The 118,715-nt window shown below is 38.3% G+C and overlaps 15 protein-coding genes, 3 long non-coding RNA genes and 1 other non-coding gene across 23 annotated transcripts; 10 read left to right on the top strand and 9 right to left on the bottom strand.

Annotated features, from left to right (window-relative positions):
• Nucleotides 1-2,585: 2,585 nt before the first annotated feature.
• On the bottom strand, nt 2,586-4,356 carry LOC135645282 (arogenate dehydratase/prephenate dehydratase 6, chloroplastic-like). The gene has a single exon (XM_065163523.1). The coding sequence runs from the start codon at nt 4,221-4,223 to the stop codon at nt 2,826-2,828; it is 1,398 nt and encodes a 465-aa protein (XP_065019595.1). The 5' UTR covers nt 4,224-4,356; the 3' UTR covers nt 2,586-2,825.
• Nucleotides 4,357-5,273: 917 nt separating this feature from the next.
• On the top strand, nt 5,274-5,356 carry TRNAL-UAA (transfer RNA leucine (anticodon UAA)). The gene has a single exon. It is a non-coding gene; the product is annotated as a tRNA-Leu (tRNA).
• Nucleotides 5,357-5,472: 116 nt separating this feature from the next.
• On the top strand, nt 5,473-16,703 carry LOC103995644 (AP-5 complex subunit mu). Its single transcript, XM_009416278.3, has 8 exons — nt 5,473-5,631; nt 5,865-6,005; nt 6,229-6,540; nt 8,695-8,978; nt 9,103-10,007; nt 12,007-12,063; nt 13,176-13,223; nt 16,391-16,703. The coding sequence occupies exons 1-8, from the start codon at nt 5,558-5,560 to the stop codon at nt 16,463-16,465; spliced, it is 1,896 nt and encodes a 631-aa protein (XP_009414553.2). The 5' UTR covers nt 5,473-5,557; the 3' UTR covers nt 16,466-16,703.
• Nucleotides 16,704-17,576: 873 nt separating this feature from the next.
• LOC135644030 (uncharacterized) lies at nt 17,577-22,721 on the bottom strand. Its single transcript, XR_010498407.1, has 3 exons — nt 22,440-22,721; nt 18,421-18,817; nt 17,577-18,207 (listed from the first exon to the last, which is right to left on the bottom strand). It is a non-coding gene; the product is annotated as an uncharacterized LOC135644030 (long non-coding RNA).
• Nucleotides 18,501-22,088, top strand: LOC135644028 (uncharacterized). The gene is made up of 2 exons (XM_065161397.1): nt 18,501-18,707; nt 20,282-22,088. The coding sequence occupies exons 1-2, from the start codon at nt 18,501-18,503 to the stop codon at nt 21,770-21,772; spliced, it is 1,698 nt and encodes a 565-aa protein (XP_065017469.1). The 3' UTR covers nt 21,773-22,088.
• Nucleotides 22,722-23,435: 714 nt separating the features above from the next.
• Nucleotides 23,436-27,503, bottom strand: LOC103995641 (vesicle-associated protein 4-2). Its single transcript, XM_009416276.3, has 7 exons — nt 27,074-27,503; nt 25,878-25,948; nt 25,547-25,628; nt 25,308-25,426; nt 24,037-24,114; nt 23,822-23,941; nt 23,436-23,721 (listed from the first exon to the last, which is right to left on the bottom strand). The coding sequence occupies exons 1-7, from the start codon at nt 27,354-27,356 to the stop codon at nt 23,662-23,664; spliced, it is 813 nt and encodes a 270-aa protein (XP_009414551.2). The 5' UTR covers nt 27,357-27,503; the 3' UTR covers nt 23,436-23,661.
• A 1,635-nt stretch (nt 27,504-29,138) lies between these two features.
• Nucleotides 29,139-45,878, bottom strand: LOC135644116 (ubiquitin carboxyl-terminal hydrolase 14-like). Its single transcript, XM_065161571.1, has 19 exons — nt 45,612-45,878; nt 45,355-45,526; nt 41,166-41,278; nt 40,756-41,092; nt 38,573-38,667; nt 37,113-37,246; nt 36,971-37,027; nt 36,816-36,893; nt 35,649-35,703; nt 34,758-34,838; nt 33,679-33,877; nt 33,545-33,602; nt 33,342-33,464; nt 31,551-31,639; nt 31,349-31,438; nt 31,069-31,236; nt 30,768-30,895; nt 30,411-30,537; nt 29,139-29,581 (listed from the first exon to the last, which is right to left on the bottom strand). The coding sequence occupies exons 1-19, from the start codon at nt 45,705-45,707 to the stop codon at nt 29,403-29,405; spliced, it is 2,379 nt and encodes a 792-aa protein (XP_065017643.1). The 5' UTR covers nt 45,708-45,878; the 3' UTR covers nt 29,139-29,402.
• A 127-nt stretch (nt 45,879-46,005) lies between these two features.
• On the bottom strand, nt 46,006-48,912 carry LOC135644115 (G-type lectin S-receptor-like serine/threonine-protein kinase At2g19130). Its single transcript, XM_065161569.1, has one exon. It carries the CDS (start codon nt 48,565-48,567, stop codon nt 46,096-46,098), a length of 2,472 nt encoding a protein of 823 aa, XP_065017641.1. The 5' UTR covers nt 48,568-48,912; the 3' UTR covers nt 46,006-46,095.
• A 4,793-nt stretch (nt 48,913-53,705) lies between these two features.
• On the top strand, nt 53,706-56,819 carry LOC135644461 (multiple organellar RNA editing factor 9, chloroplastic-like). 2 transcript variants are annotated; one of them, XM_065162044.1, is made up of 5 exons: nt 53,706-54,124; nt 55,847-55,944; nt 56,024-56,089; nt 56,238-56,411; nt 56,491-56,819. In XM_065162044.1, exons 1-4 carry the CDS (start codon nt 53,739-53,741, stop codon nt 56,408-56,410), a joined length of 723 nt encoding a protein of 240 aa, XP_065018116.1. In that variant the 5' UTR covers nt 53,706-53,738; the 3' UTR covers nt 56,411; nt 56,491-56,819. The 2 variants fall into 2 exon arrangements, with proteins under 2 accessions (XP_065018116.1, XP_065018117.1); XM_065162045.1 differs by having other exon boundaries at nt 56,517-56,689.
• A 419-nt stretch (nt 56,820-57,238) lies between these two features.
• On the top strand, nt 57,239-62,180 carry LOC108953522 (uncharacterized). Its single transcript, XR_001979276.2, has 2 exons — nt 57,239-57,541; nt 61,727-62,180. It is a non-coding gene; the product is annotated as an uncharacterized LOC108953522 (long non-coding RNA).
• Nucleotides 57,687-61,957, bottom strand: LOC135645184 (beta-glucosidase 25-like). 2 transcript variants are annotated; one of them, XM_065163326.1, is made up of 13 exons: nt 61,818-61,957; nt 61,670-61,736; nt 61,509-61,567; nt 59,863-59,934; nt 59,712-59,783; nt 59,525-59,612; nt 59,195-59,450; nt 58,990-59,105; nt 58,681-58,904; nt 58,580-58,611; nt 58,397-58,499; nt 58,218-58,320; nt 57,687-58,094 (listed from the first exon to the last, which is right to left on the bottom strand). In XM_065163326.1, exons 2-13 carry the CDS (start codon nt 61,693-61,695, stop codon nt 57,911-57,913), a joined length of 1,335 nt encoding a protein of 444 aa, XP_065019398.1. In that variant the 5' UTR covers nt 61,696-61,736; nt 61,818-61,957; the 3' UTR covers nt 57,687-57,910. The 2 variants fall into 2 exon arrangements, with proteins under 2 accessions (XP_065019398.1, XP_065019399.1); XM_065163327.1 differs by having other exon boundaries at nt 59,863-59,938; nt 61,818-61,893.
• Nucleotides 62,181-64,569: 2,389 nt separating the features above from the next.
• Nucleotides 64,570-67,398, top strand: LOC103995636 (large ribosomal subunit protein uL24c). Its single transcript, XM_009416271.3, has 4 exons — nt 64,570-64,746; nt 66,414-66,452; nt 66,617-66,847; nt 66,997-67,398. The coding sequence occupies exons 1-4, from the start codon at nt 64,645-64,647 to the stop codon at nt 67,195-67,197; spliced, it is 573 nt and encodes a 190-aa protein (XP_009414546.2). The 5' UTR covers nt 64,570-64,644; the 3' UTR covers nt 67,198-67,398.
• Nucleotides 67,399-68,237: 839 nt separating this feature from the next.
• On the top strand, nt 68,238-68,693 carry LOC103995635 (uncharacterized protein Os04g0629400). The gene has a single exon (XM_065161772.1). The coding sequence runs from the start codon at nt 68,238-68,240 to the stop codon at nt 68,691-68,693; it is 456 nt and encodes a 151-aa protein (XP_065017844.1).
• A 1,593-nt stretch (nt 68,694-70,286) lies between these two features.
• Nucleotides 70,287-73,988, top strand: LOC135644622 (transcription factor ILR3-like). Its single transcript, XM_065162363.1, has 5 exons — nt 70,287-70,535; nt 72,693-72,740; nt 72,838-72,912; nt 73,022-73,184; nt 73,470-73,988. Exons 1-5 carry the CDS (start codon nt 70,405-70,407, stop codon nt 73,731-73,733), a joined length of 681 nt encoding a protein of 226 aa, XP_065018435.1. The 5' UTR covers nt 70,287-70,404; the 3' UTR covers nt 73,734-73,988.
• An 871-nt stretch (nt 73,989-74,859) lies between these two features.
• On the top strand, nt 74,860-79,160 carry LOC103995632 (uncharacterized). Of its 2 annotated transcripts, none has more exons than XM_009416264.3 (4): nt 74,860-74,964; nt 77,453-77,613; nt 77,940-78,019; nt 78,814-79,160. In XM_009416264.3, the coding sequence occupies exons 2-4, from the start codon at nt 77,503-77,505 to the stop codon at nt 78,884-78,886; spliced, it is 264 nt and encodes an 87-aa protein (XP_009414539.1). In that variant the 5' UTR covers nt 74,860-74,964; nt 77,453-77,502; the 3' UTR covers nt 78,887-79,160. The 2 variants fall into 2 exon arrangements, with proteins under 2 accessions (XP_009414539.1, XP_009414540.1); XM_009416265.3 differs by having other exon boundaries at nt 74,959-75,025.
• A 1,301-nt stretch (nt 79,161-80,461) lies between these two features.
• LOC135645616 (protein EXPORTIN 1A-like) lies at nt 80,462-99,809 on the bottom strand. Its single transcript, XM_065164180.1, has 32 exons — nt 99,440-99,809; nt 98,814-98,930; nt 97,676-97,768; nt 97,492-97,563; nt 97,235-97,342; nt 97,081-97,163; nt 94,725-94,863; nt 94,534-94,602; nt 94,214-94,291; nt 94,012-94,074; nt 93,853-93,897; nt 93,254-93,361; nt 93,064-93,162; nt 91,548-91,751; nt 91,177-91,236; nt 89,768-89,878; nt 89,036-89,133; nt 88,839-88,947; nt 88,042-88,107; nt 86,497-86,595; nt 86,321-86,401; nt 86,102-86,191; nt 85,291-85,376; nt 85,035-85,115; nt 84,756-84,938; nt 83,352-83,418; nt 83,160-83,270; nt 82,984-83,091; nt 82,753-82,890; nt 82,551-82,688; nt 82,358-82,462; nt 80,462-81,131 (listed from the first exon to the last, which is right to left on the bottom strand). Exons 1-32 carry the CDS (start codon nt 99,533-99,535, stop codon nt 81,009-81,011), a joined length of 3,228 nt encoding a protein of 1,075 aa, XP_065020252.1. The 5' UTR covers nt 99,536-99,809; the 3' UTR covers nt 80,462-81,008.
• A 1,061-nt stretch (nt 99,810-100,870) lies between these two features.
• On the bottom strand, nt 100,871-111,583 carry LOC103995630 (protein transport protein SEC23 E). Of its 2 annotated transcripts, none has more exons than XM_009416261.3 (13): nt 110,656-111,583; nt 110,394-110,567; nt 108,684-108,845; nt 107,660-107,802; nt 106,544-106,619; nt 106,247-106,419; nt 106,086-106,164; nt 104,588-104,665; nt 104,025-104,186; nt 103,651-103,914; nt 101,872-101,976; nt 101,324-101,503; nt 100,871-101,216 (listed from the first exon to the last, which is right to left on the bottom strand). In XM_009416261.3, the coding sequence occupies exons 1-12, from the start codon at nt 111,448-111,450 to the stop codon at nt 101,357-101,359; spliced, it is 2,358 nt and encodes a 785-aa protein (XP_009414536.2). In that variant the 5' UTR covers nt 111,451-111,583; the 3' UTR covers nt 100,871-101,216; nt 101,324-101,356. The 2 variants fall into 2 exon arrangements, with proteins under 2 accessions (XP_009414536.2, XP_009414537.2); XM_009416262.3 differs by having other exon boundaries at nt 100,871-101,232.
• Nucleotides 111,584-111,796: 213 nt separating this feature from the next.
• LOC135646141 (uncharacterized) lies at nt 111,797-114,197 on the top strand. The gene is made up of 2 exons (XR_010498968.1): nt 111,797-111,971; nt 113,722-114,197. It is a non-coding gene; the product is annotated as an uncharacterized LOC135646141 (long non-coding RNA).
• A 2,312-nt stretch (nt 114,198-116,509) lies between these two features.
• On the bottom strand, nt 116,510-118,156 carry LOC135644304 (cytochrome P450 703A2-like). The gene is made up of 2 exons (XM_065161773.1): nt 117,227-118,156; nt 116,510-117,154 (listed from the first exon to the last, which is right to left on the bottom strand). Exons 1-2 carry the CDS (start codon nt 118,154-118,156, stop codon nt 116,510-116,512), a joined length of 1,575 nt encoding a protein of 524 aa, XP_065017845.1.
• Between the last annotated feature and the right edge of the window lie 559 nt (nt 118,157-118,715).

Below are 118,715 nucleotides of genomic sequence, written 5' to 3' on the forward strand. Positions count from 1 at the left end.
CTCTATAATCGACGGCAATGCTTATGCTATCGCATGCTCGGAGGCTCCATGGTGCCATCGTGGTTAGGGTATGCTATCAAAATTGTGCCATATCAAGTTCGAAAGATATAAAGTATTCTATATAATTAGTTATATTATAATATACAATTCAACGAGAAAAAAAAAATAATATAATCAATTTCAAATTGAAGTCAGGTCATTACTGTTTACCACATTAACATCCATCATCATGATTAAACCACCAATCATTGCATAATTGAAAAGACAAAACCATCCTCGTGTGTATATATATATATAACAATAATAATAATAATAAAATATACAATTTTTGAAATAACAGGAAACAAAAGATTTGTATGGTTTGACATTCCTCATAGAGAAAAATATATTTTTTAATGATGTAAGAGAAAACTAAAAATTAAATTTACCTCTAAGACTATTTATACTCTCTCATATAAATCAGGGGAATTTTTTTTAGGCCTTGTTATTTAAGGATTTCTTTCATAATTCAAGTTAACTCCTCTTAAAACTTACTTATCAACCTTATAATGTTGTCCTTTCATTTCTCCAGATCCGATACCTTCAAATCCATCAAACCAAAGCCAGATATGAATTCATTAGAACTGAATGTTGATCAATTTAAATTTCACTTGTTGAGTATTTCATGATATTTTAATGAAGCTTTTTAAAGTATACAAAGAAAAATATTCTTAGGTTACTAAGGACACCTAAAAGGACTTCAGAAACTCCTGATCTATCTCTTTAATAGTCAACTGACAAAAGAAAGTTATACATCAGATGACTAATGAGCCACCATCATATGTTGCTGCAAAGTATGAGAAAGTGACATCACACCCAGTAGAAATGATTTGCATTAGATTATAAACCATACTCTGTGCAGTTTGATTCTGTGTGATAAAAGAAGTCAGATGATAGAAACATAGCAGATCTTACAGAAGCATTTGCTGCTGTGGCATCAGATGTCTTCTTCTGATAGAAACATGGCAGATCTTACAGAAACTGATGCTCGACATCTATTGACAATGGAATCAAGTCCATCACACCAATCAAATTCACGAATGTTCAACATCAAAGACCATCCACAAGCTGATGAAACATTTTTTCCTCGATCTCAGATCTTAGAAGCAGATGACAGGCCTGCATTTGCCAGTTGCTAAGGTCTGTAACTGAGGGTTGCGGCTTTGCTTAACTTGGCTATGTCCTCATCCTCTTCTCTTTATCCAGTAAGAACTGGCAGTTTCACTCTCTCACCTGCTTAAGTAGATGAGAACTGGCAGGAAAGAAAGATCTTGCCATGTCTTTGTAATCCTTCACTACTATGACTCTCTCTTCTTTCCATTTGCCAGCTCAACTACCAAATATAATATAGGAACTGTAATGGAATTGTTGCAAGAATGAATCCATAGGATGATTCTTTAGGAGGAAGAGAAAACAGCAAGGAAGCATCTTTGCTGATTTCCTCAGTAGAGGAATTAGTAGTGGTGAGAAAACATGGCTTAGTTGTCAGTACGATTTGCCCGTCTTGCAAGATCATTAGCATGATGTTTTAGCTGGAGCATATTAACTTGAGGTCAGACCGAAGGGGCATAGGCCTCGTTCTCCCATATGGAGGCTGAAGATCACTTCTTTAACGGGCCATCGGGTGCCTGCATATAGGTCGTAATCAGGAGAGGGATTCCCAACTTGACATCTCCAATACTTAAGCTAGCAAGAGTTGGAGATGAAAGAGTTGAAATGTGTGTATGAGGTCCGATCTAGCATTATTCTTGAGAGTGACTTTTATACATATTGTCATGTGTGTTGATGTACATAGTTGTTAATGATTGTTGACATCTTTGTACACAGATGTTTAAAGGTAGCCATCGCCATAGGTGGTTAGCTTGTATATTGGGATACGGGCACAGTCTGATATGTTTGGTCCTGTTTCATTCATCATTGCTCTACACCTCTGGAGTAGCTTAGGATGGGGCACGCGATATTAATGCAGCGTGTTGGTGGCATGGATGTCAGGCGGTTATCTCGTTCAGGTCTCAAGTGTCAAGTTCGCTCGGTGCACCACATTAGTTTTAGAACAACTTGTTAGGTTCACCGTGATAGCCAATATATTGTCAACATATCCATTCAGTGGATACCAAAATATGCTATATCTAGTTGCATGTCCCTTCTTCCTTGTTGACTATACTAGATATGCATTTTCCTATAAAATATGTTATATCGAGTTGCATGTCCCTTCTTCCTTGTTGACTATACTAGAGATGCATTTTCCGGTACAAAAGTTATCTGATGAGCTTAACCCTAATTGGACCAAATCGGACGAAACATGTGGATCAATTTGGCCATCGGCCACCAACCCCACCACGTCTCTCTTCCTCCACCTGATTTCCACCTACTATCCTCGCCAACCTCCGGGTTATAACGATATATGTGTGGAAGCGGGTCTTGAAACCGTTATAATGTGTTTAGGACGCGGAAGATTACACCATAAGTCTTCCGCTCACATTTGTAACGTTAATCAGAATTATTCTGATACATAATAAATGAAAGATATAATTTAGATCTTTCGAGTAATGACAATACTCAATAGTGACACTTATTTTCGTATAATTTTAAGGGAAAAAATATACATTGTTTTCATGGCCGGCAACACAGTAATTAAACGCCATGGTGGGTGGGTTGGTGACGATCGTATCACATGTCGTCACGTACTCTGCGACGATAAACAAAGAAGAAGAAGGGGTTTGGTTTTGACCGATCGCATCCGTCGGATCGGCGATGCGAGGAAACGAACGGCCAGATCTGAAGAGTCAAGACGACGCCGAGGAGTTGGTGGTGGACGATGCCGCCCAGGGGGTCATGTCCATGGGGTAGCTGCCGAGGACGCGGAGGAAGGAGGTGTACTCCTGGACCTCCGCGAGGGCGTTCTGCGCTCGGGTCTCCGCCATGGACGCCTCGAAATCGATGTAGAACATGTACTCGAAGTGCTTGGCGGTGCCGACGTTGGCGTCGTCCACCAGGCGCAGCGGCTGGTGGCGGTGCGGCCGGCTCTCGATCTTGGTCAGGTTGATGTCCCGGAAGGCGAAGGCGGAGAGCACCTTGAAGAGGACGGACGTGCCTTCCCGATCGTGGGCGAAGACAATGCTGGTCTTGAAGGGGCGATCAGTGCGTGGGATGATGGGATCCCGCGCCAGCATCACGAAGCGCGTCACGTTCCCGCTGTCGTCCTGGATGCCGTCGGCTAGCACCTGCATCCCGTACAGCTCCGCGGCCCTCGCCGACGCGATGGCCGCCGTGTCACGGAGGCCGTTGTTGGCCACGTACTCGGCGGCGCCTGCCGTGTCGTCGAAGGCCTCCCGCACCACGCTGAGGCCCATTTCCGTCAGCGTCAGTTCGCACTGGGAGAGCGCCTGAGGGTGGCTAATCACCCGGGTCAGCTGCTCCTTGCGCACGCCCGGGAGGGCGAGGAGGCAGTGGTGGACGGGGAGCTGAACCTCGCCCACGATGTGGAGCCGATGGCGCAGGAGAAGGTCATAGTTGCGGTGGATACTGCCGCCGAGGGAGTTCTCCACCGGGAGGACGGCGCTGTCCGCGATCCAGAGCTCCACCGCCTGGAAGGCCACCTCGAACTGGTCGCAGGGGATGGCCTCGCAGTTGGGGTAGGCCTTGCCTGCCGCCGCCTCGCTGTATGCCCCCGGGACGCCCTGGTACGCCACGCGGAGCCGGGACCCATGCTTCGGGGCCGGCGAGAGGTAGGAGATGGAGAGCGGCCGGGGAAGGTTGGTCACCGGCACCAGGTCGAGAGTCGCCGAGCTCTGATTCGGGCCGTTAACAGAAGGAGGGCTCACCAAGTGGTACTGGTTACCATCGTTGCCATTGGTGGATTCACTGGAAGCGGCGCCGTCCTTACTGGAAGATGAAGGAGAAGAGGAGTAGGAAGAGGCCTTGCTGGCGAGAATGGCGAAGTTGGTCTGCCAGTCTGAGCGGCTGGAGCCGACAGCGTCGTGGAAGGGGGAGGCGGAGGAGGAGTCCGGTAGGTAGATGGATCGAACGGTGGGGCGGAGGGCGGTAGAGAAGACACGCCGGATGGCCGGGCGGTGCTTGGGGATCGCTGTAGGAGGAGCTGCCTGGTGGTCCGGCGGCGGGATGGTGGGACTAAAGACATGCTTTGGCGCAGAAGAAAGCATGGTCGCCGCCATTGGTGACATCTATAAGACGCAATATATATATATATAGCTATAACAGAAGAAAACTTAGATGGAAGAGGACGAGGAGGAGGGGCTGCGATGAACTGGTAAAAGCTTGAGAAGAAGAACCCTTTCAAGCTGAGAGAAAACAGGAATGGCAGAGAACACAAGGTTTTATATGGCTGCGGTCTGTGGGTAGATGGGTTGGGAAGGGTAGGTAGGTGGGAACGAAGAGAGAAGAGAAGGGAGAACCGAAGAGGGAAGAACGACAGCAGATGCAGGAGTTGGTCAAATCCCACACCAACCACCGCACACATGCATTCACCGAGGCTTTCTTCTTGGACTGTACTCTGTCGAGGGGTTGGTCGACACTTCTGCATCCTTTCCTTTCTTCTTCACTGCCGTTGCTGCTGCTATTGATGACTTCCAATCCACGACGACGTCCCATTCTCTGTTTGTTTCCAGTTCTCGCCACCTTTTGCTTCGCATGCATGCCCAGTTTGCGCGCGTCCGTAGCTTTTACGCTCCAATTCTTGGACGAGTCTCACTCTGGCGCAAATGCAAGTTTACATGGTTAACCATGACGCCAATTCTCTGCGTGCGTGTCAGGTGTGGTGCACGCGTACTTGCGTACCCTCAACCAGCAAACGACACGTTTTATAGCGGGTCCCACTACTGATGGGGCCGACTGCCGACACTCGCATGTGAAGTTGACACCTCATCGATCACCGAACAGGCTCGATCGGGCTTCACATAGCATCGCCATCAGAAAAGATTTGGGGAGCATTTGGTTGCGTTCCACGCAATTAAGCAACCACCAAGTTTCCAGCATACACGTGGCTTCTTTAGATCCACACAGTCAATAGGTATAAGAAATGTGACATTATATCATTCGAATTTTCTTACTTAATACTATTATAATCAAAAAATTTTCATAAAAATGATGATGATTGATGATGAAACTAATAATAATAATAATATGGCATTTTCTAAATCAGGAGATATAAAGAAAGAACCATATTTTAGTCGATTAAATATAATTAATTTTATTTAAATCTACAATACAAATTAGCTGGTTTGCCCGAGTGGTTAAGGGGGAAGACTTAAGATCTTCTGCACACAAGTGCGCATGGGTTCGAACCCCATAGCCAGCAAATAAATTAGTTGGCGGATACATATTCAATTTAAAACCGATTATGTCGCCACGTTACCATTTTGTTAAATTTGGGAGGAATTTTTATATAAATAACAGGAATTTGGAGGACTTATGTGGAAAAAGAAAACCCTCATCGGTACTCATTTTGGCGTCGCGTTACTCGCTTCCGGAGGGAGAAGGGGAACGACTGAGCGGAGCAATGCCTTCATCGTCGCCTTGTAGCATCAGAGCCCTTTGGATCCTCAGCTCTCAGGACAACGTCGCCTTCTCCAGGTGAATGAATCCGCCTCCCGGCATCTCATCCCCTTCTTTTTTTATTCTTTCTAGGGTAGCATACTCGATCGAGGTGCTCTCTGTCATGTCGTATTTAGGAGTCCTTAAAGATCTCCACTTATTCGTCCAAATCGTTGTTTTTCGGGGGAAAACCTAACAATATTTGATTTATGAGTCTTTATTGACTTCACAAATGTTGTCTTTTTGGTTTTCTCCTTTTCTTGTTTTAACAGGAGATTTCCGGTGGTGGAGAAAAGGTGGCGTTTGGCCTGTGCGAGAGAGAACGAGAGATCAGAGTCTGTTGGGTACAGCGTGCTGTCTCTGCTACCGACGGATCCTGAACTGGTTTCCGCTTTTTCTGAGAGGAAGAGGAGGTAAATTCGTACCATCAAGAACCTCTCTCAATAACTAGGGTTCCAAATACTTATGTCCTATGGTGTTTTCGTTCTAGATTTTGGTGAAATCTTATACATATTGTTTTTCCTTGCAACAGCCATAATTTATGTACTATGGTGTTTATGAGAATTGTGTTCTTTGCAATGCCATGGATGACTTATCTGATACGAGAGTTTCTTACGCATAATTTACCTTGATCAGGGAGGGTTCCGCACAAGGATTTGGCATCCGCCTCGCTCAGTCAACTCAAGGATCAGATTCCTGGGTTGATGATCCAATCACACGTCACATTATATCACTCTCCATTAAAAGAGAGGGTGGCGAAGAAGAATTTATGTTATGGCCGTTGGTTTTACATACAAAGGGCAGTTATTATATTATCATTTTGCCTTTTGTTGAGCCTCAACAGTTTAAAGCATATGAGAAATTGTGCACAAGATCTGATTGTGGTGGTTCAGTGGGGGAGGAATACAGCCTCTCGTCCCTTTTATACAATCTACCATGCATCACAGGGTAATGTAAGTTTTTGTTGCTAAAAAAATATTATTATTCCCTATTTTCCTGTGTTTGTAATGATTTCTGCTTGTAATGCTTCTTGACAGCAAAGAACATCACAATTTTGTCTTCTATTTTAAGACTTTGTAGATATATATAATATAATGTAAGTTTGTGGATATTTAAATATTATATAACATGATATGATATAATTATTTATGGAACCAAACTATCTTCATGATTTTCCTTGGTTTTCTTGCTAAAATGTCCAATGGACTTTAGCACCAGGTGAATGTATATTAATAAGCATTTGTTTTGCATTTTGCATTGTGGAAAATAGTTCTATGGTGCCCAAGAAAGAACTGACCTTTTCATCGTCTGTAATACAAAATTTTAGGGTTCTCTTTATCTCTCGATTCTCTCCTTTGCGCCACTAATATTGATTGACGCACCTATTCTAACCAGGGCATCCATGGGTCTCCTGTGATTGTCTTCTTATCATCTTAAGCAGTTGCCATTGTTTTATTTTCTACCACAACTGCTATTTACAAATGTAAATATTCTTTGTTCTATCCTTTCCTTATTTTATTTTCTACCATAGCTGCTATTTTATTCTTTATTCTAGTGACCAAATTAATCTATAGATTTCCTTATTTTATTTATTTCAACTGATGCCACTAATATATCTCAATATTTTCATTTTGGCAATGCTAATTTGAATATTCTTATATGTCCATCATTTTGATCCATAAATCATGACTGATCTTACAACTTTATGAGTTACATAATGATTACATCATGGATAAAATGAATAAATATTATTTTAAATAATGTATCAGAATGTTTTACATGTCATGACATCCATATAGAGTGTTCAAATATGGTGTTGTATAACGCGATAAGCTAGCAATTAACAAGTACCATTAAGAAATAAGTTTTTATAATGACAACACTTCCAGAAACATAGAGAAAGTAAATAAAACTTATAGTGGGCAAAAATGAATTTGGCTCTCTTAATTCATTTATTATAATATGATACTCGACACAAATGGCATGTTACATATTTGAAAAATCTTTAATCAGTTTTGTCCATCATAAGAAGAGCATACTAAGAAAACAAAATCTGAATGAAAACCATCCTTGAAGTTGGTCCAAAAAGTACAATGTGCCCTCTTTTAGTAAATATTGGATATCCTGGGAAGTGTCTGATGTAATTGAGAAGCATTCAACAAATATCACTGTCCAATATGACTGTGTGGCAGAAAAGTTGCGATGACTGGAGATGAGGTGTTTAATTGTGATTTTTGGCGGCTTCAGTTTGTAGTCTAATAGAACATTATGGTTACCGGGAGTTCTTGTAACCTGACAATGACAACTTCGGTAAAGGGATGAAGCTGCATAGAAGAGCCTTTTAGTTGCTTAATTAGGATTAGTGGCTGAAAGTTCAAGGTTTATAATTCTACATTTTGATGGAAATTTGAGTAATATCTGTTTTCGGGTGTCTTATGGACTTCTGGAGATAATCTATATCTGGTTTAAGGACAAAAATTATCTGGAAATTCATATATATTTTTGTTGTTTCCTTTCAATGAGGCTCAGTTTTCTCCGAGTGATGTGGTTTGTTGAGAATACCAGTGTTACTGATGACAGCAAACAATATGTTAACAGGACTAGTTTGTAAATTAACTGAAAGGTTTGTTGCTGCACAAGGAGGATGATAAAGAGCTTCATTGGTTCAGAACCATGAACTAGTGATTCTGCATATCAGATTCTGGGATTCGGGGTTAAATGAGGTGTTGGGAAGAGAGGACGCTTAAGAGACTAAAAATAAACCATCTTACCAACTTAGTTTTGTTGATTTTGGCAACTTTTTGTCTTATACTGAGTGGTTTAGTTCCCAGTTCCACATGTTCTGTTTACTTCCCTTTTAATGCTGTTCTCAACAAGAAGATATTGATGTTCATTTTCTTGGTCTGAAAGTTAATTCTGTATTGCAGTAGGTGTCGTGTAGCTTGAAATCTCAAGCTGCTTCTGTGTTCGATTCAGTAAATTTAATCGGTCAATGCTCTTTTGTTCTCATTTTTCTTCTGTTTCCACATTCTTGTAATAGGTTTTGGAATGTGGAATTGGTTTAATGTGTTATGAATGCTTATAAGATCTTATTTCTCACAGAGCAATTATGGTGGCACACACTGTGGGGGACATAATTACTGGTGACGTTGTTGACCCTGATGTGGTCATTAGTTCATCTCCATCTGTAGGAGGGTTGTTGGACTCACTGACTGGTAGTATAGGCATATCGGCCAGGGCAAAACCTGTTGGAGCTTCTGTAGCAGCCTCAAGTACTTCAGGTGCTTCTGCAGTTGGTACTATAGCAATGGATGCTTCCAAAAGCACATCCAGACCAATAGACAAAGATGCATTGCTTACTTTTCTGAGCAGCTCAATGCCCTTTGGTTGGTACTTTCTGTTATGGTATTTCTCATCTCAGATTTTGTTTCTTAATATTGTTCCTATATTTCATAATCTTGTTCAGATTTTATGATAATTTTTTTTCTTTCATCTAATATTTGCTTTCAGGAACGCCTCTTGACCTAGACTTTGCACATGTATCTGTAATCAAGGCCCATGGTTTTTCTTCTTCAGATTTGCCACCTGCAGAACTCAAGCAACCAGCCTGGAAGCCATATTTACACAAAGGAAAGCAGCGGATGTTGTTCATGATTCATGAGACGATAAATGCTGCCATGTACGACCGTGATGAAATACCAGATTCAATTTCAATTACAGGTCAAGTAAACTGCAGAGCGGACTTAGAAGGATTGCCTGATGTTTCCTTACCTCTGAGTGGACTGAAGAATGCTAGCATGGAAATAGTATCATTTCACCATTGTGTTCAGGTATCAGAACATGGTGATGATAAACAAGCTCTAATGTTTTCTCCGCCACTTGGGAATTTTGTTTTGATGCGTTATCAGGCCTTATGTGGTCCTGATCCACCAGTAAAAGGCTTTTACCAGTTATCTATGGTCTCTGAGGATGAAGGTGCATTTTTGTTCAAGTTGCAGTTGATGGAGGGTTACAGGGCTCCTTTTTCTATGGACTTTTGTACTGTTTCCATGCCATTTCCACGTAGAAGAGTGCTATCTTTTGATGGGAATCCTTCAACTGGAACAGTTTCAATGACAGAGCATTCCTTGGAATGGAAAATTGTTACAAGTGGCAGGGGTATCACCGGTAAAAGCATTGAGGCAACTTTTCCAGGTACAATAAAATTTTTTTCAAGGACAATCCAGAGGGGTCCTTCACTACCGAGGTCAGTTTCAAGAAATATGGTTGAAGAAGATACTCATAGTGATGCTGAGCAGGACACTGCTAATAATACTCTCAACATTGAGGATAATTTGATGGAAAAAATGAATAAGGACTTAGAGTCAGTAGATTTGGAAGAGCCATTTTGTTGGCAAGCATACAATTATGCAAAGGTAAGCTTCCTATTCCCATGAGGTTATTTATTACATGGTCTTTTTTCAACATACATACAATGTGTTTATATAAATTTCCCATCTTGTTTTGTAATCTTCTTTCGCTAATGGTAGAGATAGTAAGCATATTATTATCTCATGAATATTGGATACATCAGTGTCATGTTTATGTTGCTATCACTAAATACTCTTGTGCTTCAGTATATGCATTTGTATTTTTCTTCATGTGATTCAAAAATATTATTTATTGGTGACATGATGTGTGGCAAGTAGTCATTCAGTTATTTTTCTGGTTGAGTTTCATATAATCATTTGTTAAAAGCAATATATGATGGCTAAGATTGATGGATAATCCCTCAAATCTTAAAGAGAGCTTCTTGATGGATAAATGTTTGATGGATAATCCCTCAAATTAAAAGAGCTTGTTCTCGTATTTATTAAGCTTTTAGTGAAAGATGAGTTGCGAGAGGTCTAACAGTTGTCATACTGGTCTGGATGACTGTCTCAGAAGCTTTAGCAAGCAATCATCAGAATGTTTTGATCCTCCATGCTGCATTAAAGCTTGTTAATGCTAAGGCTTGAGAGAGAAGAATATTTCTTTTACTGAAATACGATCAGAAGAAACGTTTGCTGTTTAAAAGAATTTCATATTGCTGGTTGGTGCTTCATGAGGTTTGAGTCCCTATCAAGATCTTCAAGCACCTATAGCAACCACGTCTTGTCTCTCTACGAACAAGATTTTTCACAATGCTCTTGTGTTTTTATTGGTTTCTCTAATGACAATGGAAGATTAAACATTATGTAGTTCTTTTAAACCTAAGTCTACTACTAGTCATGTCATGATGCTAGCCCTATACAATGTTTTTAAAAGCACTAGGTGCTGAAAGACGCCAAGGTCTCAAAATGCTCAAGGTGTAAGGTGCTTGTCGGAGCGAAGTGAGATACTCCTTAATATTAAAAATATAAAAAATATATATGGAGGAAGGTGGGATAGAAGAGGGCGACGGAGGAAGCTACGGACGAAGGTGGCAATGGGGGAGGAACCAACGGATGAAGGCGGCAACGACGGACAAAGGCAACAACAGCAACAGACATAGGGTTTCAAACTTGGGTCGGGAGCGGCATGAGTTTTTGTTAGGGCACTTTAGTTGGTTCAATTGAACCAGGCGCAAACCCCACCCGGTACCAACTTGCCTCTTCACTTCGGCGCTTGGCCGAGGAGCCCAATGCTTGGGCTCAGGCGAGTGCTTGGGTGGCACTTCATCAAAATCCTTGCTTAGAGGTTGTGCGAGGTGCTTGGGTGTCGCCTCGCCCGAGCACTTGGGCGAGCGCCCAGGCGCCTATCAAAAACATCGGTTCCATATAAATTCTTTTCTAATGTAATGAATATTTTCCTTCACCTTCTTCCAATAGTTGTAATGCCAATCAACACAAGTCAAAACATACCATCCAGAAGAGGTATTTGCACAACCCATGTTAATCGAGTTGGAGGTATTGACATATGATTGGGCCAAGTATTGGCATTGCTGATCAGCATAGGGGCATGCTGATTGACATGACACGAGATCAAACTATGCTAAAAAAGATTTTGGCACTCACCCATGCCATGATGAGGCAATGCTTGAGCCTCATGAACATGATACAAAGGATTCAGAGTCGTGCAAGGGAGCATCTGCTACCTGATTGTGCATGTAAGAGGCCATTTTTAGTATGGTGGTAGCAATAGATTTTGCTTGATATGTTCAATAGTTGCCACCTGCAAATCACTTTCGTTATGTTCAGTAGTGGTACCTGCAAGTCACTTACCATAAAGTTTGTTGCAGTAAATTGTGTATAAGCAACACTGATCACCTACTGTTTGCCTGAGACTGCTACATAGGCATATCAATTTACATACTGCATATTTGCTTTGCATTTCTCAGATGGAAATATATATTTTTTCACTTTTCTTACCATGTTTAGAGCCATCTTCTTTGGGTACTGATGCATGAACTTTCAGGTTTCTTTTAAGATTATTGGAGGCACGCTATCTGGAATGTCAATAGATCCAAAATCGGTAAGTCTTAATAATTTTTTCCATACATCTCATCATTGTATTAAGCAATAACTTATTATGGAGAACATCAAAGGTCTCATGTCTTATCATTTACAACAAATATAGATGAACAAATGTTACAAAGAGCTTTTGGAAAGTAATTTTGTGAAAGTCAGTAGCATGCTTTCCTGCCTGCCCATTGCTTATATTTGTCTCCTTCCAGTGCGTCTTCAACTCTAATTGAAAGACCTTGTGTTATTTGCCTTGTTTTTTCACAAGAACAAAGTGTTATTCACGACTCTTTTTTTGTTCGTGACATTGGATCATGGCCTTCTGTCATTTTGATATATTTATACAATGAGAACAAAACATCCCTTGTGGTTGTGCCTCAGTTGAATATGTGATTGGCTTTGGTAATTATTTCCATTTTTACGGTTATACCTTTTCCAAAAGAGCTATATTGGGCAACCATGAATGTGTGTCATCATTGCTTCTGTTTTAAATCCTAATACTATGTGAATTTATGCTCTTTGATCTTTTAATAATATAACTTCAGTAAATAACACACTTTGCAAGGTTTGCAGAACTGCAATTGAGTTGGATTTGTCGAACAATTTAGGGTCAAACAGGTCTGGATCGGGCAAGTTAGATCTTAAGATTGGGTTTCTTTGTCATAGCCTAAAATTGGCTTGAGATCGGCTGGAGCTGACTGGAATTGATTCAAATAGCTGGTAACGGAACCCCCAGGATTGACCATCAATTAGGTTTTGGCAGGATCAGCAGGTTTGGGCTAATTGCAACAAAACCTTAAAAAGAAAAATGCAACAACTGAGTCTAATTGCTGTCTTTATTAGGTCATACAACTCATGCCCACAGAATATTTGTTCTCAAATTACTTTTGATCCTATTATTGGAATTTTTATTTATTAATTTATGGTACTTTTTCTTCAAGAATCCCTTGGAAATCAAACAAATGATTTTCATTGTGGCTTGCATACATATGCATACATGCACTAAGTTGCACATCTATATACACATCTGTATGTATGTGTCCAATTATGCGGTTTTACAGGTAAGCGTCTGTCCAGCCTTATTCGTATGATTGATCTAGTGACATTTCATCTCTTGTGCAGGTAAGCATCTATCCGGCTTTGAAAGCACCAGTTGAACTCTCTATGCAGGTAGATTTTATTATTGTCTCTATATTTTCCATTTCATGGTGATCATTACAACTAAGCATATGGATAATGCTTGCAAACTTTAAATTGTTGTATCTTACAATTAGATCTGATGATTATGAACAAATGGAGGTTAATGCTTGATTTTCATCACCATGCTTGAGCTACTTGATAACTGATTGCATTGGGTGGCTATGAACTTCAAAATATGATTTTACCGTGCCCTATTTTCAAATTTTCTGGAGTATTTTCAAGTCTTTTGTTAATCATAATTCAAGGGCAAAGGAATAAATTGATAAGAGGAAACAAAATCATGCAATGAAAGTAGAAATATCAGGTTTCAGGGTTCATGGTTTCTTTTTTTCCCTGCCTGAATATAACTAAACGTACAAACATCTTGTGAGATGAGCCATTATTGCAAACAAGCAGATATGTAGAATCTGAAGTATAAATTTTTTGGTATAACTCAATTCAAATATCATGATATTATGTGATTATGGGAGCAGATGGTTACTTGTTGACTATAAGCTTTTGAATTTCACTAAATTTGCTTCTATGAACAATTTAGGACTGATTTCATAGTTCCTTAACCCCTTCTTAACTAATCAAAATATGAACTAATAGTTCAGTGGTCTCTCTAACTTGGATCCACTGAGTGCAGATGTGGGGTCCATAATTCCCTTGACCACTATTGTATTTTGAAAAGTCAATTATTAAACCCACATTGCTCATCATGGCTCAACTCTTTCTGCAGAAAATCAATGAGATCCGATATGAGGACGATCCAACCTGATGGTAAAACTGACTTGATGAGACTTAAGCCCAAGTTTATGGAAGTATGCTCATAGAGCCCTATAAACCATCAGTCAATTTCTAATGTGAGCGTCACAAGAAATATTCTGATACCAATCTTTGATTTTAAGAAAAGGGATAAACTTATCAATACTCTTCTGCTGATTATAATCAAGTTGGATGACAATCTCTTTTCTCTTTATCACCAAACTTCCTCCAGTATTGTCAAAAATGAATATAATGAGATCCACTGGCAAGGCTTCAAATAATCCTGTGTTAACATTTAAACGATGTTCTTGTGGCATGTAAGTTCTCTATGTTAGGATCAAGAGCACTAAGGGGGGGGGGTGAATTAGTGCAGCGGAAATCTTTCGACGATAAAAAAACGTTCGAACGATAAAAGTGATTTCGGTGTGAAAGTCGATTCTAAGATTACTTTAACTTAAGATCAAGCGAGATGACGTTAAAGTCAATCTATGAAGGCAGTTTGCAGTTATGATGAAAATCAGAATATAAGCGCAAACTGAAATACGACGTTCGTACGATAAAACTGATTTGCGTCTAAACGCCGATTCGGAAAGCACTGAACTTTGAAACACGTTCGTAAAAGCACAGAAGGCAGTAAGCTATTGAGGAGGTTTGCATTAAAGATAAGATGCTCAAAGTAAATGCAAACCGAGATTTAGAGTAGTTCGGTCAATCTTGACCTACTCCACTTTTGGCTTCCTCCACCGACGAGGTCACCGACGTCAACTAGAGGCCTTCCTTCAATAGGCGAAAGCCAACCACCCTTTTACAGTTTCACTCCTTTTGACGGGCTTAGGAGACAACCCTTACAGAATTTTCTCTCCTCTCTTTAAAACTCAGAACTTGGAAGAAAAGAGGGAGAAGAACTTTTGGCCTTTACAACAATTTTGAGCTCTAAAAATCACAGAACAATATCAGGATTTCGGTGTATATGTTGTGCCCTTTCAGTGCTGAATGGGTGGGGTATTTATAGGCCCCAACCCAGTTTGAATTTGGAGCTCAAAACTGTCAATTCCCGGAATTCCGGGATCTGGCGGTTGCACCTCCTGACTGGAGCGGTTGCACCGCCTGGCAGAGCTTGAAGACTGAGCCTCTGGGCGGTGCCACCTCTGTCAGGGGCGGTTGCACCTCCTGCCAGAGCTCGAAGACCGAGCTCAGGCGGTGCCACCTCTTGTCAGGGGAGGTTGCACCGCCTAGTCTCGCTCGGAGACTGAGCCCAGGCGGTGCCACCTCCTGGCTAGGGCGGTTGCACCGCCCAGTCTCGCTCGGAGACTTAGCCCAGGCGGTGCCACCTCCTGGCTGGGGCGGTTGCACCGCCCAGTCTCGCTCGGAGACTTAGCCCAGGCGGTGCCACCTCCTGGCTTGGGTGGTTCAACCGCCTGGCAGAAATCAGGGTTCGAATGGGTTGATCCATTCGGCCCAATTTGGGTTTTTCAGGGGCCCAATTGCCCCAAGATTAAGTTAATGGGATCACCTCCCATTTCCAACTTAATCATTGTGCTAACTACGATATTTCCTAAGACATTTACTGCAATCTTGCTCCGGTGCGTCAATCGCTTCTTCCGACGAACTTCCGTCGATCATCCGATGAACCCTCGGTGATGCTCCTGCGGACTTCCGGCAAACTCCTGGACTTGCGACGATCCACTTGGCGAGTTCCGACGAGCTTCTTTGGCAAGCTTATGGACTTCTCGGATTTGTTCCCGCAGAACCTCCGACGACTGTCCGAACTTCCGTCGAACTCTCGAACTCCCAACGTGATCATTGTCTTGACTCCGGCGCAACTCCTGTTGCATATCTTTCTTCCATCCTAGTTAATCCTGCACACCAAGTTGTCCGGCATGTCATTGGTCCCTCGACGCTTCGTCCGATTCTTCGGCGCATCGTCCTCTCCTACAGCCTATTGCCCAATCGGCCAGTTGACTCCGCAACTCCGATATCCTTGGCACAATACCCGCTCTTCTTGGCCCGATGCCCGAGTCCACGGCCCGAAGCCTTCTGTCGATACGTCAACCGATCCACCGGCCCGACGTCCAATCTTCTGACATGTTCCTCCGGCACAACATGATTTTCCTGCTTTAATTGTCTCATCCCGATCGAAGCATCCTACGTCACTCAAAACGCAGATTAAATCATAAATATATATCAAGTAGTTTTATCATCAAAATACGAGATTCAATACTCTAATCCTGTTTATTGCCCCTCCAAACTGGCATGTTTAATTTTGTTTTTATTTTTAGGTTGGAGACTTGGTGTTATTAATTTGTGTGTGTGTGTGTATATATATATATATATATATATGAGATTGTTCTATTGGTACCTACAATTCACGGATTGTTTGGCTTTGACAGGCATCCTCCGGAGAGTACATATTGTGGAATACTTTGGGAAAATGCCCTTCTGCTGTTTCTCCTAAAGTTTATTGATGATTGATGCTCATTTATGTTCCTTGGACAAACCTTATGTATCATTTTGAAGGGACAGAAGACAGGCAGACCCAATGAGGAGAATAATGTGGTTGTTTGGTTAAACGAAAGTGCAATTATATAAAAGGGTTTGAACATTCAAATGTTTGGTTAAGCACTTAGAAATACAATAATCTGACTGCATTTCTGTTTAATTTTGCTCGGAAATCCATCCTTTGGAATTTTGCCTCTTATGACTTATTTCAGATTATGACTGCATTTATGTCAACTGTTGCACTTGGAGAAGGTTTTCCTACTTGCATTTATGTGGGCTTCGTTTCTCTCTCCATTAAGTTCACTCAATAGAGTGTTTTCCACTGAGGATTTCATGGTGATTTCTCCACCATTTGATCGTACTCTGTAGTTAACTGTGTTGCTTGTTGGAGAACGATTCAGATTTGATCCATATAAAAAGGTGGTGAGTTGTACTTTGTAGTGGTTGGCTATGTATGAGCTCGATCCAGACTTGCTATGTGGTTGACTTCACGTTGTTGGTCGGGGAGGCATCAACGATCAAGACTTGCTCCATATATAGCAGAAGAAGAAAGTTTAATTCCATTCCATGCACTCATAGAAGAAATACTAGATGTTGTTGGACACCCAACTATATAGTTCATGCACATCACGCTATATGAGATGTTTGTAGAATCAATCTAAGGATTTATGTCGATTTCATAATATATGATACCAAAATCTTAATGTCCTAATTATTTAAGATTCACTACATGGGATGGATTCCTCATCGGAACAACAATACCAATGAAATCTTAATCTCCCAACTATTTAAGATCAACTTCTTTCCGTGAGCTCTATAAAATATATATTTTTTGATTAAATTAAAATATTTAAATTCTTATTAAAATTCCTCTCTCTCTCTCTCTCTCAGATTATTTCATATCATCTAATTATACAATCTATAATTCTCTTTACTCTATAATTTTTTTCTCACCTTATTCGGTCTATCGAAATTATACCTAATTGTTCACGTAAACATTACATTACCTTGAACTACTAATATGTAAAAGTCAAACAAATCGATATCGAATGATGTATTTTGATATCGATGCTTGATCATACACCTCAGATCAATATCCGACAAATCCTTTAAGTCAACAAAGCCTTTACTTACTTTCTTGCATGATAAGCCTTTCGGACAGAGAAGAAGCTATATATAAAAATGACGATGATCACTGGCAACCATTCCAATGCCTCCCTCACCATACTTGTTGTACATATAAAAAACCATGGAAGTTGGTGCTCAGAGAGTCCTCACTCTTGCGCCTTAATATAAGCTTTCTCTCATTCCAAGGAGTCCGGTGGCAACTCTTCATCCACACTCTGCATGGTTGTGCTTCCATTTATAATATGGTAGCACAGTTTTGCAGCTTATATTATTTCTTCAACATGCCAACAAAATGGAACTGCTCAACAAATATTATCTCATGTACCAGACTTGTATCGATCTCTTGTCAGATCGAAAAGAAGAGTAGGTGGCTTAAGAGGAGGAGTACCTGAACCACAAAAAGAGGATTGGTCTGCCCGGATCGAAAATTACCAATCACCTCACTTTGTAGGAGGAATATGATGCTGATATGGCATCAGTATGTGTGTCAAGCAATCTGTCTTTGTACCTCATCCAGCTTAGCACAGCACCCTCATGGACATGGATGGTCATTGAAAATTCCATCATGTTCTCATGCCATCTGCACAAGTTGACCTCATGATTAGTTAAATTGCTCGATACAGGCAATAAATTGAGTGAAATAGTTTAATGACCTCCCTTGACAGGCAACAACAGAAGGCCCTTTGACTGATATATATAACGAAGCACAGAGGAATCCAAGAATGAACTCCCCAAAGCACCAATTTCAAACTCCTCTCTTTTTAGATTTAAAGCAAACAAAAAGGCACCTTACCTTTCTTGTGGTTGATGCAAGGAAGAACAAGCCATATTCTCCAGTCCCTTTAAAGAGAGAAGGTTGGAGAGGGGAGGGAGATGAGATTGGCATCGAGGTCCCTACACAAGGGCACCATGATGGCAGGCAATAACAGGAAGAAGTCCTATGGTCTGCTGCTGCTTCTGGCACTTGGAGCAGCATTTCTGAGCGTCATCGTGCTGCAGAAGTTGAGGGAGAGACGTGTCCTCGGCCTCCTCCTCCAGGACCGAGAGCATGAGCTGCTTGCTTTTGAGCTACTTTTACAGGTAACCATAGCCATCAAAGATTTCTTGCACACATTGCTGGTCGCTTACATGATATGAATCTTTCTGTTTTCCAATTCGATCCTCATTCAAGAACTGCCTCTGGTTAAAAACTGCAAAATGAAAAAGAAGGAATTGATACGTAAATCAATTGTTTGAAACACAAAATTAACAAAGTTCGATGAAGCAACTTATGTAACTGCTCAATCACATTTGAAAATTTATAAAATCTTGAACAAATTACCATATTTTTAAGATAGAAAAAAAGATGCATTGTTTGAAAACTTGCATCAATAGTATATCAACATTGGCTACCTTGTGAAGTTTTCTGGTTCCGTGGTGATTAGACTTGAAAATCTGCTTCTTGTCATCCTATGCTATATTATCATGCGATAGGCAGAGTGCGGCATGATGAAAACATAAACCCAACTTTTGACTGTTGTTACAAAGAAACAAAGTCCAATGCATAGCATGATTCCTGGAACAATTAGATGCTTAACGTAAAGAGATAAACCTTTCCTTAGGAACACCACCTCTAGATCTGAAATGAAGTTAAATCTGAGTATGTGGAACTTCTGTTGATGATGCCTAACATGTTTAGTAGTTATTCTTTATTAAAGGGGATTAGTCCAAACTCCTCTCTTGTATGCTCGTGTTGTAGCGGCAAATTATTGGCATAAAATGGAAAAGTAAAGGAGTCTACATTTTATATAGAGAGTTTATTCAGTATTCATGATAGACACCATTCAGTGTGTACATACTTTCATGCCACAGCAAAATAAATAATAAGAATAATAAAGACCAAAAAATATAACCGAGTGATGTTTATGGTACCACTGTAGTAGGAATTACAATATCTCACTTGAGTAGTGTTTTTAGCAGCATCATGTTCAGATTGCATATATACCACTCCAGAGCATCCATGTCTTCTCTTTTCAAGCAAGTGAAAAACTTAAATCTAAGGTAGAATTTAGACATCATATAAAGGAATTTAATTTATTACAATAACTAAGGAGCTTATGATGCAATAACACAAATCATTACTGTGATAGAGAGTAGATCTGATAATAAATTATATTTCATACTGCTGAAATCTAGCATTAAATCCTAATATTAGGAGACATGCTTCAACAACTGCAATCATTCATTTGTTCATGCATTGCTACGACAAAATGTCACTGTCCTGACAAGCCACTTGGACTTCAGGTTCTTAGTGACCAGTTTCTCTTCAATACTGATAAAGCCGCAACCTGCTTATGCACCATTCAATCTAGATCAATGGTTGTGCAAAATTAAACATAAAGCAAAAACACTGTGGATGCTGTCCTCCTTTTCCCTCTATGATCCTAATACTTCAATATGAGATTTTAACTCATTGCCGTCAAAATTTTCCTGCTCTTCATATTGCACACGATCCTTCAATCTGGTGCAAAGCTCACTATCACACCATCATGAAAGTTATGGTGATGGAGTTCCACAAATGGCTAAATATGTATCAGATATATTTTACTACGCCACCAAAACTATGTAATCCTTAGACCAACTGAATCATATTGACCTCTATCTTCTGTGAACAGAAAGAAAGAGAGACTACCAAAGAAATGAAAAGCAGATTGGATGACTTGAGAAACAAAACAATTTCTTTAAGCCAACAAAAATCCGAGCTTTACAACAAGCTCACAGAAACAGAAATGATGTTTGCCGAACTCAAAAGGACAAAAAAAGAGATGGAAGCAACCCTTCAGGACAAGGAGAACCAGATCATTCAAATAACAAAACAAGCAGCAGCATCCGTAGTGGCAGACCGCAAAGCATCTGATCTTACTGAAATTTTGAAGAAAAAAGAAGATGAAATTGAAGAAATGAAACATAAACTTTCAGAAGTACACCAACCTGAGAACATTACCACAGAAGATGACATTGTTAGGAATGTGACAGGTCCTGATTACACCAAAGAAAATGAAGATCTCCAAGATAGATCATTAGCAAGTACAAATCCTGGTGACAGGAAAACTTCAGAAGAGAAAACACAAGTTGGTGGTGCAAATGAAGACAATTCCAGCAAAGGAACATGGGTGAAGCTTGAGACCATCTTTGAGAATGAAGGCTTGAAAGATGAAAGTGAAAGCAATGATGAACAAATTGCACCAGAAGTTTCACAGGAGAATCAGCTGGAAAAGATTGAAGTTTCTCAGGGTAGTGAACACTCAAAAAAGCAGGGAGAAATAGAACAAGAAATTCCACCGGAGGCTGAAGAACGTACCAAGAAACTTAACGATGAAGAGACTGTGGTTGCTGGTGATAACAAACCTAAGGTAACAGAAATGGAGGAAAAAGAACAATGGGGTCCTGAAGATGATAGCTCAGGAAAACTAAAGAACTCTCGGTTCAGCAATGAACAAAAGGTAAGTACAGATCTCAAAGAGGTTACGGCCATTGATGGCCCCAAAATGAAACATCGGCATCACAAAAGGACAAAAACAAGAAGTAGAAGACGACAAGTAGTTCCAAAAGGAATGGAACTAGAGAAGTCTGCTTGGGAGGACAATAGGGTTACACCAGAAAATGAAAGTCAGGTAATAAGAACCGAAACAGAAGATTTGACAACAGATGCTGGAAGCAGCAAAGGTGATGATAAAGAACAAGCAAACCATACAAATGATGTAAGTGTCAAAATGACCACAAGTCTTCATGAGAATGAGGTTCCTAAAACTATGGAAAACAAGGAAAGAAATAAAGAAGATGAAATTGAAGGAAGCATACATATTACTGATGATAATCCCAAATCAGAACATGCAGCAAAAGGGTCATTTTCCGGCACCAACGAACTAGATGGTCCAGAAAGCCTTTCAGATAGCAAATCACAAAATCATGAGAGCAGTGAAGATATTCAGCAACCTGGAGGAGAGAGTTCTACTGGAAGTGAACACGAGGGAGAAGAAAAGGAAGCAGTCTCAACAGATGACAAACTGACAGAATCTGAGAAGCCTCAAAATGATGACTCGGTGAAACCAAATGACGGTAATCCTCACAATGACGACCAAGAAGTAACGGTTAGTTCAACATAAACCATGAGAGCTAATATAGCCCCTCAACATTATCAGATATCATTAGAACAGAGTTTCCATACGCTAGATTCCAACAGTTGGTAGTTAAAAACTTGCATTGAGACCGATGAGAAGGATGGACAATCTAAGATGCAGAAAATAAGGAACTTCTATGGTTTACCAGGAAATTGGTACTACCATTATATCCTGTTTGGAACAAAATGTGATGTCATAGCCCAGTAGAACAATGTAGTTTATTTGTCTTTGTTCAGAGTGATGGATGCAATAATAGTGACTAGACATTGTTTTCCAACCATACGAATGGTATTCAATAAGATGTAACTTTTTTTTCTCTGGCTCCAGCTTTGACTGCCTGGATTGATGGAGTTCTATAGCTCTATTACACAACATAAACTGTTTCTGCAGATTTCAACATTTCCATTGTTCTTATAAATCCTTACAAAAATGCTTTTTTCCTCAAAGGATCGGCCATTCATCTAGCCTTATAATGTTGCCCATAATCTTTCAAGAAAGTCTTTGAGATGTATAAAAGACCATCCTTTTTATAATCGATCGAAAGAAAAACTTAGGGCAGGATATTAACTACAGTCAAGAAGAAGATCAGTTTTGAGTGCCCAAAGCGACAAGGTCTTGAGAGCGGAAATCGAACTGAAAGGCATCAACCAACCGATCCGAGGAGGAAGGGACGACCATGCTCGCGCACGCATTCTGGAGCTCCTCCTCGAGGTCGCAGAGGGAGTAGCTCGTGAGGAGATCGCAACCTGACCAGGCCGAGGGCAGCGGTGCCGGCTCTTGAGCCGCGGCACGAGGGAAAGATGATAAAGGCGGAGGACGAGGTGGCTTAGGAAGGCCGCCGGAGGAGCTCGGAGTCCCACTGGGGCCTCCTTCTTCCATCGGCCTCGTCATGGCGTGGGAAAGGCTTTGTTTTGGCGCCTCCTTTGTGAGGAGACATATGACAGTGCTTATTTATACATAAGAATGATGTTAAGGATATTTATTATATTAAATGCACTATTTCAGTTAAAAGATATAAAAAATCTAAAACATATCTAATATTATTTATTATAGACATAATAAATCATTAAAGTGTATTAATGTTATTTAAATTTTAATTAGTAATATAATAGTAATCTGCGTCAACATTTCCACTGCACATGCAGTGGTTTACCAGCATTTAAAGTCAACGGTTGACTTGAAAGACAAAAAAAAGTTAAAAAGTCAAATCAGGTAAATAATCATATTACATATTACTGTACTCCACCAGTATTTCAATCTCTAATCTTTTAAAAATTATATTAAAATCTCCATATATTTAAAAAGATAATTTCGTAATATTATTTTTATTTATATTAATTTTTTTCTATTAACTTTAATGGATAAAGAGATAATATCTCTACAATTAGCTAGCTCTCCTCCTATAAAGCAAAACACAACCAAGCAAGTCAAACTTTAGTCTCCCGTACTTTCAAATATTCACAATCAAGAACAAGAACAGAATATTAGATCATTCTCAGAATATTGAAGGCAAGGAGAAACCAACTACTGGCTGGATCTAATTCCTTCACCCCAAAGAAAATTTCAAACATAGCAAGTTGCACAAAAAACAAAAAAGAAAAAGGTGGAAGAAAATGATCAACAAAAAGAAGTGCAAGATTTTGGAGACTTACCACCAGAAACATGTCTTTATTTCTCATCAAAGTAGAATCCCAATATCTACAAAGAAGTCTGAATCAAGCACAAGAAATCTCTTAAGGATTTTAGTTTCCAAATGACCAATGAAAAGCCTAAATTAAGAGGGGAGGAATCATGACAGACATTTTCTCCATATACATGAATGGATCAGTGGATGTACTTGGACATTACAAGTTGCAACAATCACAAACCATACTTTACACTGAATCAACCCCTTCAACCTGCTGGCGAGCCAGATATCTTTCTCTTCGTTCTTTCTGGAAAAGGAACAAAGCAAAGATTTTTTAAAAAACGTAGAAAAGATCATATACGAGAAAAAATAGTATATGTGGTAAATAGAGGGAAAAAAAGTTATACCCATTCATCTATGACGAGCCCCTCTCCGACAATCCGAGGTCCTGTATCTTCAGGAGGTTTCTTGCGTGCCTCTAAAGCTGCATCAGCCTCTGCTAGCTGTCGCTTCAACTTCTCCAATTGCTTAAACAAATAGTGCGGCGTATTTCATAAACTATGTCTTTTAAGAGTAAACAAGCAGTCTTTTCTATTCAGTGTAGGGATCAACTATGGCTTACAGGACTTGGTCGTTCAGGGTCTAAGAACACAACCCGCAGAATCTGCTCCACTGCAACGTGGTCTTTCTGCTCATCAAACTGTTTAACAAATATTAGTCTTCCTCATTGCTTTAGATGTAATTCTTGCAAAATGTGCATGACAACGTAAAAGAATGCAGCCTGATATTAATAAGTAAATCAGAACTATTAAAATTTGAATGTCTTACTACAAGCATTGATCAGTATTGTAATATTTAACCAGGATTAGGCAGAATGATCACCTGTTCATTAAAATATACACCAGTTGAAGGTTCAAATTGTATGCCGGTGCCAATAACAAGTTCAGATTACAGGACTCATCACAATCCTCTGCCAGATTTGGTGAGCTGAACCATGGACATGGTTACAGGACTCTTAACCAGAAAAAATTAGCTTCTAATTCCCTCCACCACCAACAATCTGACTGTGGCTTGAAGCCTTTTTTCTTTTCCTTTTATTTTTGGCAGACTAACATCTGTCCTGGACTCACTAGATGAACTATAATCTAGTATGCTAGCCATATTTATCAGAATAAGGTCAGACCAACTGGTCCAGCAGAAATCCAAGAGGATCAGTTAGCTTTAGTAAGTGAGGGTGTTATTGTCATTTAATATTTAAATCAAGTGATTGAGAACCAGAGTAGCAAAGTTCCCAGTAGACTCCAAATTATCCCCCAACACACGAGATTTACAATCTAGCTGCCACAACTAAGTTTGGAAACCAATGCCTTATTTGACTATGCCCTTTGACAAAAACGACAATATCAATTTTAATATCTATGAAGCATTGACACGAACATAAGCAATATGGACATGACATGAACCTAAGCAATATGGACATGACAGCATAATATTATAAAAGCAGGGTACCACAGTTTTCCTCTCCCTCTAATCCTCTTGTTCTCTCCTCCTTTTGTCCTCCTCGACTGCAGTTTGACACTCTCACCATGTCAGACAAATACCCCCTACAAGTTGGACAAGGACACGACACTCATCCCAAGGGCCAAAATGTTGTGTCCATGCTTTCTAGAGTGCAAGAAAACAGCCTTACAAAGTCCTACAGAAAGACAAGAATAAAATTTTTTTCAAGGCGTCTACAAATTAGTTGCCAAAGAACAAATATCTAGTATAAACAAACTCACTGTTAACCAAATGAATCAAGATTCTTCAAAAGATAAGCAAATCCGAACATTGCTCTGGACATGAATCATTTCATCTCAAGCTGAAGAGACTAAAAGCAAGGGACGGACTAACCAATTCTGGAACATATTCCATAGGTCCTTCCACCTTTAGACTGACAATCTTAAATTTAACCTTGCACTTTTGCTCCAGTGGTTTCTCGTTATTCTCTGGAGGCTCAACAAACTTGAAAACTGCCATTAGAAAGAAACAAAGGTAGGAGACTTTTATAGCAACCCCCAATAGTTACAAATGTCACATGCTGAGAGAAATCAAGGCAAAACCAGCAAGAAGGCAAAGAGGAAAGGAATTACCTGTAGCAATGATACTCTCGCCAGGAGAAAGTATACCTCCAGGAGGCCGCATAAAACAACTCTTTGGTGCAGTTGTTTGAAACTGAAACCACCAAAAGGTTAATATCTGCCCGACAAGGTTAAACATAGAAGAAATATAACAGGCAAACAAAGAACCTATGCCTAAATTGTGTAGTTAATATCTAAATAAAAAATTATTATTCTGTAGGGAAAAAAAATCCGGATAGAACTAATTAATAAGTATAATTAAAAATAAAAAAAATACTGTCCACAACTCTTTAAGAAGCTCAATGTCATAAAATAGTAGCAACTAGGGTAAAGCCATACTTACCTTAAATGCCACATGAGACTTGCTGGTGTTCTTTATCTTAACTGCACTCCTGACCTGCTTGCCAGGTTCATCTTCAATAAAGAATCATAGCAAAAGTTAATGAAAGAAGTAACATCACCTCACCAAAATAATAGGCATTCAAATTGATGTCTACACCATGAAACTAGAGGTAAGAAAGAATAAGAAAGATAATCAAAAAATGTACTCAATCTTCAATGTGGTCAATGGTTTAAGCAGAGTAAGATATTAAAAAGTATCCTCTCAGGGAATATGAACAACCTAATTCACCCAATTTATGCAGAACAAAATGAAAGATATTGCCCCAACCCTCCATTTCAAACAAACTAATTGAAAGATAGAACATACTTAGACATGGAATCCACAAAAAATAAGACCAGGTCTAACATATTAGAACTAAATGCTATGTATCATAAAAAGTAGCAAAAGAATAGCTGGACGATGGATAATCACAATGCACTAAGAGAAATTTATCGATCAGGATACACGATCGTATCAGCTTAAGTACAAACACCACCAACTATCAAGTGAACTCCTTTGCACGTCAGAAAAAGCATTTAGAAACCAAATTACGGTTTGCATTTTGTAAATGAGAAAAAAAAAAAAACAGTCTTGGAGAACGAAAAGGTAATGTTCTGCTTCGACCTTAAAGATTACCAAACCAATTGAAAGACCTGATACTTAGTTCGACCGGAAACAGAGACTAAAATGATAGCGGACAGATGTAAACTGAAGAGTTCCAAAGCTCAAATAGCATGTAGCCAATATACCAGTAAAAACATCCATAGAAAGAGCTCATACAGACAAAACCATCTCCAATAGTCACACCAAATGCTAAGGTTCCGAGAGTAGGAGACAAAGGAAAAAGTAGACCTACAACTCCATACGAAGAAACACCAACTCAAACCTAAGAAATTTAACGCAAACGACACAATCCAACACTCCATAATATCCATAACCAATTCCTCGGGAAAAAGGAAGCTCCTTTGCAAGAACCCGATTAAAGATGAGATAAAGGCTTAAGAATGAAGACATGACACATCCAACGGGTTCTATAAAGAGCTATTTTAACGACACAAGTTGGAAAAGGACCGCCCCCTTTCCAAGATCGGCATATCAAACCTTGAGCGGAGGAGCAAAAAGATCCGCCGGAAAAGAACCCAAAGAAACGAACTCACATGGAAAGTAGATCTTAGTGGTTGGATCTAGACGGAGGCGGCGCCGGGTGGGCAGCAGCGCCTTGGCCACCGACGACACGGAACTGCCGCCGGAGCCGCGCCGCCGAGCCTCCGGCTGGCCCTGCCCGGTCGGTCGGTGCTGCTGCTGCGTCAAGCTATAAGCCGAGGAAGAGTTCAACGACGAGGAACCTCCGGCCCCGCCGCCGCCGAAGAAGGGCATCCGACAGAGGCCCCACCCCTTCCCCTCGACCGCCGCCCCGACCCTTCCATTCTCTATCGCCATGGCGAGATCCCGCCTCAATCCATCCAGCAGAGGCTCGCTCTCAGTCGACGGCGGAGGAGCGGACCGCGGTAGGACTTACGTCAGCTCAGCTACGCGGAAGACCGCGTCTGCTTGGGGCGGAGTGGCGACCTTTAGCGGAGTGATGGGTGACGGAACAGCTCGGACGTTAAATGACGAATTAATTGCATTGAAGATGGTAGGGTTTCAAGTCCGTGGAGTCGGATCATCTCTTTTCTTTCTTTCTTTCACTCGCTCTTTTTACATATTCTTTTAATAAGGTAAATATCGCATCAGACTGTTAATTAGACATTCAAAATGACTATTAGACAGTCTTATTAACAAGAAAAAAATAACACAAATCCAGTAGCTATAAAGTTGCGTGATCCGAAACACGGGCATGCAGGGTGTCTTAGTAAGCAGTGTATATATATCGCCTAGTAAAATCCAACGATAGCTGTTGGTGTGATGACTTTATAGCTACGCGTGTTCCTTCTTTCGTCAGGGTATAAAACATCTCTATCATGTAAACCACTTTATAGTCTTACGCACTATAAAAGACTTCAGATTTTTATGATCGTAATCCACAGAACGTCTTTAGCATGAGAGGGAACTTTTTGTTTTGGCACAAGGGTCAAACAATTACCCCTGTCGCTGTAGTTTCTGCGTCAAAGTTTGGTAGCATTGCACAATATATATATATATATATTGATATATATATTGTTGTCCGTTGGTTTTGGACTGCGGCGGCCATTGGATGCCATGAATTCTAGTGGCAGCGAACCATTAGCCGCGTGCATGGCTTCTGCCGAAGTAGTAAAACAAACACGAGGCTAGCGAACCATTTAGCTGCGATCGTAGCTTGTGTGGAGGGAATGCGATGCGAGCACTATAACTCCCCCAAGCCCACGGTATCTACAAATCTATAAAGCTCTTCTTTCCGTTGCCACAGCATACATAGGTAAGAGAAGAGGGGTATGGGGTGGGCGGGCAGGGGTTGCCTTATCGTAGCAGCCAGCATGAGTGCTGCGGTTGAAGCTCCGAAGGATCAAGCGGGACTGTACCGATGGAACAACGTGCTGAGGTCTCGCCAGAAGCCGTCGTCTCCGTCGACGAGGTCGTCTTCAACCGTCGTCAAGAGCAAAGGAGTGGAAGGTGGAGATGAGAGAGCCAAGCAGTCTGAGGAATCTCTTCGGTTAGTCATGTACCTAAGCTGCTGGGGCCCCAATTAAATATAACCGGTTAATATTAGTCAAATTACATATTATTTGTTTGAGCATGTTCAGGGCAATCTCTCATTTGACTACCAAGGAATCCACCCTTCACCCACCGTAGCAGGGATTAACCTAAAAACCAAAAAGGGCAAACAAGAGAACAAATAAGAGTTCAGTGTCTAATTTTCTTGGATGTGGTTTCAATCAATCTGGGAATGATTTTTTGAATAAGCCCGAGATGCTGCCTTGCAAAGAAACTAGTGTCTCCTCTAGATGCTAATATAGAACAAGAACCTCCTCCTCTGCCAACTTGTAACTATTCTAGCACAAATAAAGATCGAAGGTCGTGCCCAACATGATCATAGCATTATCCAGCAGGCTGGCAATTATGATATCTTCTAATACATACATATAGCAGGCAAGCACTACATTTTAACCTAATCATTAATCGGGCCCTTTCAGGTTATGATGACTTCTTACCCAATTACCTGTATCGCCATATGACCTACAGTAGAAAATGCTGAACACCTACCACCCCGAAGTGTCTTCTCCATCTGCTGGGTTAACGATAGGGCAAAAGAAACGCACGTCTTGATTTTCAGATTAATCACAAATGTAAACTCACTGTTAAGCCTATTTTCATGACAGGCAACTTGATATCAGAATCCAGGCAACAGAAAGATACCACTAAACGAAGTGAGAGATGAAAAACGATTGATCCCCGTATTCTAGCAAGGTCAGATGTAAGAGGTATCACCTGTCAAATTGCTAGTCAACTCCTGCTGTTGCCAGAGATTTGTCGCTTGGATCACAGGGACAACCTACCATAATGACTTCAGCCATCTATCCTCGAGAAAAAGTACAAGTATCCCATGTCTTTTGGTGGGTCAATTGAAGCCCCAACTTTGTTGTCGTTGAAAATCACCCATCTTCCATCTTTATACACATGAGCCACATAATGCCCACACTGGGTGGAGGTCCCGATGTGGCTGACCAATGCCATGAGCTTGTATCCTGCACAATGAAATTGTTACTAAAAGGCATCAAACCAGCCATATAACTTAACAAATCTAGCCATATAACTGCATCAAACCAGGTCACTACTGACCCAGATAAGCAAATTTCAGAACACTAAAAGGCATAGCATATCCTAAACCATATTAATCTGTCCTCCGGCAGAAGATGCAACAAAAACATTGTGAAATCAGCAAGTAACATATAGTCTTATCTCATGGATTATAGTATGATCTAACCGATACATACCGACCAATATTCACCAATCCAAACAAGTAACAATAATCGACCATGCAGCTCCCTATTGTCCAATATGGTGTTCACTTTATATTTTCTACTATTTTATTCAATGACACCAGAATTCTGTTCTAATAACCTACCCGAGATGTAACTAAAAAAAAGTATTGATGATTGATACATGCAATCCTTTATTATGAGAAAAGCAATCTAAAGTTAAACACATGTCTAGCGGTAGACTTGAATGAAAACTTACTGCCATAACTCAAATCTCACATATGTGTCTGGCCAATAGCCATATTGCTGTGACTTTTAATTGATTACAGCTAGGGGCTCATTCTATGTGTCTTTCCATGACAATATGAAGTGGAATTTATATTTCGTGTTGCAACAGAAAAAAAAAAAAAAAAAGAAGCATCATCCCGTTCTGGGGATTCTAAAAATGAAGGCTTAAAATTAAGAAGTTTTGTGCCAAGTTTCATCATAAGTCCAACATAAGAAAGTAAACAATAAATGCAAAAAAAAGAAAAATTATGAAACTTATCATCTCATATGCTAGGGAAAAAAAGGGTAGCAGTAGAAGGAATTTAACTGCCACTTCCATCAGGTACTGCAGGATCATCAGCCTGAACGCCACTTGAGGTTAATTCAGTGTCCACTGAGCTAGATGCCTCAGGGTGGTTAAATATCCAATCGGTTGCTTTCTCTATGTCCCCACCCTGTTTATGGGTAAAATACAACAAAGATCATCATCAAACATCCTATTGCAACAACTTAAAGGAAAATCTTCAGGATGTAGACAAAATTAAGTGCAACGTAGAATGACATGAAGTTGCAATCAACCAATTGCATATTATGCATGACAGCAACATTTTCGTGTTAATCAAGAGGTTCATATCAATGAAAGCATGCAGAACTTCAAATTAATGGAGTTAGAGAAGAATGTTACTGAGGCCTTCAATGCTTTTTTGGCAACCCCTTCTTGAAACCCGAATGAAATTAAAGTTTCAACACTTGCTTCATCAACAGATTGAAGTTCCATTGTATGCGGGTTCTGTGAAATAGGATCATCAATATCTGCATTATAGTACCAAAAATCAAGTTGAAGTCATTCACCAAATGGAATTATCTTTTTTCTAAATGCCATTCTAAATCCTATATAAGATCAAAAAGAGCTGTTCCATCCAATATAATTGTCAAGTAAACTTGATACCAAGGAACCAGCTTGCTTCATGCTTCCATACACAAACCTGAATCATTCATGTGAGACAGCAACCAAGTCATTGCTTCCTCAACCCCCGCATTGGCAGTGTTTATAGCAGCTTTCTGGCAGTGAACATAATTAAATCCCATAGCTGCAAGTTTGGAAACAATGTCCTCACTGGCAACAAAATGGGTGGGTTCAACCTCGCAAGGACCTATAAAACAAGTACATCAGTCAACAAGCTATAGCAGAAAGGAGTACATACATAATTCAGCTTCTAGAAACTAATTTACTTAATGAGCATCCAAAAGAGTAGCATTACAAACCTGTTTCTGGTAGTAGTTCTTCTCCTGGCTGCAAACCTTTGCTGCGCATATGTGTGATATCAATTACATCAGGCACATCAATGTAAACATCTGCATTATAAAGGTAGAATATTAATTGAAGAACTGCAAAAGAGAAAAAACACCAAGACTTCCAACAGATTAATTGCAAGGTCCTAAATATGAGATGAGAAAAAGAATCTACCAAGTTTCTTCGGCACCCATCCTTCCTCCAGCACAAACTTCTGCATGTGCAATACCAGGTAATCAGGAAACGTAGACAAACCAGCAGTCCTGAAAAGCCATGTTGTCAGTTGTCTAAAATGATAAAGGATGAAAAAACTAATTACAGTAATACAGAAAAATTATAAATAAGCTTAATTGGCCAAGTTATTTAGGTATTATTAAGTTTTTAGGTATAGACCATGTAGGAATGAGATAAATATCACATAAGGGAGTATATCTCATTCTGCTTCAGTATTTAAAACAAAGCTATAGAAAATTCGGATTCCAACCATGTTAGAATAAGACCATGCTTCGAGCTATGATTTTCACAACACTAGAAGGTCATGTCCTATTTGTTGAAAGGATTACATGAGTGCATGCGGAAAGATAAGAAATGTAAGACATCAGATAACTGCTTCGAACCATAATGTTTCACATTTGCAGCTCAAATGTGTTGCATACACAACAGCCAATAGCAATATTCCTTATGTTACTTGTCATTTGAGATGTAGCTATATGTCGAGATTTGTCAGACAGTATATCAAACAGCCTGGAAGGGGATGATATCAAATGCAGGAGGTTCCAAACATCAGATCCCTCATTTCAGCTAGATAAATTTTTATCACAACTTGTTGCCACCAAGAAATGCAGCACCAATAAATCCATGAGAGTATTTGGAAAAGGGCACAGTTGATTCTTTCAAAATTCTGAGGAATAGCATTTGCACTACATTTTCCAAGAGACAAAGGATCAAAAGATAAATTCATTTGCAATGTGTTATAGACCAGTGTCAAAGGTAAAAGGTTTACAGTTATGGAAGCTGAGAAGTTAAGTTATGGTTCAATTTTTGTGAGTCTTACATCCAAAATGAGGCTTAATTTGATTAAAATAGTTGCTAAAATTGGTGGTGCAATGACAATCTGTAATTTGCAGTGTATCTACACAAATAGTTACTAGAAATAACACTTTTCAATAAGCCAATATTCACGTCCTGCTAATCTGCTATAGAACAAGCATAGGCGCTGTAGTACATAATACCAAAGGAGAGCACTAGCTTAACTAAGTAATAATAGCTGGCTCACAGCTATTGATTCCAAACTTCAATAATACAGTATATAATGAGGACCAGGATCAGTGTTAAACATACTAAGAAATCAGGGTAGGATACTTTGATCTTTTCCACTACTGAGCTTCATCGAGTGCAAGATTCAATGACTAGAGAACCTTATTTATCATTTTTTTTTAATTTCGAAAGGAAGATTAATGTGAGTAGACTATTTCTCAGAAAGCGAAAAAGGATGCCCCAATGCGTGTCACCACTATGCACAATACAAGGGATTAGCTGCTTCAATGAAATCCTCATTCCTGTCTGAGAAAATACCAACACACCTAGCATAATTTCCTCACACCCAATAAAATTGTTTAAGAAAGGAAAAAAGAACTGCCTCTGCCATATTCAAAATGAATAATGAGTAACGACATGGTTCTTAAGTTCAATATCAGAAGTATAAAAAGGCTAAAGATGGCACAACATAGAAAAGCCTGAATCATATAATTACTTTTCATGATTAACAATTACGGTGTGAACCTTACTATATAAATGTTGTCATGAAATGGAACTCAGATTCTGCATGTGCAACATGAGAGTCTATAGGTATATGATTTGGTATATCAAACATCAAGACAACAAAGAAATGATTGTCTTCAGATTTAACAACTCAAGAAATGGCAAATAATTACCCAGGTCTTCTGCATAATATCATAAACTTACTTTATTGCTGTTATCTTAGCATTTAACGCAGAGCTATAAAAATCATGGACCTCCTCAGGAGCTGAAAAACAATCTAGGCATGCTTCCAGTGGAACTCTTGGTCGTACAATTTCACCACTAGCTCTGTTTAAAATGCATCAGAAACATATAAACAACAGAACACAATGACAAAAAAAAGGATGCATTATGCTCTTATAGCTTACATGTCCTTCCCTTCCAATTTTTTTTCGGCCTTCAGCTTGTCAAAGGCTTCAAGCTGTTCTGAACCAGTAAAGGGAGAGTGTTAGTACTACCTACAGATATCATTATAAAGAAATCAGTAGTTTAAAAAAAAAACCTCCATTAGTAGCCTTGTGCAACGGTATTGTCAGAGAAAGAATATAATCTGATCTTTTATTATAAGCAACTTTTCCAGAGGGACACTGAAGCCTCTCTTCAATAATAAACTTAAAACTCCTTGAAGGATCCAACTCAGGTTTTCCAGCATTTCCCCGTTCAACTTGATCAAGAAAATACAGAAAAAACTCCAATGCATCCTGAAGAAAGTCCAATAAAAATCACAAGTTTAAAAACTTAATATGGGGACAAATATTTGATAGTCAAGAACACTGTCATACAACCACATGGATCAAACCCTCCAAAAGGGTATCTAGAAGGTGCTCTTAGGGTATGCATAGTGACTCGTACACCACAAACCTAAACCATGTGGTCCGAAAAAAAAAAACAATCTTAAGCCGAATCCATTAGTAGTAAACTCATCTAGCCCTATAAACTGCTGCAACCACTCCTATTTCCAGTGTGGTACTGATTTGTGTGTCAGAAGCCCTTTTGATTATGATAAAGGCATTAAAAAAAGACTTCTTTCCACTTAATACTTCACATTTCAGATGCTAAAAAGAAACAAGAAGGACCCATGCTAAAGTGTTCCAGAAAACCATCAACAAAACAAAGTTCTTTCGGAACTCCTGCAATGAAGGTGCCAGTCCTTTAATCTGAGATTTATAGAAAGAAATTCATGTTATCAATCTTAATAACGTCACATATAAGCATACCAAATCACCTGAGCAATAAAAAATAATTAACATAAAACAAACAAGTCACTTGTGAACATAATAAATCATTGAAAGTAACAACCGAACAGGCATAAAAGAAGGAAAGTGCAAAATCAAACCATGCTTCTTGTTCTCGGGCCCATGTTACAACAATATGTATATTATTTGATATCATACGCCCCACATATATTGAACTAGAATGCAGGACTAACCACCATGCATCTTCCTCATCCACCCTTGCAAATCAAGTACGCTACAGCTACCATGTACTTATGATTTAAATGTCACCAACAAGTTCAAGACTCGAGCTATATAGAAACAAAACCATGTAGAAAGTTCCTATGGATCTTTACAAAAAAGGTACCTGTTGCCTCATACTTGAAAACTCACGATGATTGGCAGCAATAATTGTTTTAAACATGTGAAGGGGAATACCTTCTTGCTTCTGAAACAAAAGAGAAATTCTCTGAGCACAAACCAAAGGTACCAGCAGAAAAGCTTACATAATTAAATACACCATCCACTTCAAATATAGGTTGATCTCCCTATAATTTCTTCACTAAAACCATGAATCAATTGCAGATTTATCTTATCTTCTGCAATAAAGAAGCATAACTGAAAATGCATGATTATTGCTGTATGAAGTTTCTAATCATATCAAATCACTTTATAAAATTCGAATTTTCCCCAACTTCAATGATGTAGTGAACAGAAAACTTCAGAATAATAACACTTTGATTCGCATCACACCTGATCATGATAAGAGAGTGTTCAGAAGAAAAAGTTTTGAAGCCTAATAGCATCTTTAAGATCAGATTTACTAGTTGCTTCAACTCAATAAACAATCTTGCTTAATAGATTATTGCTAGAATTCTTCTTATTTCTTATTTTTTTTACAGAACTTCACATAAGTCATGAAATAAATTGCAATTTCCCATATTTGGATATCAGCAGGAGCAAGAATAATATGTAATGAAGAACTCCACAAGGCTTATAAGTATGCAAGACACACATAATGACTAGAAATGCCTTGTTCCTCCAAAATGGGTCATTAGATAACCAGGACAGAATAGAGATCCACTTTGCTAACAAATGCAACTGAAGTATGCCCAAGGAATTTTCCAAGCCATTACACTCCCCACATCTCCAAAAGGTCTAAAGATATACGAGAACTTACAATGCACGAAGTTGTTTGCCAGACAGCAAAGAATATTTACCAGAAAATAGAGCAAATTATGAGTTAAACTTATCGTACCTCTTGAACTGGAAAAGAATATTTACCAGATAGCAATCCATGCGCCAGTTTAGTCCTATGTTAAAAATGCATCAAAAATTTAGAAGAACAAAAGGCTCATTTCTGGTAAATTAGACCACAAATATGTACATTAAGTAGCCAACAATTAAATGTGACAAAACAAACTAGCACAACAAATGCTATATATGAACTAAGTGACCAGATTCATCAACTCTATTGTAGAAGGAGATGAACACTATTATTTTCAAGAGGAAAAAGATGCAAGCATCCATGTAAGATCATAATACAAACATGAACCTAATAAGATAGTAAAATATCATTCTTCATGTTAATTCTTCCTGGCCTCTTTTTATTCATTTTCTAGTTTAAATTTGTACTTCCTCCTAATCCCAAATCCACCAGTCTGATCTAGCTGATCTCATCAATCCCAATCCAGTCCTGCAAACCTCGAATCAACCAAGTAGAAATACACAACAAGTGGTGACGTGTTTGTGATACAAAAATCACAACAATTATCCACCAACAATATTTAAATTGCATTAGTGATTTAGTTCATCTATTTTTCCAAATAAGAATAGCATGCATCTTTCATCAGAACTTAACTTGTTGATCAACCAGCTAGAAACCATATAGTGGGATTTAGCGACGATACAATACTTCTTGTATAATACCGAAGCCTTATTTAGTTGTTTATGAACATATTCTAATGAACAAAATAGTCAAAAAGTTATATATTATCTAATTATCATTCATAATACTTCACACATAATTCACCATGGTTTCACTAATTTCAGCTAAAGGCTGTCAAATACAAGACTCCATCAACCAGGAGTCAAGGCAGCCAAGACCTTATTTCAATTTTCAACAAATAATAAACATATATAACACCATCGGCAGGGAAACACTGGAACCAAAGATGCTTCTGAAACACATTTCCAATTGTAGAATGGAAATAAAGTCTTTCAACTTCCAGTCAGTACCAATTTATAGTTAACCAGCCAATCTAATGCATTTTGACCTATCCAACAACAAAACATGTTTGCAAAAGCAACCATTGGGTATGGCCAGGAAAAGTGTGGCCACTTAACACATGAATAGTCAGTTGAGTAATTGTTTGCACCTAGAGTAGCTGTACAATAAAAATTCATTAACTCAATCTACACTTACAACTGTGCATTTAAGTCTACTGTTGGATCAGAAGGAGCCATCAGAAAAGCCATCTTCAAACTCTGGTGTTCATAATATCTGTGTATAAGACAATTACATGATATAAGAGTGGCCTAGGTTGAGAAACCTTAAGTGCATGAAAAAAATATACTAACCTAGAGATGAAAGCACGAGTTGTAAAAACAACTTGCATTATTGAAGCCATATAGCAGCTGACAAAGAAATACAACAAAAAACTGTTACTTTGCGAAAACTAATGTGATAGGCAAGGCTTCAATTTTTTCATCATCTGACTACCTATTTCCAAGATTAACAAGGCCAGTATATCCTGGACCAAATAAGGGCTCCACTTGCTGCCCACTTTCCTGAATACGGTTCCAGTCAAAATTCATGTTCTGGTCAAGTTCCTTTTCAGTGGTAGTCATTTCTGTCTGCAAAAAATATGAATACACTTTCAAGAGATGTTCTTAACAAATGCATGCCCTACCATGGACCACTAAGACAGTTTTGGAATACTCAGTAAGTGTAGCAAGTATCAAGCAGATCCTGGCCTCAACCATAACCATATACACAAGACTTATTCACCACAATATGAAGTCAGACTTCACAAGATGGTACCTTTAGTAAACAAAGTTTCTACTGTTTAATAAGCTGTCTGAACATAACCCTCTTCCTCCATCCCGGACAACCAGTGTGTCCGAAATATAAGCCCACTGCCTGTATCTAAAGATCTCAAATCATACATACAATTTTTATTTAAATATACCAAATACCTAACAAAACTTAATTCCTTCTGCACTTCTGTTTCTTTGCCAACTACTGCACCCTCTTTTTATGTGCCTCATCAACTTTGACACTAAACTCATTGCAGACTATATCTTTCTTAGGTTTAGTTTAAAGGGGATTTCCAAGGAAAAAAACACATGTATTTAGTACATTCATAGGTCTTGAAGAATTTAATTATCTTCTTTGACTGCTATCTCTATGCTTTGTTGTGAAAACAGCACTGCAGTTCTATATGTTGCAATAATGGTATCAAATACCAATTGGACCAATATGTAACAAGGTATTTTTCAGTCTGACCAAAAACAGGTACTAGATTGTATGGATCAGGACCAATCACCACCCATTTTGGCACACATTTTAATATTTTCTTTTGAGTAATACCAGATAGTTCAATTTGGTATATCGCCTAGAATGTTGAATTTGTATTAATCCAACAAGTTGTTATAACTAGTATCAGACCAGTATTTAAAACTTTGATCATAATACTAGCCACAACAGTTAAGCAGCAAAGAAAAATAAGTATGCACAGACCACTAATGTCACATATTGCTTGGTGAGTTTGATACATAGATTGCAGAATCAATAAATGGGTGTAATCGGATACAAACAATGGACAAACTTTCATTGCATAATAAATGTTATTGAACTTCAATTCATACCCATTGATGGAATTAAGGTGTCAAACAGTGCTGCAGAAATCTTATTGCAAAGGTCCTAAAAAATGACCTGTTATCCAGCCATTAGGAGAGTTGATGAAGCACATCACAACATCAAAAGCATCAAACAGCAATCATATAAAAGTACGAATGTATTAAAATAAAGACACAGGATACTAAGAGAAAAATAACCTCAGCATCGTGAGGTAAAAAAACATGTTAAAATGTTCTTGGCCTGATATATTAAGTGAAAATTTATCAGCATAAAATAGTTATATAGCCAAAAAAAGGTTCTAAGATGAAATCGCCACTAACCTTTTGCAATGATGAGAAATCGATACCAAAAAATTCTAGATGTTCAGCCAATAAAGGATCCTCAACGGTAACATCCTCAGGGTAAGAGAAAACATCTGAACTGCCATAATGGTTACACTATAAGTGACATCTTACTAGAATAAAATGCAAAAAGCTCACATCTTATTTTGATAACATCATTTATTATGGAAAAAAATGAAGAAAATGGTATATAATTTCCCACTGTCATTTTTAAAATTTTTAACATTTAGTGGAAAAACATAAATATAGCAAACACGCTTAAGTAGTTAGCTCATTTTCATACACTTTTCTCATCCAAGTCTACATTCAGAATTGCACATATAAAGGGAAAGTTGGGATCTAACCCACCTACCATGGGAAAAAAATAATATACAGTTTTCGGAGTGCATGTATCCACCTGCCTCATGACATAATTCTCTAAAACAACATGGACGCCATATTTCATTAATAATTCACCTTCAGCTGGATGCTTTCTTACAATTTCTTGGCTGCAACTTTAATTTACTCAACTGATTTCAGAATACACTATAATTTTGCATGCTCAAGAAATAGAAAACTGGCAGTGTCCTAGGAAGCAGATGACTTGGATGACCAAGCCTTTTAACAATATGCAGTCATTCTGTGGACACGTCTGTGAAATGCTTGTGATGTGTCCTTTAATATTTGAACAGTTCAAATTTAAAACATGAAACTAGATATTGAGTTAGACTTATATGATAAAACCAAAAAAGTAACAGCAAAAAACAACCACTTAAAAATACAACAAAAGAAGTCAAAGAGGAACAAACAAGAACACACAAACCTTTGTGTTTGCAACTAGGCATACTTAAGGTTGCTGGACCTGTTACACAGTCCAGGTACTATGTGGTATGTCCATAAACCCACCTTTAGAATGCAGTTAGGTGCTTTCAAATGCTATTATCTGTTAAATTTTTTTGAGGACATCATGATAAAGTATAAATTTCTAACTCCTAAATTAGTATTTAGAGTATTGCAAGCTTTGTCTAATTTACTAGTGTTACCATCAGTTTTTTCCCTGGTGTTTGTTCATTTTCAATCCTCTCAAGAAAGCTGGAGCACTCCTTTCTTACATGACAAATGAGCCAGATATGTTGGTCTAAATACCCTTCATCCTTCCAGTATTTGTGGTACTGATCATGGAACTCACTGCACCTCTTGTAATTACTGTAGCCATTCCATCTCTGTCTCCAAAAACCATTCTTCAGCTCCTTATGAATTAATTCTATTCCTCTTGCTATAGTATAGCATGTCAGCATCCTTTAAGAGCCCATCTCAAGGCTACAGGCATATCAGGTTCCTTGTAACTTCATGATACAAACAATGAACCAGGTGATATCATCAAATTGATATATTACTGCCTGTCTTCTTATCTATTAAAAACCCTAGTTGGGAGGACTCATCATACCAAAAGGTAAACAACCAGTAATGACCCAATCTTTAAGTTAGAATTATTATTTTGGGCATACAGATACAGAAGGCACAAATGAGAAGCTTTAGGCCAGAATTATTATTATAGGCATGCAGATACCAACAGCAAAAATGATAAGTGTGTTACACATGTATTACTTAGATTGCTTTGGAGTTTAGGTTTTAGACAAGATTATGAAACAGGTAACGCTTGGTTGTTAGTTCATTCTAGTCTAAGCATCCAAATCCCACACATAAGTAACCTGATCAGACCCGATACAACACATAATACAGGTAGATAACAGTATAGGCAGTTAGTTTGCAACTGTAAACAAATGCAAGAGGGACATAAAGCTGTCTTATTGTCCAAAACCACCAAAATTAAAAGCACTAAAGCTAGCCATAACAAGTGCTTTATTGAAAAAAAAAATTTATCTAAATAAGCACAAGCCATATGAACTGTTGTACTTGAACTAAAGTCAATTGAGTATTCTAGAACAAGATCAAAGATGCAAGTTGTTCTAGTAAGATAATGTCAACATGAAATGAGGACTGAAGAGAAATAAATTTAGGCAGCCACAAATGAGTACTTCAAACATTAGCATCAAAATAACATGAGAAACAAGATATTTGCACAGCTACATACAAGAACTTGACAGCAGAAAATAAGTTTTATGCAAGAAAAACTATAAAAGAAAACTGCAAATGCTTTCAGAGGACAGAAGAATCATTACCTGCACCGTCCAAATCAGCAGTTATGGTACCAAGTTTCACAGCTAGAGGATACCGTGTCTCCTCGTAATGTTCAGTTGCGTGATTATTGCCACCACTTCCATCCCAATTTCTACGACCACAAAGTATCATGCCATCAGTTAAGTTTAGCCAGAGATTATCAGACTTATCACATTTGCAGCATTTCCAGCCATATGGAGGCACCACAACACCATTATTAATCTGTTGCAGATTCATTGCATAAGCACTAACTTTCTTCTTCTCTGCAGTCCAAGATGCTAATTGCTCATTGTGTTTAGCACCCTCGGCTATCAAAATGGCATCAACTGCCAACCTAACCTACAAGTTGGTCAAACAAAAGGACAATATATGTAAGAAGGACCATATATTAAAAAAATAAAAATGCAGGTACCTTTTCTGGCAACTCAACCGATGGAAATGGAAGAGACATATAATCAGGCAACATGACAATGCTGTAAGTCTCTTCATATTCAGTTTCTTCATGGTCAAATCCTCCATCCACACCTGCAAAACATGCTATATTACAAGAGCCTTTTTCCATAAGAATATCCAAATCATTTTATGTTTGTTTTGTTGCAGAGCCTACTTCAAATGTAAACATAATATATGGAATCGCTGACCCTTATTCAGTTTTGATTACAGAACAGATGTTAAGAACACAACTAACTTGTACATCAAATCAAGAGCAATTACCTCAATCCTCAAATGAGATATTGTAAGGAAAAATTGCATGCTTACCACAATTTCTGTCAACTCAAGCTACTTTGAGAATTAGTGTCTTGACCAAGGATTTTAATTTCGAATAATATCGCCTGTATCGAGCGGTACATACTGGTCTATCAGTAGAACAATAAGTGGACCGTCCGCTACTGGGTGGTAGCATCGATTGAGATTGTTTCCTTTCCAAAAACGATCGGTGACCGAGAAGAAAAAAGAGGGAGAAGAAAAGAAAAAACCTAGAAATCCGACACGGCGACAAAGCCTCGGCGACGTCGCGAGGAGAAGAGATTTCTTTTCCCCAGCAGAAGAAATGAGGCGTTTTTTTTTTTTGAACTTTTTTGCGTGAGGAGAAGAAACCCCACGCGTGCAAAAACCGAGCAATGTCGCCTTTTTTTGTGCGGGGAGAAGGAAACGGTTTCTTCTCCCCATGCGAGCAGAAATCGAGCATTGTCGCCCTTTTCCTTTTTTTTTTTAAATCGAGCGATGTCACCTTTCCCTTTTTTTTCGTGCGGAAGAGAAGGAAACCTCCTTCTCCTCACGCGAGCAGAGTGCGAGGAGTATCGAGGTGCCATCGTTTTTATTATTATTATTATTATTATTATTATTATTATTATTATTATTATTATTATTATATATATATATATATATATATATATATATATATATATATATATACCGAGCGGTGTTCACAGATATCATATCTTAAATATATGCTGATTTCAACAAGAGAGGAGATCAGAAAAGCATTCAAAGATGATTTTAAGACTAACCAATACGTACGGATCATTGATCGTCGGACTAAAGTTCATATGGATCAAGATATCCATAATGCAGGTAAATTCATATTCAGAATAATTTTTTTTATATAATAAAAAATCATACTAACAAAATTATGTCTTGCAACGTATTATCTAAACCCAACAATTCAATATCAATATGCTCTCGGAACACAAAATGATTTACTTACGGCACTATAAAATGTTATATATCGACTCTTGTCAAACACTGCTTATGCAACCAATGCTCTTATGGAGGGTCGATTATTTCGAGAAACAGTTGGTTTATTCTTCGACGTTGTAGCTATATCGTATCGTTACACTATGGATCCTGGTGAGAAAAAGTTACACATATTGATTATCAATTATATTTGATGTTAATTATTTGTTATGCTAATAAAATCTTATTTATATCTTTTTGCAGTCGAGTGGTGGCTACAATTTGGAGGGGATGCACCACATTTAAGGAATATTGTCGTTTGTGTACTTTCACAAACGACGACATCTAGTGGTTCGAACGTAATTGGTCAACGTTCGCATTGATTCATACAAAGGTCCGTAACAGACTCTTGTATAGATGGTTAAAGAAACTGGTATATGTCCATTATAACATGCAGCTAAGATTGCGGTGTACCAAGCTGGATAAGGAGCCAAAGGAACCAGATATTGATCCCATCGACCTCCAATTCTATAACGAAAATTAAGAGCCGATGTTAGAGTGGGTCGAAGCGACAAAGAACCAAGAGGATCCTCCTTAATAAGGTAGGAGATCCTCAACGTCCTACGCGTTTTCTCACCGAGACAATAGAAGAAGAGGAAGCATAACCCCAGCAGGCAGCAGGTGGAAAATCCCCCTCGGTCACAACATGGTAGGAGTCAAACAACATCGGGTCAGACTGCTCGAGGAACTATAGACACCCAACTGTCACTATCGTCCGCCCAACGTGCAAAGGCAAAGGCAGAGGCAAAGGGGAAGGCAGTAGCATCAGCCGCATCGTTGGAAAGAATCAAGTTGAGCAACAAGACACTTTCACAATTGCATTCAGCAACTCGCTCGGTCCAGAGACATGACAGCAACACGAACAGCAGTGCCTCGACGGATGATGGTGGCGACGTCGGGCAGTCGTTGGTCTCATCTACACAACTTATGGGTGGTGCATGGACCGAGAAGCAATATTTTACACACGCCACCCAAGATTCAGATCATAGAACTCGACAATGTACTGATCAAATCTATGTGCGGAAGGGGAAGAGGAAGCCAGTAGATGAATTTGAACAGATGCGATAAAACCTACACGATGTAGACACAGAACGAAACTCATCATATTCACAACTGTTGTATTATGGAAAATCTTACGACCAACAGCAATACGATGATAGTTGGTCATGCTTCTCCGAGCAACAGTATGATACGGAGCAACAGATCAGTAGCGAAAGTAGAAGCTCTAACATTCGCCAATACATGCCTAAGGAGCTGCCTCGGACACATGATTCATAACGATAAACCTACAATCATCACCACATTGATGCATCAATGACATATGATGTATCAATACACTATGTCATGGGATCAATTTCAGGATTAAGTTCAACAAACATATCATATTGATATACAGATACATAGGATCGAGGACCCCGATCCACCACCCGTGAAGGTCCGTCGTTTATTTCGGTGGTAGAATCAACAATCAAGTATATCTACATATGTAATTATTTAATTATTTGAATCTTAAAGTTTATATTGTAATAAAATAATCTAACAATTCAAATGATTTTTCTGTAGATATTTTAATATTTATAGAAGGACAATCTGTAACGGATCGAAATACGAACCTTGTACAAGGCTATTCCTCAAAGCCCGAAAAAGATATGTGATACTATTCTTACCTAATTTACATTAATTTTGCTAAACTTATACTAAATGTATATTTATTTCTAACTTAAAAACTCTATCCAAACTTTTTTTCATTTTTTAGGTATTTTTCGAGTATTTTACACCTAAATTAGGCGTACCGCTCAGTACGTCGTACCATCCCATACCGAGCAAAGCTCGATACACCAATACAGTACGAAATTTTAATCCTTGCTTTCATGAGTGTATTTTCCACGATCTAGTTCTACTTTCCATGACGTGACATTATTTATTTTTATCACCATGTAACGCTTCAAGGAACACTTCCGAGATGTTGACATAAAGGCACTTAGGCTTCAAAGAAGACCTGATAGATAAGAATTTGCATAACAATTATAGCTATAACCAAGTCTTACACCCATTTATATCTTGTTACAATAATGCTATTTATGAGAACCAGCAGACATAATAATCCTCTGATTTTGATCTCCCCCGGAGGCTTTGCCAATGATGTTCACCATAGAAAGCATATATGAGTGATTTAATGGCAGTTATGCACACTATGCAATGATTTACAAAACAAAATTCGAACAAAAGATTTCCACAGTGCTTCAAAGATGAAACTTTGTTATGCTAAATATTTCCATGATCTGTATCAATGTTGCAAAAGCGATAAGGACAATACTGTAAATAATTTTTATTTTGCTTTGACTGTTCCATTTGGTTGCTCGAGAAGACCATTTCAGGTTCAAGAAATTTGATGCTAGCATTAGAAACAATTTCAAGAACAAGAAACAAAAGCTTACAGTCTTACACCAATTTATATCTTGTTACTGTAATGCACTTTATGAGAACCAGTAGACATATTAATCCTTTTCTTTTGTTTTCCTCCAGAAGTTTCGCCAATGACGTTCACCATAGAAAGTATATATGTCAGCGGTTTAATGACAGTCGTGCATATTATGCAATGGATTATACAACTAAATTTGACTGAAAAAAGAATTCCACAGTGCTTCAAAGATGAAACATCATTACCTTAAATATGTTCATAATGTGTATCGATGTTGCAAATGTGGATAAGGACGATACTGTAAATAATATTTGTTATGCTTTGACTGTTCCGTTTGGTTGCTCAAGAGAACCATTTCAGAGTCGACAGAATTTAACGCTAGCATTACAGATTATTTCAAGAACAAGAAACCAAGCAAAACAAATCCAATAGAACAAAATACCGATCGCGAGGAGGGTAGGCTTCTTGAGAGGCCGGTCCTCGGGGACGGGCTTGGGCCGCTGCTGTATGTGGAGGTAGACGGGGTTCCCGCTCTTCTCATAGTTCCACCCCACGCCCTCCTTCCCGAACGCAATAAACGAGCTGAGATCCACGTACAGCCCCCCTTCCGACCTCTGGCCGGCGCGACACGGAACAAGATCAGTCCATCGGAAAACGAATCAAACAATAGCCGCGAGAAGAGATCGGAAGGGAGGCTACCGGAGTGTCGAACGAGATACAGCACTCCGTCTTGTAGATGCGGTTGGTGGGCTCCGGGATCCGAACCCTGGAGAGGTGCGAGCGGAGGAGCTCCATCGGCGACGATCAGCGGTTTCAGGAAGAGATAAAGGAGGAGGAGGAGGAGATCGAAGAGAGGGCGGTGCTAGGGTTTTCCTCGCTGTTATCGCGGGGAAGAGGGAAAGAGACGGAGGGAGAGAGGGGAGGAGGGGGGGGATTCTTTTCTTGCGCCGATATCCTTTCGGCGCGCCTAGAGCTTGACGTCTTTTGAAGTCATTTGCGAAGCGCGTCCTCGAGGTTTCTCGGGAAACGGAAACGGTTAGGGAGACGATTCCCGTCGGAGAAACAGAGCACGTTCATTGAGCTGAAACAGAGATCCAAGAACAATGGCATTCAAGATCAACCCATCGGAAAGAAATTTACTAGTTCTATACACATCAAACACCAACACAATTCTACATCATCTTTAGCCTTCAGAACTGATCAAAGACGTGGTCTCTATCAGAGAAGTCGAGAGTGCCTTCGTGGAACCCTGGCCTGAAGAGGAGTCTGAGGAGAAGCATTTGGTGTTACTGTCATCCAAGAGAGCTTGGAGTTTCCTTGGCGTCGGAGGCTTGTCAACGTCAAGAGCACCCTCCAGAATCTGAACAACCTGCGCCATCGATGGCCTGTGGGCTTCATCGTCCTGAATGCACCAGCAAGCAACTCTACATGCTCTCTCAAGCTCTGATATGTCGGCGTTTCCATGCAGCCGCGGATCCAACAGGCTAAGAATGTCACCTTCCACCAACTTCGTCGCAGCCAACACGGGGAAGAAGGGATCGTCTTCCCGGGATTGCTCCGTGTTTCTTCTCCCGGATATGAGTTCTAAGAGTGTCATACCGTAACTGTAGGCGTCGGCTTTGGGGGTGATGGCCTCGCCGGAGATCCATTCTGGAGCGAGGTAGCCCACGGTTCCTCTCATCGTGGTCAAGACCTTGCTGAAGTCTCGGCCAACGAGCTTTGCCAGGCCGAAGTCGGCCAGCTTCGGGTGAAAGGATTCGTCCAAGAGTATGTTCTCCGGCTTCACGTCGCAGTGTATGATGCAGTCCCTGCATTGCTCGTGCAGATAAGCTAATCCTCGAGCTGTTCCGATGGCGATGTTATACCTTGTCAACCAGGCCATAGCCGGGGAACCTTTACTAAACAGATGCGTGTTTAGAGAACCATTCGTCATGTAATCGTAAACCAGCAACCTCTTGTTGGCTTCGGAGCAGAATCCACGAAGACGAACCAGGTTAACATGTTGAATCATTCCCAGAGTGCTCACTTCGTTGCGGAATTGCTTCTCCCCTTGATGTACAAGGCTTCTGAGCTTTTTTACAGCGATGAGAGTGGAGTCAGGCAGAGTCCCTTTGAACACTGAACCGAAACCTCCTCCGCCCAACCGCTCCGAGAAGTTCCTGGTCATCCGCTGCAAGTCACCATACCTGAAGACCACCAGATTACCCTCCGTTGCTTCGTCAGTACCGAGTTCTCTTTTCCCAAGTTGTCTCAAGAACAGCACCAGGGCAGAAGCCAAGAGAGCGAGAGCAACGGCAGCACCAACCACCACGAGCTTGAGGGTCCTTCTTGTCTCTCTCCCGGGCATCGGCAGCTCCGAAGCAGCTAAACGGACATACACTGTTTCTCGCCTGGATCCATCAGACAGCTCCTGGAGATTCAGCAGATCACCATACCAGGCAGAACATCCGCCATCGTAGGAATAAGCAGTGCACGAACAATTCTGCAAGCACAACAATTCGCACTCCTCGACACTGGCAGCTGCTAAGGAACGGGGATCATCCGGCAGTTGGGTACCAGAGATGGCAAAGAACCTGTCATCTTTGCCGCACTGCAACGGGGTGTTCCTCGCGCATCCCTGGCGTCGATCGCCCAATTGCCAGTCCACGGGGGACTTCTCGCTGAAACCTTTGATGCAGCTGCAGAATGGTAAGCCGTTCTCGTTGCAGCTGCCGAAAGGCCCGCAGAGAGCGTAGACATCGCACTGTTTCTTGGGCAGAGCCAGGAACCTAATCCACTCCTGGGCTTCTTCCACCCAAGCAAGTTGAGTGAGCTGCCCCGAGATGTCTAATATGGTTCTGGTGATCATGTCGCCCCTGAGTTCATACACGAAGTAGTTGGTCGTGGAGTTGGAGAAGAACTCGACAGAGACGTTGACCACCGTCGGATCCTGGCGGTAGGCCGTCATCTCCGGGACCGAGCTAAAGAAATGCCCATTCCAAGGCCCTGTACTCCAGTACTGCTTAGACCCGTTCCACAGTAGAATGAATTGGGTTAGACCGGAAGGATCCAACTCCACGGAGAAGATGCCAGCAGCAGGATCATCGGAGTTCCGCCATGAAGTGAGGACTGGACCTTTTCCGGTCACTTTGTTCATCACAAACTTTACCCCGGGGAGCCATGTATCAGTTGGGTGATCATAGCTCTGCCAAAGGAGCTTGGATGGGTCAGACCAGTCTCTGAGGATAAGGTTTCCCGAGTCGAGGATCTCAGCGACCGTGGCGTTGGAGGCCGTGGACGTGAGGTTGGTGGACCAAACTTGTGCATCAGACTGGCCGAGGAGTACCAAGTTGCCGTCATCGGAGATCTTGAGCTGAGATGTGGCTGGGTCGAATACGGGATTGTTTCTATTTGCTACCCAGATCGGAGTAAGCTTCGAGACCTTCTTGAATAAGATGCCTATGTAGTGGCGGCTGGGACTCTGTTCACCTACTTGGAAGAAGCCGAGCACAAAGTTGCCACCCGGGGAGGTGATGGTCTGGTTTCCGGAGAGACTGTGGTTCGAGGAGATGTAATCGACTGCAAACGCGAGGGTGCCATTTACACAGACGAAGAAGAGGAGGAAGAAGAGGGTCGGGAAGTGAGAAAACAAGGAGAGATGTCTCCGCGAAGCCATGATGAGCCGACTCACGAGATAGATAGATAGATAGATAGATAAATAGTTGAGAGAACAGACGATAGATGATGGGACATCTGATGGGCCATGAAATGAGAGCTGATAGATGAGAGTCTGGGGACGAGGGCAAGAGAGAGAAGAGGAGAGACATTGGCAAGTGTCATGTGAGACAGGCTTCCTTTCTCTCAACCACAAACGGGTAAAAAGCCATGACAGCCTAAAGAAGAGACAAGAATTGCCATGCAGTAACACTGAGAGCGAAGCTACCTTCGTCTTCCTCCGTGAGGCTTTCTGGCGTACGCGGGGAAGACTTCCTGCGACTCCTGAAAGTAGTAGTCCACTGCAAAATATGCTCTTTGGAGACTTTCGCCCTTTGCGCTGTACCGATTCGATACATGCAACAATTTATATATATATATATATATATATATATATATAGGCTTACGATGTTTTTATAGATGCATCAAAAATACTATAAATATATTCAATAATAGTATAACTGATAAGTTTTTTTAAAATAATTTTATTCTCAAATTAATAAAAAATATATATATTCAAAAAATCACAAAGGGTTATTAGTTGTATTTTTTTATCAATAATTTTAAGTTGTAGTGTTATATATATGATTAAAAATTATAATTGACATAAAAATTAAGTTTTTTTACATATTGTTTATCTCAAAACAATAAAAATAGCATGCTTTCCTGAAAAAAACTCTTTTTTTTTTTGCTTTTCTATTCTCAAATTTATTTTTTTTATTTAATTTTTTTTCCTTAATATCTCTCGTCACAAGGCTTGTCATCTTTATCTCACCTTTTTTTTTTATTCTCTCATCTAATAAAAAAAAAAACCAAAGATGAAGAGTCTCGCGGACGTGGAGAGACAACAAGAGACTCAAGATATTAGAGGAAAAAATAACATCAAATTAAAAAAATAAAATAGTGCTACTTCAAATTGATGTTTTTATTGTTTTATGATCAATAACATGTAAAAAAATATTTTTTATGTCAATTATATTATTTTATCATATATATATATATATATATATATATATATATATATATATAAACACTATAACTAAAAATACAAATTGATGCATGCATTCAGGCCACCGGTGATGTCCAAATAGATGCACATTAATTCACCGTAGTAGTTGGATTGCATTAAAAGCTACACACAACGGTCTCACCAACTTACGCATGTGTCAGGTAATGAACATAATTTGCTTTTGAGTTAATATCGTGTGCACTTATGTTTCATCATCAACTCATATTTATATTATCATTTATTGTCCATCTCCCACGGAGACCAGACATTATAGATGATAATTACACTCCGAATACACATTGCACTACCCCGATCTGATCTAATTATATCATATTTAATCTGTTTTAATGAAAAAATAAATGAAGATGGTATCTCTTGCCCTTCCTCACTTTATACTTCAGATTCTCCGACACATTAGTGCTTCATTCGATCTAGATGTAAGTGTGATGTAGAAACTAAGTCATCTTATGCTTAAATTGATTAAATCAAAATATTCAAGAAATACAAGATACAAGTGAGTATTGTTCATGATTAAATGACACATCTCGAGGACTTTTTACAGTAAGATCGTGTAATTATCAAATTAAAATAATAATTTAATTAATGAAACGATTAATTATTTGGTGACAAAGAGAATATTATATAGTATTCAGATTAAAAGGAGAACACAAATATCAACATACATATGTCTACCCATGTGAACAATGGTATAAGACGGACGGTCATAAACTCATCTCCCTTATTGCCTATAAGGATAAAAAGCTAAGGGGAGATTGTTAGAGATAGTTAGAGACTATATTATTATAAAATATTCTATAAAATATTCAATCACTTTATGACCATATATAAAAGATCGTATTCAACACAATGAAATGAGAATCACTTTTTGATCACTCGCGTCTATACTTATATACTCATATTAATAATTTGGATGTTAAAGGAATTAAGTAAAAAAATCTATCTGAACCTCGATCTTCGTACATGTAACACCTCAATAACTCAACGTTTTAATATCGAATGTACCTCGTGTATGGTCCTATACACATAAATCCGAATCATATTAGATTGATTAAGACATGAATTATTGGTAGGTTGCTCACATGTCACTCCCGTTATATGTGCTAAACCCACCCACCCGTCCATCCATCCTATAAAAAATAATCCAAAAATATAATAAAATAAATTCGAGAAAAAAGAATGACTACAAACCGTACCTCCATTTGGACGACGGCGATGAAATCGTGGATGCCTTCTGTGCGCCGATCTAACGACGACGACCGTCCGATGACCTGATCGGATCGGTAGGCGGGAAGGCGCCGTCTCGGGTTAAATAGCGACGGGGAGGAAGTGGGTTTACATGGATTCACTTCACCGGAGCAGGACACCGGACATCGATTTAAGGTTGCATGGAAACGACAGTGCAATAAAGTTAGGTCATAATAAGTATGGGGCACGTTGTGTACATCCATCTGCTTGCATTAATCATCCATTTACTCCTCTCCGATTGTTGATGATGTGATGCATCTCATTTTGTTGTAGTGGCCTTATCATATCGTATGAGGTTTGGTGGATGCATTGTTTTGTTTTCTTTGGCTTTTTGATATTTAGGGTTAACGGTAAATTTATAATTTTAATATCAAAAATATTGATTGGCAAAAAAAATTATTATGTGCTCGTCTTATTAGTAAATTGTCAAATATGTCACGGGTTTTATTATACTATTTAATGTGATAAAAAATTATTTTATTTTATGTAAAATAACTCTATGTGATCATTATAATATTATTTATTCTTTTAAAAAATTATAAGGAGGTATCGATTTTCAATAAGGATCGAAATGAACGATTCTTCTTCATTAGCATCAATTTGGACTAAGTCTTCGATTTGGACTAGTCTAGTCTACACACTTTAGTTGACACCCTTTCTTTTGAGAGGAGAGAATTATGGTGCTATCAAGTCCATGGATGATAAATTGGGGCTGCTCTAAGTCTTGCCCCTTAAGGTATGCTTCACTTCTCAAGGCACTTTCTCTTCTCCTAATGCAATAGATGGGCTTCTAACTTTAAGTTGCTCTCATGTAAGGATAAATCTTGGGGAGTTGAGTATTTGGTTGTTCAACCCCGATAACAAAGCAATGGCCGTGAGTTTAGAGTGTCACATAGTGCATTTTGGATCCTCCACTAATTGGCCTCAAATTTGGGAGCTGTCGACCATGGACAACATGACTTGCTACACTTAATGGTCGAGGGCCTCGGGACCCCTTCAATCGAAGCATTAGCTAGCCAAGGTGGTTCTATGACAACTTGGGTCTATGGCAGGTGAAGTGGCTTGCTAGGCTTTTGAAGCACCACTAGCGGTTGAGGAAGAACGATAGGCAGTGACTATGCTAGCTATGAGAGTAAGGAAACGATTGACTACATCATCCCGATAAGAGAGTATGGACTTACTAGATAAGGTTTAGGAAAACATATGTCGGAACCGACTTGTGGATTGCCATCATCATTAGAGTGGAGAGACTCGAGTCATTAAATAATCGTTAATATTATATGAAGGTTTAGGTAGAGGTTGAGGTATTGAGCATCAAGAACATCTACTATTGGCCTCTTTGGTGAAAATGTTATAGGTCTAAAGTGGTGCATCCTTGATCTAATGCTAGTTGAATAGATCGATAGTGTGACGCTCTTATGACATAGAGTCCTTCTTATAGTGCTAAAATGATAGTTGAAAGATCAATGATACCTTTGTCAACTTAACTCGATTTTGAATCACATGTGTAGTTTGACCCAGGTGAAATATTTCCTTCTGAATTTATCATTATTATTGGGCTAAGGTGACAACCATGTCATTCTGATAATCGTATTGCGAGCTACAACTAGGAGATGAGTTCTCCGCTTTAAAGAGTTAATCGTGAATTTAATTATTCTAACATCAAATATGCTAACTAATAAAAGCATCATATTAATGTAAGAAAACATATATTAATTGTTTAAAAACTTTATGTGATCATCATAACATTACTAAAACTCGTCTCAATCATTTACTTAAAAAAAATTCAATCATTTTTAATCACTCGAATCTATATTATTTAAACGGATTTGAAACTTGAGATTTTATTAACTATACTTATGGTTAAATGAGACTAGATCACGAGATATATTGATCATTCTATGGTTAAATGAGACTAGATTATGAGATATATTGATCCATTTAAACCTGATTTAAAGTACCTAATTCAATGAAAGGTTTGAATAGTAAAATAGATATCCAAATTATAGCTTATAAATAATTAGTTCATTCAAGTAAACTAATATGTACTTTTACTTATATGCATTCATATATGAACCATACTTAGCTTCTACTTTGTCTCTACGTGCTAGACATGTGTTTCTATAAAAATACAAGATTGTTATAATATTATATTATGACATACGATGTTAGATTAAATCTATGTTGATAATGTTGATAGAGAGTTGAAGATTGAATAAATGCATAAAAGAAAATCTTCCAATCAAAATTGGTGGGTCTTGTAGTCATCAAGTTTCTTATATGCATAAAAAATCATTAATGAAATATCATATTTAGCTGCTCATTTACTTTAATTTGAGCATAAATAGAGTTGTGATGATACAATCTCGAGTAGAAACACGTGATATCTTAGTAAATTAACAACAAATGAATTGTCACCCTCGTTTATGATAAACATCGAGGACAAGATTAACATATATTTAATTAAATTAAAAAATTAATAAATATATCAATCAATTAAAACGTAGGGTATTCTGGCCACTCACCTAAAGCGAATAATTATCGAACCCACCCAAATCATATAATTCCTCTCGAACCCTCGTGCTTGGATTCGATGAACAATAACAAGAATATTTAAATATTTATTAAATTATTTTTAAATTGTCCTTCTATCTCCTTAGATGACTGTGCTAACATTTTATGATATTATAATCAATAATTATCAACATAATAATTGTGGAAGGAAATCAAAATTTTCCATTGAACCCACTTGGCAGCCCAATGGGCCCAAAACCCTAAACCCCTTCCCTCAAAAAAGAATCTCTTTCCCCCCACATAAAACACCGAACCGAAACCTTATCTTCCCCACTGTTCGCCCAATGAGCTCATCGCTTCTGATGGCGACGATGAGCTCCCCCTCTTCCTCTCTCATCCGCCTCAGAGCCCTACCATCCGCGCCTTCACCAACCTCTAACCTTCTGCTCCCCGCCTCGATGCTCCCTCGCCCCGCCTTCTCCTCCCGCCGCCGGGTCGTCTCCCGGTCACGTGGCATCGGAGGCGCCCCTGCGGCGATCCGCGCAATGGCCGTCGACTCCGATTACTCGTCGAGGAGGGGCGGCAGCAGCGAGCCGAGGGAGACGATCATGCTCCCCGGCTGCGATTACAACCACTGGCTCATCGTGATGGAGTTCCCGAAGGATCCGGCGCCCACGCGGGAGCAGATGATCGAGACCTATCTCAACACTCTCGCCACCGTCCTGGGAAGGTAGATTCCTTTGTTTATCTTGTTATCTTTGTGCATTACATGATTGTTTTTGTCTATCTTAATGCTAATTATTGGGAGACGGATTGACTTGTTTACTGATTATTTGGTGTTGTCGTCCTTTTCTTTAGGGTTTACATTGCTCAATTAAGGGCAACCGAGTGAAATTTGCAGATATAGACTTTGAAATAGTTGATTTCTCTGAATTAGACTATTAGATTGTAGAGAAAGCTAAAGATTTTGCTACTTGAAGGATATGTTTGATCATGAAATGTTAAGAAAATATTCAGATAGTTGGGCTAATCGCATGAACTTGTGCAAACATTGAGATAGTTACACAATTCCAGATCTGATAATTTAGTCATATAATAAGTTGCTCAGAGACTCAATCTCTTCAAAGGTGCATCCTTTTATAAACTGGTATGTGGTGCAAGAAAAGTTGGTTATCCTGTCAGTTTGAGCGACATATAACTATGATTAATTACTTGTTTGATCCTGCCACATCGGATGTTTTGGAGTTTACACATCAAATAATTGAGGTATGATTCTTTTAAAGCAATTGAAAGATGAATAACTGATATGTGTTCTTATCATTTTGTGAGATTCTTTTTTGGGCATCGTTTGTAATTTGTATCATATCATCCCATTTCTTTCTCGCTATCCATAACATTCCACTCCATGCTGCACTTCTGTGAAAAATTATGTGCATGAAATTGTTCTAGATTCATTGCATGAAAACTTGTGATGCCTATGGACTGCTTTCTAATTTGGACCTGATAAATGCTGTATGATACCTTCAGAAATTCCCACTCGGTCAACATGTCAATCGAATTGACTGTGTTAGTAGAAGATGGATGATGAAATTTTAATAGGGAAGTAAAATATCCCATTTGAACTTTTAAGTCTGTTCCAAATGCCATGTGGAACAGGCAAAAAAATAAAACAACGACAACATATATCAACATCCTGTTCCTCTTTCGACAAATGGATGCAACATCTGCGTTGCTATGCCTACTCATCATTAATACTATGCTGCTTTCACATACATTGAATAGTTAATGATTAGCATATCTCATTCAGTCCATCATTTTTTGGATGCATTTGGTTTTATAATGAGACATTATAAAAAAAATTCAAAGCCTCTACATTGGAACATCAAACCCTCACAGTCGATCTATTGATGAAAGCTGATCTTAGTTTCTGCCTGTTTGGCACAAATGATAGTGACAAAAAGTTATGTTTGCACTAGGATGTACTTTGCAAACTGACTCAAAGAGTATTTGTCATTTAATTAGAAAATATATATTATTCAATCAGAACAAGTTGTTTACATTGAAACGAGAACATAGGCTTTTATAGTTTGATGTGATGACAGATCCCTGCTTATCAAAACATGGATGATTAAGATAGATTATTTGAGAGGCTTTTAGATGCACCATAAGTGTGTGATATTCATGGTGCTCTTAGGAACAAAAATTACAAACACAATGGGACTTGAGGTTGTACTGAATAGTTTTTTTATGTGAATACCTTGAATTTTTATTTCTGAATCACAAATGTTCTCATGATGGTGTTCTTTTTAATGTTAGAATCCATGTTGTAAGTAGCATTAATATAAAGCAAATTGTTGACATAAATGGTATTGCCTGAAATTATATATGTACAAGCTTGGTAAATTTATTGTTGTTTATTTCAATTCTTCACTCTCTCATGTATCTCTTGCAGCATGGAAGAAGCTAAGAAGAACATGTATGCTTTCAGCACAACCACATATACTGGATTCCAGTGCACTGTATCTGAAGAAACATCAGAAAAATTTAAAGGTACTCTTACATTTGTGATAATATCAAATCCTTGGTTGTTTATTCTTAAATTGTTTGCACAATTTTTTGTTGCATTCAGGTTTACCAGGAGTCCTCTGGGTGCTGCCCGATTCATACATTGATGTGAAGAACAAAGATTATGGAGGTTAGTTGAAAGCACTTAAATATTCATATTATTTTGATGTTCAAATTGTTGTCTTTCTTCCTGTCTTCAGGTGATAGATACATAACTGGCGAGATAATACCATGTGCTTAGATTCATGATTACATTATTGCCTTCCTTCCCTTTTCAGGTGATAAATACATAAATGGGGAGATAATCCCATGTACATATCCTACTTATCAACCGAAGCAACGTGGATCAAAGAACGAAAGTAGAAAATATGTGAGGCGGAGGGATGGCCCTCCACCAGAACGCAGAAGACCGGCTGGAGAAACCCCTCAGGCTGGGTCTGCTTCCGCATGAGGCATGATCTCTGCATGACCTTCTATTATGTCTCATTCGTAGAAATATCATTTTCATACCTCTAATGTCATCTTTTGTAGGCATCAATTGGTGTCGGATAAAACAGTGACGATTGGTCAACTATATACTTTTATGCATGGAGCACGCCATTTCTTGCTAGGGTAATCTAAAGGTGTGCATTGAGCTGTGTGGTTGATTTATTTACGTCTCTACTTCGTCAGGTTTATGTCCATATAGCTCTAGTGATCTGATCAAGAGTTGTAAGCTACTTTGTATGAACCGAGACGTGAAGCTGATGATCAAACTAGGTCCTATTTTGGCATATCTCTGGTCATTTGGTAGCAAGCTGATGTGTTATTGTAATATTCATATCAGACTTATAAAGCTAGGTGAGCCTATCGTAACTTAATTTTGTGTGTGTGTGTGTGTTATTTTTTTGTTTACCAAGGATAAACAAAGAAAGGGGGATTGGTGGATTGGTGGAGGCAGGATTTGATCAAAATGCTGCAGTTGTCTTACGAAGTTTTTACTAGCTATTATTTTCTAAATTTGATCAAATGAAATTCTTATGTGTTGATAATATGTTAGTGAGAAAATTATCAAATCTATCATTGTTCTGTGTATCGACCACTCCAGTCTATCATACATTGGTTTTCAAAATGTTTTATTATATTTGTGGCAACTATATATAAATGTTATCAAATTGGCCAAGTTTATCATACAAATGAATCAAATTCATATATATATCTATCATTTATTTTTTGATATTTGGGATTAATTTTGAGTTTATCACGATCTCAATCATCGCACATGAATAATTTTCGAGCAATTATAAATGTAACGCGTTATGGATGATAGCCTGTCCCTCTAATCGTCCCACTCGTTGCTTTCCAGCGTGGGATTCTGCCCCTTTCAGATAGGGGCGAGCGTGGTGAGAAGTGGAGGATGGGCCATCGGAACGGGGTTTCCATGTCGAGATGTGGCTGTTGGCCGCGTCAGAAACGGTTTTCGCCTTCGATGGAGCTGCGGCAAAAGCCATCTCGTCGCAGCGATCTCGATTGGACATGGAATCGTTCGATTGGTGGATCAAGAACAGACGAGGTTAGATCGCTCGTGCACACGAATTCTTAGGTAAATCCATCAAGATTCTTTTCTTGTGCTTTCCAAATCCATGAAGTTTTACTCTTTTGTTTGACAGCGAACTTTTAACTTTTACGTCTTAATCATGTTTGTCGGTGTTTCTCTTATTATTTCGCTGCTGATTTATGTTCTGCTCTTAGACACATCGTCGATTGTATATTCCTTAATTGGTACAGAAGATACAGTTTACGAAGGGAAGGAATTGTTTCTTCACAAATGGATTATGATTGACATCTGGAACTACTAACCTCTTGAATGACTATCGAACCGAACTAAGATAAATAAATACGAGGGACAGTGAATCGACTCTACAAATCATTCTGCAATAAGTTTTTCTTTTTGACCGTGTTTTTGTTTTGGTCAAGTGTCGTACTCTTGTTCTAGGAAATGCTTGAACCACTGGACTGAATCTTTTGGCATCCTCGTTAGGTTCTTCTTGTAATCAACATAATAGAGGCCGAATCGAACTGTGTAGCCTGAGTTCCATTCCCAATTATCTAGTAATGACCACACGAAGTAGCCATGCACATTGCAACCGTCTTCCCTGCATTGGTTCATAAAAAAAGGAAGCAGTGGAACTGAATATGGTCATGCCAATTGATTTATTTGAGATCAGTAAAAGATTAATGACCACAACATCAAGTGAACTAGCATGAAAGAAAATTACCGTATCGCAGCTTGCAGGTTTGACAGGTAGTCGGCATGATAGCGTATCCTCTTTTCATCCTTCAGTGCTATGTCTAGGTTAGTGAAATTTGGATCATCCATACCTACGATACCGAATGACTTTTTGTAATATCTGTCAAAATAGAGAGCTAATTCTGGATTCGATCAGATTGGTTTTACCATTTTCTGTAATGATAACTAGCGGGTTCTCATAGTTCTCCTTGATATAGTTCATTAACTTGCGAATACCCCATGGCACAATGTGAAGCCATCCCGAAGCAGCCTGAAAGAAGCATGAAGTGATGGTACCTAAACCTGAGCATCGGTTGAATAGTCATTAGAAGCATGGATGTCGTGACTTACTCTTTCGCCAATCCTCTCTCCATGCCGAGTAGCTGTTGAGAACATGGTAGAAATTAGTATGGTCTATCAGGAATAAAGTTTTGTTTATGATTTTGTCATACATGTTGCGATAACGGCTGCATCAGATGAAGCATCATTCAGTATCAGCTTCCTGATTCTTGTCCGATCATTCCGAGCGTATAATGAGGTGTAGTGGTTAATTCCTACAAAATCTAGTGAACCAGCCATTGACTCAGAGTCGTCACTGGTAAATCTGGGTAGTCTGTCACCTACTAGTTTCTTCATGGTTTGAGGATAATCTCCATACATAAGGGGATCCAAGAACCTGCTTCAGATCCATATTCACCAATCAATCATCAGTCCAGGTACTAGGTTATTTTATATATAGCATGAAATCGGTAGCAGATTACCATCCCAGTTCGAATTTCATTGCTCTATTGGCAGCATCTGTATCTTCTTCAGTGCCAGATATAGGTTCATACCATTTGGAATCAAGAGCTATTCCAATAGCGCCCTTTTGCTTTTCCTACGGATTAAACTTAGCTTCTTATCATGCCATTTCTGATACATTTTATGGCAGTGGAGAGGTTGCAGCAATTTAAACCAATGGTTTACCTTAAAGTGGAGCTTGTAAGTATGAAATGCAGCAGCATGAGATAAGAGGATGTTGTGAGCCACGATATATGGTTCAGTTGATGATTTGCCTCTCCGACAAAGCATGTGAGATAGAATAGAACACCTTCCTGGAGCTTGCAGACCTGTGTCATATCCTTGAATTGAGAATCCATGAGGCTCGTTGAAGGTGATCCAATGCTTCACTCGATCCCCGAATGCTTTGAAACAGGTATAAGCATAATGCTCGAAATCTTGTCTGCATTGTAGAGTGACTTTTAGCTTTCTTTTCTGGATCTTGCTGAATGAATAAACATTCAATTTAATCCTTACATGATCTCTTGGCTCAACCATCCATTGTATCGGTCCTCTAGAGCCTGTGGAAGATCCCAGTGAAAGAGTGTAACATAAGGTTGTATTCCTGAAACAGAAAAATAAGGGGGAAAAAAGAAGAAAAAGGGAATGCTCAGCCCTTGAAACTTTCATTAGGACCCACAAGGAAAGGCTTTTAAAAGGTCACCGTTCTCTTGCAGAGCGTCTATGAGTCTGTTATAGTAGCTTATTCCTTCTTGATTAGGTTCCCCGGTTCCATCTGTGAACAGGAAGCTTGTTATTTTATTCAGGAAAGAGGTATAAATATTTCTAATACCAATTAGCCAGCTCTGTATTACTTGGGAATATCCGTGGCCATGAGATAGAGAACCTGTAGGCATCCATTCCTATGTCCTTCATCAAATCCACATCTGTCTGCATAAAGAGAGCAGTATCTTTTGGTACTATAAAATAATATGTTAAATATATTTCATGAAGTCCGTCATCATTCTTCTGCATGAAGAAATTAAACATGTCTTTTTTGTTGAGAAGACCATTAGAGCAGATGGCTCTCCAGTGTAAAAGTTACAACTTCAAGAAGCCTGTATTTGTGAATGAGCCGAGTTCATGGAAGAAGCTCAGATAAGCTGCAAGTGCAAGATTATGTGATGGGAAAGCACTATATGATTAAGCATGGTGGTTCACAGTTAATTCAATGTCTAGGCAAACTGCAGTTATATGGAAAATTCATATCAGTTGAGTGATTCTGAATTTGTTTCACAAGATCCTGCAAAATTGATTAGTTTACCGAAGCAGATCTTTCGCTTGCTGTGTTAAAGGCTGTAAGTTGTATGATCTCAAGGGGGGAAGAAAAAGGGAACCTCATTGTTGAGAAAATAAGGTTAAGCAGAACAGCTGTTGGATATCAAGAAGTTTCTGATTCAAAATCATAAAATTTTCTGACATATATAGGTGAAGTTTCCAAGACAATTGTAAGCACAACCAAAAAAGAAAAAAAAAGGAAAATTCAGTTTAAAATGGAATGCTACTGTTATCTTCAACCTACAGAGTTTGCTAATAAGATACCAAGTGTACAAGTGAAGACCCACCCTTCAGGTTGTAAGAAATATTCCGAGTCTTTCGAGACTAGGATGTTCTTTTAAGTGAAAATATCTGTAGATTGAGTTAGTAAATGAAAATTATAGATCGTCTTTCCTCACAAATATGATGGACAAAATTTGATCATGCAAGTTCCTTGTTTAAGCAAGTATTCAGTTCTTTGCTCTTGTACCTTTTCTTTCTCATGTTTTTCATCAGTGGCCTTGTTGTTTAAACTGAACTTTCTACATTTTTTATGAAATAGAAGAGAGAAAATATGTGCTGAACTTTGTCTTGAAAAGAGGATAAGATTCGAACCTCAACTAACAATAGGTGACAGTAGTATAGGTTGTCATTTAGCTAGAGCTCTCCCACATCATTATCATTGACTAAATAATATGTTCTCTCAACATGTCAGAGTACCTTCACCTCTTTAGGTGAAGTAGGCCATGGAGAAAAAGTATCTTGTAAGTTAGCACATTGCTGCTCAGGTGATAGAAAAAATATTTTATAGAACAATTATGATTTCTCCCTTTTCATTGTAAGGCAGCTTTTGCAAGTATCTTGCATCTTGCACCTACTGTCATAAGCACTTGCTGGTGCTTTGAGTAATCTATCAGAATAAACAAAGCTTTTCTTAAATTTTCCGATGCTTCCTTGGGGCCTTTATTTTATTTGTAGTCTCTTATCCATAATTTGAAGATCTTTCAGTTCTAGGAGTTGCTTTCGGACTGTCAACTTTATTTCATGCAAAAACTCGAAGTTTCAGATCCAATGTAAAATTAAGCTGGAGTCAGATTTCATCAGGATAATCTCATTGGATTCAAGTTTCATCAGGGAAATCTAAACACACTAAACATCTGCAGATGACTACTCAATATGAACAGAATATTATTCCAGAGTTCACCTTGTACCGATGGTATTGATCCACCGCTACATCTGCATTGCTGAAGTCTAAAATCTTCCCTGCCAATAACAGTCTTTAAGGTTAACACATAGAATCCAAGCTATATGATTGCTTTTTTTGCCCCTCTGTGCATATTATACATATTGATACACAAACTGTACCTGATCGTTTTGTGAAAGTATCCCATATGCTTTGTCCCCTATTTCCTTCTTTTACAGCTCCTTCGAACTGAGGTGTCGAACTCTTTCAGAGCAAGACGTAAGGATGAACGTGAAAGAAAAGACGAGACATTTGTGCACGGCCTCGCACCTGGAAAGATGAAGAAGCTGTTCCGAAGACGAAACCACTGGGGAAGTCAGCCCTACTAATAGCATCACTGGTTGCAATGAAGCAGAAGATGAAACAGAGTGTTGCCGACGCTGCCATCGGTAACTCCCAATGCCAGAGAGGCTTGTGTCTGTTGAAAGCAGAGGAGTGCTGGGTGCAATTTCGGTGGAGTGCTTCAGAATTCATGCGTTGTTGCCGAAACTTCAAGGAGATCGAATGGACCAATGTGATTTGCTGGGATCGGATATGAAGAGAAGGACATTTCATTTAATTAACATACATTATAAATATAATTAAATTTTAATTATAGTTATCAGTCAATAAAAAGAAGTCTAATTATATTCCTTACAAGTGTCTCTCCCATCAAATAAATTTTACTATTATTAATTTTTTTACTTATCGATAATCAAATTCAGTCATATTTATAATATATTTTATCTAATTAGGTAAGATCACATAAACTAATATTTTTACAGTTGCTCATTAATTTACAAGATATAAATGAAATAAAATTAAAATTAATAAAAAATTATTTTAAAATTATTTTATTTAATTAAATTTTAATTTTTTTAAATTTTTTTTACATGTGCACATAAATTTTATAAAACTATCAATAAGTTTAAATAAATATTATATCATATTAAGTCTAACTATTAATTTAAGTCATAGCGATCGTTATCAATGTCATGTTTTCTTTTATATATCATAATATTATTAGTCATTTTTAATGTAATTTAAAATATTTTTTAAATTTTATCTTATGTTATCATATTCAACTATAGTATATACATACATGAATAGGAATAAGATAATATAAACAAATAACTTTAAATATATAAAATAAAAATATTAATTATAATATTAATTAAATATATAATATTATATTTTTTATGGGTTGTTCATAAATTCAATCATAAGAACATATATTTTTAAAAAATTTAGGTTCTAAGTGAATAGATCAACAATCAATATAATGGAATTTAAGTTCTTAATTGACATTAATTATTTTTAGATTTTCTCTAATCATCAAATATTTTATACCATAATGTACAGAACTAATAGAGTATTTATCATTTTTAGAGAAGAAAAATATTGTGGTATGTCACAAAGTATCTTCAGCGTTGATAATTAAGTCTGAGATCACATCAAATATTGATATAAAATTTTATGGTTATAAAGCTAGATTAGTAATTTCAAAGCATGTTATAAAATGTATTTCTATAGTTGATAATAAAATAATATATTATTATTTTTCTTTTAATTATAGAATTAGTGTCTAAAAAAGTATTGTTTTAAGTTAATTAAATTTCATATATGTGAGCATATAATCTTTTATCTTTTTATTTCAAAAATCTTATTATTTTTTTATAGTCTTTTAGTGTTTAATTTCTGGATAACTCTAATATATACTTAGTATTCCGACTACAAAATTGATATCTAGTCTGACTTGAGCATATAATATACTTCTAATTGTACATATATAATAAATATTTTTATTTAAAATTTTAAAATTATTTTATAATTTTTGTTTTGTCTAAAATTTTTTACTTTTGTTATTTACTGAAGAAGCTATATATTTAATCTTTATAAGACTCAATCAATATATCATTTCTAAGATAGTCTTAACAATCTTTAAGATTATTTCTGAATATCTCAATGTCAATAACATAAATTATTTTATTCATATTAACTATCTTAGAATTTTTGGAGAAAAATTTCTTGATTTACTATAATAAACTAAGACCATAGTAAGTAAATTATTATCTATAAATAAGATCAATATAATAAACTAGTTTTCAATGATATTCATATATAAATATTGATCAACAATATTTTTCCTTAAATATAAAGAAAATAATAATGTTAAGAAACTTTATATATTATTATTTAGAAGTTTGTTTAAAATCATAAATAAATTTCTTAAATCTTCATGCCAAAATTTATATTTATTTCATTTTCTTTACAAATCATTTAGGTTAATCCATATAAATCTAAATCCCTATTCAAAAAATTTATTTTCACATTCATGTTAAAAATATCTCATTATGACCATTATATTATTTAATACTTATCATTTGAATCATATTTATATAACAGGTTGGGTATTGGATAATGCGATGAGTTCTGGAATATCTTTTTGATTCATTTATTGGAACTCTTTCATAAATTAAAAGCATCAAAGTCTTCTAAGACACGTGATAAACTTGGAGATGCTTGTGCTTGTTTCTTTCTTTCTCCTTTCGGATTTCCAATCCTTCACGTAGCAATCTAAGTTTGCGTTGCTTCATCAAACAGCCAAACCAATTGTTATTGTCTGCACCCTTTCGATTTAGGACTATACTAACTGTAACATGTGACAAAGATAGATAGATATATATATATATATATATATATATATATATATATATATATATATATATATATATATAACACATATTTCTACTATTAATATTCATCGAAAACTCTAGATTAACCATAGCTAATTATACCTAATATTAACTAGTTAAGTTTAAAGGATATTAATATTATTCAGGGTTTTAACTAACTGTTAAATGAAAGATATACACAAAATAGTTTATTGGAAAATTTTAGATTTATAAGGTTATATATGCTAAATTCGTATATATATATTGGCACAATTATGAGAATTACTTAATGTTGAGGGTGTGTGTGTGCATATATATATATATATATATATATATATATATATATATATAATCAATAAAAAAAAAGGGGGTAAAGAGGGACATCCACTCACCCCTTCTGCGCTTTATCCGAAACTCCCAAGCGCAGAAGTGAGCGCTCGAAGATGGCGACGATGGTGGCGCTACAGAGCTCGATGGCATCCCTTTCCATCTCCTCCAATTCCTTCTTGGGCCAGCGCCTCTCTCCCCCACTCCTATCGACGCCCGTTAGCTCTCTGCCCCTCTGCCCTTACTTTCTGAAATGTTTGGTTTTTGAACTCATTTGATGTGTTATTGTGCCTTAATCCGACTTCCTGAGAGGAAAATGCGGAGAAGATGACTTTTAGATGGAATTTTACTTCATAAATTTGATTGTCGACCGTGGAAAGAACTTTCTTTTGTTTATTCTTTGATTTCGTTTCTGAATTCTCTCAACAGCGTAAATTGGAACCAATGGACTTCGGTTTTAGGGGTAGGAAAATACAAAGAGTTAGAATTCCTCTGACGTTTCGGTTTTCTAATTCTAGGAATTGAGGTTTCTCAGAGAACTAAAGCAACCGGTTCCTTTTTCAGAACAAGGATTTTAAGCGATTAGTGGTTGATGCTATTTAGTAGCCATCTGAGTGCTCTTTTGTGTTTACTTTTTGCTGGTCTTACTAATGAACTCTATAGCGTATATAGAAAACGATCTTTTTTGCTAGTTTGTGTTAAAATTATACTATTTGGATTTTGAGAGGAACAAAAAACTGTGTTTTCTCAAAAATGTTGCATAAGGGGATCAAGAAGAACAAGCATGTGGAATTAGAAACTCTGATTTAGTTGCACAATGTATATTTTGGCATCAAGAATTTGACAAGTGATTGCAAATGGCAATTTTCTTTATATTTTATATATCCTTGCTTCTCATATGATGTCTAATAGCCTCTACGAGTAAGAGAGGCATGGATGCCTATAGGTAGCACCTTTCTGTGAAACTTGTGTCATTTGAATCATCCAGCTTAAAACTAATTGCTTACCTGCACTAAGCCTTAAGTCATATGCAACTAAACCATGTTGAGACGATTGGCTCATCCTTATAGCCACTTGCAATTTGTTCAACTTGGCTTAAACCAAATTCTTTGTTCTAGGCCGGAAACGAACACATATGCAGAGGGGATATGTAAGGCTTGGGACTTATGCAATTTTTCCATGTTATGATTAAACATTATCCAATTTGGAATATCAAGAAAGGTAAAACATCACCAAATCATATAGCATGTGCTATGAAGAATTTGATGATGATTTTTATAATCAATTGACCCTATTCTTTGTATGTTACCATTTTCAAGCATATTCCTTAAAATTGATAATGATGTTTGGTTACCTATTTATTATTTCACAAAATACTCTTAAGCTAAGCTATGTATCTTAATAAATATAAAATGAAAGAAGAAAAACCTTAAAATTTATCATCAAACATCAACTATGAATGTCCACAAATACAAATTTGGCTCATAATATTTTTTAGAGACAATACTGTTGTGATCAGTAAGTACTACTCGAAACAAATTGTCTTCAGAGAAATGGATGGTTCAGGCATAAGAAGGTATATTGATTATGTATTTTCTGAAGTCGGTAGATAACAAACATACAATAGGACCACTGTAAATTATATCAGCAACTATGAAATGTTGCTTTGTATGATGTTCTGATTATTGAGCTGCTGTGCTGGATAAATTTTATGACTAAGCTGAATTAAGTAATATCTGAGATGTCCAAGTCCTCAAATACTTTTAGAATATCTGGGCCCTGTATGTGATGCTAATTTTGATTTTTTCACATCTCTGTAGTGCATGGTTTCCCCATTATTGATCTTTTGTAATTAACATAAGTGTGTTGCATTTTCTTGTTGCAGGTTAAATCGGTGGACCAGCCATGCACTATAGTAATGAGGGTTAGTTCATCAGTTCTTCTGCATGTTCTATATTGAAGATGATCGTGCTAAACTATTTCCGTTATGAGCTATCGGAAATTAGATTACCAATGAGCACCGAACTGGGTGAATTATTCTGTGGATGATCTTATCGCTTTCTTTATATTTTTCATCTTCTATTGCAGCTTAAACGCTGGGAGCGCAAGGAATGTAAACCAAATAGTCTTCCCATACTGCATAAAATGCATGTTAAGGTAGGGGACACAGTCAAACTTATCACAGGCCATGAGAACGGTAAAATTGGGGAAATTACTCGCATTTTCAGGCATAACAGCACTGTGATTGTAAAAGGCTTGAACCTGAAAACAAAGCACATGAAGAGCAGAGAACAAGGTGAACCTGGGCAGATTGTCAAGGTATGCTCTCTATTTTCTGAACTTCCATTCATGTTTATGAATGAGCAAATGGCAGGATCAGGCTTTCCTCTCTTGGAACTTTACTCCTTCCATTGCTTTCTCATGTGTTGAGCCTGAGTTATCCTGCACAACGAACTGTTTCTGAACAGATTGAAGCACCTATCCACAGCTCAAATGTGATGCTTTACTCTAAAGAAAAAGAAGTGGCGAGCAGAGTGGGTCACAAAATCCTCGAGGACGGAACCAGAGTCCGCTACCTCATCAAAACTGGCGAAATAATCGACAGCACAGAGAACTGGAAAAAGGTTATGAAAGAAAGAAAGGAAAAGAAAGAAGAGGCATCCAGTTAGCATCAAGGCATCAAGTTGCTTCATGTATGACATTTTAAATCCCTTCTGTAGAAGTTTGTTGTTGCATTCCATTTGTAATCAAGAGCAGTTATGCTCCTGGAATGTTTTCTACTCTGTCATGGAAACTTCTTTTTTTCATTGAAATCATTCATTTTTGTACTTGTTATGTCTATGAATTTGGAATCACTACCTTTACTCTAATATGGTCTCTTTGCATGCTGTTATCATGTTCTGAAGTAGTGAATTTGTGTTTTTTTTGTGACATTTATGTTTTTATGATATTTGATTCATTCTAAGATCTCTTATCTGTATCAAGAAATTTGTGTTTGGTTTGAGAAACAATGGCTTCTCCTCCCAACATCTCATGTTTAAATAAGAGGAGAGATTCCTCTCATAACTTCCAAATCCATCACTCAACCTCTCATAAGTTGACACATGAATGCAAAACAGCTAATCAAGTAGTAAGAGGACCACTTAAAAAGGACAATAGGAGCAACAAAGGACATCATCTTCACTTTTCAACCCCCTTTTGCATCTTCTTCTTTGTGAGCATTCTGTGTAGTGCTCGTTTAATAAGAGGCTCATTCTCTCTATCATTGAGGCCAAAACCTAACTAAAATTAGCACCATTGTCAGATCTAATTCCCAAGAAACTTCACATGTATGCAGTACTTTTGAGCTCCATCTGCCTATGTACACAACAAAAACCTATACTTTTGCACCCATTATTACACCTCCCTGTGGGCCCAACATGTGAAGTGAGTGAAGGTGTGATTTTTGTGGTCAAAAGGTGTCTCCAGCCAGTACTCCTCCTTTTTCTTTTTCCCCTTTTATTTATATTCCTTTACTCTGTAGCTCTCTATCTCTCTTGGCTTTCAGCTTCACGTGAACGCGTGCAGCGGGGGCCCGACACAAGCAACAACAAAATAAAGAGAGAGAGGCCGATTGCCTCTGTTTTGGTCACTGCTCCTCTCTCTCTCTCTTCTTCTTCTTCTTGTGATTTCCATGGTCTGAAACCTCTGAAGGAGATAAGAGAGGAGGATGTGTTACGTGGGGAAAGCGACCAAGATCTTCTTCTTCCTCGTAGGGGCGCTCGTGGTGGTGGGCCTCGTCGTCGGCTTCGGCCTCGTCCGGCACGGCTGGGCACACAAGGCAGCCGCCCAGCCTTGCCAGTCATCGTCGTTGACCGCCGCCGGATGCCGGCCCATCTTCCCCGACCCCATTCCCGCCGACACCGCCACCGCCTCCACGGCCCCACCCTTCCCCGCCGCCGCCATTCCCGCGGGCACGATCCCCGTGCCGCCTCCGCCGCCCGCTGCCACCGACGTTCCCACGCCGCCCACCACGCCGCCACCGACCGTCATCCTGCCGCCTGCGCCGCCCACAGCCACCGCCACCGACGTTCCCCCGCCGGCCAGTTCCACGGCCGCGCCGCCGCTTGTCAGCTTCGGCCCACCAAGCCCGGTTTACCAAGCGCTCGGCCCGGCCCATGCCTAGAGGACAAATAGACCGCTGAACCACCTTAGACTCACCTTTCATTACTTGGTTTCTTTTTTCTTATTTTAATAGTAATTTTCTTTCAATTTCTTTTGTTTTTGGGGGGGGGGGGAGGGGGGGGGGGGGGGAAGGGAACTTATGAAGGCTATTAGGTAATCTTCTTTTCCTTGTTCTTAACATTTGGAACTCGAGATTAATTTGAGATGATTGGAATAGATTCATGAGGGGGAATTATTCACAATATTGATCATCTCTTCTCCCTCTTTCTTCCTATCCTTAACTATTTGATTTAGGCTCAAGAAAAGGATTAAAAGGCTAAGTTTTTATGCTCACTGTTAATTAATGAAACATAATGCACTACAATTATCATTCTTTTTTCTTAATTCTTTATTTTCATCACCACCGGATAAGATTTCTCTTTTCGGAGTCACCATCCATGGATGACATCAGAGGCTTGGAGTCGTTGCCTGACATGAAGTAATGCTTGGATCACACAGACCACAGAAAAAAGAGATGTCACAAGAGTTCATGCCTGCAAAGAAGAACACAAGTACACACCACTGCAGGATGAGAGAGAGAGCTGTTGTTGGAAGTGGTCATATTTTGCCCATTAATATCATATTATGAAGAGAGAGAGAGAGAGAGAGAGAGAGAGAGAGAGAGAGAGAGAAGAACATGAAGCTACAGCCATGTCCTCTTTCTTTCTCCTTGTATCTGAGAAGTGGAGTGGCTGTAGCCTTTGTCTGCATGTTCTTCCCTGACACTCATGTGTGGTTGCTGCTCCTATTTGGAATCTTTATCTGCTCCCTGTCAGTAGACAACACAAGATGCCAATTTCTAATTCCACTGCTGTTCTTTAATAGTAAGCATTCCACTTTTATCATACAAATGAGCTGATCCCAATCCCTCAGAATTTGATGAGCAATACTGTTTCCTTTAGACTGATTTGGATATCCTTGGATGAAATTTTAGATTAGGTTTGAGTAAAAATAAGTACTTAATTTACAACTCTAAGAATTTTAATTTTAACTAAACATAATAGATATAATCGATCGATCATTATGATCTAAATCACTAAAAACACAAATATATTAAAAAGATATATAATTTATTTCTATTAAAACATCTGAGTTGGTTAGTGTATTATTGTATAAGTGATACGTCGTCCACTTATAAATAAACGTTATATATGTTATTTGATATAATGAATTTATTTTTATTTTTATAATAATATATAATATGTTCTCTTTGAACATTAAAATGATTCTAAAAATAATGTCATATTATTTTATTCTTCAATGAAACCAAATCTAAAATCACAGCTATATATGAAAAATAAAATATCATGATAGTATATTAAAATTCACAATCTTATCTATCATCACAAGTCCACCTCATTTATTTATCTCTCATCTGTCTGTTCTTATTTTGTACTGAATTGCTACCCACGGTGGCTGCAGACTGAGATGGGAGTTCATTTGGGCCCCACAGTGCGCTGCAAGTTGTCCGATAACAAGGCTGGTGAGGTTCGAGGGACGTTGCGTTGGGAGTCTGTAAGGAAAGTATTCCTCTGTTACTTCATTAACGTTCGAGGCCGGTAAAAGGGCGGAAAGAGAAAGGCGAGAGGGAAACCCATTGATCTCCCGACGGCGAACCGTTCCCTGAATCCGCCAACGAGCGCCGGCCGCGAGGGTTCCGACGAGTATCGGTGATGGGTTCGTCCGAAAACCCTGCTTGGTTCTTGGATGACTTGATCGGCGACATGCACGCCTCCGAGGGCGATCTCGCGGGGGTCAACGGCGGCTTTTGCTGGGCTCCCCCGGGATTCAATATTTCCTTCAGGTGATTTCGAATCCGATACTTTGGGATCTCGTTGCGGTTGTCGTCGAGAACTGTCTAACACTCTTCTTGGATGAACTGGAGAGCTGGTGTCTCCTAAAGTTGCGGCTTTGTTTCTTCTTTCTTGATCTATTAATGTTTGATGCATGTAGTTACTTTTGATCTTCTAAGGTTAGTGTTTTATTGAATCATAGTATGATATTGAGAGTTGCTATGATCATTGGTAGTATTGTGGATATATGTAGCAAGAAAACCTTATGGAGTGGATTAGGGTGGGAATATTGTTTCGACCGATCACGTAGCATGTGGATGTTGGGTTTGTTGATTTTGCCTATTCAATTGCAATCTATATTTGGTATCTACATAATAGAAGAGAGTGATTTGTACGGTGAATCTTCACTCTTCTACACTGATCTAAGAGGGGGTTGAGCAAGATGCAAGTTAGTGAGAAGACATATTGATCATCTTGTAATTTGGTCATAGAAAGATGAAAACTTTGTTTAGGTGCTGTATAACACTTATTGCATTTTATGGGCCTTAAATAGGATAACTTGAAAAGTCGAAACTCGATTGACTTTTTCCTGGATGGTGGTGAGATGTACTATATGCATCACAGAGAGTATTATCTCTTCATTGTGTAGATTTAATTTATCAGATGCTACCAAGTTAAGGTGTTTCGGAAACTCATGGAATAGGAAATGTTCTATGCAACACATGGAATAGGAAATATTTTATTTGTAGTCGCAGAGGACTTTTTGAACGTGTCCCATGCTGATCTGGGTGAAGTTTTTGATTAAAATCTTTGCATAACCTGCAGACATTAACAGAGCTAGAAGAACAGAAGTGGTCCATCCATCGAGAAGAACAACCAAATGCTATTACTAGTCTATATGCTCAAAACAAGAAATTTCCCACAACTTCCGAAAAGGACACAACATAATTAAGGAAGGAGTAAACCATGCATATGCTGCATGAATTTAGAGAAAAGTTGGATGTTTTAAGGTTTGTACTATACTTTAATATTGGAAGTAGACAAAGAAACAAATTGCATAAAAAAATTTCTTTTATTGCCTCATAACAAGTGAGGAAAAAGCTTTGATTCTGCCATGCAAACTGTGCCCACACCTTAGAGCTGACTATGCCATCTTACATGACCACTCTGTCCAATTCACACTTCAAGTTTCCAATTCAGTTTCTTTGATTTGTCATCGAATTGACTTGTGCCAAGATAAGTTTGATCTACTTTATCTTGTGATGATTGCTAAAGCAAGCTCTTTATAATTAATGCATACATTGCTTAGGAGCAATCCAACAAATCATTTTATCATTAAATAGCTGAGATGACTCATTTCATCAATTTAGTCCAATCTATCCCTTTCTAACCAATATGTGCTTTATGACTGGATCGTATCAGTGGGGTAAATTTCAATATATGTATGGTTAATCTTTTCAGAATCGTATTGTTCATTGATAGTCCACAGGGTTCGTACTCTACATCGTATGATAATAACCACTCTATCTGTTGACTAATGATCCATTAAAAGATTCCTATTAAAATTCAAATGAGTATCTGACTAATAAATCCCATTGGATAGTGCGGTGGCTCTGGTTCATGAGAATTAGGCAAATTATTCATACAGATACTGACAATCATAAAAGATGACATGAAAATTCCATATTGGAGAGGATCATTTGGATTTAGATGGATACTTAAAATCATAAAAGTATGTTGGGGCATACGTAAACACACTTAAGGACTTGTCTTAGATTAATCACCATGGTTCATATTTTCTGTAAATTTAGACTACTAGATTTTATGTGTTCCATAAGGACCTTGGAGCTGAAGATCCTTCAGGGCATTGCATTATTTGGTCTTGGGTGTCAATATAGTGGAAATGGTTTTGAGAATCTTCATAATTCTTTCAGCAAAAATCAGTACTTTGCATCGTAGTCATCGATCACATTCTTATGGTTTGTATGAATCATTTGGAAGCTGCTATGGTTTTTAATTTTTGTCATTTTTCTATGATTTTAACTTAAGTATTGTATATTATGCATTTTTATTCTTTGGATATCTTCAGTGATTCTTCTATTCAAATTCTTTTTTTTTTTCAAAGTTCTAACAAGCATATTTCTTCTGCCTGTTGCCATGATTGACAGCTCCTTTTCAGACTCCAATGGCCTCACAGAACCAGTCACTGGAAAGCGGTCGAAATTTGATCTTATAAGTGAAACTTAGGATATTATTGTTACTTCATATGCATTTTTGTTGATCAGTTTTTGAGACCAGAAAGCTTTATTGCAGTAAGAGGTCAGAAACCTGTAGTACACCCGCCAAAGCTTGTAGAGAAAAAATGAGAAGGGACAGGTTGAATGACAGGTGCGATATCTGATTTATTATGTGTGAACCAGCAGTGATGCTAAATATGGTACTTTTTCCTCATGCATCAAGATGACCTCAAGGCTGTTATTTTTGTTTCTGATTTAAGATTCCTGGAATTGGGCTCTCTTCTTGAACCTGGAAAGTTATCAAAATTGGACAAAGCTGCTATCCTAAGTGATGCTGTTCGTGTGTTGACTCAACTGCGCAGTGAGACAGAAAAGCTTAAAGAGTCAAATGAAATTCTCCAAGAGAAGATAAATGAATTAAAGGTAGCTTAGATTTTCCTTTGGTATTACTATCGTTAGATATATGTAGTTTGTGTCATCATCTCTCATGACTGTGCTTGTATTGTATCAGAATAAGATCTATGTGATGTTGAGATTATTTAGAAGGCTAACATAGATGCATTTGCTTCAATTAAATGCAATAATTTTGGGAAAAAAAAAGTAGGTATCTTTTTCAAGCATTATGGAACTTTGCTGTTCCATTTTTTTTTCTTCTTTTCTAGCATGAGTTGTCGACCTGTTATCTAATTACATTTTATTGCTCTTCAGGCTGAGAAGAATGAGCTTCGTGATGAGAAGCAGAAGCTGAAGGCAGAGAATGAGAGTCTGGAGCAGCAAATAAAACTCAGATCGAGCTATGTTTCTCACCCACCACCTGTAATAGCAACCCCCTTCACAGCAAAAGGTCAAGCTGCGGCACAGAAGCTAATGATACCCATCATCGGTTACCCTGGCTTCCCAATGTGGCAATTCATGGCGCCTTCCGATATCGATACATCGCAGGATGCTGATAAATATCCACCTGCTGCCTAGGCTAATGGCCGATCAAGCCGACACTCTTTGGGCTCTAGGTTATGCCAAGGATTCTAGCTTGATTTCGTTGTTAGTTCTAAAAACATGATTACTATTCTCAATGATGTGTTGTTAACCAGTGAATGTCTTTTCTTGGATCAGCGCAAGTTATAAGTGGCAGATCTCCCTGTAAATGCACATAAATAGGGGATTATTGACCCATTTGCTACTTTGTTAAATGTGATGAGCTGCATGCTCGTATTATTGTTGTGCTCACTAGCGAACTAATTATATCTTGGTTCCTTATGCTCCAAAAATTTTCTGCTCATATATGCTCTAACGATCTTTTGAAGCTATTGTCATGAGTTCTTTCAGGTACTATTGACAAAGAACATAAAAGTCAAACATATATAAACTTCTAATGCCAAATCAACATATGCTAATATGTAGAATATCCACCTTATCTTATATATATATAGTAATCTGGTGGTCGTTGTCGTCGTCATCGTCACGGTGTTTTAATCGCTTGGTACACCGGATCCTGGTCCAACCGTCGGGCGATCGGCGTCGGCCAGCAGCGGGTTGCCGGTCGGGTCTTGCGAGTCGCGGAGCCACACGCTGAGCATCACTAGCCCTGTGCCGAGGAGGAGGACGAAGAGCAGGCCCAGGCAAGCGGCCGCGGAAGTGTCAGCCCTCCGCCCGTCGCCGATCGGGTTGACCATGGCGGGCGCAAGGGCAAGCACGATGAGCAAGAGACCGTAGGAGGCGACCTTGGAAGGGAGATCATCCATGGCCGACGAGGTGTGGGAAGAAGCCACACACCGCACCAGGTGCGCCGAGGTCGAACCCGATGATGGGTGGCCGAGCCCGCGAAGGCCTTCATCAAGCTTCGGCTTTTTTATAGGCAACGGTGCGAGTGCGAGCCGGAAACGCGATCGTAAAACCCCAATCCAACGGACCATAATGAATAGATAAGACTTAGTGACGTAACATCAGTTGCGTCATCTTCGTATCCTTCTGACGACAGCATCTTCTTCTAGAAGGAAGACAATCCGCGGTCGTTACGAATGGCGGCGGCAGCAGCAGATGGAATAATAAATCCTTACGTTAAACCGGACCGGAGACACGTGTTCGGCTCGGTCCAGTAAATTGAACCTGCTCCGACTCGGTTCAGTGTTGGGTTACGGGACGACACAAACCCGCAAATCCCTAGCCCCCCTCTCAAAGACCATCGCCATCTCGAAGCTCGCAGGTACGCGCAAGAGTTCGGAACCCTTCTCTCTCTTCTTGGTTCTTCTCCCTTAGGTTCTTCGGTACTCTCCTTTCATGTTTGCAGCCCTAAAAGATCACTAGACTAGTAGCATCATACTATGTGTGGTTTCCAACGATCTATGATGAAATAGGCACCGAATGATCTTGAGTCAAAATTAGTTTCAAGCAATATGTGTTTAATGGATTTCCTAATTAATTATTGCTACGTTCTTGCAAATACTTTGCCGGCTTATCTGATGAATCGATGACTCGTGTCATAAAGGAGATCTACATAGGGTTCCATGCTTTACATCTAAAAGAGATTTGTTTAGAGTTCCATGATTTCTGTGGTAATTTTTGCTGTGAGTTTTTGGTATGTGTAAGTTACAGTAATGGCGTTTACTAATAGTGATTCTTATTTTATCTGCTGGATAATTGATGTGCCCTAGAGTAAGTTAAGTACAGGATTTAGGCTGGTTGAGAAAGGCATGAGATGTTTGCCACAGTTTTTAACTAGTTGTTTATATAGAAAATCATTTATCAAAGAAGAATAATATGGCTTGGTCATTAATCTTCTTGGTGAAGAGTTTGGGTACTTCTAATGAGCATCTAGCACCCGTCAAACTACAGGAGCTGATAAAATGAGTTTCAAGACACAAGCTTAATTCGAAAGATTTTGAAGACAACCATAGAAGATCAAAGATCGTGAAATTGAGTTTGAGCGTTATATTTGTTGCTTCGGGTTATCAGAGTTAAGTTGAATGGTGATTCAATACATTTATAGAAGATCGGAGATCATGAAATTGAGGTTTGAGTCTTACATATGTTGCTTCACATTCCAAAATAGTTTGAGTTAGATGGTGACTCGATGAGTTCTATCTCTTGGTTACTCTTGCATTTTTATCACTATCACTTTCCCATTTGGTTTGAGTTTATGTTCGTGTAATTTGATTCTCCTGTTAGATTGTTCCTATTCAGATAAGATAGTTTGAGCTAACAGAAAATATAGATTGGAGGAATCGAGTAAAGCATTAGAGTAAAGAAAATAAGTTAGAAGGTAGAAAAAGGACAATAAGGATTAGAAAACTAGACGGTGGTGTGTACAGCAAGTTTTCAAAGGACACTTGGGGATCAGTGAGTGGGCATGCATGCTTCCTAAACTGTTACAATCAATTATCAGGAAAGAAATGCAATGACTGGCTACCTATAAAGTCCCAATTTCTTGGAGCCAAACAGGCCATAATGGTTCGAAAAACAAATTGATTTGAAGTTCAATATTACCATTGAGAATACTTCTTTGAGATGTTCAATTGGCCACTTGACTCTTCTGCATCCAAAACAGTCTAATTTACAGCAACATTTTGTATCTACATCATCCTTGGAACATTGTTAGCAATAGATCGAGTCAATAATAATTGGTTGCATCCACAAGCTGGTTGCTATGAAGGCAGGGCTGATTCATGCAAGACGGAAAGGGGTTTTGAGCATTATCATGGAGGCAGATGCTGAACTGGCCATTAAGATCTTGGAGAAACAAACTTCCCCTCCTTGGCAAGCAGCCAATCTTGTTCAGGACATTTTACATATCTTAGCTGATTTCTCTCACTGCAGGCTCTCCCATGTGTTTAGGGAGGGGAACAACTGTGCAAATCGGTTGGCAAAGTCTGCCAGAACCGATAGAACTTCTTTTGTATGGCATGGTGAAGGATCCCCATGCTTTTTTGTTTTTGTGTGCTGATCTCCTGAGCACAGGTTGTAACCGCTTTTGGATTAATATGTTTACTCTTTTTCTTGGAAAAAAAATAATTGGTTGCACTTGCATCCACATTGCTCTCGATGTCTGTTTGCCGCACTCCAGCTTGAGTGCATTTAGGCCTAGTGCAAGCTTAGCATCATCCAACCTGTATTCTGAGTGGTGCACCACGTATTGTTTTGGGGCACATCTAGGATTGGCAGACCAACTCCAGGTTCTCTTCCCAGGTGGGAAGAGTTACATAGGTTTGGTTTTGTTCCTCTTGAAATGCATTTTTGATGATTTGATAACCCCACAGTGACAAGCTGACAAGCCATTGGTGACCATTTCTATCTTATCACAAGCCAATTTAAGAAAACTATCTGATAAACCATCAAGAAGCAAAATGGGCAAGCACTTCATAATGGTTGCAGATTAGAGATGGCACAAGGAAGAGGAACACGTCTCTCCCTTTCACCTTATTTGGCTCTTCTCTTATTTTTCATTGTTGAAAATCACAAAATCACCTTCCTTATCCTTGCCTGATTCTTTGTTTCAAGATTTTCTGTCTCTGTGATCTGTCTTGTTCTATGCTTGATTTTTTTAAATAATCTTATGTATCTGGAACTTTTCCCAAAGAAGGATGTGATATTTGCTACTTTTTTAAACCAAAAATATTAATCTTGTTGTTTGTTCACTTGTCTATAGTGCTTAGTTTGTTAAAATTCTAGATTTGATTAAGTTGATTTTACTGCAGTCTGACTCAAAAGGTGGAGGTGATTTGGATACTGATTAAAAGAGAAAAGAATGAGCACTAGGCCTGTGCCAAGGAGAGAAAGCCCCTGGGGTTTACCTGAAGGTGACACACGACAGCCTGTGGCACACAGATGCAATGATCGTGCAGAGGATGTTATCCAGGTTTTCCTTTTTTTGACATCTTCAAAAGAAGCTACTGTTACTCTGTTTCATCTGATCTATAGTTGGTTTCATGCCAAAAGCCTTCTCTTTCTTGTTCGTTTTGTTTGATTGATCATGTAGGACGTTTACTTTTCTTTATTTTAGAAGTCAAAAATTATATCTTGATGGCAGAATATATATGTCTACAATATATATAGTCAAAAGAACCAAACCTTTTACCCTTTGTTCGTCTGTAATTTATCATCCATCGCTATCTAGAGTTTTATATACTTGAGGATGAAAGTCTTAAATGTTCAATAATTGTGCTTGCCTGATGCTTTTTGCAGGCTTTGTTTGAAGGAAATCCATTAAAAAAAGTTCCGGGCCCTTTCAAGCTCTTCTGGCAATGCATGCGATCTAAGCCCGGGTACTGTGTATCTCTCAGACTGTTCTTATTATACCTTGGGCTTTTACTTGACCAATTTGGACTGTTCAGCTTTCACTTATTTTGGTTGCCTGGTAGCAACTTGTATCCGACATGGGTGACGCCAATAGCCCAGACTTCATTCTTGTAGCTAATTTTCTGTTTCTCCTGCCAACATATCTTCTGTTCTACATGATATGCCCTCTTGTCCTTTTTTTTTTCGTCAACAAAGGGCATCTTCTTCGGATGATCCGAGATTACACTTTGAAGTCCATAGAGTTCAACTTCAGCGAATGATCGAACATAGAGCTGACCGTAACATTACAAGGTGGAAACACCACGAAATCTAATCAGAAATTAAATGAGTTTTTATTCAGTGTGATATCAAGCATCATCATCCGTCGCAGATGAAGACCCAATAATATCATGCACAATTCCTTTTAGAAGTGTTTTCACCCTGATAATGTAATAATGATCATGATGCATCATCTTTAACTGTAGTAGCTGTTCTATGTAAGCTGATTCTGTTTCTATGCCTGACTTCAGTAAACAAACTCATATAGTGCTCACAGTTGAAAGCCTGTTTCTTATGTAGAAACTCCAAACAATGGTATGGGGCCATATACTAACTAACCGGTGTTTGCCAATTGGTATTATTTTTTCATTAATTTTTTTGATAGAATGGATTGGTATACCATCTAGTACACCCGAATTATATTGATGCGATAGATTGATACCAGATCGAGATTTAAAACCTTGCTTGTATTGTTTCATTTATTTATCCTATTGATTTGCAGGGAGGAGCCAACGGAACCTTTCTACTACTTGCAACTGGATCCACCAAAAAAGGAAGAGGCCAAATTAGAGTAGCAGGGATGATAAAAACTTAACAAAACATAGCCTTTTTCTGTTAGCACTTGAAATAATTTTGACAGGCTATATCATTGTGAATAACGAGCCTTGATCCATCCATTTTGTACTGGGAAAACAAATCTTGCTTCATCGCTTGTTGGAAGATTCTAGTTGATGTTTTCAAGGTTGTCTTGATTTGTTTGTTTCAAATTAGAAACATATTGGTCGATGTCATGTAGGAATCTTGTTCTGGCATGGCATGGCATGCGACTTATTGGACAAGCTTGATCCATTTGTTGCCTCTTATTTTTTTTATGTTGGAGATGTAAATGCACTTATTTGTTCTCCTTTTTGTTTTGGCACACTAGGAATGGTTTAAGGGGGGAAGGAACAAATGCAAATACAAAAGGGAAAACAAAATGTTGTAACAAAATTAGGAAACAAACATGATGAATGACTCACGAGGGAGATGATAGAGCACACAAGATGAGAATGAATCGACTCACGTATGCAAAATAAAAATGAGACCGAGTTCACAAATAAAATGAGAGACAGAGGTAGGTCTCAAACAAAGACTTTCAATAAACCGTCACAGCTCAAACCAAATCCAATAATAAGCAAAGAACCCAGCAAAACATGGATAAGCTAATCAAGACGATGGCAAAGAGGGGAACATTGACAAAGACGATGGGTTCTGTTAATCGAGACTCAGGGTTTTCAAGCGATACGACTAATAGAAAGACAAAACCGAGAAGATCGTACCTTTCCGGACATCGAACCCTGTCGTCTTCAGCGAAGAGGCACACCCTCAGATCTTTCGCCGTCGCCAATTGCAGACGTTTCCTGCGATCAGTTCCAGGAGAAATCGCCAAAGAAACACGAGCAACATCGAAAACCCTTCCAAAGGACGATTAAAGAAAACCTGAATTGGAAACCCTTGGATCGCACCGACTTCCATAAAGCGAATAGGAGGGAAGTGTAGCCTTTCGAAGCCCGAGGAGAGTGTGCTAGCGTTATTTGATTATAGTTGTGCGGGCTCTTATAAGACTCTCTCTCTCTCTCTCTCTCTACCACATCTGCGACATTGGCCACGTCACATCCTAACAGCACCAGACGCATTAATCTCCCTATGTTACAATTCATTCCTAGTACTTCTTGCGTAAATAGGAGAGAAGGCCGAGACCTCTAACCCACCACATCTTTCGTCACCGAGCTCTCTATCTCGCATCGAAAGAAAACCTTATGTTTTGCTTCTTTATTTTAAGGACGTTAAAAAACATCGACGTAGAATCAAAATCCTACAGCCCATCATTATTTTCACAATTATTTATGTTCAAGAAAGTGTTGGAACATTACTGCAGCAAAATTTGCGGAGAAAAAACACCATCATATTACCACCCAGAAAACAAGATATTCCGACATTGTTGCACATGTCATTAGCATCATTTCGTACACATTAAAATCACTTACTACTACTAAGAAAAAGATTAATTGCCAACGATTCCATAGTCTCTTACCTTTCAATTTAGGATTTAACCGTAGCCCTCACAAGTTGACAATGTACTGTACTAATCAGCAACAGCACGCACTAGGTTTTACTGCATGTCAACACAAGGATATATATATAGAGACAGATAGATAAAATGTATGTAGACTAATAACAAAAAGGGAGGAAAGAAACCTATCCCAAGTTGAAATGATGAGACTTAAGAATGATGCTCCTCTTGATTACAAAGGGCCAAATCCAAAACACACTGTATGGCACTATGGTTGATGACACATCATCGACTCCCACCTATCACCAAATAGGTACGACAAGCTGCTGCTGTTGCTGCTACAACACTATTCTCCCCCATACCAGCAAATACATTCTGCCAAGAAGCTGCAGCCACTCCAACAAGGCATTAGTTACAGACCTGTAAGTATCACCCGCAGTCCAAATAGCTCTCTCTTGACAGACAACTGCCTTCTTATCTTCCCAGCAAAGCAAATCAGTAGAGGGGGTGTATATCAAATTAGAAATTGAGAAAGCCTCGACCATCTGTGGCAGGAAATCGGCCAAACGATGCGAGGCACCCACTGGAATTAGGAAACAAGAAAAAAGAATCTGTGGAATTAGTGCCTGCAAAGCCACCAGAACTTATGAATCTACCATCTCATCCTGCAGCTCACTAGGGGCAATCATTCCAGGAATCGACAACATTCTCTGGCGTTCCCTTTCTCTTTGTGCTGCAGTCTCCTCAGCATAAAGATCCTTGTTATCCTGTGGAATCAAAATATGGATGGCGAGCAAGGGTCAAATCTCCAAGCGCGCGCGCGTGTGTGTGTGTGTGTGTGTGTATATATATATATATATATATATATATATATATATATATATATATATATATATATATATATATATATATATATATATATATATCATTGATGTTATATGAATAGATAGAATCATAAACAATATGAGAGACCATTTTTCTAAAATGATGTTTTATCAGCTGTAGAACATCACTAAGAACAAAAATGAGGATTTGACAGTTTATTAATGTGCATCAACCCAAAGAGCTGGCACTGAATTCCATCACAAAGCAAACTTGCCTAAAAACCCTAAAAGATTAGTTGAAAAATAGCAAAACACCACCAACCAAAGTAAATAAATATAACCAAATATGACCAGGACACACAGCCTTGAACATTCCATCAAAAGCACAAGGTATGGAAGCCAACGAAACACAACCCAAAACATCATCATAACCATGGTTTTTGATTTTGATGTGTACCACCCAGTAAGGGCGGTATGTACTGGTCCGAGAGGATACTAGTACGCGGACTGCCCTCTACTGGGCGATACCAGTGTTTTGACCTCGTATCGAGCGATACAGAGTCTGTATTGGACGGTAACAATCGAAATCCGACCATTATCGAGGCATACTAGTCGGTACGTCCCAGATTTCGATCGTTACCGAGGCATACCGATCGATACGCCCCAGTATTTTTAGAGGATTTTTAGCTCTTTTTGGGTATACCGCCAGTGCACCATAGCATACCGTCGGTACATCTCAGTATGGTACATTGGCATGGACCGAAATTGAGAACCTTGATTATAACGAGGATCATTTGAGTTGCATGCTTGAGAAATTAAATTTGATCATTTGTTTTCATCCTCAATTTCCCAACCCAATGTACACCCAAAAATCCTATTATCCAAGTTCCAAAACACAATTTGGTATGAGGAGCCACCCTATAGAAATAACCTTCTGTATCTCAACCTTGTGCAGGAGTTTCTGCATTTCAAATATGTATGATAGAGTGGAATGCACTTTGAAGCTAGAGAAATTTTATATAATGTTGGCATCTCATAAAGTTTTGCATTAACTACTGCAAGCAATATAGAATAGTCTAAGACCTTTATCTCACAGCAATATAGCATGCTCTATTACATCACAAATCAGTGGGATAAGTTATGCATTTAACATTAGCCACTTGCAATACCTGAGCAGAAAACTTTTTTGATTGCACGAGAAAGTCTCGCATATGGTTCTTGAAAGTTGGGAGATCATTTCTTGATTCAAATAATCCACCAACGAATTGTGTTATCTGGTAAAAGAAAAACTTCACAATTACCAAGCTTTCACAAAAAGTAAACATAAGGAAACAATTATTAAGATGAGAATCACATCCCTACCTCTGCTGCTGTCATATTTGGAAAGGATGATCCTAATAGTTTTATGGTGTAATCACGAACAAACATTGTATTATTTGGGTATGGATATGGAACTGTAGAAGCATCCCATAGTGGCTCTGTTAGTGCACCAGAGTCAACCTGAAATTTAACCAAAACTCAGTTTAAAGACAGCACAAAAGGAAATAAAGTATTCACTTCTTACCAAGCAAAACAAATGCTGAAGCACTAAAACATGTAGCTTAAAGCCAGGCTTATGGAATGCATCTGTCAGAACAGCAAAAATTTCTTGCTCAATTTTCAAATAATACGTTCTATAGAATTGGTTACAGAACTCCGAAACCTGTCAGAAGTAAATCATATCAGATGGTAAGATACTGATGACAAGATAATGCACTTCTTAAGAAGCTGGCCTAATTAGGATCAGCTGCCAAACCTGAAAATTCTTCAGCAACTCCAACAAAAGACTGAGGCCAGTCTCAGCAATATTCCTTTCGGTATGCCGAAAAGCCCAGATGATTGAATTCATCACAAGTTCTAATTGCTGACACAGAACAGGAACACATCAGAAAACTTAAGACGTGCACATACTTGTGCATATGTATCACTTACCTGACTTGAGAGTTGAATTAAGGCTTGAAAACAATGGGTACCAATCGCACGCAATAAAGAGAAGAACTTAAGGCGATGCTCTGGATAGTCCTCAAAATTTTTGGTAATCATCTGTAACAGAGAAGCAGAGGCTTGTAGCAGGATGACACAACCTTCAAGATCTGAGATGTTATCCGAACTGCATACACTTACCTCTAGAGTGCACTGAAAAACAGCTTCAAATATGCGAGGTACATACTCCATCATAACACCTTTGTATCTACGCAAATCAAATTCGAAATCAGTACAAAGGTAAGAAACCAACAAGTTGATGCATAAGTAACAAAGAATAAGCAAATTGGAGTGGATCAATTATAAAGTCAAGATGAATCAATTTAATCTATACACGTCAGATTGAATTAAGAAATGAAGTTCCTGAATATGAAAACATCCAAAAAAAATCTAGTAATTAATTTTGTCCATGTTTAAAACAAAAAGATCCATAATGTGACATACCATGCAAGCCTAACATGATTTCAAGACCATTGGATCATCCATGTCCTATATACATATGCATATTTATATACATACATACATATACATACATACATACATATACATATATATACATACATACATATACATATATATACATACATACATATACATATATATATATATATATATATATATATATATATATATATATATATATATATATATAGTCAGTATTGCTTTTCCTACGGTTGGTGCTCATTAGCAGGAAATAAATCCCATACAATCAATTAACTACCTCTAAGAAACTTGACCACATGCACTCACACATGCAAAACCCTTAAGAACCCTAGTCAGACAACCTACGGCAAGCACAACCATGGAAAAGCAGAAATGGGATTCCACAATGAACCATCGTTAAGCTCAAGTCAATCTTAACTGCATAGAACATATTAGAGATGCCCACTCAATAGACGGTATAGAACCGACAAAGACCCAAACTCATGAATGCCTTTGCCACTCAAAGGATGCCAAACAATTCGGCCAAGTTCCTTTATAGATAGACTTTAAACACACTACAAAAATGTGTCTCCATAATTTGTTGGAACCAGGAATTGCTAAAACAGACTAATCATCTTCAACTAAGGGGCATAAGAAACTGTGTTGCCCTATTCTATAAGATGAAACAAAACAAATGGCTGGAAGTACCAGACAAGCAAGGGACAGATTTAAGAAGTACCAGACAAACAAAGATGGACAATGTTTTTGCAAATGTTTATAAATAACAGGGTGTTGCAAATGTTTATAGATAAGGTCCTGTTTTCCAACTGACACGCCAATGATATTTCGCAACCTGATCCAGTTGAACCAATTTGAAAAGCAGTACACCTAAATCACAATTGCAGAGGTACAGAAAGACAATGAACAAGACATGACCAAGTGCATCAAAGTTCTTTTGCAGTGAAGGAATGATTGTTCTTGTGCACTCCTTGTGAGACTAATCTCTAACATTCATTTATAGCAAGAAAAGATGAATATGAATGTACATAACCAACAATTATAAGCTAACCAGGCGATAGATAAACAAGAATGCAGGGAAGAATCTGTGGAATCCAAACATACTTGTTTATAATTGTTGCAAAGAGTGACAAAACTTCAGATTCCCTGGCATCTGGCAGGTTTCTAGCATAGTCACCAAGGACAGGATCCATCATTGGTGGCACAAACTGCTTTCCAATATGTGGTTGATCTTCAGCTTTGTCTACAAATGTCTCAATCAGCTTGAGTGTCTCCCGCTTTACAGATCTGTTATTAAATATTTAAAAATATAATAAATTCCAAGAAAACTAAATAATCAAATAATAATAATTTGCATCAGGAAGACAAACTGTTGATTCATACCGTAAAAGCTTCACAAAGGATGTTTTTGAAGCAAAAGGCCCTCCTTCTGCAATACTATTTGATATTAACTCACTGTACATTCTGTAAAGAAGAATAATATCATCAGATTAATAGTATTGGAAAAATATTTGAGCAAAGATTTATGTTTCAGTACATTAATTACACCACACAGGAACAAAATGTTACAATGTCCTATGTTTTCATCTCTTAAATTCTAAAAGCCCAAACCAGCAAAAGATGACTACTACTAGTGCACCTGTATACGGTAAGCATGTCCAAGAATATTAGAGATATTTGCGGGAAGAAATATGTTCCAAGAGAACTAGCAGCACTTGTATTTGTCTGTCAAGTATCATCAAACACACAAGATTAGTAACTGTCATATTAAACTTTAAAAGAAATCATAACTATAACACCAAAAAGCTACTAATAGCTATGTCACTAATAGAGTCATTTCTGCAAGTAGTCAAAATACATGAGGAAAGTGATTATGGATTTATCTGTGTTACAAATTGGAATAGAAACTAACTAGTTATTAGACATAGAAAAACTAACTCTGTAGTTTTTCATAAAATAAAAGAGTTACTGGAGTGGTTCTCTCACTACCCTCTGAGCAACTCTAATTTAAATTCCAGCATAAAATATTTACCTATCTCTCCCAGGACACATACAAAAAAATTTGATAACCAGACAAATATGGATATATGCATACGCAAAATATCATTATTACAGAGATTACTACAAAATATTAAAAAATATATTCTGATTAAGACATATTGAATGGTTATTAAAATAGATGTTAGGATATGGATAACAGCAAGCCAGAAAGTCAAAATTAGGACATGGATATAAAAATAAAAAAGACATTTAGATAAAAACATTATGACATATAAGAAACAATAAGAAATATGAACTGCTAGACTACGACCTTATCTATAAGGTAGTACTAATCATATTGTCAATTGAAAAATTGACAATAATAATTGTGAACCAATGTAGTAATCTCAACTAGTCACTAGTAATCATATTGTCATTTGCAAAATTGAAAAAACATTTTCCATAGGTACCTGCAATATGTTCAGAACTGCTCTTATGACATCTTGATCTTTCAGGACATCAACACTACGGCTGGCTTGTCCAATGATTTCAGCCCATTTCTACAATAATCATACATTGTGGTAAAGGCCATCACTACATGTGATATTAATATTTTATAACTTAGCATATGACTGTAAAAACTATAAAATATTAGAAATAAGATACTTAGATCAAAGGGTGGCATTTACCTGATTAGGAAGATCCATTAACCTTTTCAGATATTCGTCTCTCTTAGTAGCATCAGATTCTGCTTGAATCATGTGACCAACCTGCATTCAGCCACAGTAGAAAAATATGGTCAAGAAAATTGTATATTCATAAGAAAAAAGGGGTTGCAATATAAATATTAAATGTTTATGCTTACAGATTCATAAAATGAGTGAATCTGGTGAGGCTGAAGATCCGAAACTGTAGTTGGTAGACTAGATAGAAGCTCGGAGACAAATGGCTCATTCTCTCCAACCTGCATCATCAGACAACATTCTGTCCATAAGATATACTCATGCATACATGTTTGTGCTAATAGAGTATCTTTGATGCTGACTGAACTCTATGACTACCAAAACACAAAATAATACTAATAATAATAATAATAATAATAATAATAATAATAATAATAATAATAATAATACTAATAATAATAATAATAATAATAATACTAATAATAATAATAATAATAATAATAATAATAATAATAATAATAATAATAATTTGGACCCCAACCCCAACAAATTATCCATAAGAAACCACTGAGAGTGCAGTTTCATATTATTCAACATATATTCTCAAATATCCAAAGACATCAAGATAGAAGATCCCAATCACCATGAGCAGACAAAATAAACCAAGCAGGTAAGCAGATGCCAAGATCAGAACAAAGTCACCTTATAAAGATGTCACCTTCTTAATAACCAAATCATCAAGCCACATAATGAGGTGAATAATACTTCTTAAATGAAATCAGATGTTACTTTCAAGTTAAAAAAAAAAAAGAAGATTACTTCAAATGTATGCCTTGCAAAAGGTTTAAAGCTTGGCACTGAATTAGATTTGTCAAAAAAAATAATTTGCTTTAGAGGGGTTCAAAATGCATGAATATGTCAGGATACTTCATCAGCATCAATTTTTGCACTCTCCAAATGCAAGAAATATGAGAAATTTCCCCACAACTATTACAAGGAAGAAAGGAGTTGAGCATATTACAGCTTCTGCTGTAACATATGCAGAGCTTCTGCTGGTCCAAGTGTAAGATTATTGTACAGCAAAGCCAATTCTTAAGAAGGGCCAACAACTAGGTTGTGCTCATTTTGTCATTGCTGACACAACCATCATTCAAGCACTTTGCCTAAAAAGATGCACATATTACAGTAATGAACTGTAGTGTGATATGCCACAAAGCTATATGTCGATAGCTGTTTGGCAGAATTGGTGACCCAAGAGTTTGACATGCTTACCAGAAGGGACACATTATTTACTGGCCTTTAAAATGCACTCGTTATTTTGTGTTTTATAACAGTCCATTGAAGGGCATGATTACAAATTGACAGAAGCACTGAAAAAGTGCCAGTATCCAAACCATAATGATTCAACCATAAAATTCAATATGAACCCTAACCAGAGAGTAAAGCTAACCACCATTTTCATCTATCTTCTGAGTATGCAATAAGCTTTTCTCAGGTTTCCTCACCATTTACTGGAACCACAGAACCCTGCACTGCTATGAAATAGATTACAACTATTCCTAATGAACTCCAACACGTATTTATTTACTGCATTCCATGATTATTCAAATGCAACTGGAATCACTTAAATTGATCAAAAACATGACTGAGCAATTGAGTAGAGAACTATTCACAGGGACAGAAAAAGGAATTCCACTACTATTATTAACAAGCAAAGTTTAACTTACCTGTGTGATCACAAACTTCCGCTTGCATTTCTGGACAATTTTCAGAAAAGTATCACAAGCCATGTCCTGAAAATGAGATAAAATTCAGTACATAGCAATTTAAATGGATCAAATCATAGGCTGTATATCAAATTCCATATGATATTTAGACAATTTGGAAAATTAAATTCAGTGTGACCAGTATCAACCAATACAACTAACTGGAGATGTAAATAATGCAAGCGCTTAAATGACAGATCGGATTAATAGACTTGGTGGCTACGGATAAAAGAACCACTTAAAAGCCAACAACTATGGAGACTTGTAACCAACTGGAACCCTGAGTTTTCATGGTTCCAGCATGTTCTATAATTTTGAATTACAAGCTGATTAGGTCCTACAGACAGCAGTTTCAGCTGAAGGGGCAAAAACCAAAGTCTCAGGCTAAACATTAAATTTAAAAACATTATCTCAAAGCTCAAAATCTAATTCTTCCAGATTGAGCTAATTTGCATCAAGCATCCAGAAATCAATTTAATATAAATATTTTCATAATAAATTGTAAATGTGTTTGTAACAAATTGAAAAAAAACACACAATTACACCATCTAGTTATTTAAGTTAAAAGTTTGGTGCACTAATTTTCACATGACCAACATATTCAAAATCCAGCAGTAAAGTGCTAAGTATTTTTTAAACTTCTAAATTGTCTTCTGCATATATGCCACTCCACAGCCCAAACTGAATCAACGCAAAATCTTGTAGCAGTAATTACATAAACTCTGAAAACTCAGAAACAAGAAGCAAAAAACAATCACCTGAACTCCTGGATGAGTTTCATGCATAAACTCAAACAATTTATTCACAACTGTTTTCAGGAACTTCCAGTGGGCTCGAAGAAACCTTGGATACTGTCCTACAACATACCTAAAATTTATACCAAACAACTGCACGGGTTAAAGACAAAATTATCAAACGGAATGAAATAACAATGTAAAAGAAGCAATTAGCTCACATGATGTTGCTTGCAATCACAGCTTTGTTATCTTTTCCTTTTGTAATTTCACAAAGATTCAGCAAATCACGAATGACCATAACTAGAAATCTATTTTCCTGGCAAGATTAAGACCATTATAAATAAAATAAACATTAGTTACTGAAAAAGTTAAAAAAAAATGCAGAGAAGCATTTCAACAACAGAAAAGACAAAGCTTAACAAATATAGATATCTCTAAAAGATTTAGGAAAAATATATATTATATGTACAAAAGCAAGAAAGTGAGAAACCAAATACTATGTTGAATTTTGCAGAAGATTTAGTCATTATGTAGACAAAGATCTTATGCTTTGTCATAAATAACCTGCAAAAGGCACATCTAAACCTCTAAAGTAGAAGGTTTTTGCTCAACTTTCCAAGACCAAAACACGGCTGTTTTTCCTTTTCCGATTTATATTAGTATTCAACTCTCCACAAAGAAAATAGTAACATATGTATAGTTTATCATATCCTCTGAAAGCAACTAGTCATATCATAGTTCATGGCATTTACCATATCTGAGAAGACTTACTAAGAGATCCAAACTTAACCAAGAATATAAACCTCTCGAACAAGAAAAAGAAGTTCCCAGCAAAACAGTAGTCATCATTCACCAAAACACAAAAATCAAATTATCCAAGACAAAGGAACCAGAAGCCTAAGAGTACATTCTCCATGAAGTGCAAGCATCATCATCATCAGAGAGTGTACCTGCTCCTCCATCATTGAACCAGATATCGATCCAATAGCCCAGCACAATGTGTTTAAGTTGTTCCAAGACCATTCCTCCCCACTCAGTTGTTTACTCAACTTCTTCAACATCTAAAACCAAATTATATATAAAATCAAATTGCTATTAGGAAAGAAGACCAGATAACATCAAGCAAAATAGAACTGGATTAAAAAAACACTGAGAAAAGAAACAAAAGCCAACAAATTATTAAGTTTTAACAGCAAAAATTTAGTAGTTACACCCAAATGATTCAAAGGCAAGGCCAATCATGAACAATTTATAGAACTTCTGTATGGCCAAGACAATTGTGAATAATATATGGATTTGTAAAAAGAGAAATTCTGTCACAATAATCATATAACACGTGCGAAATAAGCTCTTAACTGAACTAGGTACAAAAATATTAGTTGCAAAACTAAGAGCTAGATTAATTCCTTATATACAAGCACAGCAATACTAGTGTCAAATTAGTTAAACTAACAACCTGTCTAGAAAGAGAGAGAAAAGTAGAAATGATTACTCAATTTTAAGACCTACTGCAACAGGCTCAACAAAGATTCTTCTGTTTGAACATAAGGCACCAACCATAGTAAGCCAAGTAAAAGGAAATATGTCTATATATAAATATATAAGTAGGATCTAGAATACAACCTTGGTGAACAGACAAGTAAAATTCTTGTTTTAAGTGCACACATTCTCTGGTCAATATCAAGCTAATTAACCCATCAAGAAAAGCATAGCCTCTTTACATTCATGAAGTTAGATGAGTAATCTGGAACATCTAGAAACAGTTGTCTAAATAATGTCCATTAATACATAGTCAGACACTTATTAGAGCAATTTACATAACATGAAATATAGGTATGGCACCTCTCAGTAAAAGCAGGAAGCCTAGATTAGCCATTGTATGTCAACAAACCAAGATTGACCAACATATGTAGCCAGCAACTATGAAATGAGCGACAACAGGACTTTGTCCGTCTCAGTAACATGGTTTAACAAGTCATATAAATACTGAACTAGAAACCTGCTAAGGTTTGCAGCTCACGAGTCTAAATACTAGTATTCACATAACTTGGTGATGCCCTTAATAGACCAGAAAATCACCAACTTGACTAAACCACCAACTGTGAAGTACACTTATGCACTCTTTTTCTAGTAACTACACTATTTCTACAACTCAAGATACCAAAAAACAGTATCTGAGGCCAGAAAAACAAGTCCATGCCAACCAAATTATTGTTGTTCATAGCCTAACTACACTCTTTCTACAACTCAAGATACCAAAAAACGGTATCTGAGGCCAGAAAAACAAGTCCATGCCAACCAAATTCTTGTTGTTCATAGCCAAAATTAATGAAAAAAAAAATACATCATTATGTTGTACCTGTTGTTCTGTGTCCTCATGATCAAGATGTGACAAGTATATTAGTGTTTCCCTCATGATCTGCAACAGTGAATCACAATACATAAGCAAATCAAAACAAATTTAATAATTCAGCAACTAAGATACCAAAAAGAAACAATTTTCTAGCAAGTTTGTCCTCTCGACAATAGAATTGCATTTTGATCCTAAAAGCTTAAGCCACTTATTTGAACATTTAAGTCACAGAATGCAGGACAATGTCATCAGATCAAGAACTCAGCGTTGTGGGCTACATAGGAAGTTTCAAAGTTGACCATCAAAATCATATATATGGTAGGTGAAGAAAATGAGACGCATTGTTGAAGTTTCCAGGAAAAGAATCAAGAACAAACCTTATATTGAACAAGCACATCATTGTCTTTCATAGTTTCACGAACTATGTTTCCATTTTCATCTTCAACAATCAAAACCTCTTCTGGTTTGGCCATTCGACAAATCATGAGAGTTCTTAATTTTGATAATGGATCTGAATAAAGCTGCCGTCTCTGAAGAAGTGGCGAACCAAGGCCATCAACCACCTCTGGGATCAACGTAGCCTGAAAAATCCAGAGGCAGTGTTATTATAAAAAGGTGTATTGCAAAAAAGCCATTGTAGTTTAATCAACATGACAATATAAAATAAGAAACCAATTATGACAGTCAGAAATTAACATGTTGAGAGTCACTATCATAAAATCACAAACAAACTACATGAAAACAAACGGCAGGAAAGATATAATTGCATTGGCAAAAAAATATTCAATTCAGTTGAAAGAACTCAAGCATCATCACTAATTTATTTTGCCAATAAGTAACACGATGGTAATGAACATAGTACCAAAATCTGCTTCAAAAGCATGATTGAGGTAAAACCTCAAACATATTAATGCAAAACCTAAGAAGCACGGACACATGCTTTTGGTGGACATGTCCGTTTTGACACATGTCGTACACGTATGCATGGCCGGACACGTGACCGACACATGTCCAATTGTGTCTTTTTTATTTATTTTCATTTATACTTGTGGGACACGACACCACTCCCACTTCGCTCCAATGCACTTCATCGTGTGGCCCTCGTGAGAGGGCCATTTGCTTCAGATTCTACATGGAGACAGATCATCAGCATTGAAAAGAAAGAAATTTAGAGATTGTCGCAAGGAAGCATAAATCAATCATATATTGTTAAACATATATCTGGAGTTTATAAAATTTAAGTATAAACACTATAAAACTCAAGTTAATCAAATATTATATATATATATATATATATATATTAAAAATACATGTGTCCTAGCAGTGTACATGCCTGATTTTTTAAAAAATGGCGTGTCACCATATTCGTGTCGTATCATGTCTACGTTCCATGTCCATGCTTCTTAGTGCAAAACTACCCACATGACCCTTTTCTAACTTAAAAGTTCTAAAATAAAATGAAATTCTAAATATCTCCTAAAAATGAACACTTTCGATGAAGCTCTGCAGATGTTTAATTCCATATCCCACATCCATTTATTTGAAAATTAAGATTGTGCATTGACACACTTGATCAACAAAGATACATATAAAAAAACTCTGATAGATTTTCCAAACAATAAAATTTCAGAAAACACTTTTCGGAGGATGACAAAGAAAGGAGTAGTTAATATAAAAATGTAGAAGTATATAGGTGACTTTAACACCAAAACAGATTTACTCAGCTTAAAGGGAGGTAGACCTGGATACCTTAACAAGAGACGATACCTCAATGTTATGCTATAAAAGTGGAGAGGAATAGGAACATACCTCAATGTTATGCTATGTGTGTGTGTGTGTGTGTGTGGATAAAGAGAGAAACACTCTCCAACTTTAAATGCCACAAAAATATACCTGAAGACCCATCAAGCCCACAGAAACAACAGGGATATCCAGGCTGTGATGTGCCTCAAACAGTTCTAGGACCAGTAGATTCCAGTAGTCCAAGCAAACCTGCCCATACATTCAATAAAACAGTGACCACCACAGATTACAATGCATTGTAAATATTTTGTTATATTACAATGAATAGGCATCACAATACCTTGAAAACCTCTGTGTCATCAACATATGAGATACTAATAAGGTATTCAAGACCCGTCAATAATGCAGCTCTATTTTCAGGAGTAGATTCGAGCACTCGTATGTGAGACTGTAAAGGGAGAGAGAGCCCCATAAACACAGTGAATTCTAACTGATAAGTTGCTTTCAATACCCATATGCTAACAGCAGAATATTACAACCAAAATCTCTTGTTGAATCTAAGACACAGCGCTTATGATTTCAGACAGATGACAACAACTTAATAGTAAACTTGCATAAGAATCAAGCACAATAAAAAAGTCACAAACATGATAAAAAGATGCCACAAATTCCATTGACAGGCTTACATCTCAATTCAGAGCCACATCAACGAATACATTATAAAACCACAATAAAGGCAGCAGCAAACCAACTATGGCTTAAATGACACTCAGTATGATGTTAAATAAAATAAAAAACCACGACTCAAGGCACCCCTTCCTAGGAATAATATTGGAAACCATAATGGGATCATAATTCTACCAAAGAGAACATAAATCTTGCATGTATGGAACTAATAATTAGTTTCAAGAAAATGGTCAAGGAAGAAGGAGAACCTACCTTGCAAAACGAAGTAAAAAACAGTGCAAGATTTTGGATGAAAGCCTACATAGGGAAAAATATGTTAGTATAGTTCATTGAATGTGATAAAGAAACAAACTAATAGCTGACAGAGGTTGATTCGTTGAACAGCTAATCCCCAAAGAAACAAAGGTATACCTGCTCTTCACTGGAACCATTTGTGTAAGCTTCAGAGATATTTGTACCAGCTGGGATAATAGTCTACACATCAAATAAACAATCTCACCATATAAAAGTACAGAATAGACGATTCAAGATAGCAATGTCCATAACAAGGTCATAGTCATGAGGAAATATATAAATTTAATACAAAAGTAAAAAACCACCACAGCAAACATACCTGCAATTGTATCATAAAGATTGTATACATCTTTACATACTGCATGTCATAAAAATCACCAAATTGAAGTGCTGCAACCTGTAAATTAGCATTAGTTGTTACTATCCTGTTCTAAGAAAAGACCAGCAGTAACAAAGATGGCAATGGCAAGCCTAAGCTCCTACTCCAAATGTAATTCCTTGTGGGAAATTTGTCCTATTCCGAGTCTAGCACAAATTTTGACACTACATCATAGTTTAGATAAAACATCCAGCAAGCTCTTCATATCAAAAGGTAATATTAAAAAACACAAGTTTAAAAGCAATATAATAGACATGTACCTCTGTCAAACACTGGAGTGTAAGGTTCCGGTATGATGCAATGGGAAAGAATTTCAAGAGTATCTCGAGCTGAGAAGAATTACAGAAAATAAAGATAAGCTCCACCATAACTACATCAAAATATTTTTTTTTACCATCTACCACAAACTAGAACATCAAAAATCGATGCTTATGGTCATGAAAGCACGAACCAATGGAGATTCAAATATGTAACCAAGTGGAATCCATGACAAAAAAGCATGAAGTGTTGCCAAGGTAGCCCGGATAAGCTCTGTTCTTTGTGACGCTGATAATACGTATAAGCATAACTCATGAATGAGTTGAAATTCACTGTTTTGAAGACAAAGTGTAGATTCATAAGTTCCAATGTTACTAGATAAGTGAAAAGTGCTAAAGAACAAGAAAACATCATTGAATACTATCATTAGAATGGCATGAGATGAAAATGTAGATAGGATTTCAAACATTGAACTTTGAAGCATATTAATATTACCCATATTGGAAAACCGATCTTACAGGTCAAGAGAAATTCAACACAAACTAGCCAAAGTAGTAGCTTAATGGAAGTATGATAAGAACGACAAACAAAAACCTTCTGTATGACCCCTACTCTGCATAACAGAATGAAAGTGAAACACTAAAATATCTACTGATGCAGAAAAAAGCTTGGTAGGCAGAACAAAGAAAAACAGCAAACACTTGTTTACCGAGTGTGACATATCTGATCATAATTTTGTCATTTCAGCCTCACAAACTTATAATTTTAAACATAAAAACTGGTCCCATTCTCACAATTTTCAGGTAAAGACAAATCTAGCAAGATTTTCCAGTTAGCTCTCACTTACCATAGGTTGTTCATTTTGTCCGTCGGTTAGATGAATCAATATTCGTTTGTACAAAATCCAAAATTTGGAACTAAATTCCAATGAATTCTCTTTGTATAAAACGAACAATTTAGTTTCCGTAAATGACTGCAAAGGTCCAACTGAAGTCGAATTCAAGAAAGTGAGGATCTTTCTGAAAGTGATATTTGTCTACTTGAATCTTTCCAAAAGTGAAATCCTCTACTTTTACAAATTCTACCTACCACTTTAGAATGGACTACCATCACCAAACCACACAGCCCTTGCTATAATCCAGGGAAAACTACAATTGAGAACATGAAGATGTCCGGATCAGAACTGGCTTTCTACATTTTCCGACATCATTCGGTCCTACTTGCAACTAATAATCAATTGTAGCTCTGCTATTGATTAAGAATGTTACAGTGCCAAACAGAATTCACTCATGCAACCACCTTGCAGTAGAAACAAGAAGTTGCAAAAGCTCTCTTGCAGTGGCTCTGTTAAAGAACGAAAGGCATTGCCAAAATGAAGTCTTGCTTTTGGGACACAGTTTGTGATATTGATTAAAACTAATCCGAGCAGCCCAATTTATCAGTGTCATCCAAAACCCATCCAACAATAGCAGTGTTTTTGCCCGCATAACCAGAAATCAGGTGGTACTGACTGAACCAATGGAACTCAACTGGAGTTCACCAATTTTGGTCAATTTTTTGCTGCTTTCACAGCCTCAGAAGAAATAGAAAAAAGGAAAGTGCTAGGACAGGATAGAGAAAAGAGAAGCTGTAATTAAGAAGATATAAAAAAATTGATGACTAAGCATGTGAAATGAAAGATTAACATTTTGTTTATTGTTTGTGTTGTGTTAAGTTGTAATTCAAGATGGAGAAAAAAGGTACAAAGAAAGAAAAAGGATGTGAACTAGTCCTTCACCTTTTAACAAAATAGAGATGCTATTACAAAAATGAAGATGCCATGTGATTCAATGTGATATTAAATTTTTTTTTTGCTTATTTTGAAATACTCCATTCTATTGTCTGATTACAGAACCATTGTGTCACAGTGGGGTTTATAGTTATATTCAAAGGTACAGCTGGCTAAGATCTTTTGCTTGCTATATTAAATGTTATTCCCTATAATAATATTTGTATATATCTTTTAAAAATATGTGATAGTTAAAACTAATCAATTATTGCATATTATTGTCATTGTCATTATTATACAATTTGTATCTTTTGTTCAGTTTTTTATTTTTTCTGATAATATCTTATAAAATATAAAAACAAAATGCTCATTTGACATTAAATTATATTTTCTCAAATATTATTTGCTTTTCTTGTATCTTGCTATTTTTGTATGAATTTTTTCATTACTGACTCTGATCCTGTTGATCCAATCCTATCAATCCAAATTGTGAACCTAGTCAACCCCCATACCGATCTTGATAACTGTGCTTTGGACAGTAATACAATAAAAAAACAATTCATCAAAGTCTTAAATATTTGATCTAATCAATGCAAATGTTAAGGAAGCAAAAAGGTTATGACCATACTATAACCCATGCAAACCTGAATAGTGAGACACTGAAATCCATCTCATGTGATAACTCCAAGTAATAGCACATATAATACTTAGCAGAGTACAGCAACAAGTACAGAAGGCAGTTAAACATTATGAAAAAGCACAAAGATCAGATAAATCATACCTATTTAAAGACTGCTTAAGTTCTTTTATTTTTTGTTGAGTCATCTCTCCTCTAGAGAAATCGAAAACTTCTTCACTCAAAAGCTGTGTAATTAGTAACTATGTTAGCAAATACTCTTAAGATTAAGACTGATTGCATAAAAATATACACACACCTTTAGTATAGCCATGCAATTCTCACATATAGTTTCACTACTCTTCGCAGCTGAAACAAGATCAGGAATGAAGCTCTGCCATCTGGCTGGCCACTCATGCTTTAAAACCTACTCTTCAGGATACACAATATAATTATCTCGATCCCAACACATAAGAGATTGTGCTAAAAAAAATTGAAATCGCATAACTCATAGACAGAAGAGGCTAACAGTTACTGGCTCTGAACAAGATGACTGTAAAAAATACTTGCCATTACCTGCACTAAAATGACATTAAGCTTATTGACGTACAGCCGCTCTTTTCGGAAGGAAACTTCATTACTAGAAAGCTGATTGAATTCACAAAAATGTCCCACAACACAAAGAACAGTTAGGACATAAGTAATAAAGAAAAAGATATTGGCATGTTACATGTAAACCAGAAAACAGAACCACAGTTACCTGTACAATAACCTCAGATATATAATTCTTTATTCCATCTCTCTGTTCAACTGGCAAGGCATTCCATCTGTACTTAATGACATTTTCTAGTACCTATGAAGGGAATAATTAGGCTGGTCAAAAAGGCTCCAAATTTAACCCAGAACTAAAGGACATGAACAATAGACACGCATATGCACATGTATATTCAATTTTAAAGCTTTACTCATTAACATCAGGTAACAGAAACAAAGAAGTTCAAAACAAAATTACAAGATCAAATATTAAAAATGCATCTTATTATGCCTTCTGGCTGACTAATAAAATGACTACCCAGAGCAATATTCTGCCAATCATTTCAGTTTGGAACATTTCCATTCGATAGGCACACATGATGACATTGTCCACGTACCCACAGTTGCAAGAACCATACTTGAACCTAAGGTATGTAGTGAGACACTCGGGTTGGTTTTGGAACTAAGTGGTACATCTATAAGAATTCCATTTTTAGGAGCAATTTGTTCTTACAACCAACCTAATTAAGAAAATCTTTGATCATATACATTATTTTGGCAGGTTTGAGATCAGCCACCCCCTATTTCTTTTATTAAACCTTTATTATATTAGCGTCATGTCACCTCCATGTTGTTTCCACGAAGAAGACCATGTTCTGATGTGTGTTTTGACAGGTAAATCGGAAAAGAGACAAAACATTTCTATCTTAAATAAGTAACATCCCCTGTTCCACATTGTAGACAAGAAACATCAAAACTGTTGTCACTTCATTCATTTAGGTGAACCGTGGATCAAATTATACAGAAAAGGAAAAGATATCAATAAGACACCACCTTTTCAAGAGTTATATACCCTTGTATTCTTTTCCATGAACATAATAATCCATATCTACATCTCATTCTTTGACAATCGGAACCATGATATATAGAGTCCTAGCACATTTCAACTCATTTACACCTATAGCAAACTGCCCTGCAACACTGCAATTGGCACTGATATGGCCTTTTAAATCTCTTAACAAGATAACCAATTAAATGTGCAATTTACACACCAGACTCTCTCACCCATGACAAGTCCAGGTTTATATCATCATATCGAAAAAAATATGTTACCTCAAACAGTCACATAATTGTTTCCAACTAACCTGGAGTGCAAAAAACTTAGTGTTCAAGCTTTGTGAATTCTGTAGAATGTGAACCACTTGAAGCCAGGTATCGGGGTTGGTCTGCAATTCCTGCAGTATCTGATCTGCAGCTGACCTCTGCAACAAATAGCAAGCTAAAGATCAGCTAAGGTTTCACAAAAGAAATTAAAGATCAAAGGTAATTAAACATAAGATAAAATAAAAAATTAGGAGCTAGAACTAGCCCTTACGGTCCATGTACCCAAAAAAATAAACTCAAGAACAAATCAAATAGACAAGCTCGTTGCTATACTCAAAGGCGACGACAGCAACGAGGCAGCATAACCAGATCATTTTTTTAACACCAAAGAACAAAATAAATAAAATTCGATAACCACACAATCGAGGCATTCCAAGAAAATGCAAAGAAAGGAGCGGCATTTTCTTCCTGAATCAATCCCCGGTTTACTTGTGATACTCAACCGAAAAAATGAAGTTGCTATAAGCGTGCCCCCAATACCATCCAAAGTCCTAGCAACCCCCGGAGGACAAAACCCACCAACCCGGGAGCAGCGAACCGCCACCAAGAACCCTAAAACGAAGGAAACTGAACCAAAAAGAACGCCAGGCACAAGCGGGAAACGCACCTCCTCCTTGGATCCCGTCCCATAGAAAGCGGCCACGGTCGCATCAAGGAGGGGGACATCGATCGGCTGGCTCAAATCCCTCAATCGCTCCGCCATGGGACCGCACGCCCAGATCCAGCAAGAAAACCCTAGAGAGATCACCAACGAAGTGCCCTCGAAGTGCGGAACAACCCAGAAAGGAGGGGAGAAGAGACGAGCGAGCGGGACCTCTCCCAAACCCTAGCTCCCCTCTTCTCAGCTCCGCGAGAGGATTCGATTTCAAGAGGAGAAAAGGCTTCTCTCTCCTCCGCCTTCTTCTCCTCTTTTCCCCCTCTCTTTCTCTCTCCTTTTATACGCTCGCTTTCGCTCTCCTTCGGCGGTCGTCGAGCGATCGAAGCGGCCGCGCAGAAATATGGTAGAAGATTAGGGGAAGCGGCCTTGGGGTTTTTGGTTAGTGAAAAGGGGGCCGTGGTTGGGGTCTAATAACGATACTGCCACTGTGCTTTGGGGGGAAATACGAAAACGCTGGAGCAGGCGGAGCCGTCCTTTTTCGGAGGGGTCGAGGGTGTTTCAGTCATTTCGACACCCGATGACACGAAACGGTGTGTTCGGCTCAGGGTTTGGTCGCGCGGGAGTGGCTTTGGGTCTAACAATTGGCCCGGTTTAATAGGCCGGTTCAATGGGCCGTTCCATTCTGATGGTGTCAAAAGAATCTCTCTGAAAAGACCTATTATGATCTTAATTTAATATATTATATGATGTGAAAAGAATAACTACAAAATGTACATTATAATAGAACTCATTTCGTATATATTTTTCACTTTGATCTAAAAATATCTAAATAGTGAAATATATTTTGTACTAAATGAAATAATAAAATCACCATCCGAATAATTTTGTCGGATCGAGTCGACATTCTTATCGGCTTGCGGGTTTGGATCCGAATAACTTCGAAGGCTTGTGTATTGAATAACTATTCACAACACGATCTCAATTGAACCTGTTTGTCTTGGCAAAAGAAAGCACTATAACAAAACAAGGACGAGGGGAGATGTGAAGCCGTCTCATGAGCTATGAGATCTCAGGGTCTCGTCGACAATCCAAATCAACAAAGTTGCTTGACATTTCACACACAACTACATCTAGAAGAGGTCAGTCGAAGCACAAACATGTGATGTGATGTGGGTTTTCTGCAAGAAACGGAGCTTCCACAAGCCACATCGATAGATAAGAGTTAATAGGAATTCGGGCGTTCCATGTGCAAGAAGATGATATAAAAGAGATGAAAGCTGAACTAGGAAAGGGCAACCAACCATCAACCAAACAAGTGTCTGAGGTTATCTAAGTTGTCTTGGAAATTACATGCTATTCATTAATTATTCATATTAGGTTGTAAGCTTAATGCGAAACACACTAGTCTTTTCCAAAAATTTCACAAACAAATGACCAAGATTTGAAGGAAAACAATATAAAAGAGCAATGTTTCCATTTATATAAAACTAATAAATAGGCCCTACATGTTTTCTCCAGGCCACATTGTTCAATTTCGACTCCATTACTGTAAAAAATATATATAAATGTAAGAGGTCCAAAAATGTCCACTTTCAGTGAACAAGGTCAAGTGAGTAAAGAAGGAAAGTAGAAAAAGAAGTTACCCTGACTGAATTCCCATCCAAAAATGTCAACCTGATTTGTACCATATTTAAATTTCCCATATACCAAGACTCCAAAAAATTGGCAGAAGCTACCCACCTCGGTCCCCAGATGAAGTCAACTCCATAAACAGCAAATGCATTGTCTGAAACCCAAAGAAACTGGTAAACATCAAGCCTAATTGTCAGTGGAAAAGAAAACTGACGAACATGAAGGAGAACCATACAATTCACACCTACATATTACGCTTACCATAATTAATTAAGTTGAGCAAAATGCATGTCCTCATGACTGAACAACCAGTCTTCGAAGATGCTCACAGAACACTTGAAGACTAACATCATCAGTGAATATGACATCAGACCCCGGCACCACCTCATGGGCAGAGTTATATGTAGCTGATGGATTCAACTTGGCTAACAGAAATCTTGCCTGTAGAGAACAGAAACACCAGGAGTTGTCAGCAGCCAGACACTAGTAGAACCTTGAGCACACAGTGTAACGATAAATAAACTTCAGGTTCATTGATCACTCAAATTCCAGGAGTTCAACACTATCTTCTAACGATAGAAGAATGTTTAACACGAAGAAGAGTTGCGTTGTTTACATTTGCTCTTATGGAAATGCCCGCCTAACCCATTTTCAAATGACAGGTATTTTGTGGCCAGAGTGAAAGAAATTGATATGATTAGTAACTAAGTTGCTAGTGATGATAGTGTGGAGGAATAGCATGATGAAGCACAACAAAACATGGCATAGCAGAGGAGCAGTACAAAGAAAAAGAAAACTTAAACACAGACCTGGGAGCCATGCTGATCACAGATAACTAATCTGGGCACAGGGAAGCGGTCTCTGATGATCACCTGGGCATCATCTTGAGGAGCTTGTAACAGCTGAGCAAAAGCCTGTTGGTCACAAGAAATAGAAAAGGAAAACATACATTATTTTTATGTAAAAAAAGGTTCACCACATTACATAACTTTATGGAGTCGGCAAGGCAAATGGATTTTAAAAATATTATTTTTTATTTTTTGCATTATTTGCTCTGGCTTGTGTTCTTTTATATTAAAATTACCCACTACATGCTGTATGTATGCTTTTACCAAGCATGCAGGATATGTCTCGATGTTATGAGCCAACTACTATAGCTTATCTTAAGTTTAAGCTGTGTTGAAACACTGAGATAAGCACCATTCAGCAAAAAAGTGAAACATGGATGAGAAGCGGTACACAAAATTATGAAAATAAACCATAAGTTGATTGATCATGTAAATGGGGGAAGAATGTATCAGGAGATAAATAATATTATATAGGTAGAAGATGTGTGAGTATGAAGATGCCTCTTTATAATCTAAGATAAGCTGTAAATGTTGCTTTCTTAAAGGAGTTCTAAGAGTAAATTTAAATGGCTTCTTTATACCAAAGAAATTGCCCACCAAGCAGGATGAATCATAAATAAGAACTACTTTACTAAATCAGAAAGATGAAGCATTTGGATGTGAACCAAACTGGAATAGGGAGAATAAGAAATTTATTACATCAGGAGGATGACTACAAAACCTGGTTATAGATCAGTGTCATGGAAGATGAGATTTCTACTAATCTGACAACTCAGGCAATCTTTTGCTCCTAATGTGGAAAAGAGCTCTTCAAGAAAAAAAGAAAGAGTCTGATACTACCAAAACATATTGAAGTCTAAAAACTTAAATGGTGATGACCAAGTCACCATAATGAAAAATCATTAAATGGTTGATAAAGCTGATGTACAATCTCTCTCGAAAAATCATTAAATGGTTGATAAAGCTGATGTACAATCTCTCTCTCTCTCTCTCTCTCTCTCTCTCTCTCTGAGATTTAGCATTATTGAAGAAGACCTATAAATTAATAGAAAAAAGAGTAGGCAATGGGGATGGCATAGTTGGTCATTAGCACTTCAGAATCTACAAGATGTTGGCAGTACTCAGCACATTTTATGATTTGTTATGTCCATAAAGAAAGGAAAAAAGACTTCAGTTTTGCAGAAGCTACGGCAGAATGGAAGTAATTGTGGACGGGTAATAAAGAGTGACATAAGCTAAAAAATGCAGTATTGCTTTTTTATGACTAAAGCAGTTCCACTTTCTGACAATGCAGTCCCAGCCGTAAGGTGACTCTTTCTACGAGAGGTAAATCTTGCTGAGAGATATAAAGTTCAATACAAGATTAGATATTCACTGAAAAATAACATGCACTCTAGAACTTTATCTTCTAAGATAGATTCTGGGTATATTCTTTATTGAATATTCATAGAAGAGCATATACTCTCTAGGACTTTGTCTTCTAAGATAGATTCTAAATATATTCTTTAGTTTGATTCTCAGTTGGTGTGGAAGATCATAAAAGGTCCATTGTGTTTTATTTACTTATTTTTTCAGGTGTTCCTCTTAAAATAATTTAACTTCCAAATACAGAGAAGTTCAACTTGAATTGTAAGTATATGTAGACATATAAAAACAACATGATTTTGTAATTAAACTGGCTGTTATGATTAACGATTATAATGACCAGAGTAGTAAGAAATAAAATTATCATTAAGTCACCTGATGCTCAGGCTGAATCTGGTAACCCATGTTGCGCCATTGAGCAATGGTCATACCGTGGAAGATAACAACACTAAAATAGGCATCTAGCAATAATATACGATCTGAAGATATAGACGCAACATCTAATAATGCAGGAACAGGAGGGGAGTTAAAAGAATATGAAAGAAGTGAAGGTTGTATCATGACAACAGAATTGGTGATGCTCTCCCGATTCAACAACATACGGAAATAAGCAGTTTCATCAGGGCTGTTGTTGAAAACCTGAAGGAAGAACATAAACAAAATTTAGATGCACCAACATAAAAGTTTACATATAACAAATTTCAGCATTCACCAATTTTAAAATTCTTGGTAATAATCCAAGAAAGCACCTGTACAAACTGTGAGCGCCTCAGGTTGAACATAAACTGTGGGAGTATTGAAAAATTTGGATTTAATGTAAATGAAGCAGGATCATCTTTTCGGTAATCACCAAATCTGGAGCAAAGGCGGATTAGTGATCTATCCAACCATCGAGTTGCATCAAATTCTTCCTGAAAATTAAACAGATACCATAATGTTACAAAGTAAACCAAGACTTGATACATAATATCTAATGTTTTGATGTTCACTGGTCATTGAACATATGAAAGAGAGCCTATTCATTCGTACAAGGTCAAACTTCTAAAATCTGCCAAAAATATAAAAAGGTCAAGATACAATAAGAATACTTACAAGTAGCAGAATGCAAACATGCTACACAAAAGGCAATATACTAAAAGATGGTAAATACTTTTTTAGGCATATTAGTGTGTTCAGAAAATTATTAAATATAAACATAACTATATATCAGCTTATAATCTGTACCAAGTCACAACAAAGGGTAAAACTGTAAAAGACTAAATCAAGACTCTTGTCGGAGAGCTTTTCGATGCAAATATGTAGCTTAGCTTACCTCCATCTCCATTTTCAAGGAGACGTATCTTGCCAAAACAACAGCTGCAGTTTCCTGATCAAATCCTTCAATCAGTTCCTGTATCACAGTGTCCAAAAATAAGTCAACAAGTCATTATTGTTCTGATAAAATGCAAAATGAAACTTAAAACATATAGCTATTTTATGACAAAGCTGCATGCTAAAGTGGCATAATCTAACAACAATTGGATTATAAACTAATTAGGCAGTAGGAACCACACATGTTACCTATTCTTAGCGATTATTGATAACTTTATGACCAACCCATACTAATAAATGCACATTTATTTCTAACTTACATGTTGATCCATATCACAATTGACAACACCAAATAAAGACTTGCTGTCACTTCTCCCGTTACAGAATTTTAATCCAACGTCGACTGATTCACCAGCACTTGAGAAATGAGGACCAGTGAAGAAACAAAATAAGATGCGCAAAATAGCAAATAAACTAAATCCTCATAAGCCAAAGCAGTAAAAAAAAAAAAACCAGTTTGCAAAAAGTTGTATCCCATATACTAAGAAATGTTAAATAAGAAAGGTGAAAAGACAAGCTAGGTTTCATCATCTTATGAGCAAGATAGATACCACAACTTCACAGTATGTATTTACTTTGTCTCCCATATACTATATTACGCTACATGGATATCTCAGACATTGGACTTGGCTCAGATACAATCAGACCAGGCTTGGAATTGGGACACAAGTTCCAGGTATCACGACCTATAATGACTAGAAGACTGGTTTAAGACACCACGCGCAGGAATTTTCTGCAACAAGAAAATCTAATCGGATATCTCAAGTCCAACAGATTAACATTTAATGTTCACCAGAATAACATCATCTAATGTCAGAATGCTCGTCTTAATAAATGCCTCCTCTTATCTCACTGTATTCTACCTGATGCAAAAAATCGAAAGGACAGACACGATTATCCAGACTCTGTAAACAGTCATGTTAATTCACATGTCAGACTGTCAGTATCTAATTTTAACTTATAACATGGCTAGCATCATTAGATATGTTATGTTTAATTGACTTAAAAATTTGCAAAGAAATGACCACATGTATTGTCAGTGGGCACTCTCAGTGCTACTGTATACAATATTGGTTGGTAACACAATCAACACACATGGCATTTGTCACAACTCACAACTGCCAAGTTCGGACATAATTCATTGAACAGCGGATATCGCTCCATTTGGACCACCAGGCATTATTTATCTACATCATCCATATCTTCATCTTTCATGATAATACAAACCAAATCAAACAAATCACGATGATAAGTAAAGCAGAATGGAATACTCCAGTCAAACATCAATTAGTTGCTAATTAGGACAGAAGTATACAAGACAATCAAATGTCAATCATTAACTAATCAAGTTCTTGCAATACATCCGAAAAACCCCCAACAATTAATAATTTTCTCATCTGTAATCAAACATAACATAGAACAGAATATTCCTAACTAACCTCTGCATTGGAACCATCCACCCATCTTCTAGTGATGGTTGTAACCCGTAACCTCATTTGACCTTCAGGACCCTGATAACTACATACAAGTGACATCATGTAACTGATTAGTTAGGCCCACTATGAAGTGATGAATAAAGCAAAATGACAAGGTATCATACTTTGTTAAGAATTGTATATATAATTGTGGATTTGGAATTCCAGATTGGTTTGACCGTTCGCTTGGTACGATTTCAAAGAATACAGTCAAACAAGTAGTCCTATCAAGACCACACATCTTCCACGAAGTGGTATTTCCTTGGCCTACGACAACATCAGCACAAAGAGTTCCCTTCTGCAAATGTTAAATAAGACAGCAGTCCACTTCAGACAAATTCAAATTTCAAATTTTTGGGACAGAAAAAAACCATTTCAATATGTATCTTATGTCAATCAGTAAAATTAGGATTTAAGACAACCTTCTCTAAAGATGTACATGGCCCAATAATTCCCTCAATTCTGATATCCTTTGAACAGTTGATCTCAAGTGTCCCACTGGAACAAAATAATAATAATGAGAATTATTGTCTTCAAAAGAAAGCAGTACTAACAAAATAAAAGACAATAAAAGTGATCTAGATCATCACAGATCCGACAAAGATCGGCATAGACCCACCCAAGAAGTTTTTTATAATACACGTATCATATCTTGTAATGTGCTAATTTCTTACATTCTTAAAGTTTTTTACATGTGTTTTTCATAAATGACTTGCAAGAGATCCTAAAAACATTTTTTGTTTCATTATTGAGACAAAACACACACAAAAAAGAGTTCAATCAGGGTTTTAGATGTCTGAAACACAATGCCAGGAAAATATTTGTGTGGTCAACCTTAGATAGTTGGAACATTATGGTTTGCTTGTTGTTGTTGTAGGGATTCAAAATTGGAACCTGCCAATTAGGCCACCCCCAACCGGTAAGGGTCCATACAAACAAGGTGTGGTTTGATACTCGATTACTTGTATCATACCAATCTGACATACAGCTATTATCAGTACAGGACTGAGAATTTAGACCTTGGTTCTAGGTTCTGTTGATAAAAAATACTAAAGGAGTATAATTTGGAATAGATGGCAAAAGAAATATGCCAATCTTATATGCAACTGGCGGTTTTCCACTTATAAAAAAAAGAGACAAAGTTGTCATAAGGTTAAAAATGGATGATCACATTGACCGGTTTCTTTTACTTCAACATCTATCAATAGCTATGCATGAACATTTCAGCTGATAGATAGAAACAACAATGTGATCGATGTTTCTTTGAGAAGTCAAAACCATCACAAAGTCAACTATGATGCCTAAAGGATTTGAGTTTTGGTTAAAAGCCTGTAGGATCACATTATGTTCAATAATCTTGATCAGAACAAATTGGATTCTCGAGAATTCTCCAGTTGTTTCTGGAGCTTGTTGTAGCTCCCACGATGTTCTGGCATTGAATTTGATGTCAATCATTTCATAGCACATACGTTTCAAATCAATTTCTTTTATAGAGCTATTTCAAGTTTTGCTATTTACATACAGAGCAAGAAAATTACTTAAAAGAAAGACCAAGAGACTGTTGGCCATTTTCAAAAATGCGTTTGAAGGAGTCTTTAAAAACTGGGTGCCCGAAACTTTCAGCAAGAACAACAAGTCCACCTGTTCTTTCAACTGATACTTTCATCTCTGCAACCCCAACCTGAATTTACATGCAAAAGGAGAAATGACAACAATTATTGAATTAAATGAAAACAAACTTTGATGAGTTAGTTAAATCAACACATGGCAAATCCACAGCAGTAACATTCTGACAATAGAAAGATAAAATTAATGACAATAACAGCATATTTCCCTTTTTTAGCAATAAGAAAATTACAATCATAGAAGCTTCCTAAGGTAAGGCAAAACATTAGTGTTCAGGCTGTAAAACATTAACCTGAAAGTGATGCAACACCATCCACTCCACCAAAACACATTAAAAAAAAGGAAAATGAAAGGGAACAATATTATAAAAACACAACAGTTTTTTACATGTCAATTTCTGCAAGGTACTTTGCAAAGGATTTGTCTGCAAAACAGCTCACTGACAAATGTCCACAGGTTGTTATATAGTAAAAGAGCTGCTTTTAAAGTTGTGGTAAGCTATGAAAATATGATAGGAATTTAGTAAGGGTATCATAAAAATAATATGGGCAAAAAGCAGGGTTATCTTGTTGCATTCACATGCACGGTGCATCTTTGAAGATGTCCAATGCCAAGTACCACACAATTGCCATTAATAGCAATTAAAATAGTTCGTATAGGCACTTTTAAATACTACTAATTACTAACATGAAATTATTGCATAAAAATAACGTATGATAAAATTACAATCAGTGCAATAGCAAATTCTTCAAACAAGGATCCTCTATCAATTCATACACATACTGGTCAATTGTTTAACAACCTTAAAGCATGTCACGATAATCAAATTATCATACCACTAGCATGTCCAATATTCAGAGAAACCATGTAAAGCATAGTGAAATCTCCCAAATAATCACAGAGAAAATTCTTAATACAATGAAATGTGACTGAAACCTGATCAAGTGCAGAAGCAAATAGGTCCAATACATGGCCCTGGCTAACTAGCTGCTTGGCCAAATTTTCATAAAATTTAACAGCTTTGTGGAAATGTGGAGCAGCATCTTTATCAAGATCTTTATGAGAGCGAACTGGTTCTGACAAATCTTTTGAGACAATCTGCAAATCACAAATAAAGTGGAGACAAGAAGAATAAACTGAATATTAATAAGGAAAACAACTTGAGAATGTAAATGATGTAACAGAAATTTTGAAGAAAAACAGAAAAACCGATTGTTAATATCTTCACAGCTAAAGTTGTCTAAGATGCTCTCAGTTATCATGATTTCTTACTGCTTTTGTAAGCAGACTTCAGCTATGGGCCTTCATTGAAAGAAATTAACTGTAGATTTGCTTATTAAGAAAGTATCCAAGTAAAGACTTCGATTGACATATGCAGTTTGTACTAGTTAATTCATGATGTAAGTCACAGCCTAACAATCATAGAACACTCAACCCAATATCATTGTAGTCTTTGATTAAAAAGGCTTCTCTTAGCAAATGTTAGAAAAAAGATTATGGATCAGACTTTCCATCCCAAAAGTCAAAAATGGCCATACTTTGTAATGGTACATAATCATAGAACATAAATAAAAATGCCTAAAGGCAGATCAAGTCCGCTCAGCTTTCAGAATTCTATTCCAAGAAACAATAGTCAAGTTACAAATAAACCTAGAAAGCACAACTAAAATCAAAACACAAAAATAATTCTTGAAGAATTGAACCAAATAAAATTTATTAATACTTTATGGATCTGAGTATTCAGTATTGGATGGTACAAAAAAAGTATAAAATGTTTGTGTCAATGAAATGAGAATGCTGAGATAGATGTGTAAAGTTACTAAGAAAGAGAAAAATCAAACATAGCTCTATCTAAATGGGAAATAATAAGTTAAAATGATATGAACACATGTTTTAAATGAATTAAAAAGTATTATAGTTTGAAGATGTGAGATAATTAGCATCAATGATGTGAGAAATTGTAGATGAAAACTCATGAATATCTTATTAGAAACTATAAAAGGTTTAAATTTTCTCCATTATTTTGTCCAGAGCTCAATAGTGAAAAAGCGTAGTCCGCCATAGATAGTTGGGAATTTACGACTGGCTGTTGTTGTTATTGCAAGGATCACCTAGCATCTAGATCCAGCCCATGTTAGCTGAAGCAATGGATGGAGATAACAACAGACAGACAATTAAATTTATCATATGTAAGTGAAATCTTTCTCCCAACAAAGGTTCAGGAAAGAGTATGTTTGGACAAACCCACAAATCCAATGACTAAGTTATTTGCTTATTTGGTTTTCACTGTCACATTTAACCAAGGCTTCAAATACTGGCTGGTATGATATACACGGACCAGTATTTATTAGTCCAACTAGAATTGGATTCAATACCAGTTGGTATTATTATTTATTTTTCAGCTGGCATTTGGTGGTCTGGGTGAGTATGCTGCAAGGTACACCCATACTGTACCCAATCCAAGAGCCTACCGAAATTGGTATTGGATGGACATCTAAAAACTTGCATTTAACAGAAACTCAAATATGCAGACACCGAATTAATATGGGTCATAAATTCAAATGTTTCATTTCAAGCAAACTAATTACTAAATCCCAGAACAAGATTTGAAAACGAAGATGCACCAAATAAAGCAGGCATCTTTACCATTCCAGGGCCCTGCGTACATGGTCCACCAACCAAAGCTATGATGCGAGCCCCAGTACCAGGCACGCATGCTCCCAGTAAGCCAGCGGCAACACTTAGGGCAACCCCCGTGCAACGAAGAGCACGGCTCCCTGCTTCAACTGGCCACTGATCTGTCTGCAGCTCGTCCAGCAACTGCAACAGAACAAAAACAATTTTTAGCTCTAAGAGGGGAAAAAAGGTGGTCGATCAACTAATTCGAGGAATAGATTAAAAATCTCACCGAACTGAGAGCGTATTCACAATCTGCAGCCGGAAGCAGGAATCTATGAACCGATCCAGACGGATGAAACCCATTGGTCTGCGGCGCCTTGGTATACCCTGGCATTCCAACGGCGGCACCATGCCGGACACTCGAAGCAGAGAGCCCGAGCTGATCCAAGATATGGTCTTTCGAGATTTCCTTGATCCCCCTGAACACGTAGATCTTGGACACATCCGCGAACCCTAGCTCGTATAGATGGACCTGGGTGCCGAAGGTGAGCAGCCCAACGAGGGCGTTATCCGGGAGCAGGCCGATGGCCCGGCGCATCGCGGACTTGAGGAATCCTAGCTCCTCCTCGATGAGGCAGGTGTCGATGACGAAGAGGAAGACGGGGGGCGGCGGCGGGGCAGACGATGGAGCGGAGTGGTGGTCGAGGGGCGGTGGGGCGTATTCGACGGTTGTGCACTGGGGGTAGAGCTCGCCGGGGACATTGGCCTCGCTGATGCCGGCGTAGTGCGGGGGGAAGTGGTTGCGTGAGAAGCAGAGAGGGCAGATCCAGATCTTGGCGGCGAAGTCGACGCGGGCGAAGGGGCTGAGGACGGCGGAGCAGGGGGGCTTGCAGCGGAGGGGCTGGTAGGGGAGGACGAGAACGGAGGGGGAGGCGCGGATCGGGGTGATGGAGGCAGCAACGGGGATGACGCACTTGCTCGCCTCGATCTTGGAACGGGGCCAATTGTTCCAGCTCATACGGACGCCGTCGGGACCGTCGGGGTCCGAGGTGGCGCCACCCGTTCCGACTAGTTCCTCCGCCATGCAGACGGCGGTGGTGGCGGCAGCGTAAGCGGAGCAGCAAAGGAATGCTCGCCGGTGGCAGTTACGAATGGGAAACTTGGGGTGGGTCGGCGAAATGGGGGACGGACGCAGCGGTCAAGTATTTATGTCTTCGTTTATTGTCCGGTGCGTTGAGAGAGTCCGACGTGGTCGGATTCTTTAAATTCTACTATAATTAACTGCACAAACGGGTCGGGTTTTGTCATGCGGGATTGTTTTAATTATACTATAATTCATTGCACAAACGGGTCGGGTTTTGTCATGCGGGTCCAAACTATGACCGGCCCGTTAAATACGGATTTGGGCTTCAACGTGGCTGCGTCGCCTTCTCGTTACGCCTCTTTGGTCACTCTCACCGTCTCTCGTCGGAGGAGAGGAGCGCCGTGGAATCGATGCGATTCGATGGGTCTCCCACCTCCTTTTCGAAGGGGGAAAAATGGCCGCGGAGGTAGACGGTTTTCCTCCGATCTGAGCCGCCAAATTACGGCAGCATTGCCGTCCAGGTCCCGCCTTCTCTCTTTGCTGTTCCGCATCCATAATCAAGTGGGTGACTTCTTTTCTTAGTGTCATTACGGAAATTGCAGATTTCTGTGACGATCTGTAGATTGCGCTGGTAGAAGGCCGTTCGAGTGTTTTCTTAAATGCTTAAAGGCGACCGTCGAACATATAGTGAGGATGCCATTATTAGATTTTGCTTAGAGCTGGTGATACTGTTGGTGTGAGATTTTCAGAAAGGTGCCTGTTTGGATGATAAAACAAACATTTTGGATTTTTTTTTTCTTCGGTATCATTACTTTCTAAATCTGGATTGTGGAATAGGGTCTGTATCTCTCTTGGTTCGTATTTACCATTGAATGCAGTGCGGCCGTAGTAATAACATTGAGTTCAGGTGTTCTGATAATTTTTGCTCTCTCGCTCGTTTTCTTGGCCATTTAGATTAGTTACATTGATTGGACTAAATTGTTCGACGATTTTTATTTCCATATGATATCTCTAATGCACATCCCTGTAAAGATCCATTGTTGCTAGTCGCAATAGAAATTGGTTGTTGTTAGGGTTGGCAGAGATTTTTTTAGGTCCTAATAGAATTTAAATTACTTGGAGATAAGATAGAAATTTAAGTATGAAAAGAATTCCTTGGGAATTAGGGTTTAGTTGCTTTAAATGAGGAGGTATTGAGGAAAAGCACATGTTCCTAAGATGTTTATATTATTGGTATTCATATGAGTGGCTGTACAAGAGTTTTGAGTTTGAGTTTGGATTAACTCTTTGAGAGATGGATTATCTCTGTGAGAGAGTCTTGTAACGTATATAGAGGTAGTTTTTTCTTCGGATGATTTTTAAATGTATTAAGTATCTGATTTATCCAATGCGCAGCTAAATCTGCTGCTCTGTTAAAATTCCTTTGTAAATACTTATGTTGTCCTTTAAGCAAACCTTAGTTTGCTTCAAGAAAAATTGATGCAGCTGCAGCAAGCTTTATGCATAATAAGAGTTTTGGGATTGCAAGCAAGGTTCCAGTTGTTCTCCAATGAAAGTTTCTTGTTTCTTTTGAAAGCCTTCTGCCAAGATGAATGCAGTAGCTGCTCATGGAGTATATTCATCACACCCCCTGATTGAAGATACTCCAACCTCTATATGGTACTAATTGTAGAGACATGACAATGTAAGCTGATTTAATGCAAATATTTCAACCTGTTGATGGTCAACCATGCTCCTATATCTAAGCATGTGAAAGAACTTAATTCACGTAAACCTAGAAATGAACAGGAGTTTCATGGTGAGAGGTCATGAAATAGGAGACCTCTAGATTTTGTGGCCCAGCAGAAAACCTGCATCCTTTTCTCTGCAGAGTTACTTAAGTAGGTTGCATTTGGTATGGATCTCTAAGGGACCATTCATGACCCCTTTGCTGGTTCAGGAAATTACTGTCTTCGGGATGGATTATTGACCATTACAGAGGAGACTTATGTACATCCATGGAGGTAATATCTGTCTAAAAGAAATGTATAAAATGTAAGTTTCGATGACCTAAACAGGACTTGGGATTAAAAGGATCTAGTCATGACTGGATAATTAGCCTTTAACTTAACTTTGTTGAGCTTGAACTTAATATCTAAAAGTTAATAGTAATACACCTATCGGACCTTTATAAGTCAGTCTTATTTGTAGCTCACTTCCGATGACTATCTTATCATTTGAATTTTTTGTTTAGCTTTTGTATTAATTGGGACTTATCTTATTTTTATGCAGTCTTAGAAAGAGGTACTCGGCTTGAAGGTGAAAGCTTAAGGGTTAAGTCAAAAGGTGGAGGACTGATGAATCTAGTAAAGATTGATTACTTTGAATCTGCCAGGTACATGATTGGTGGAGCTTTTACCACGGGAAAATGATGATCCAGACCTTCCTAGAAGATGATGAGCTCCGAAACTTTCATAATGTTAAGCAAGTCTGAGATCGAATGCTCATCCGACAACTTTACAATTGGATGCTTGAGATGCTAAAGTTAATAAAGTCCTTTAATTTGCAACTCAAGAAATTGGGATAGATTGATGGCATATTTGGAATCATGTTTTGTTGGTTTTGATAGATGATGAGTGTTTCACTTTAAATCTGTGGAGCTATATCAAGTATGTTGTTGGCACCTATTTTAGAATTGTTTGCAAGCAAATGTCATTTGCATTCCTGTGTGCTCAGCTTCCACCGGCATAAGATGTTATACTTTACTCCATTTTATCCCACCTGGACATATATGTGTATTTCGATTTTGTTCATGTTACAGTCCCATTTTGGTTGGTTTATGTAATCATTTCAGTCTTGTAAACGTTGGTTATGTGTAATCGTCACTTATAAGCAAAACTGTTCAGAAATATATCATCTAAGCAGTCATTTTGAGGGGTTTTTTAGCTCCATAAAGTGATGCAAAGTATCAACCAGTATAATATCGAGAAGCTACATGGGTGAAGCAATCAACTAAGTTCATGAGAAATGATATTGGAGCAGAACAAATACATTTATAAACACTTGGCATGCAAACATGAGGGATGTGTTGAGGGCAGCCAACACGCGTGATCGTTTGAGGGAAATTAGCGTAAAAATATAAGGAAAGAAGTCGTTAAGATGAGTGGGCATTCAAGAGTGGCTAGAGGAAAAATCACAATGTAAGCTAAAGGAACTTGGTGTTGAGCGCGACAACAAGTTCCCGTCAAGATAACATTGAACAACCTTTCGCAAGTTCGCACGTTACCTTGACGGGAACTTGTTGTCGCGTCCAGCACCCGGTGAGCAGTTGTTTGTAGACTTGCAGCTATTCGTTCAACCTTCTAAAGTCATTGTTTTCCCTCTCTCCCTCTTTTCTCTTATGCACGCAAGGTACTCGCTGAATTGCTTGTAAAGCTTCTCCTCTTTTCGTGAGACGTCGGGACTTGTCCGTCGCTCGTTCTTTCGAATTAATCAACTTTCTCTTTTTACAGGTCCTTCGGGACCTGCGAGAGGTTGCAAGTGGGCTGATCTTTGCGGAGTAATATCGCAAGGGCGAAGCGCGACTTAAGCAACACAAGCTACGTTCGCGTTTTTGCTGTAAAGGTGCCTCGCGACTTAGGAAAGACAAGCTAAGTTCGCATTTTGACCACAAGGGTGTCTCACGCCTTAGGCAATTCCAGCTAAGACCGTGACAACACGGTATTTGATATAATATTTGTAGATGTACGTGCATTTTGATTTTGTTCATAATTTATACAATATATAAAGAGCTTGTAATAGGTTTAACAATCACATTTTGATTATTTTTTTGATCATTTTAGTCCTATAAATATATGTTGTATGTAGTCATGAGACTATACTATCGAAAAATAAACCATCTTGGATAGTCATTTTGAGAGTTTTCTGTAAAGTAATTTTGAGTATCAACTAACAGAGCATTCTAGAGCTACTTAGGTGGCATGTGGTTGGATAGCCATTGGGGTAGTGTTTATGGTTGGTTCAGTACCTTGTTTTATAATAAAGTCATAGACACTTGTGGAGACTTTTGATCATGATGAATTATCTTGAACCCTTTGTTATATGACTGTAAAGTCTTATGATTTATATTGCCTATCAAAAGTTTCCTGCTTATGAGATCTTGGGTTAAACGCCTCGTATAACTCATATTCCTTTTTGTAGATCATTAAGAAATCATAAAAGTTCTTAAGAAGATTGATATTTTACAAACAAATAAGCAATAATATCGTATAACTTAAGTAAAATATGCTAAGATCCTGACAACTCTTTTGCATGGTGTCGCTATGTTAGTGTAAATAACTTTTTAGCCATGACCTCGGGGCTGACGCGGCTTGGTTCGGGTCCGGATGATGGGTCGCCGGTTCCTTCGCGAGGGGGTTCCTTGCCTACGCGCCCGGAGAGAAGCGCCTCGCCTTCATTCCTGCACATAGGTCGGGACGGGAGAACTCGACCTGACCCCTCCGACGATCGAGTCAGTCAACAATCGTAGTGGGGTTGTTTTCTCCCTCCTTTCCCTCTTCGTTCAGAATGTAAGGGTATTTATAAGGGGGGTTCGGTGTTACCTGATGCGCCTGCCCGCAAGGGGTAAGATCGTACCTTCTGATGGCGTCTGACATTACTATCGGCGTAGCGTGTGGAATCGAACCTGAGCGATCGTTAATGAGCCTCGGTTGGCGTTTTGACCTGTGTCAGTCACGCGGTGTCGGACTAACAGGGGAGCGGGACGTTAGCGGGTGTCATGCAAGTCTTATCGTAATTATTACCCTCATCACGCTATTTGTTCTAGTGCATTGTCACAAGTTAAGATTGTTAGAAGATTTACACTGCTGTTTCATTTTCTTCTTTTTCTATACATAAGATTCTATTTTTGTGCTTCTTTGATGACTCGAAAGTAATCCGTGCGTTTCTCCTCTCGAACTTATATCTTAAACTTCTGAGTTGAAGAGCAAAGTATATAGAACCATTTGTATTGTTATGTAACCGTTGATTTGAGTAGAACATTTCCTCATATATTAAAGCTCGAAGAGGACGGTAACGAAACTTAGTCGTACAGGTTTGGGGCCAATCGCGGCCTGGCCGCCGCCATCAGTGGCTTGGCTTTGGGCATGGTCATGCCGTAGACCTCCTCGGTGTCGATCTCCTCACATCGGACCCCCTCCGGCGGCGACCAGTCGAAGCAATGGAAGAGCGTGGCGAGGGCCATCAGCACCATGGTCACTCCCAGCGGCGCGCCGGGGCACCTCCGCTTCCCCGCGCCGAACGGCAGGATCTTGAAGTCGGCCCCGTGGCTGATCTCCACCCGCCCGCCGCTGCCCTCCGGCGGCAGGTGTCGCTCGGGCCGGAACGCGTCGACGTCGTCCCAGACACGCCTGTTCCGCCCCAGCGCGTACGTGTTGATGAACACGCGCGTCTTGGCGGGGATGTCGTAGCCCATGAGCTTGGTGGCCCTGGTGGACTCGTGAGGGATGAGGAACGGCCCCGCCGGGTGCAGTCGGAAGGTCTCCCTCACGACGCACCGGAGGTACATCAGGTGGGCAAGGTCTGATTCCTGCACCAGGCGATCCCTCCCGACCACCCTGTCGAGCTCCTCCTGGACTTTCCGCAGCACCCCTGGGTGCTTGATCACCTCCGTCATGGCCCATTCGTTTGTCACTGCCGATGTATCCGTCGCCGCGGCAATCATGTCCTACGCCGAATTGATCGACATCATGATGCAGAAGTCATCCTCTCGAGAACATGAGTGGTGGATACGGCATACCTGCATAAGAGCTTTGATCTCTGTGTCGTCCATACGTTCCTTCCCATCCTCACCTGGCAAGGAGAGCAGCACGTCAACAAAGTCCATTGCTTCTTTGTTCTCGCCATCGCCAGCTTCCTTCCTCCTCGCCATGGCTTCCCGGTGCTCCTCGATTATCTTCTGGTGGAACCTGTCCATCCTCTTCTCCACCTCCCTTATCTTCTTCTCGCGCCCGAGCGGGTCGAGCCACCTCCACAGCGGCAGGTAGTCGCCGAGATAGATCAGCCCCAGGAGCCAGAACAGCTCGTGGGTGATGTGCATGAACTCTGCCGCCTCGGCCGGCCCGGCCAGCTCGGGTCCGAAGTACTGCTTTCCCAGCAGCATCCTCGTCACGTTGTTCATGGAAAAGTTGCCCAGGAACTGCCGCAGGTTGACGGGCTCCCCATCTCGGGCCTTGCGCCACACATCTCGGGCGAGGTGGCAGGCCTCGATTTTCCGGTGGCCCGAGAACGACTCGATCTGCTTCGTGGTAAGCAAGTGCTCCATGCAGGTTCGCCGCATCCGCTTCCAGTGCGAGCCGAACGGGGCCAAGGCGACGTCGCGGCAGCCGTAGGCGAGGTGGACGGCGGCCAGCGTCCGGGGCCGGGAGGCGAACACGTCATCCTGCCGAAGTAGGATCTCCCGGATGACCTCCGGGTCGTCGGTGGTGACGGCGTCGACGGCGCCGAGTCGGAGGTAAACGAGCGGCCCGTGGGCTGAGGAAAGTTGGGCCATGTCCTTGTGCGGGAGTGGGCCCAATAGAAGGAGGTTCCCAAATATGGGCCACCTTGGTGGGCCCGGTGGCAGGCTCAGTTTGGACTTCCAAGCAACCCTTGAGACCAGAGTGAATCCCAACACAAGAAGTAGAACAAGGAGAGCAACGGAGACCAGAATACCCACAGGATGAACCATCTCCGTATCACCGAAATATCATCAACAGTAAGTAGAGATTTGCGAGAGCATTTGTATTTATAATGCGAAGGCGATCATGATTTGTCTGTGTTGATTCTATTAAAGTTAGGTTACCGAGAACAGTGCATGACCTTGACATGGACAAGTAGGAGACGTGGAGGAGGCGGCTTGGGCTCTGTTAGGACAAGAATGTGGCTGCTGGTAGCAGGTGAGCCATGCTTTTGGCATTTAGTCGAACAAGTTATGGGTGTTGCATGATTAAGCATTTAGCAGACTAGTATATTTTCAGATTTAGTAGATAACAGAAGTGCTTGAAACTATCTGCTTTAAATGCTCTTGGCATTTAATCAAACAAGTTATGGGTGTTGCATGATTAAGCATTTAGCAGACTTGTATATTTGCAGATTTAGTAGACAACATATGTGCTTGAAACTATCTGATTTAAATGCTTTTGGCATTTACTCAAACAAGTTATGGGTGTTGCATGATTAAGGATTTAGCAGACTTGCACATTTGCAGATTTAGTAGATAACATATGTGCTGCTTTAAATGCTTTTGT

Source organism: Musa acuminata, chromosome BXJ3-8 (genome assembly GCF_036884655.1).
Source record: "Musa acuminata AAA Group cultivar baxijiao chromosome BXJ3-8, Cavendish_Baxijiao_AAA, whole genome shotgun sequence".
Lineage (NCBI taxonomy): Eukaryota > Viridiplantae > Streptophyta > Magnoliopsida > Zingiberales > Musaceae > Musa > Musa acuminata.

Excerpts from the sequence above, each read along its gene's own strand:
- LOC135645282 (XM_065163523.1), bottom strand. The coding sequence starts at position 4,223 with ATGTCACCAATGGCGGCGACCATGCTTTCTTCTGCGCCAAAGCATGTC.
- LOC103995644 (XM_009416278.3), top strand. The coding sequence starts at position 5,558 with ATGCCTTCATCGTCGCCTTGTAGCATCAGAGCCCTTTGGATCCTCAGC. Across the intron at positions 5,632-5,864 it reads GACAACGTCGCCTTCTCCAG|GAGATTTCCGGTGGTGGAGA; the intron begins GTGAATGAATCC and ends TTGTTTTAACAG. Across the intron at positions 6,541-8,694 it reads AATCTACCATGCATCACAGG|AGCAATTATGGTGGCACACA; the intron begins GTAATGTAAGTT and ends TATTTCTCACAG.
- LOC135644028 (XM_065161397.1), top strand. The coding sequence starts at position 18,501 with ATGAGATTGGCATCGAGGTCCCTACACAAGGGCACCATGATGGCAGGC. Across the intron at positions 18,708-20,281 it reads CTTTTGAGCTACTTTTACAG|AAAGAAAGAGAGACTACCAA; the intron begins GTAACCATAGCC and ends TTCTGTGAACAG.
- LOC103995641 (XM_009416276.3), bottom strand. The coding sequence starts at position 27,356 with ATGGCGATAGAGAATGGAAGGGTCGGGGCGGCGGTCGAGGGGAAGGGG. Across the intron at positions 25,629-25,877 it reads AGTCTCATGTGGCATTTAAG|TTTCAAACAACTGCACCAAA; the intron begins GTAAGTATGGCT and ends TGGTGGTTTCAG. Across the intron at positions 24,115-25,307 it reads TGGAATATGTTCCAGAATTG|TTTGATGAGCAGAAAGACCA; the intron begins GTTAGTCCGTCC and ends TTTGTTAAACAG.
- LOC135644116 (XM_065161571.1), bottom strand. The coding sequence starts at position 45,707 with ATGGAGCTCCTCCGCTCGCACCTCTCCAGGGTTCGGATCCCGGAGCCC. Across the intron at positions 31,237-31,348 it reads AGAACTACTACCAGAAACAG|GTCCTTGCGAGGTTGAACCC; the intron begins GTTTGTAATGCT and ends CTTGTTTTATAG. Across the intron at positions 30,896-31,068 it reads GTCTCACATGAATGATTCAG|ATATTGATGATCCTATTTCA; the intron begins GTTTGTGTATGG and ends ACTATAATGCAG.
- LOC135644115 (XM_065161569.1), bottom strand. The coding sequence starts at position 48,567 with ATGGCTTCGCGGAGACATCTCTCCTTGTTTTCTCACTTCCCGACCCTC.
- LOC135644461 (XM_065162044.1), top strand. The coding sequence starts at position 53,739 with ATGAGCTCATCGCTTCTGATGGCGACGATGAGCTCCCCCTCTTCCTCT. Across the intron at positions 54,125-55,846 it reads CTCGCCACCGTCCTGGGAAG|CATGGAAGAAGCTAAGAAGA; the intron begins GTAGATTCCTTT and ends TATCTCTTGCAG. Across the intron at positions 55,945-56,023 it reads AACATCAGAAAAATTTAAAG|GTTTACCAGGAGTCCTCTGG; the intron begins GTACTCTTACAT and ends TGTTGCATTCAG.
- LOC135645184 (XM_065163326.1), bottom strand. The coding sequence starts at position 61,695 with ATGGGATACTTTCACAAAACGATCAG. Across the intron at positions 59,451-59,524 it reads TGGTTGAGCCAAGAGATCAT|ACAAGATTTCGAGCATTATG; the intron begins GTAAGGATTAAA and ends TCTACAATGCAG. Across the intron at positions 58,612-58,680 it reads TGCAGCCGTTATCGCAACAT|CTACTCGGCATGGAGAGAGG; the intron begins GTATGACAAAAT and ends TGTTCTCAACAG.
- LOC103995636 (XM_009416271.3), top strand. The coding sequence starts at position 64,645 with ATGGCGACGATGGTGGCGCTACAGAGCTCGATGGCATCCCTTTCCATC. Across the intron at positions 66,453-66,616 it reads CATGCACTATAGTAATGAGG|CTTAAACGCTGGGAGCGCAA; the intron begins GTTAGTTCATCA and ends CTTCTATTGCAG. Across the intron at positions 66,848-66,996 it reads AACCTGGGCAGATTGTCAAG|ATTGAAGCACCTATCCACAG; the intron begins GTATGCTCTCTA and ends GTTTCTGAACAG.
- LOC103995635 (XM_065161772.1), top strand. The coding sequence starts at position 68,238 with ATGTGTTACGTGGGGAAAGCGACCAAGATCTTCTTCTTCCTCGTAGGG.
- LOC135644622 (XM_065162363.1), top strand. The coding sequence starts at position 70,405 with ATGGGTTCGTCCGAAAACCCTGCTTGGTTCTTGGATGACTTGATCGGC. Across the intron at positions 72,741-72,837 it reads GAACCAGTCACTGGAAAGCG|TAAGAGGTCAGAAACCTGTA; the intron begins GTCGAAATTTGA and ends GCTTTATTGCAG. Across the intron at positions 73,185-73,469 it reads AGAAGATAAATGAATTAAAG|GCTGAGAAGAATGAGCTTCG; the intron begins GTAGCTTAGATT and ends ATTGCTCTTCAG.
- LOC103995632 (XM_009416264.3), top strand. The coding sequence starts at position 77,503 with ATGAGCACTAGGCCTGTGCCAAGGAGAGAAAGCCCCTGGGGTTTACCT. Across the intron at positions 77,614-77,939 it reads GTGCAGAGGATGTTATCCAG|GCTTTGTTTGAAGGAAATCC; the intron begins GTTTTCCTTTTT and ends TGCTTTTTGCAG. Across the intron at positions 78,020-78,813 it reads TGCATGCGATCTAAGCCCGG|GGAGGAGCCAACGGAACCTT; the intron begins GTACTGTGTATC and ends ATTGATTTGCAG.
- LOC135645616 (XM_065164180.1), bottom strand. The coding sequence starts at position 99,535 with ATGGCGGAGCGATTGAGGGATTTGAGCCAGCCGATCGATGTCCCCCTC. Across the intron at positions 97,769-98,813 it reads CTAAGTTTTTTGCACTCCAG|GTACTAGAAAATGTCATTAA; the intron begins GTTAGTTGGAAA and ends TTCCCTTCATAG. Across the intron at positions 91,752-93,063 it reads TGGGCTTGATGGGTCTTCAG|GCTACGTTGATCCCAGAGGT; the intron begins GTATATTTTTGT and ends TGGATTTTTCAG.
- LOC103995630 (XM_009416261.3), bottom strand. The coding sequence starts at position 111,450 with ATGGCGGAGGAACTAGTCGGAACGGGTGGCGCCACCTCGGACCCCGAC. Across the intron at positions 104,187-104,587 it reads CCTTGAAAATGGAGATGGAG|GAAGAATTTGATGCAACTCG; the intron begins GTAAGCTAAGCT and ends TTTAATTTTCAG. Across the intron at positions 101,977-103,650 it reads AGATTCAGCCTGAGCATCAG|GCTTTTGCTCAGCTGTTACA; the intron begins GTGACTTAATGA and ends TGTGACCAACAG.
- LOC135644304 (XM_065161773.1), bottom strand. The coding sequence starts at position 118,156 with ATGGTTCATCCTGTGGGTATTCTGGTCTCCGTTGCTCTCCTTGTTCTA. Across the intron at positions 117,155-117,226 it reads AGATCAAAGCTCTTATGCAG|GACATGATTGCCGCGGCGAC; the intron begins GTATGCCGTATC and ends AATTCGGCGTAG.